Here is a 112,079-nt window from a genome sequence, read left to right on the forward strand (position 1 = left end):
AACTGTTTACATGTCTTCCCACTTCTGTGTAGGTCTGCCTAGTGGAGTCAGATTGGCAGCTCAAGATAGGAAACATTGTGGTTATTTACACCACTGGCATAGACAAACACTACAGTGAGGGCTCCCCTCCTCCTCTGCAGAGCCAGCAGACCACTGGGGGATAAGATAGTTCATCAGAACTCACAGTAGTGGACCCACTCAGAGTTCCTCATTCTGTAGCATCTTAGATTGTGCATGTTTAACAGGTTTGCAGAGCACTATTGGTTTGGGGACCAGCGTTTAAGATCCGGTAAGCTACACATACCTCAAGATCATGTCCAAATCCAACCCTTCTTCCTTTATTTCCATATCATCTACCCACTTTCATAAGCCAGAACCCCGGGATCCTCTGGTTGCCTCATCTTGGCCTCAAGCCCTGTCGCTGAGGATCATGGGTCTTGCAACTGTCCATCGCTACTTCCTCCACCCATTCTGTCCTTATCAGCACTTCAGCACCAGTTTCCTGGATCCATTCTGACCCTCCAGTCCATTCTCTAGACCGCAGCAGTGCAATAGTGTTATCCAGAGTGTGGGCCATGGCAGTGGCTCCTTTGCACTGTCTGCCAGAGGGCGTTGTCTGGAGCTTGCATCCCTGCCCCTGTCAGCACTAATTAGCCTCCCCTCCCATCAGAACTGCTCCTGCTCTTCTCCCACCCCAGGCTGGGCTGGAGTCTCAGTCTCAGGGCTCCTCTCACTGTTCCTTGCTCTCTCCCAGGCCTCTAACCCCAGTCTTCCGGCCATTCCTTCTGCCTGCTCAGACATGAGCCACTGCACAAAGGTCGAAGGAAAGCTTGCAGGAGCTAGTTCTCCCTTCCACCTTGGGTTCTGGGGACCAGCACCATGAGTACTTGCACCCTCCCCCGCTCCAAGCCATCTCATCAGAGCCATATTGTTGTTGTTACCATCTTCATCACCATCATCTTCATGTTCGTCATCACAGACAGGACTTCTTGTATCCCTGCCAGGCATAAGACTCACTACATAACTGAGGCTGGCCTTGCTTCCTGTGTGCTTGGGTTACAGGATGGTACCACCCTACCTGGTTTCTGCTGTACTGGCAACAGAGTACAGGGCTTCATGCGTGCTAGGCAAGCACTCTACCAGCTGAACCTCATCCAGAGCCTGTGCCACTAAAAACAAAAACAAAACAACAAAAACCCCTCCTCTCAAACTCTGCTTGCCACTGTGTCTGGCATGCATAAGACTTTCACATGGGCTTAGGCTGTTCTAGGAGAAGACTAAGAATTCACACACATCCCTTATGCCGCTAAGTGAACACAGCATTAAACTGACACCTAATGTCTTTGTGTTGGATGAGTCCGAATAGAGACCTAGAGTTGGCCAAGATACAGAGAGGAAAAGACTGAAGAATGAATGCACACACTGCACTCACTCCCCCTCACCCCAAGACTCGGGGATCATTGCGGAAGAGTGGGCAGAAAGACAGCAGCGGGAGGCGGGGGATGACGACCAGAAAAGTGTCTTCTGCACACAGCAGGGCAGCTGCGCATATGCATTCACGGTGGTTGTGGCAGCATGCACAAGACCTGCACAGGTCCCCAGTCAGACCAAATCCCAGCGTGAAAAGGGGAGTTAGGCACCATGGTGCACCCTTAGCTGTGGAGCAGTTGGTCAGCTGCTGGATGATGGAGAGTCAGTTTCTCCAGGAGTGGAGCCTCTGGTGAGTTGACCACGCTCCAGTGGAAGACAACACACCCAAGAATATTTGAGTAGCACAAACTGGTCCTGAAGGCTTAGAAAATAAAAACTATGCAAAGTTGGGTGGGCAGCGAAGGGCGGTAGATCTGGAGTTTAGAGTTGAGGGAGGAGAGGATATAAGCAAATGTCTTCCACGTATAACAAGTCCCCAGAAAGAAAATGATGATGATGTAGGGATAGAAGGATGGAGAGACAGCTCAAGTCATGGGAGCTCCCATCTGTCTATAACTCCAGTTCTAGGGGATATGATATCTTCTGCCTCCATGGGCACTAGGCACACACATGGTTCATAGACATACAGGCAAACTCACCCACCCTCAACAGGGAGAGGGTGGACTATCAGTCCAGTGGCCTCCAGAGCTGAACCCTGTGTTGGGCAGGATTCTGGGAGAAAGACATAACTCAGTGATCTCACTCAAAGCTGTGGCAGCGGGCTGCTCCTGGCCACTGGTTGCCTGTGCCAAGGTACTTTGGCAGAGCCTCCTTGGTGTGTGTGTGTGTGTGTGTGTGTGTGTGTGTGTGTGTGTGTGTGTGTTGCAGTCTGTAGCACTGGTCATATGGCAGGCATCTTTGGCACCTATAGCTGGCTGCTAAGCAGACTTGAAGGGTAGGACACACATTGATAGGCACTGTTCCCTGGGGACCTGTCACTGCCCTCATCACAACCTGCCCATGTTCCCTCAGTCAGAAGAACCAGAATTTGTTCTGTTTCACAGCCAGAGCCATCTAGAGCTCTTAAGCTTTATGCAGTCTGGAGAGAGGCGCTGTGGTCATTCCCGAGGAGTTGAGAGTGGTTGGCACCAAGGGCTCTGCTCTGGCCTTCCAAGTGGGTATCTGCCAGCATGACTCTGCTGGTGTTGGATGGAGATGGGGTGAAATTCATTGTCTAACACTGGATAGCCTGTGGGACTTTGATTTCTAACCTGCATGTCCTACACAGCAGTCACTGTAAGTCCTTGCAATGTCTAGTACAGAGAAAGGAAAATTGTAAGTGAAATTTAATGAACTTATGTGCAAATGTCAACAGGCAGATGTGGTTAGCTGGACAGCATTGTCCTCTCCTTTCAAAGTTATGCCTCCTGTACAGCTAGCAGCTGTGAACACTTCAGTGCCTAAGGTCCCCTGATCATGGACACCACTGTGCCTAATACACAGTCTCCAAGGACAGAGAGCTTGGTTCTCAGATCCTCAGCCTTGTGCCCAGCAGGCCCTGAAGGGTTTGGAGAGGAACCGGCAGAAGTCCATTGATCCTTTAGCCTCCCAACTGCCTAGCTCCATGGAAGCTGCTCTGTGTACCTGGTTGTAGTGGGAATGGCTGTGGAGACAGACTCCAGACTCAGATTGTAAACTCTTGGAGAGAACTTAGCTATCAAGACCCCAGCTCTTCACAGGCTCTTTTTTATGAGGCTAGCATGTGCTAAGTGTCCCACTGGGACTTAATTTCAACAGGGTTTTGATGATAATTTTATGGGTCATCTTTACAGGGACTTAGTTTTGTTTCCTGCTGCTGTGATGAACCACCCCATAGAAGTAACTTAAAGGAGAAAGAGATTTTGTTCAGAGGTCTAGGTTATAGGACATCATTGTGGGGAAGCCAAGGTGGCAGGAACATCAAGCAGCTCAACATATCACATCCACAGCCAAGAGCAATGCATGCATGCTAGGGCATGTCTCTCTCTCCTTAGCATTCAGTCCAAAGCCTAGACCGTGTAATGGTGCTGCCAGCATTTATGGTGGGTCTTCTCACTCCAATTAATCCAATTAAGAAAATCCCTCGCAGTCATGCCTACTGGTCAACCTAATGTAGACAATTCTTCATCTAGACTCTCTTTCTAGGAGATTTTAGATTGTTGACAATTAAAACTAACCATCATAAGGACCAAGGCTGTTCAGATATGTGGCTTATATTTTCTATGTGTCTCTGAGGTATTGTATATGAACCAAGTAACAATAAGGCGGTGACCTCTCCCATGAAGGTGGGCCTCATCTAATAAGTGAAGGGTCTGAGCAAAGCAGAAAGTGGAGGAAGGCTGAATCCTCTCTGCCTCACTGAGCTGGAATGGAGGTCTACCTTGGCTTTCAGGCTTACACTTGAGTCACCCTGCTGAGACTTTGTGGCATCCAGCTCTCTAGCTTGCAAAGAACAGATCATAGGGCTTCTAAATGCCCACAATCACATGTACAAATACCTTATCCTAAATTATATATGACCTAGAAGGAGCATGGAGAAATAAGATGGTGAGATGAGCCAAATAGTTATTTAGTTGAGTATTGCAGGCAAAGGAAACAGTGAATACAGGTTCCTGAGGCAGAAGCATGAGTGGGAGTTTTATTACTGTCAGGAGGTGTGTCTGGGGAGGAGTAAGAGGGAGAGTAATGGGTCAAGAGAAGCAAGCCAGTTGGAGATTCTTTTCTAGGTTTTATCCTATAAAACCTATATTCAACAAACATGAGAAGAACTCATGCCTAATGGGTAAGAAACAGACCAATTTGAAACATAAGGATGCTGAAACTGTTCAAGTGGCTAAAAGGAAGACTAGGCCCCACAAAATCAAAGATTACATAATATAACCTGGTGGATATAGTACAGAGAACTAGCTGGAAATCTTTTCAGTGCAAAAAGTGATGTGAAATAAAAATCACAGATGGATTAAAATGGTAGATTAGATATAGCTGAAGAGAGAATTAGTAAACTGGAAAAAAGAATGGAAGAAATCCATCAATTTGAAGACCTCCAACACTTGCCCAGGAGTTTCTACTGGGGCATTTCTGGAGCATGTCTCACCTCCCAAGTTACAGTCATTGTGTTAAACAGTCACACTTCTGAATCAGGATTAGCAGGAAGTCAAATGTTATTTATTTTGTTCTAGAAAAGCCTAGTAGCTGGTTGTAGATTCTTCCACGGACCCCAGGAGGAGGGTATCAAGGGGCTGGACCCCAGTAGTCTTCATTACCTTCAAAAGCCAACAAGCATTCGTTGAATGTTTCTGGAAACCTGTCAAACTGTGGTAAGGTGGAGAGGCAGGACCTCACTTAGACACATACTGGAGGGCCTCCTGAGCAGAGCCTTGCCATATCCAGTCAGGAATGAGCTTGCTGTTTTCCACATACTTCTGATCAAAATGCAACTCACTGGACTCGGCCTGCAGTGAGCCAGTGTTAGAGACGGCCTGATGATGTTCTGGAAAGCTCTGTAGACTGCTGCCCTGGGGGGAGGCATTCCATAGTTGCCCCACTTGGTCCTGTGAGGTGTTTCCTGGGCAGATATGAGGCTCAGTGCTCATCTGAGGAGGCCAGGAGTGGTGACTCTGGTTTGGTAATGCTTTTTTTCTTCCAGGAAGCCCAGTCACATGGTGACCTCTGCTGATGATGCAGCTTTCTGGTCAATGTTGCAAGCTCTTAAGTTTGTTGATTTATTCCTCACCTTGCTGCTGTGAGACGGCACAGAACTTAGGCAACCAGAGGCAGAGTCACTAGACAATCTAAATCGACCCATATCTGAAGAAAAACTACATCATGGAGTGACTTTGTTCATAAACAATTTTTATTTTTGTTCTCAGTATGTGCCCTTAAAGATTCCAAAATGTTGGAGTTTCTGATTTTCCAGGGACCAAAGGTAAGGGCACTGTGTGGGACACCCAGCCCTGGCTCCTGGCTCTCCTCTGAGGAGCTGGTGTGCAGCCTCAGAGGGTTGACAGTCATGCCTAGTCCAAGATGGAGGACACAGCGAACAAGGAATTAGTACCACAGACTCAGTCTGTAGAGGGCTTCAAATACACATATTCTCTATATATAAACCTGTTATACAGGATTTCAATGTATTGGTTTCCTTGTGATCTGCAATTAAAATACAAATGATAAAGATGTTGCACACGGCTGACTCCCCTGCTCAGCCCCCCTCCCACCCCAACATAAATAACTTACAAAGGTCAGATGACCCTAAGAGTTTCTGCTGTTGCAAACATTTTGTTTGTAGAATTGTTTCCCCTTCCTCCCCTGCAAACTATCTCTGAGAGCTTGGAACATAGCAGCATGGAATGGACGAGACTGGGGCAGGAGCAGAGCTGGTGAGGACATCAGGAATCCTTGCTTCTTACTGACTGGCCCCAGGCGGCATTGCAATTCCGGGGACAACAGAGGCTACACAGGAAGCAGCGAATGGGCAGTGTGGCCCTGGCCTCTCCAGGGAAGAGGCTGGACCACTGAGGAGCCTTGAAGGCATGGAGGTTTTGAAGACAGAGCAGAGCTCTGGCTGTCCTGGCTCAGTATTTACAGTGTCTGGCAAACCCTGTTTCTGAAGACACCTCTTCTGAGGGTGGCTGGGGAGGAGGGACTTAAAACCAAGCAAAGCCAGCCCTGCAGGCCAAGTCTGCTATGTCTTACTTGGCATTTCACACACACCGTTCATGTGGGTACCGACAGCGATGGGGCTCTGCTCTGACAGTGGCTGGGAGAGCCGAGGCAAGGGGAGGCATGCCCTAGGGGGATCGCCGACTCTTCTTCAGCATTAGGTGGCACTGGATAGTCTGGATCCGGTTCTTGGCAGGCACGAACTCTGGCTGTAGCTTCAGTGTTGATTCATACCACACCAGGGCCTTCTCAAACTCTTCCTGTGAGGGATAAGGAACACATGTGAGGAGGCATCACCACCTGACTAAACGTGGCTGTGACCGGGACAACCCTCCATGACTCTGTAGTGGATTTAAGTCTGCAGGGAGCTGAGGTGTGGGAGGAGACAGTGGCCTAGTCCCAAGGCACAACCACGCAATCAGCAGAAAACTGGCCTGTATTGGTCTGGAGTGGCAGTGGCCCTAATAGCCACCACCACTAAGCCCCGAGGTGTGCCTGGCACTGTGCTAGTGCCTTATGATATTCCTTACTTGGCTCCCAAGCCTCTGGATTGAGGCCTGGAAAATGCTCACTGTGTATCTGCTTTGATTTTCTAGCAAGCCTGGCAAGACGGAGCTGAACTTGGGCATCTTTTACTACTGTGCACTACTGGGACATTTTATTTTCCCAAACATTTAAAACACTTAGAAATGACCACTGCTATACTGAGAACCAGTTCTACACAGGAAGGCCTCACTGGCTTTCTCACTCAATGAGACATACTTGCTCACTCAACAGCAAACTTCACATTTACTGGGGATAAAAACAAGTCTCCAGTTTTAAGAAGCAGAGAAGGCTACACATTTGGCAATGCCAGCCTGGCCAGAAGCATAATGCCTCAGAAATTGGAGATGATGATATCCTGGCCAGATCATCAGCCCTCACTCAGGGATGGTTCCAGCTTGGGCAGAGACACTAACACCTCAGAGGTCTGAGACGACACATACCCAGTTTACAGCCTAGGGTGGCACATTCCATTATCTGTTAGGAGAGCAGCATGGGAACTGCCCCTCCCCCTACTTCAGATGGCAGCAGATGGCTTGGTTCACAAGTTATATATGATTGTGACAGGTTTGGCAGCAACCTCTGGGGTCTTGAGTTTTGAAATCAAGGCTGGGGATACAGAGCTCAATGATAAACCATTTATTTAGCATATGCAAGAACCTTGGATTTGATCCCTAACATCACACACACGTGCACACATGTGCACACATGTACACACATGTACACACACACACACACACACACACAACACACACACACACTCATGAAATAGACCTCTTTCTGAATAGATGAGGAACCTGGAGGGTAGCATTCCGTTTCCCCTTGTGAACAGTAGCTGTGAAGCTACTAGATTTCATCAGCGAGTGTTTGCTGGGTACCTAACCTGCTCCTGCACATGAAAAAGAGCAGTTTTGTCCTGAGGGGCTCAGAGTCTAGAGAAAAAGACAAACACTTGACCAAGTTCAAGTGTTTTAGACTAGTGTGTTAACACCATTGTGCTAAAAAACCCATGGTGAAGACCCATGGAGTTGCCGGGTGGTTGTGGCGCACACCTTTAATCCCAGCACTTGGGAGGCAGAGCCAGGCAGATCTCTGTGAGTTTGAGGCCAGCCTGGTCTGCAGAGCGAGATCCAGGAAAGGCACAAAGTTATACAGAGAAACCCTGTCTCGAAAAACAAAAAACAAAAAACAAAAAAACACAAAAAACCAAAAAAACACAAAACAAACAAACAAAAAAAAACAAAAAAGAAAAAAAAAAGAACCATGGAGTTGTAAATGTTTAGATTGTATCATGTTATTTGAGGAAACGCAACTCATGGGGCCGGAGATAGATGCACAATTAGGAGCACTGGCTTCTCTTCCAGAGGACCTGGGTTAGTTTCTCAGCACCCATCTGGTAGCTCACGACTGTCTGTAACTCTAGCTCCCGAGGATCCGATGCCCTCTTCTCATCTCTGAGTGCATTAGGCAAACACATGGTACACATGCAAACACGCAGACAAAATAGTCAGACACATAAAATAAACAATCCAAAATAAAACTGCAAAAAACCCAACCCCCAAAATAACAACAACCCAACCCAGCCTCTCAAATCCCTGTGAATAAACTTTATGTTGGTGTAGCTGGTAATTTTGGAGATAAAACTTCTGGGAAACTGGAGCACAGTGCCACATTAAAAAAAAGCTTTGGAATCAAAATGCGCCTCCATATCAGAACTAAGGTGGCTTCCACCCTGTCTCACCATGGCCACGTAGACATTGCCCAGCGTGAAGTGGTTGACAGCAAAGTGGGGCGCGATCTCCACAGCCATGGTGGCTACTATGACAGCGTCATTCCAGAGCTTGGCATTGTGCAGGATGTTGGCCAGGCTGATGAGGGGCACATCCTGGGGAAGGAAGACAGAGAGGGGGGAACAGAGCTTTACTCCTGACTTTGCCAGCCATGAAGCATATAGTCCTGCTCCTGGGAGTTGACAGAGTGCGACACAGAAGTGCATAGGACCAGGCTGCTGCTTGCAACTGGTCTCTAAATGAAGAGCAGAATAGGAGCTGGCACCAGAAGAAAACCCACAAAACCCTCTCATTGACAAAGCCTTCCAGGAAAAGCATTAATAACAACACCCATAGCTATTAATATTCTTCTGCTGAGTTACAGGCCCACTTCTGAAACTCTGTGAGTGACTTCCATGGAGTATGCTCTCTGGTCCTGCAGATGGTGACTAGAACATCCACAGTCAGACACCTGGGGACAGCCACAGCCTGAGTCGAGCAGTGACAAGTGAGCATGCTCCAGAGTGAGCTTGCACGTGCTAGATAAGCTCTCTTCTGCTGAGCGACAGGCTTGGCTCTGTGCAAGGACTAGTGTGTCCCTTGTAGCAGCTGGCAGATGTGCTCGCAGGCCAGGTCCAGGCCCCTACCTGTTTCTGGGGTGACTGAAGGGAGCGTTCCCTAACTGCTGAGTCAGTCTCCACAGCACACTGAAGACCAGCAGGTGTGCAGAGGCTCTCTGACCTGCATAGCCAAACGCCTTACTGCCTGCCTTGTCTGCTGCCCCCAGTGTGAAGCACAAAGGGACAGACTGGACAACTAGTGACATCAATCCCCACAGACCTTTCCCCTTTAAACACGCTGTCTGGGCACGGCTGTCACACTGTGCTGGGTTCTATGGGAGACACGGATGAACAATGAAAAGGAAGCCATCCCTGTCCTCACTGGGCAACAGCAGAGTGTATGTCCTTAGATGAGAGCCCAAGGTCAGAATGTTAGTGTAAAGCACAGCTGTGCTTAGAACCCAGAGCTGCCCTTGGTGAATCGTTCTCTTCTGCCAGCCTGGGCACCATCTGACAAGCAGATACAGCTGGGTCTGTACAAGGTAGGGCATCTAGATTAATTCGGAACTAGGAACATACGTTATAATTAGTGGCATTCTCAGACACCGTAATAACACTGGGTGCTACAGAAAGATCTACAGTTAGCATGCTGTGCATGGAGGAGGAGACCGAGAATTTACTAATATGCACAAACGGATAGAAGTGAGGCACTTAGGAGCTGCCCAAACCCACAGATTCCCAGGCAGGTGGCCTGCTTAGCCAGAGGACACCTTGTATGAGGAGTGGCTCTCCAGTACCATAGGATAGGTGTGAGGTGACAGACTGTCACCATGATCTCAGACCTTCCTTTATGCTCCAACTCTGTGAGGTGGGGATAGCCGCCGGCCACCACCTCCCCCACCATGTTCTCAGTGTGCCACTCACACTGGCTGAGTATGAGGAAGCCTAACTGAAACAGCAGAAGCCACTGGCCATCGGAGAGGGACACACACAGACACCCCTTCCCACCCCTTGCCCTGCTCCCTCCCCTTCATCTGGTGGGAGGAGCAGACACCCCTTCCCTCCCTCCCCTTCATCTGGTGGGGGGAGCAGACACTCCTTCCCTCCCTCCCCTTCATCTGGTGGGGGGAGTAGACCCCCCTCCCTCCCCTTCATCTGGTGGGGGGAGTAGACACCCTCTCCCTCCCCTTCATCTGGTGGGGGGGGTAACCCTCCCTCCCTCCCTTCCTCCCTCCCTCCCTCTCTCACCTTCATCTGGTGGGGGGCATAGTGCAGGGCCTGGCGCAGACAGTCAATGGCTTTTTTCCCCTGACCTTTCACTCTCCAGTAGAGGGCAGCCATGCTGGAAAGCACCCACGATGTCTGATTCTGCAGAGCAACAGTGGGGTAAGCAGAGTCCCCTCAACCACATACCCAGGGTCACCATGATTAAGAGGTGCTGGTGCTCAGCTAGCCGCTCAGTGTCCTCGTGGATCCTCAGGGCAGTTCTACGAGCTGGGTTCTACTCGATACAGCTTTCTACAGATGAGAACACTGCTCAGAGAGCCTGTGTGCCTTGTCTACGGCCACTTAAGTACACAGCCGAGTGACACTCGTGTCCTTGTCTTGTTCTACTTAACTTCTTTGAACCAAGAAATAGACATACTTACAAAGAGAAACGTCACCTTCCCACCCTCCTCTCTACTGTCCAAGTAAACACTTTTAGCTTCTCATATAGCTTTTCAGAATTTCTTTATGCTTTATATAAGCAACTACCAATACAGAACTATACTCTCACCTTTTAAAAACAAGACTATTTATATGAACCAGCATTTACTTCCCTTTTAGTAAACAGTGTGCTTTGACCCATCATCTTGTTATTGGCTGCATAGTATTTCCCTGTGTGGATGTCCATCATTCACTTGACAGGACTCTTATTAATGAATACCTCTTTCTAATATTTTATCATTACAATGGTATAAAAAAAAGCTGTATACAGATGTGACCTTATACTTGTGTGAGCACATTTGTGTAGCAGGAATCTTAAAGAGTTCTTATTAATGAAATCAAACCTGAGGCCAGTTATTGGGGTGAATCCTGGAAGATCAGAGAATCAGAACAAGCCACGGCTATCTCACCTTGCTAGTTCCTCAGGTGATCCTGTTTCCTCAGGCTGGAAACTTCTGAGTCCTCCTCCACATGAATCTCAGCTGAACTGTGTTGCTCCAAAGCCTAACTGCTTCTCCAGCCAAATGCTTAACTAAATGTTTTACTCACTTAGTTCCTGGTCCTCACGCCTTATATGCCTTTCTCTTTCTGCCCCCACTCCCTGGGATTAAAGGTTGGGTTTCTGGGATTAAAGGCGTGGATCACCATGCTTAGCTGTTTCTAAAGTGGCCTTGAACTCAGAGATCCAGCTAGCTCTGCCTCCCAAGTGCTGGGATTAAAGGCGTGCACCACCGCCGCCCAACTTCTGTTATGGTTTACGCTTCCCATTTTCTAGCCACCATTTTTGGCTTTGTTCTAGTGGCTGTCTGTTCTCTGACCCCAGATATGTTTATTTTGGGGAACACAATACCACCACACATTTGTACATTTCCAGAGGTGGACACAGCATGCCAAAGGATGTTCATCATTTACATTTGGTAGATACAACATGTTGCTTTTCACAGGGCTGTAGTGACATTCTGCCAGAAACATGAATGTTCCCATTCCTAACAGCCGGGTGACAGACTGTCAGGGACTTCTATCACTGTGGCAGGTGATCACTAGTTTTGGTCTGCACTCCCCCACATGAACGGCACTGACCATGGTTTCCTATCTGTAGTATTTTGGATTCCTTTTTATTCCGACATTGGTCCTCTCATTCTGTTAACTTTTCTGAGGTCTTTGTCATGTTTCCTACAAAAAGTACTTCATGAGTTAGGAATTCCCAGACCGGTGTCTCAGGATGAAGACTACCTTTGGAGTCTCAGTGCCTCTTATCACTGCTGAATTTGGCTTATTCATTTATCTACAATGACTTCTGGATTTCTGGCTATTTTAGGAAGGCTGCCTTTACTCCAAGATGATCAAGAAATTTTACTATGTTTTCCTCCCCAAGAAAAATTTAAATTTCATTTTCACACTGAAATCTTTGATTCATTCAAAATTTAACTTGCCATAAAATGTTCATCCAACTTAGTATTTTTCCAGATGGCCACTAAGTAGTTTCAGGAGCATTAAAAGAAAAAGTCACTTCTAATGAGATGGTTGCCTTTACCACACAGAATCCCATCCATGTCCCTATGCATTTGTCTCATTTACTCTCTTCACCATACAACTAAATGACACTGTGAATTTACTAAAGTACATGTATCCATTTTCTACAGCTGGGTACTTGAATGGCTTCCTGCTTTAATGTCAGGCAGAGTTTCTGGGTGACAGGACAGGCAGATGGTCAAATACCCAAGAGAATTTGACATCATTTCCTACACACATACCAACTTACAATCCCATTAATGTGGATCAAAAGGGCTCTTTCAGGGAGGCATATGATTCAGTTCTGAGTCTATCATGGGCGTAAAATGGCACTTAACTGTGATCTTAGTTTTCATTTCGTGACCATCAGTAGAACTAAGAGTTGCTTCATATTCAGCAAACATTTATTCTTCATCATTTTTCTCCATTTTGGGGGCACTGAGGCGCATGCTGGCCAGGTCTCACCACTGAGTTGTGCTTGGCTTTTCTGTTGGCTGGAATTTCATGATCTCAAACCTGTCATCCACATATGTTTCAACAATCTCCTACTTTTTCAGGCTTTATAGTTAGGACTTCTGCATCTTTCCCAAACCTTTCCCACTCAGAAATTCACCTCCCACATTTCACTCTAATTTTCAAAGTAATGTTTTTGATACTTGGCCCTTAATTTACCTGGAATCAAGTATTTCTTTAAGATGTAAGGATTAAAATTACTAACCAATAGCCATGTCTCCCTTTAAAGGGCCCGATCTACTCCTTAATCCTTATCTTTCCTTAGAAATTCAAAATTCTTTCCAGGTCTCTGAAGAATTTTGATGGGGATCTCATATAGAAAAACAGAAAACAAAACCCAAAGAACCCAGGATAGTCAAAAGAATCCTGTACAATAAAACAACCTCTGGAGGCATCACGATCCCTGACTTCAAGCTCTACTATAGCACTATAGTAATAAAAACAGCTTGGTACTGGCATAAAAGCTAACATGTGGACCAATGGAATCGAACTGAAGACCCTGACATTAATCTGCACACCTATGAACATACAATTTTTGATAAAGAAGCCAAAACGGTACAGTGGAAAAAAGAAAGCATCTTCAATGAATGGTGCTGACATAACTGGATGTCAACATGTAGAAGGCTGCCAATAGATCCATATCTGTCACTGTGCACAAAACTTAAGTCCAAGTGGATCAAAGACCTCAACATAAATCCAGCTATTCTGAACCTAATAGAAGAGAAAGTAGGAAGTAGTCTTGAACACATTGGCACTGGAGATCATTCCCTAAATATAACACCAGTAGCACAGACACTGAGAGAAACAATCAATGGGACCTCTTGAAACTGAGAAGCTTTTGTATATTAAAGGACACGGTCAACAAGACAAAGTGACAGCCTACAGAATGGGAAAAGATCTTCACCAACCCCACATCTGACAGAAGGCTGATCTCCAGAATATATAAAGAACTCAAGAAATTAGACATCAAAATGCCCAACAGTCCAATTAAGAAATGAGCTGCAGAGCTAACCCGAGAATTCTCAACAGAGGAAGCTCAAATGACTGAAAGATATTTAAGGAATTGCTCAACATCCCTAATCATCAGGGAAATGCAAATCAAAATGACTCTGAGAGACCACCTTACACTCGTCAGAATGGCTAAGATCAAAAACACTGAAGACAACTTATGATGGAGAGGATGTGAAGCAAGAGGAACTCTCCTCCACTGTTGGTGGGAATGCAAGCTTGTGCAGCCACTCTGGAAATCAATGTGGTGCTTTCTTAGAAAACTGGAAATCCATCTCCCCCAAGACCCAGCTATAGCACTCTTGGGCATATACCCAAGGAATGCTCAATCATATCACAAAGGCAATTGCTCAGCTATGTTCATAGCAGCATTGTTTGTAATAGCTAGAACCTGGAAACAACCTAGATGCCCTTCAACTGAAGAATAGATAAAGAAAATATGGTACATATACACAATGGAGTACTACTCAGCAGAGAAAAACAATGACATCATGAGGTTTGCAGGCAAATGGATGGAACTAGAAAAAAATCATTCTGAGTGAGGTAACCCAGACTCAGAAAGACAAACATGGTATGTACTCACTCATAGGTGGATACTAGTTGTAAAACAAAGATGACTAGACTGCTACTCACAACTCCAGGGAGACTACCTGGTAAAGAGGACCCTAAGAAAGACACAGGGACCACCCAACAACAGAGAAATGGATGAGATCTACATGAGCAAACTGCTCATGAGGAGGGGTAATGAAGGGCAAGGGTTGGGGGAAAGAGAGTTTAGGGGAGTGGGAGATCCCAGCTGGATCAAGAACAGAGAGGGAGAATAAGGAAAGAGATACCATGATAAATGAAGACCCCATGGGAATAGGAAGAAGCAGAGTGCTAGAGAGGTCCCCAGAAATCCACAAAGATAACTTCCACTATAGACTACTGGCAATGGTTGAGAGAAAGCCCAAACTGAGCTACTCTGGTGATCGGCCGTCCGAACACCCTAACTGTTGTGATAGAACTCTCATCCCAGGAATGATGGAAGTGGATGCAGAGATCCACGGCCAGCCCCGGGTGGAGCTCCAGGAGTCCATTCCGTGAGAGAACAGAGGGATTGTATGAGTGAGAGATGTTGAGACCATGGTTGGAAAAAGCACAGGGACAAATAGCCAAACTAGTGGAAACACATGAACTATGAACCAATAGCTGAGGAGCCCCCATGGAACTGGTTCAGGCCCTCTGGATAAGTGAGATAGTCAATTAGCTTGAACTGTTTGGGAGGCCCCCAGGCAGTGGGACTGGGACCTGTCCTTAGTGCATGAGCTGGCTTTTTGGAGCCTGGGGCCTATGCTGGGACACTTTGCTCAGCCTGAGTGAAGGGAAGAGGGGACTGGACCTGCCTGGACTGAATCTACCAGGCTGAGCTGAATCCACAGGGGAGTCCTTGCCCTGGAGAAAGTGGGAATCAGGGATGAATTAGGGGGGAGGAGGGAGGACAGGGGAATCTGTGGCTGATATGTAAAATTAAATTAATCATAAAATTAAAAAATACCTTTAAAAAAAAAGAAAAAGAAAAGCTATCATGTATTGTCAGAATGTAGAAAACAGGGAATTCATGTACACTGTAGGTGGGAATGGAAATTAGTATAGCCATTGTGGAAAACAGAAGTGTATCATAAAGAAATTATAGTATTCCAAAAAAAAAAATTCAAAGTTCTGTTTTTCTTAATTTTTTTAGAATAAAAAATTAAGTTAATAAATGACATGGCACACATGTGTGTCATGGCCAGAGGACAACTTGAGCAAACTGTTTCTCTCCTGTTTCCCTGTGGCATCTGGGGATGGGACTCAGGCTGCCATGCTTACACCCAAGCCACCTCTTCCTGCTGCGCCATCTGCCCAGCCCCGAAGTTCTGCTCCATTTCAAAGCTCTGTTGGCGCTGATTATCTGGGTCGGGCTGACAGGCTAAAGGTGTATGTGTCTTTGAACTGCAAGCATGGTGGACGTAAATATACAGATATTTACAAACGGAAGTAGATCCCTGGAACATTGACTCTATTTAGGTCTTTTAAAAATGTCTTTCAACTTCTATCACTTTCTGTTCACAGGTTCAGATTTATTTGTTGTTATACCAAATGCTATGAACATATTTTTGCAATACTGGAAATGCAACTTGTCTTTATTTACTGACCTTACACGCAGCCACCTGATAAAAATGTTCCTAAAAATCTGACTGTAGAATTTCTGAGTACTGCATAGGTATCAGTATCCTTTCTGAGAAGCATTTATTTCTGCCCAACACACTATTAATTTCTTTTATTGGTTTATTTGCTTGTTTCCAGTATTCAGCATGTTCTCCACAAGGTCAAGTATTTGAATTCTTGGTCCCCAGTTGCTGGTGTTGTTTGGGGAGATGGTGCAGCCTTGCTGGAGGAAGAGTGTCACTGGGGTGGGCTCTGGGCAGAGCCTTGTCCCACTTCTCATTCGCTCTCTCTTCCTGGGTGTGGATGGGGAAGTGATCTTGGGGCTTCCTGCTCCAGTGGCCTGCTGCCCTGCCTCCTTGCCTTGTTCCTTCCTGGAACTGAGGGCTCACATGAACTCTTCCTTCTGTAAGGCGTTTGACCACAGCTGCAGAAAAGTAACTAGAACATGCAGTGCTGAGAAGTGTAAGGGCTGCCACACTTTTCCCTGAAGTCAGATAATTATTTTCATCTTTTCCCCATTAGGAATTAGCTCAGAAGTCCTGCTGTGCAGACTGTGATGGTCTCTGAATGCTCGTTCTGCATTAGTTCAGGGACTGGATCTCTCAAATGCACTCTACTTTTCAGAGTTTTCTCTTTCCATTTTGTCAATGAAACTGTGGACTTCCCTAAGGTTCTACTCATTTCTGTATTTCTTGGACAATCCACATTGGTTAATATAAATCTTAAAACTACATTTTTGGAGCCAGTCTTTAAATAGTTTGCTTATTACATTGCTATGTTCATAAGATTAAGTTCTTTTTTTTTGGAGCTGAGGATCGAACCCAGGGCCTTGTGCTTGCCAGGCAAGCACTCTACCACTGAGCTAAATCCCCAACCCCTAAGATTAAGTTCTTAATTTAAATTTTATATATAACATATTATATACAACTCCCTGTAGCTAGTCTAGTTTTCAAGGTTATTTTTCACTCAAGAAAGTAACTGGATAATTGTTCTCTTTTCTCTTGCTCCAAAGTCTGTTTGTTGGGATCGAAGTATTTACCAAAAGTTTGGTAGAATTCCCTTACTCAACTGTGTTGTATTTCTCGGTGAAAAAATATATTTTTTTAACTTACTGCTCAAGACTTTTTAGATTTTGTATTTGTTCTTGAATCAGATTAGATAAATTACAGCGTTTTTTTCTTTTTTAGGAATTTTTTAAAGTTACGTATTTTCAAATTTACTAATATAAAGATGTAAGTATGCCTTTATCTATTTATTTAATGTGTGTGCATGCATGTGCGTGCGTGCGTGTGTGTGTGCGTGTGCGTGTGCGTGTGCGTGTGTGTGTGTGTGTGTGTGTGTGTGTAATGTAACTATGGCATAAATGCTTATGTAAGTATATGCATACCCACCTGTGCACTGAGGCCAGAGGTGTTTTGAGGCATTATTTTCAACCTTATTCCCCTGGGACGAGTTCTCTCACTGAAGCTAGGATGGCAGATAATAAGGCTTAGCAATCCTGCCTCTGTCTCCACAGCACTTGGCTTATAGGTGTTTATGGCCACATCTGGCCTTTTATGTAGGTGCTGGGATTTGAACTCAGGTCCTCAAGCTTGTGCCACAAATGTTCTTTCCAATGAGCCCCTTTCCAGCCCCAGCTGTGGCTTTTCAAAGCCTCTTTAACCAAACACAGCTGTAGTTTATTTTCTCTTTCCTCCTGATATTAGTTACTTGTAATTTTTAAAAAATAATTTTGTTACAAGTTTTTCTAATTGTTAACATCCAAGTTCTACAAGTGTTGACTGTACCACTCTCTTTGTTTTCAATTTCATTGATCTCTACACCCCACTAACAGAATTTACACAACTAAGATATGATCAAATTCATAATTATGGCTGGATGTTTAATATGCTTCTCAGCAATTCACGAAAGTAGACAAAAAGTCATGAAGATAGAGAAAACATGAACAATAATACTATCAATCAATGTGCACCAACATCTCTAGATTAGTCTGCCTAACGACAGATGCTGTACTTTCTATGTATGAAATATTTACGATGGCCACCTTCTAGGCCATAAAACAATCTGAGTACATTTAAAAAATGTTTGTTTACTATAACACAATAACAACATGTGCATGGAGCTGGAAGATGCCCACCTATTTGGAAACCAGGTACCACCTTTTAAATGGGTCAAAGAAACCACCAGAGGAAGCTGTTAACCACCGTCAACAATCACATGAAAATGTGATGAATGAAATTTGCTCTACATTTAGAGAGAATATTTAGCTTTAGAAAAAAGGGGAAAATCCACACTACAAACTTCCAATTTAATTTTAATGAAATGGGAGAAATTATAAGGAGCAAATTGTCACGAAAGCAGGGGTCGGGAGAGGTAGCTCAACAGTTAATGGTGCTGGCTGCACAACCATGAGGACTGAGTTTGGATCCAGCAGCTGTGTACATCTATAACCCTAGCTCCACAGCAGTGGAGACGGGAGGGTCAGGAGGAGACGGGAGGGTCAGGAGGGGTCAGGTGGAGATGGTGGTGGGGGCACTGGGGCTTGTTCATCTTCAGACTAGGAAAGAAAATGTGAGCCCCAGGTTCAGGGAGGGACCCTGAAAGGAAAGGGTGGAGAATGACAGAAGAGGATACCTGATGCCCTCTTTGTCTGCATGCACACACAGATATGTGTCCCTGTGCATATATGTGCACACACACTTACAAAGATAAACTGATTTTTAAGAGGAAGGAGAAAAAAACTCCAAACAACCTCAATGCCTCCTAAACTGGCTGAGACAGATAAATGGACATACTTCTATGTAATCTGAGCAGGAAAAAGAGAAGACAAAGTATTCCTAACAGGATCAAGAGTGGGTAGACATTACCACAGATCCTACAGAGAGTCGAATGGTGGTAAATCAATAAATCAGTCCAACCACTTACAGGAAAAGACGAATTCTTTCACAGACACAACTACCAACGATCACTGAAGAAGAGATCACTTGAGTAGAAACATTGATTTATAGTTTACTCCTGTCCTGAATGAACTGTAACAAACATTTAAGGAAGAAATAATACTGTCTCAGAAAGCTGAAGTGGGAGGCATACTTCTCAACTCAATCTACATGGTCATTATTATCCTGACTCCAAACTTAACAAAACCATTATAACAGAGGAAGTGCTTTGAGCCAAACTGAACTCCCTCCTCCTCTTCCCCTCCTCTTGGAGAGTGTCTTCCTGCAGCTCAAGCTGTCCTCAAGCTCAGCCTCCAGTGTGCCCAGCCTTTGCTTCTTGGAACTGTTTGACTCATGTGTTTTTGTCAGGGCACCAAAAAGTCCAACTCAACAGGATTTCAGGTTTGTCATTTCTTCTAAAATCTGTAACCATTATTTATAGGTTATGTCTGTATTTGTGACTTTATCATTTTACTTCTTAGCAAATCGTGTGCCTTGGGATAATGTACTGGTGGCTATTCCACAGCCGAGTTCCTTTGGGGAAGGATTCTGGGATGTGAACTTTTCTTAGCTCTTTATCTTTAAATGTCTCCATCCTTCCCTCACAGAAGGTCATATAATTCTAGGGAGTCTGTGTCTTTTCAAAAGTGTCACCTGGCTTTGATGGTGTTATCAAACAAGTTGTCATTTCAGTCACCTTTCTTCTGTAGGTGATCTGTCCTTTCCCAATCCCCACGAAGTCAGAATCCTTCAGTTCCCATCACTGATTCATCTCAAGCACTAAAAAGTGGCACACAGTAACTAAGCCCTCAGTAAATATCTGCTGAATGAGTAAATGAATGAATGGCGGCTTTGATATTTATTAAACTGTTCTGACTCAAGTCCAAAGCCTAATTCTATAAACTGCACTGTGGTCCTATGGCTGTAAATTTGAAAATCACCTTTCTCTGTTGTGAGCAGGCTTCCTGTTATGTTCTGCAAACATGTGTCCTTGCAGACTGAAGGGTCAGCAGGGCAAGGGAAGTTGTTAGGTAGCACTACTCAGACTCATTCCAGCAACAGTGCACAGAGCTGGGAGCACTCAGCTCCCCTAGAATTGCCCTCACTGCACCTCCTCAGCAGCCAGATTGTGTCAGAAACAGGGCTCCACCCTGCAGAATGCCTCCTGAAGATCTGTAAGGTAGGAGAGGCCCCAGCGCTCACCTCTCCCACCCCTGGCTGGGAGGACTCCCTACAGCTGTTCCCCCTGGTTGAACAGTTCCCCCTCAGTATTTCCTTACTCCCCTTTCGCCTTCTACAATGCAGTTTTCCAAATTAAGTTTGCTCTTCTGAAATACCTAGTGTCTTTTCTGTCTCCATGACAGAACCCTAGCTAAACAAATGCTTTTAAGGTTATCTTTATCTTTGTTGTTAGGCAGCTTTATTATACTGTATCCAGGTGTGGATCCCTTTGTACTTATCCAGTTTGGGACACATTACATTTCCTGTCTACTGACTGACTGCTTTTTGCTTTTAAGTCCACTGTTTTATTTGGAGGGGCAATGTCAACAGTGTGATGGTGAGGAGTGAGCAAAGTGGATAGAGAAGATGAGCGTGCATCAGCCAGCAAGCCTGAGCCTTGTGAAGAGGCACAGCAGGTCCCAGGATCTAGGCACTCTCTGGGCAGAGGATCGATGTCATTTTTTACATGAAGCTACCAAGTCACTCATTAGGTTCTTCTAACTCCCCCACCAACTGTGTGACTAAACTCCTTAAATAATTATATTTTTAGCTTAAGATGTTCCACTTACAGCTGGTGTCCACATGCAATGCCAGCACTGGGGAGGTGATGGCAGGAGATTCACAAGTTCAAGATCATCTTAAGCTATGCAGAGATTGAGGCCAGCCTGGGTTACACTAGATTCTGTTTCAAAAATATCAACCCCTCCTACGCTGAAAACCTCTTTCTCCTAATTAGCTTTTATTTATTCATTTATGATTTCATTTGATTTTTCATTGTTGCTATTAAACTTTTTTTGCTTACTTTATCATGTTCAAGTTTGTTTAAAACATACTATAATGGGTGTTTAAAAAGTACAAACATGGGCCAGAAAGATGGCTAAGCAGGTAGAGGTGCTGGCTGCTAAGTATGACCACCTGAGTTTGGTCCCTAGAACCCACATGATAGAAGAAAACCAATGAGCAAGTTGTCAACTAGCCCCTGTATGTGCATACATGAGCAAATGTAATTAAAAAGTTAAAGTGCACACACATAATAAGAAAGCAGTGTAATATCCCCTTGTGTTCACCACTAGCTTCTGAACCGATCAATCCATTTTCATCTCATCTATACCCTCGATTATGTTAAACTGAAGCAAATCCCAGTCTTTATATAATTTAACCAATAAATTTTCCAGTGTACTGCTGAGGTAAAAACTCATATTAAAGCCTGTGATTAATAGATAATGTCTAAAATACTGCAACTTATTCTGTAATACCATTAATTATTCAGTTGGCATATTCCCCCAATTGGATTATGAAAGTTCTGCTTTGCTTTTACAGTTTGAATAATAATTGAAGTGAGGTCCATATACTGCAACTGGTTGGCACATGCCTTATGCCTCATTGGATCTCTGGAGTCTATCTAGTTTTTCCCACCAATTATTTCTGTGAAGAGGGGGCTACACAACATGGAGTCACCCCGAACTCTTGCACACTTCCTGATGATGCCATCTAATATGCCCCTTGTCCCCAACACTGTCAGTAGCTACTAGGGATCAGATTGGACTCAAATTTGACTTCTTAGGGGGAGTGAGGGCAGAATTCTTTTTAAATAGTGATGTGAACTTTCAACAGCCCACACACAGTGTCACTATCTAAGAAGGCAGTGACCAGTGACCACCATGTCTGTGAGCATGGCGACACCCATAACACACCAGGGCTAGCATTCCTAGTGTCTTAGTTGGGACATCTGATACAGTTTCCATGTCAATTATGTGTTTATATCAAAGTATAGCTAATTTAGAAGGAAAAATACATGTATGTGGTCTTCTATTTACATTTTTAATAAACAAGCTGTACTCATGTACCTCTGACAAAAATTACTATAACAAATTTATTAGTTTAAGTACATGTGGTAAGTTTCATCATCACAGTCACTAACCTTGTCACCCAAATTATCCTGTTTTTAGCCAATGGTAGCTTATATTTAAGTAGGCTATGTTCTTCTGATACGACCTGATTTCTGTCTTTGGGTGATTCCTTGTGTTGTTAGACTTGGTGGAAGCTATTTCCAGGGGCTGGAGAGATGCTCAGTGGTCAACAGCATGTACTGCACTTGCAGGGGATCTGGGTTCTGTTCCCAGCACCCACAGAGCAGCTCACAGCCACCTATAACTTCAGCTGCATGGGATCCTATGCCCTCTCTGGCCTCTATGGGTACCTGCTTTCACATGTTATACAGATTCACTCAGGAATCCATACATACACTTAGAATAAATAAATCTTTTTAAAAAAGTGATTTCTCCAAGGAATCCTAGTTCCTTCCAGTGTACTAGGGAGCCTGGATATCACAGTTAAGACACTGAGGTGCTCTTCAGCACAGGCCAAGCACTGCTGCAGTCTTTAGCAGATGAAGTCAGGAATGCTTCTTTTGCAAATGATACAATGTATCAGAAGCCCCTACTTATATCTCCAGTTCAGGATAGATGTTCATGAGCAGCCCCTTTCATTCATGCTGACAACTGTAAGACCCAAATCTGTAACAGCATCAGAAGAAGCAGAGGATGCTCTTGACATTGACAACAACTGTTAGAAAGTGAGAACTCAAAAGCATAGGTGACAGGGAAGCCAGACGACTGAGATTATGCCAAACTACACTGTTTGCGTATGGCAAAGGAAACAGTCAACACTGTGAAGGGGCCGACATACCACCACCAAGCTGGTTGCTGGCTGACCCAGATGGCATGCCCTCTGCACCTGGGAAATGGGGCACATGGGGGAGAACTCCCCTGTACCAGCTCACAAGGCCAAACAGGACCATGTGGCAGTCTAGCACATGCTGCCCTGGTGATGGCAGCAGCCTGGTGCAAATCTGGTGGCACAGAAGGGCCTCTGCAGAGGCATCTGAGCACCATGTGTGGAAAGCTCAGCTGAGTGTTGAGGGTCTGAAGATGCTTATCGATCTGAACCCAGAGTGGAGTCTAATTAATGTCATCTGTTGGCAGTTGGTGATAATAAATGGCAATGCAAACACAATAATTCCCCAAGGAGATAATTACTAATGGGTACTTGAAGAATACTAATGAGTAATGGCTATTTTAAAAGTTGAAGGCAAGAGAACACAGAGGTCTTCGCTCTGCTGCCATTGGGCAACAGGAAGGAAGCACACCACACCTGCTGTTCTCACAGCCTTGGGCTTAGGTACCAGTTTCCAAGTGGGATCCTCAGACCAGTAGTATTACCTGGTATCAACCTGAGAACACAGTAGAAACAAAAATCCCAAGCTTGACCCCAGACTTATTGACTACGGGGGAGGGCCACATTCGCCCATCATTATGTTTTCACAAGATTAGGAATCCGGTGTACCCTGAAGTCTGAGTACTACAGAAAGCCGCTAACTCAGAGCTAAGGGCTGTAGTCTGTGAACTTAAATGGAAGCAATGCTGGATTAACATTTTAGCTCTTTATCCATGAAGACCTAATAAAGGGTGCTTACAGGCAACAGGGCTTATGGTTGGTGACCTGTATCTGGACTGGGTAACTATAACAAAACATGAATATAACTCATGAAAAGCCCAGCCTCTGTAGGATCCTAGGTCCACAAGACTATTACAAAAGAATGGGATGCTGAGTGGAACTTGAGACCTAAGCTACAATGGCTCATGTGATTTGTTCCTTTGGACCTTGGTAGAGAAGGGGACCAGCAGAAGATGATCCCCTGTGCAGCTCACTTGGAAGGACACACTTGCTGCCGTGTGGCAACTCACTGCCTTCCTGTCCCACACCCTTCTGGTGAGGCCACAAGGTCCCCTAAGCTGTGTGAAAGAAATGTCGAACTGGACTGACTGCCTGAACTGATTACTGTAACTGTCTCTTGCCTGCACACTCCTACGGTCATGAGCTAAACTTACTTTGGGGGCGGCCTACTTGTTTGTATGGCCTTACCTCTAGTTATACCCAGGACCCATTTTGTCGGGTGCTTTCTGCTGTTCTTGCATATCTGAGCCTCCACCTTTGATCATTTTCCTTTGGCCTGAAAAGACCCTGCTAGAGATTGTTAGTTAGTTTGTTTGTTTTTCAGAGCTGAGGACCGATCCCAGGGCCTTGGGCTTGCTCGGCAAGCATTCTACCACTGAGCTAAATCCCCAACCCCGAGATTTTTAGTTTAAGTCTGTTGGTAACATACATCCTTCTGTCTTTGGTAGTCTAGGTGGCTTTTGGTGGTTTATCTAAACTTTTTATTTATTTATTTTTAAAGAATTGAGGCATAATTCACATAGAAATACCGAGATCCTAAGTTAACATTCAGCCTTGACAATCACTTAAATACCCAACAAACCAGAACGTGCTTTCAGGTTGCTTTTTGTCTACACCTTCTCCAGGAAGCAGCCTGACTCTGTCACCACAGCTGCAATAAATCTCACTTACTGTTGTGTCTAGAATCCCATAGATTCCCGTTTGCATCTTCTAGAATCTCACAGAGCTGCAACCACACATTATGAACTGCCCCCCACCCCTGTGTGTGTGTGTGTTTGTGGGAGAGAGGGAGTAGGGGGGAGGGAGAGGGAGAGGCACAGGCACAGAGAGAGAGAGAGAGAAAGATCATGTGGGTGGTATATGTATGTATATTCAAGGAGGCACACACACATCTTTGTGGAGGCCAGAGTATAACTGGGTGTCATTCCTCAAGTGTCTGCCTTGTTTATCTAAGGCTGTTTCTTTCTGACGTGGAGTTCATCAGGCTATCGGGCTGGCCTATGAGTCCCATGGAACTTGCCTCTGCCACCCCAGCACTGGGATTACAAGCATGCCTGGCTTTTTAAATATAGGTTCTGGGCACTGAACTCATGTCCTCATGTTCTTGTGGTGTGATAGCTGATGACTGGCTCTGGAATCAACTAGAATGCTAGCTTCTGGACACTCTCGTGAAGAACTCTCTTGATTAGATGGTTGGAAGCAGGAAGAGGCGTGCCAATGGGAGCAGCTCCTTCTGGTGGCAGTCCATACAAAAGGACATGGGAGAAGAAGTGCTTCCTCCTGCTTCTCTTCAGTCTTGATGGCAAGGCCATCAATCCTACTGCATTTCTCCACTGACATTAGAACCAGCTTCTTTGGGCTTCTAGAATAGATGAAAGACCAGCAGCTCTCCAGAAACTCTACAGGCCTTAGTGCCAGATGGGGGTTTCTGAGACATCCAGACTTGTGAACAGAGAATGTCTCTGGGAATATATGAGACAGCACAGTTAGACAACCTCAGCCATATCCCCAAAGCTAATCTAGTAGAATCTCCTTTCATACTCTCTCATAGACAGATGCGTACATTCTATCAGTTCTGTTCCTCTAGAGAACCCTGACTAATATGCATGGTAAACACTTTACCAAATGAGCTATCTCCCCATCCTCAATTTCTTTTATTAGCATATTTTTGAGTTTTGTGGATGTTGGCTCTTTTGTGCTAAATCGTGTCATGAATACATAAGGATTTAACCCTTCTTCCACTGTTCCAATTTCATTGGCAAACATGAACAAAGCTGTTGTGTACTCATTTTTAATGAGTACTTCTGTGAATGTATGATTTCATATCTCTTTGATAAATGTGTAGCAGTAACATTACTGAGTCATGGAGGTTTAAGTTATAATATAAGCTGCCACCCTGTTTAAAAGTGATCACCTCATTGGCAGTTGTCTACACCCTCTCCAACATTACATTTACCATGAATCTTTTTCCTTTTAAACCTAACATTTATAAATGTGATTTCTCTGGGTTTGGTTTGCATTTGTAAGTGTTCTTTATAGTTGCTGGGTTCAAGTCCTGTGCCAGATACATGAGTTGTGAGTACCTGGCTCTGCTCTGCGGCTTGCCTCTTTCCTGAAGTATTGACTGAAGAGAGGTTTTAATTTTGATGAAGTCCACTTTTTCATTTTTTTCTGTACAGTTCATGCTTTTTGTGTTCTGAACATCTTCACTTGCCTACTCTAAAAATCTGAGGATTACCTGTCATCCTGGTAGCTCTACAGTTTCAGCTTTGATAGTTATACTCATAACTTATTTCAGTGGGACTTTCCTGTGGAGAAGTTAGCTCTAGTTCATTTGAAAGTGACACCTTTTCCTCCATCTTCTAAGAGTTTTGTCTTTATCCATAGTCACTGTGATATTATAGGGACAGTTCTCTTGTGGGTCACAGGCTGTCTCGATCCTATATAATGTCCTCCATCATTGTTAGGAAATGCTTAGTTCTTCCTTCTTCTCAAACGCTGCTTCTGCACTATCCCCTCTTCATCCTGGACTATGCTGGACTCCTTTTTTGCTGTTGTTCAATTCGAGGATGTGTTGCGTGTCTTTTAAGCCCTTATGTGAACTCCCTTTAAGTTCCTTCACCTCCTTAGTCTTCAGGTTGGATATTCTCTAAGAACCCATCTTAATGTGTCTCCTCTACACTCCTAGGACTCATCTTATGTTCCACTGTCTATTCTGACTTCCTACAATTTAGGATGATCAGCATTTCTAAATGAACACTGCATACAACCCACCTGCAGGACCACTTCATTTGAAAACCCAAATTGCCTTAAGCAGCAGCTCCTTCCCTTTGGTGTCTGGCAGGCAACTATCACTGCACTGTACTGTCGACTGAGACATGTGTTTGACCGTTCTGACATATAAGTGGAATCATTCAGGGTGTGACTTTTTGTAACAGGCTTAGGTAGCAAAACTTCTTGAGATTTACCTATGTGTAGAATGTGGCAGAAATTCCTTCCTTTTTAACATTTCATTTGTCCTTTCATCTTTAGACGGGCATCCTACTATCTGATTACATGGAACAGTACTGCTACAAACATGTATTTCCTTAAGATGATACTTTCAGTTGCTTTGAATATTCCCTGGGCATGTTCATCTTCAGGAGTGTTTTCTCCCCACAGCAACAGTAAGATTTTATGTTCATACCAACAGCACACAAGGTTTACAATTCTTTTTCATCCTTACCAAATTTGTTTTATGTATCTTTCCTAATGGATGTAAGGTCATTTTTGTTGTGCAATATAGCTTAAGATGTGCTACATTTGTTTATGGTGTGGAATGTTTGTTTAATGATGCAAAGATATGTTGCATTCTCCCCCCTCCCCCCAAACAGGGTTTCTCTGTGTAGCTTTGGGACTTTCTTGGATCTCGCTCTGTAGGCCAGTCTGGCCTCAAACTCACAGAGATCCACCTGCCTCTTCTGGGATTAAAGGGATTAAAGGGATTAACATTGTGCGCCACCACCGCCCGGCTGTGTTGCATTCTTTTATGTTGCATCTGTAAAGCTGTGTAACTCTGCCTGTCTAAAACACCTGATTAGTATACTAGAGCTGAATGGCCAACCAATTGTGAGGCAGGAGAGAAATAGGCAGGGCTGCTGGGCAGAAGGAATAAACAGAAAAGGGAGGAGTGAGAAAGGAGGCGAGGAGGATGTCCGGGGCCAGCCACAGAGTAAGAAAGAAAGGAAGATATGTAGAATAAAGGAAGGTAAAAGCCCACCATAGTTAAAGAGAAATGGGATAATTAAAGTTAGAAAAGCTGGCTAGAAACAAGCCAAGCTAAGGCAGGACATTTATAAGTAAGAATAAATATCTGTGTATTTATTTAGAAGCTGGGTAGTGGGTCCCTAAAGAGTAAAAACAACTATATTTTGGTGTTCCAATGTGGAGCCTGAGAAAGCGGAAAGGAAAGAAAGGATATGGCTCCTTTAAGAAACTGTGCCATACATCAGAGCATGTAAACAGCATTTTTCAGGCTAAGTAAAAACCAACCGACCGACCAACCAACAAAGTAAAAACGCCTGCCACAGTACAGAGCACTGGTATCCCAGAGCTGGGGTTTTGAATGCAGCTCTTGGTCACCTATTTCCAACTGTTCTGCAAGCTTCAGCTTTGGCTTTCACAGACTCTAGATGTGGGTGGAGCCAGCCGCCAAAGCCGCAGTGTAAGTCCTAGTCATGCTGCTTAGCAGTTTAAAGGCTCATGTGGTCAGAAAAGGCCAAAAGATACGCAATAAAGACAGATCCAGATGGAGAAAACCTCTAAACATGTTACAGTGTGCTTAAAAATGTGCATAGACTTAAGAAAGAAAAGAGAAATGGTATAGACAGTCAGAAAAAGTAAATAGTTTACAAATAACAGTCTTTAAAGAGAGAAGTAGAATAATAAAAAAAGAATAAGCCACATAACATGGAAAATACACAGGGAACCCAGATCCTGTATGTTGTTGCTAATTTTGAACTTTTTGAACACTGATGAGGGAACAACAGCTGCTGACAGACATGGACTATGAACAGGACTGCTACATTGAACCACCCTAGATACTTCAGGGATATTTTAAATTATTAGAAAAGGAAGTTAAAAAGTATGTTATGCTAGGGAAAAGGTTATGCTTTTGTTTCCATAGGAAATGAAAGGCTGTGGATTCATTTCAGGTTAATATGGATCAGGTTTGATCAGGGGAGACTTCCTGAATCTTGACAAGTGATATATATATATATATATCTCAACAAAGGTTACAGCTGATCTTCCCAGGACTTGGCCATTATCTCAATTTTCTCAGGAACCACTAAAGATGCATTTGACCACAGACAACAGGAAACAGTCTAGGGAAGATGGTGCCCAAATTCCCAAGAGGTGGTGTCAGTGGTTGTTGATTATTTTGTGGTTTATGGATGTTATCATTTAGGGGAATATAGGATAAGAAGACAACTATTAACCTCAGATACTTTGCATTAGCATGGATTTTTGGTATATTGATAGAAATTTAAAGTTAATTTTGGTATACTGTATATATATATATATGTTTCTACTTTTGTTTGGGGTATTGTGCTTATGCAGCTCATTTGAAAATGCAATGAATAATTAAGAAATGAGGTTAGTAATTTCTAATAATCAAACCTGTAATCACATTAGGTATGTTTTCAAGATTCAACAGGTATGTTTTAGACAGATGATTTTCAAACTCTTCAAAGAGCTACAGAATATGGCATTTAAGATGTTTAATAGCCTAAGGTTTTTCATGACAGTGAGGCAATTTGCTCCTGGCAGTACCAATTTACTTTCTAAAAGGATTATGGGCATCAAAGAAACTCCATATGGAGCTTGCTTTCAGTGTGGCAAAGCTAGCCATTTGGGTAAGAAACTGATCTTGCCTTGACTGCTGACAGTATGCTGTACAGATTAGACAAGCAGGACACAGGAAAAAGACTGTTGAACTTTGCCAAGACAAGGCAGTATAGTCCTCTGAGATTCCTGTGTCACAGGAGAGTCTACAAGATATTGTGCAGGACACAGAGGAAAGTGACTGATGAACTTTGCCAATACAAGGTGGGGCAGTCCTTCAAATTTCCTGCTTCACTGAAAATTCTGCCAGATATTCTACGTCTATATGCCAAAGATGGATGCTCCAACATTTGGGTGCTTGTCCAGGAAGTCAGATGTCTCTGTTGTTAGGTAATATTACATCCTTCTGGGGTCTTTGATGGAGTTAAGTAAATTAGGTATAAAACTTTGGATTTGGGGTTGGGGATTTAACTCAGTGGTAGCGCAAGGCCCTGGGTTTGGTCCTCAGCTCTGGAAAAAAAAGAAAAAAACCAAACCAAACCAAACCAAAACAAAAAAAAACCTTTGGATTCACTAAGATAAGATATATTTCTCTAAATTAGGTAAATACAAATGGACTGAATATTGTAAATGTAATTCTTACTTGATAACTGTTTTTGTTGTATATAGTTTTATTATGTTAAAGTTAAAAACCTTTCATTTTTTAGTTAGACAAAAAGGGAGAAATGTTGTGGAATATTAGTTTAAGATGTGTTTTTTTTTATACTTTGAAATATCTGTTTAACGATGCAAAGATGTGTTGTATTCTTGCATTTGTTTAACTCTGTAAAGCTGTGTAACTTTGACTGTCTAAAACAGCTGATTGGTCTAATAAAGAGCTGAATGGCCAACACCTAGGCAGGATAGGGACAGGCAGGGCTGTCAGGCAGGGAGAATAAATAGGAGGAGAAATCTAAGCTTGAGAGAAGGAGGAGAGAGAAAAGGAGGAGAGAAGGATGCCAGGGGCCAGTCACAGAGTAAGAAGGAAAGAAAGATACATAGAATAAAGAAAGGTAAAAGCCCAGAGGTAAACCACAGTTAAAGAGAAACAGGATAATTTAAGTTAGAAAAGCTGGCTAGAAACAAGCCATTCATAAGTAAGAATAATTTGCTATGTATTTATTTGGGAACTGGGTGGCAGGTCCCCAAAGGGAAAAACAAAAAACAAAATAAAAAAAAAAAAAACCCTCAAAACCAACTACACATTTTGGCTAGAGTTTGCCTTCCTCTGACTAGTAATGCAGAATACTTTCCTCATGGTTTTAGCCACTGCATGCTATCACTGGAGAAATGACTACTTAAACCCTGTGCACATCTTTAGGTTGAATTTTCAGTTTTTATTATTAAATGGTATGGCTGTTTGATATGCGTTGGACATTAACTTATCAGATAGATGACTTGCTAGTGTTGCCTCCCATTTCACAGCCTGCCTCCTGCGCATGATACATAGAAATCGTTAGTCATGGTGGAGCCTGGTCTCTCTTTTATTGTTTTGACTTTTATTGTTTGTGTTCCTGGTGTCACAACCGTGATCCACTTGCCTAGCCCAGAGTCTGAGTTCCATGGATTCTTCCAAGAATCATGCAGTTCTAGCCTTCAAGCCATTTGATCAGCTATGTTTGTGGTAAGAGTTGAGCTTCAGTTTTTCCCGTGTGGATTATCTTAATACCATTTGTCACAGAACAATCTTAGTGTTGGTCAAACATCACTTGACTGTCTATGTAAGGACTTATTTCTGGGCTTCTACTGTTTGATTTGATTTTAAGCTCATACATTAAGTCCTTAATTTCAGTTTTTATAATTCTCAGCCCCCAAAAGTCCATTTAATTTTTTTCTCACAAAATCCAACTGTCTAGAGAATTTTTTTTCCCAATCTTGCGAATACTGATTCCTGATATTTTAAAGTCCTTGTTTTAACTCCAGAGCCTAGATCATCTGCAGGTCTATGTCTATGGTCTCTTCTTTCCCAAGGACATCTAGCACGGCTTAGTGGAGGGTCTGACCTTTGTATACAATACCACAGAGGCTCCAGATGAGGTGATCTTCTTTTTTCAAATGACAAATTTTATTATAAAATTTAATGTTCATACTCATTGAAAATACCACTAGATACCAGAGCACTTTTTCTTTGCATTTATTTATTTAACGCGTGTGTATGCATGTACATGTGCATATACATATGGTGTAACACTCATGTGGAGGTCAGCAGATAGCATGAAGGCTTTGGGTCTCTCCTACCTGTGGGTTCTGGGGTCAAACTCAGGTCATCAGGCTTGGTGGCAGGTGTTGACCCAAGGTTATCTTCTTACAGAGAACCTCTGTCTTCTCACATGGTGTGTGAGGGCTGGCCTACTGAATTCAATCACTGAGTTTTGGCTGCTATACCACAGTGCAAAGGCTCCTCCCTGATTGGGCCCTTCTTAAAAGACACAAATCTCCAGACTGTCCTAATGAAATCCTGGGATATTTGTTAAAAGCCCCTGACTTCAATGGTGGTTGAGAACTTGTGAGATTGTCTCAAACTTCCCCATGGCTTTTGTCTGACTTGCTGTCCTTGTGATTTGTTTTGAGCTTGCCAGTGTACTGTGGAGATCACTAGGCTCAGTAACCTGCTCTTCTCACTGAGACCACTGGTTTCTTTCCCCAACCAGAGGGCTCCCTACCGTTGGTTTATCTGAATCGCCACCCTCCTGTACAGTCCTTTAAAATGAAACACTATAGTTTCTGCCCTTGTTCTTTATATTTTCATCATTTCTCTGCTCCTTCATTAACCCTTTCTTCTGTTATATTTATCCTATCCCAAGAGATACTGATTTTTTTTTCCTTTAGGAGCTCCTTAGAAATTAAGTTTAAAAACGCCTTATCTGTAGTGTCAATTGAAACTATAGCTCCTAGGTTTGCATTTGCCCATCCACTTTGTTTATAGTGTTCATGTGAATGTTAGTTTTTAATACCTATGTAATTTGTTAACCTCTTCCCATACTGCATGTGAATTCTGAGTCAATCAGAAAATGTTTGCCACATTCAGGTCCCCCACATTTTATTTGTACTTATATGAGATCTATTTTTAGATGAGTTTAAGTCTCTGATCCACTTAATATTTATCTTGGTGTATGTGTAAAGAATGGATTTAATTTTACATTTTTCCTATCCAGCATAAAACATGTATTTCTCTACACTGGGTTAGGGGAGGGGCTGCCTTTATATGCTAAGCTGCCACATGCAATTAGCTTTCTATCCTTTCTCATCGGCCTGTGTATTCATGCACCACTATTAAACAGTTTTAATTAAGGACTTCATGTATGTTTAATATGAGGTTAAATCCTCCTCTTCTCCAACTGTTATTTTTCACAGTCTGCCTGGTAATTCTTCATTGTTCACTCTTGTGGATAAACTTACAATTAGCTTGTCTGGTACTAGAGAAAACACGGCACTTTTACTGTTATTGCTAAAAATCACAAATTAACTTAGGAAGAACTAACATTCTTAGGCTTTGGGGACTTTACACTCAGGAATATGGCTGTATTTTTTCCATTTGTTATATCTTTCAGCATTTATATTTCCTCAGTTTTAGAAATTTTTTATAAGTTTACAATTTCTTCATATCTATATGAAAGCTCCCCTTCTCCATTTTAAGTAGTTCCACTTATTTTAGCTTAATCCTAATATCCTAAGTGATTTCAAACTTTGGAATGCTGTTGATGTTGAAGCTTTTTTTTTCTTTCTATCAATCAGTATATGATCCTCTTTCTTAGGCACTTGGAAAGAACTCTGCACATGTCACCTGGGTCAAGTATATAACCACTCATTTTTTCTGCTTGTTTTACAGCTATTATGTGATGCATATTAAAACCTACCTAGATTAGGTAAGTCCATGTTTACACAGTATGTATTTCAGAGTCATGTTAATGAATAGATACAGTTAATAGGGCTCTTCTACATTGTACTGGGTAGATTCCTATGGCTGTACCAAACTGACTCAAGCTTATTGATTTAATGAAACAGAACTTTGTTATTTGCACAGTACTAGAGACAAGAAACCCAGATCAGCATCACTGCAAATCCATGCTCAGCAGGTCTGAGCTTCCTGCACTGACCAAGAGGGGGACCATTTCGTACTTTCTTCGGCCTCTGGTGGTGGATAGCATTCTTTGTCTGGGGATCATAGCACTCCTGCCTATGCTCCTGTGGGCATGGTACCACAGGCCCTTGTACCTGAGTTATATTTCCTCTTTCCTCCCTCCTCGAAGACTATCTGTGGGTGCATACAGTGTCTTCCTATATAAACCAGGATAACCTTTCCATCTCTCAATTCTGAAAATCTTACGTGCAAAATACCCCCTTTCATCTAAGGTAACTTTCATAGACTCTAGGGATTCAGATATGGACACCTTTTGGGGGTCATGACCCAGCTTGCTATAGACTCCTTATGAAGTAACACTTTAACTCCATTAATGCTTTTTATCTCAATGTTTCCTTGATATAAGAATGCAGTGATACTCAATTCCTTTTTGTCATTTGCATGATGTTATTTTTTATATCTGTACTTTCAACCTTTTCATATTCAAATATTTAAAGTGTCCTTTCTAAGGAGCACATAGCTGGGTCTAAAAAGCTGATGCACACGTGACTTTCATTTCTGACTTTGCACTCATCTCCTGATGCATCTGTGTCTGTATTACTAGTTTGATGTTTTCTATGCTTGTATCTTTCTAGACTTCCTTCAATTTAATCAGACACTTTTGTGTTATTGCATTTTCCATCTACTAAGCTGTATCTTAAAATAATCTTGGTAGTTATCGAGGTGGTGGTGGTACACGCCTTAAATCCCAGCACTTGGGAGGCAGAGGCAGGAGGATCTCTGGGAGTTTGAGGCCAGCCTGGACTACAAAGTGAGTTCTAGCAGAACAGCCATGGCTGTTACACAGAGAAACTGTCTCAAAAAACAAAACAAAACCAACCAAACCAAAAAGGTAGTTAGCTTATGGCTTAAAACATATATTTTAAAAAACATATAAATTACTACTCTTACAATCTTACTGACATCAGTTAAACTGGGGGGCTTTAAACCCCATTCAGCGCTCTCTCCTCCCTATGTAAGTGCTGTTGTGCATTTTAGATGGCCACAAGGGTGAGCTGCTCAGGTGCTACAATCATTCTTTTGAATAGTCACTGTGATTTTAATTTTTGGTATTCATTTCTTGTATATTCATACTTCTACCTGAGATATTTTCCTACAGATGTCCCTTTACATTTTATTTCAGTTTCAATCTGCTAGTGGAGAAGTCTCTCAGGTTTTGACCACCTGACCACATCTTCATTTCTGCTCAGCTTCTGAAGGGTACTTTTGCTGGCATAGAATTCTGGGCTGCCATTTCTTTATGCAGCATCATAAGACGGCTTCTGGTTTCCACAAACTCTGCTGAGGCACAACTGATCTCACTATTGCTACCCTGAAGGTGGATGTGGAGGATTAAAGGCAGGCTACATATTTTCTGGACAGAGCCTTGAGTCATGTACGCTCTTTGCTAAGATAGAGACAACTGCAGCTGGAGCCTGGCCAGCTCTTGCAGCCTTTCCAGGAGGCGTCCAATATGTGCATGAAGTGGTTTTCGGTGTCTTGCCTCTGCAGCGAGTGACTTCAGGTGAGTGCAGCTGTGAGGACAGAACCGTGAACAGAGGAGCAGCTGCTCTCTGTACTACGCCTGGAGAGCTGCACCACCACCTCCAGCAACTGACAAAGAACCTGGCGCTTTTCCTGTGTCCTTAAACTTGTGGTTTTCAGTGGATTCTGTATTTACATTGTAGGCCTTGTCCATTTAAAATCTTTTATTTTAAATCTTATTAATTCCTATGTAGGTGTGTTCTGAACTCAGCACTACCTATGGGTGTGTTTATAAAATAATAATAATAAAAAGCTATGGTTATTTTTCCTGTATGCCTGGTGTCCATGGAGGCCAGAAGAAGCCATCAGGGTTCCTAGAACTGGAGATAGCGATGAGTGGCCATGTGGAAGCTGGGAACTGAACCTGGGCACTGTGGAAGAACAACTAGTGCTCTTAACCAATGAGTCATCTCTCCAACCTCTGCTTATGCATTTTGACCACTCTGAAAAGTCTTGTTCTTTTAATAGGCAAGGTAAACCCATTTGCATTTATGGCTATGACTAATTAGTTTGCCCCAATCCCTGAATGCATCTGCAAGTACCTGTGTGTGTGTGTGTGTGTGTGTGTGTGTGTGTGTGTGTGTGTTTCCTGTATATATGCTTTACTCAATCCTTTTCTGTATTTCTTTTGGTATTTAGGAAAGCTCATAGAGTACCTGTATTGTAATGCCTTAGTTAATCCCAGTGATAATATGTGATGATACCTCACAGTGGGTTACATCCTATTGGCTTACTTTTCCTTACATGCTTCCTTCTTCTACATTAGCAAAGGTATTCAATTCTAACTAGTACCTACTAATCAATCAGCACACCGCTCTGACCTTCTATGCACCTTTCCCTGCTCAGTCTATTCTTGATGGCTGTAGCATACCTGTATTTTCAGAGGATGGGCCATTATACAGCAGTGGCTTCCATAGAGCATTCAAGCTGTGCAGGCAGACACCAGGCTTGACATTAGTCCCTTCTACTAATGCTACTAAGGTTATCTAGGCTGTCTAGAGCACAATCCATCATGGGTAGCTTCTCAGAAGGGGTGCATGGTAGCAAAAGTCTCTGCAAGCCCATTATCATTTGCATATGGACTTTATATCATGTTCTACTTGGTAGCTCAAGGCTCACAGTTTTTTCCTAAAAATATTGCTCCTTTGCCTTCTGGAATTGAGTCTTTGTCGAAAACCTAGCAACACAAGTCTATTCTGAAGACTTCCAGAGACAAGTGAGGTAGGAAGAGGCACTTGTGTACAGGACTGAAGACCTAAGTTTGACTTCAGCCCTACAAGGTGGCAGGAGCCAATTCCTGGAAGTTGTCTCTGACATCTACACTGGTATGGTGTACATGTCTGTACTAAAGTATACACACACACACACACACACACACACACACACACACACACATGGGGTGGGAGGGCAGACTAGTAATTATGTCTTTTTTTTCAGAGCTGAGGACCGAACCCAGGGCCTTGAGCTTGCTAGGCAAGTGCTCTACCAACTGAGCTAAATCCCCAACCCTGCAGAGTAGTAATTAAAAATATAATTTTACTAAATATGTTTTAGAATTGGCTATCTTGATTAAATTCCCCAAGTATATGGTATGACACATTTATTTTAGTATTTTTTTTTTTTCCGAGACAGAGTAGTTTTGGTGCCTGTCCTGGATCTCGCTCTGTAGACCAGGCTGGCCTTGAACTCACAGAGTTCCACCTGGCTCTGCCTCCCAAGTGCTGGGATTAAAGGCGTGAGTCACTGCCATACAGCTTTTTTTTTTTAGTTTTTTATTTATTTGCCTTTATTTATTAGGCAGGATCTCTCTATGTAGTTTATTTGCTGAGACAGGGTCTCTCTATATAGCTCTGGCTAGCCCGGAGGATTTGCCTTTTCAAGATACAGTTTCAAACTTTTTTCTTTCAGGAATGTTTTTAAAAATTATAATTTTAATATTGCTCTGTCTCCCCCCCCCCCCCAAAGACAGGGTTTCTCTGTGTAGTTTTGGTGACTGTACTGGATCTCGCTCTATAGACAATGCTTACTGACCTCGAACACACAGAGATCTGCCTGGCTCTGTTGGCTTGCTTGCTTATCTATCTATCTATCTATCTATCTATCTATCTATCTATCTATCTATCTATCTATCCATCCATCCATCCATCCATCCATCCATCCATCCATCCATCTATTTATTTATTTTTTGAGGACTCCTATTATATGGGTATTGGGTCTTTTTTTTCTCTTTTATATCTAGCTTTTCAACTTTTCCTTTTTTTTTTTTTTTTGGCATTTCCTGTTGTTTTTTTTGGGTGTACTTCTGGTTTGTATTTTTGGAACAAAGATTCACTGTCTAGCCCATGCTGGCCTTGAACTCACAGTGCAGCCCAGGATGTTCCAAACCCTGTGGTTCTCCACCTGCAGCTCTGCCTCCTTCTGATGAAAAGACTGATTCTGTTTGTGTTCTGTTTTCCATAGGTATTATCCAGCATGCTGGCATGTGTTTCCTCTTCCTTTGTCTTCATCTGGAATAATTTCTTTCGTTTGTAATTCTTTTGAATATGCCATTGCTTTCTCTTTCAACTCCTCCTTCTGCCAGCCATCTCATTCTCTAGCTTTCCCAAGCCTAGCTGAGTTGTTCTTGCAGACTTGCTGGCTCAGAGTGGGAGTCTGAGGCTCAGTTCCACTAGCCCTGGGCTCTTCACCATCCTCAAGATCAGCATCAGACTTGGCTGGGCTCCTCATCATCCTCCAGATCAGCATCAGGCCTGGTCTCCTCATCATCCTCCAGATCAGCAACAGGTCTGGGCTCCTCCTCATCATCCTCCAGATCAGTATCAGGCCTGGGATCCTCATCATCCTCCAGATCAGCATCAATCCTGGGCTCCTCCTCCTCCAGATCAGCATCAGTCCTGGGCTCCTCATCATCCTCCAGACCAGCTTAGATTCTAAGCTGTAGCCCTGCTCTCAGTGAGCTCACACTCACACTTGTGGTCTGTTGTCTTTTTATTTATTTAAATTAAATTAATTAATTTATTTTTTGGATTTTTCGAGGCAGGGTTTCTCTGTGTAGTTTTGGTGCCTGTCCTGGATCTCGCTCTGTAGACCAGGCTGGCCTCGAACTCACTGGCTCTGCCTCCTGAGTGCTGGGATTAAAGGCGTGTGCCACCACCGCCCAGCCTGTTAGTGTTTTTAGATGAAGACAAGGATCTGTGGACACCTGCTTTGTGTAAGGCGACTAGTAACTCAGCAGCATTTTATCCTGTGCAGGATGCATTTGTTCTGAAATGTGGCGATCTCTCCTGCAGACTAAATTGCTGTGTCAGGAGGTAAGTGTCAATGAGTCCCTCTTGCTTTATTAAAATATAATAATTTGCTTGGATAAGCATTGTTGCTAGCTGTTTTGGATCAGTTTCTCTATCACATAACATGCCCTTTTAACTAGACATATTTTATAGAAATATGAGAATTTGCTAAGTCCTATTTAATTCTTCTTGGATTACATTTTTTTCCTGTTACGTTTTCTTCTGTTTTTCTTGATTATCTCTTTGGTTTTCCTTTCCTTCCTGTCCCTCCCTTTTCTTCCAATCTACCACCCCTCACGTCACTATCTCTCTTGTTCGCTAGCGTTCAGGGGGAGGATCCTGCTTTCACACCCTTTGCTAACCTCTCCCTGCATTTTTAGTTTTGCTCTGTGATCTTGACTCATAAAGCCAGTTGTTTCATGTTATTTTTTAAATTCATGCCAGGAAGTCTAGACTAAATTGGCCCCTGCAGGGTCTTCCTGCTATGTGCTCTCTGGCGGGCCTGGCTGCCCCTTCCATGTGGTGGTCCTGAGTCTGTGTCACTACTGAACTGCTGTCTGTACCACTCAGGTTTTCCTGTCAGGCAGAGGACTTCTATGGCCATATTTGAGAATGGCCAGCACAGCCTGTCTTCTGCCTCCATTTCCCATGTGCCTTCTGGGTCCATCTCAAGCACTTTCAGCAATCTTTACTTCTTACTATTCATTTATTTATTTGGGTCTATAGATCACATCTGTGCCCCACTTTTGTTATAAATGGGTAAATCCCATGTGTGATACCCAAAGCAAGGCAGTTGTTACTGCATCTGTCATATTCACGTTGAAGTGAGCTGCTTTTCTTAATCACTGTTATAAATAACCTCTGCAATATCAGACAGTACCCGACATATTCTTAGCTACAATCAAATTAACAATATAACTTCTCTTCTTGAAGTAGAAAAGTTAAGATTTCAGGCACCTTCTCTGAGCTGTAGGAAATGCAGCATTGTAAATATGCGTCAGGACTGGATAGTAGAGCTATTCCACAGGGTACTCCCTATCAGCACCACACACTGCCTCCCTCACTTCCTGAACCAGGTCCCAGAGTTCCCAGCAGCACCTCTCAACACCCAGGCAGAGGAAAGGGGCAAAGAAGGGGAAGAGAGTGACGAGCTGTGATGGAGAAGTTAGGAAAGTGACCGAGATGTCCTGAGTGGGGACACTTCACCCTGGCCCTCTGGTCACGTTAGTCATAGGCAGAAGAGGTGAGAGACATGGGGGAACCCACAGTCCACTAAGAAGTCAAAGGGGGACTAGTCACCTTGGGGGACTTACTTTTTCCAAAACCTTGGCGATTCGGGTGCCGATTTGTTCAAGTGACTGTTGTGGATACTGGTCCTTGCCAAGATTCTGCAATACCTGGAACAGAAGGAGATGGAAGGTGAGAGAGAGGGCTGATAATGAGATCAAGTTTAGATGCTGCTGGTGCTTCTGAGAGGGGTGGTGGAGCATAACATCAAAATGCTTTCCTGGGACACTGCTGTGCATCCGCTGGGGGCCAGTCTGTGGAAGACACTCTTAAGATGACTCTGACAGCCCATGGTCCTCTCCACTTAATAAAAATTACAGATACATAAAACACAGACGTCATAGCAACACCAGAAAATAAGGGCAACAAAACCACTTGTAGTTCCGTTATCTACACAGGCACTGTTAATAAATACCCTTAATGTATTTTTCAGATATTTGCTATGTGTGTGTGTATACACTGTAATCTATATTTTCATTTAATATATTCTAAAATTTTCTTTATGCTAACAAATATCTGTCTTAGTTAGGGTTTCTCTTGTGATAAAATACCACGACTAAAGCAACTTGCAGAGGAAAGGGTGTATTTCAGATTATAACTCATGGGTCACTCCATCACAATAGGCAGTCAGGGCAGGAGCTTAAGCAGGGCAGGAACCCGGAGGCAGGAGCTGATGCAGAGGCCATGGAGGGGTGCTGCTTACTGACTTACTCCTCATAGCTTGCTCAGCCTGTTTTGTTTCATCACCCAGGACAAGCAGCTCAGGGGAGGCACTGCTCACAGTGAGCTGGGCCCTCCCACATCAATCAAGAAAATGCACCACAGGGCAGTCTGGTGGGGACATTTCCCAACTAAGGCTCCTTCTTCTACAATGTCTCTAACTTGGGTCGAGTTGACATGAAACTAACCAGAATGACATTTCTACCACATCTTTCCTAATTATGCCACTATATATCTTATTTAACTTATCCTTTACGTGGGCATCTGTGATGTGTTCTCCAATTCTCCTTTGAAGTACAATCTTTGCTAGGTATATGCTGCTTCAGTCCTCCTACCTTTCTTAAGAATGTCAACAGGAAAATATGTTTCTCTCCCGAGCCCCTCTGTGGGAGGCAGGGACCAGCTCACCCAGAGCGGTATGTTGGCTACACTCATAAAAGGCACAAGCTCTGTCCTGGGGCCTGAAAGGAACTGGGTTCAGCCAAAAGCCACCTAAGTCAGTGCCTCCCCTCCACTGCCCCTCCTCCCCGCAAAGCAACAAGAGCCCTGGCCACTCGCTCTTGCTTTCTGCTGTCAGTTACACCAAAACTGGGCGGCTAACATTACCACAGTCTGAACAAGGCTGAGTACTCACCTCTGTTAGCTGGCTCTCACCCGTGTAGTGCAGGCTGGCTCTGTTGGACACTCCATGTAAGTGGTCCAGGGTATGCATGCTTGTGGGGAGATTGCCATTGCACAGTGGTTCCATTGCTGGTTGCTGTATGGGTGTGGCAAAGTCTATGTGCTCTGTGATGCTGGAATATGGAGATGACAACATCAGCCACGGAAATTCCAAGTAGGTGGGAAGAGCTCTGACAATCAGTGGATCTAACTTCTAAATAGTACTGCCTCACCAAGGAGGGTTTGAAATAAGTGGGTTTTCTCCTTTTAGGGGTCAGACACCCAATGGTTCCTCCAGCCTCCTTTTCCTTTACACCAGAAGCACACTTGTGCTCAAAGAAAAAGTCATCTAAAAGACAGGAAATTTGATGCAGACACAGCTAGACACTCATTGCATTGGGTATCAAACACAAGTACTTGACTTCATGACCCTTGAGGTCCATATGGGTGCTAGAAACTGAACTCTGGCCTTCTGGAAAGAAGGACATGCTCTTGAATGTGCAAACAATCATATGTACTACATATGGTAATTTGGCACTACCGAATTTTACTTTGAAATTTAAATTTAAAAATTTTAACTTATATTTGGGAGAAATTTATTGCTCCATTGATTATTTATTCCAACGTATTGTATCAGATACCAACTCTATAATAATAAAGCAAACATATACAGTCCCAGCTGTTACGCTACTTGTAGTGGATAGCCATTCCAGCATTGGCCTGGAAGTTCCAAGCCCCATTGAGGCTTCGGTAATGGTCACGCCCACAAGACAGGGTGGAGGAGGAAGTGGAAGACCAAGGATCGGGAGGAGGTCGCTCGCTTGGTTCCGGGACTCTGGACGCTAGAGGTAGACCGAGCAGAGTTCTCCAGAGAACACCGCCGGACTGAGCTATACCTTTGCCAGACCCTACAACCTACCCCTTCATTTGTAAGTTACCCCACAAAATAAACCTCCCTTTTAACGACGTGGAGTGGCCTTAATAATTTCACCAATAGCTACTCATGTCTTGGAAGGGGTAGGATTACAGATGTGGTAAGTTACGACAAAAATGTACTCATATGGAGGGTGATTATGACAGCTTTCCTGAAACAGCAGAGCTCAAAGGTCTTGGTGTGCAGGCTATGACTGAGGTGGGGTGTAGGCAGAGCAAGAAGGCTTGACTCACATCCAAAGAACTCTCATGGCAGGGACAGACAGAGGCAAGAATGAGCAGGGCAGGAGGTCTGGTTAGGAAGCTAAGCATGTGCCTGTGCCACAGCAGAGGCACTCTGGAGGCGCAGTGTGGATGCAGAAAAGCAATTTTGAAAAGTTCTCAAGGAGTAGAAGCAGTAAGAACTGGGGACAGACGAGGCTTGAGGGATAAGGAAAAGAAGTATAAGGATGATATCAAGGTTTCTGGCTTGAACACAGCTGAACGTATGCTAAAAATATGAAATGGAAGAGCTGGAGAGATGGCTCAGTAGTTAAGAGCACACACCTGCTACAGCTCCCAGTGCCCATGTGAGGTGGCTCACAACCTCCTGCAACTCCAGCTCCACAGGACTCTATGCCCTTGTCTGAACTCCGTGGGCACCTGCATTCACACATGCACAGATACACACACACACACACACACACACACACACACACACCCCCCACACACCATTAAGAAATAAAATGAATCTTTAAAAAATGTGAAATGGAGAAACAAAATCAAAATTTTTTTAAAAAGCTGGATTCTGGGCAAGAAAACTTTTTGTTTTCTTGACATGGTGGGTATAAATAAGCCTGGGGCTTTGAAGAGTGGTCTGGTGTGGAGATACAAATTTGGGAGGGATCACTGCCATCAGAGGTGAAGGACATTCTAGGAGCAGTCACTCTGACTACTGTATGTCATGACTATAAAACAAGGTATAAAACTAGGGTAACAGCAATACTTTCAGGACAGAAAGTCACCAAAAGTCCCCTTGCTTGCTGTATTTTTACAGGTTCTGGTAAACCTAAATTTCCCCTAAAAATGCTCAATGTCTATGCAATGACCTCTGTATTTCTAAAGAGAAGGATCTGGCCATCAACATGAACTATGCTACACATGACTTCTGACAGCTTGCACGGCGCTGATGAAGGCACCTTGGGGGTTCATTTACCACTCTGCATGGACCAAGTCCATCTAGGCCATGGGTAGCAATGGCCATGCCCTGTTGACCACAGTACCAGAAAGGTGACTCTTCAACCACGAATGACACAGAAGACATCGCTGGAGTCAGCTGAGACCCTTGTGGTTCATGGGTAAGGAAATTCCATGAGGAAGGTCACATGAAAGATACTCACTCAATGTTTTTTGAAGAAACTGCCAGCCAGGTGCTCACAATGGCAGTTAGCTCTACCCAGCGGAGTTTGAGGCATTCATCTGGACTGGGCCATCCCAGACTCTGGTAGTCACGCTTTTTTCCTGGAAGGAAAGTATGTCATGAATGCACACAGTACAAAGGAATGGAATGTTTTCCCTATTGATGATATAACCCAAACTGTTATGTTTGGTGGTGCCCATTTTTCATCTTGTCTTTAGGATGTGCACCATCGACAAACAGATCTAATTAAAATCTTATCATCCATGGCAATGGGAAGAAAAGTCCTCTCTGAATAAGGTCTTCTCAAAGATGAAATAAAAACAGAATCCTTTGTTGTATTTGAAATTGGTCAACATGAAATAAGGATTAAGATACTCTCAGACATTAACATTCTCACCACGTTTAATTTTTATCCTTCTGGGTTTTGATTTTATGAGGTTAACTCTGACTTAATGGGAGCAGATATCTCTATAGCTGGCATCTAGTGCTGGCACTGTGGCTGGATAATGCTTTGTTTAGGGACACTAATGCACTGGGGGACATTTCAGAAGCACCTAGGCCTCAACCAATTAGATTTCAGTAGCATAGCCTCCCCAGGAAATATCGCCACATACTGCCAAATGTTCCATGGGTGCAAAGTCGCCCCTGGAAGAATCACAGCTACAAAGGAGAGTGTGAAGATGGGATCCATGACAATGTAAGGCCACCATTTATTTCAAGAGTGTCTCGTGTGCTCAGAAGCTGAATTCAGTGTTTGCAACTCCTAACCTCACTAGGCTTTTGTCCTCACTACTCACAGGAGGGAACAGGCACAGTTTTCTGGCTGGATGGTGCAGAGTCAGAACCCAGACACAGGTTACTTGACTCTAACACACACACGCCCAATTCCTGTGCTAGTAAAGGCACCAGTTTTTCAGTCTGAGCCCTTCACTTCAGATCAGTCCCCAGGAAAGAGCAAAACCAAGTCTATCGGATGGGCTTCTGATGGGGCAGGCAGGATGGAGAACCTTAGTTCTACTTAGCATTTTTTACACTGTAGGTATTTATCGGAAAGAGAAAAACATTTGAGGTACAGGCAGGGATTTAGATTCAGATTTTAATAAAGCAAAAAAGAACAATTTGGAGGAATTTCAAATTAACTTTAAATAAACCATACATTTCACAATAAAGCTCACTTTCTTTTTATATTTAAGAAATTCACTTGAAAAAATATTTATTGAGCACCTATTATGAGGGTCTGGGAACTGTGTAACACACTGGGGTACACACAGAAAGAGGGAGCCTGCTCTGCAGCTCACAGGCTAGTGAGGAAGGCGAACAGAAGCAAACTGTTACACTGTGAAGGCATAGTGCTCGAAAAGGAACCCAAGAGTTGCACAAACCAAAGAGCAGCTAATTCTGTCTGAAGGTAGCAAGGGAAAAAGGGCACTTGACTTTCATGTTTTAGGGTGAGCAATATTAGCCACGCAGAGGTGGCATAAGGGCATTCCAGGCAGAGGGAACAGCATGTACAAAGGCCTTGGGTAAAATAAGAGCATGACTGCTTCATAGGTGGCGTTGAAGGGTGGAGAGAGGCTGGTTTATAAAGGGTCTTGAATGCCACACTAGGAAGTCTGCACTTTATCCTGTAGGCAGTGGGAAACTTCGAGCCCACATCTCTCCATCTTGTTCACAAGGATATCATAAGAGGATGTTAAATGCCTTGCTGAAATCCAGTTACATTATGTCTATGGCACTTCCCTGGTCTTCCAGTTTAGAAGCCCTAGCCAAAAAAGGAAATGAAATTAGTTCAATGTTATTATTAGTACTTAGTTTATTTACTATGGTTTTCAATGATCTCCATTTCTCCCCACATGTTTACAAACATTTGCTCAATAATATGCCTTAGAACTTGGACATAATTTACTGGAAGTTTATTAGCTGACAGTAGGCAGAATTCATACTTATTAAAACTGGGCTACTAACGCTCTATAGTATTTTCGTACCTTCTCCATTCTGAACATTCTCTATTAAGGAGATTAAGTAGCTTCATGATTTCATTCGCATGTACCTTCAATGCCCCACTTGGGTCTACCACGTTGAGACTATTTGGAACTGGTTAAGCAGGACCATGGTGTAACTCAGAGGTGGAGGACTTTCCTAACATGAGCAAGGTCCGCACCTCAACCCTCAAGCACCACAAGCAAGCACACACCTGCTGAAATGCTCTTATATAATCTCAGCCACATTGGCTTTAAAATTCCCTTTGTAAGAAGCCTTTGGCTTCTTTAAAGTAACATAGGATCATTAGAAAATATCTGTGAAATGGAAAGGCCACAAAGAAGAAAATACAGATGACCTGGAGTTTTCTTAGGACCCACAGAGAACGTCTGTAGTGCTGTGGTCACCTGCTTCTCTACATATGTTTCCACATGCTTGCTTGCTAGGCCAAGGGTAGCTGAGCTAAGAGGCCATCAACTCCATGGGATGGACTACTTCAGACAATTTATGACAAAAAATCCTTCCAACTGTCACATACAGTCAGCTGTGTTCTGTATCTCATGTTCAGAGCTACTGAAATGTGGGGAAAATACAGTTGACAAAACAGTGTGTTTAACTCACAGGATGGAAACATCCTTATGCCATTCATAAACTGTCTTTACTCATCTGCTGTGTGGTCTCTTTGTTGTACAGCATATGCCAGACATGCTGTAGCCTAGTTAGGAAAGTGCAGTGTTTAGGCTGGTATCAGCTGTTACTATGCTAAGGAGCTCCTAGTAATCAACATCTCTGTGCACATGTCTTTGGTGTCTACAAGGCAACTTTCCTAGAGTGCATTAACAGAAGAATTATTGGTATGTTCTAAATTTCTCTGATTACTCTTGTCAAACTAACCTCAGATTCGCTCAGTTAATTTTCACTGTGTACTACACATTTAGAGACAATAAGCAAAAATCTTACTCGTTAATGTTTGCTGTTCCATGGCTGCTACTGACTGGACATTTTGTTACACTGGTAGTGCTGTATGCATATCTTATTAAAGTGCATCCCAGGTTTGGATAAACTGTTCTATTCTATACATTCAATAGATTCTATTCTATACATTCTATGATTGCCCTCTGCTTTCAACAGCACTTTTATCTAAATAAGTTAAATAAGACAAACTTTAATGAATCGAACTTTCAGTCTAAGATAGTAAAAATACTCCTTTAAAAAGGGATATGGCATTTTTAAAGGAGGAATTCTATCACCACCATTTAACTGCTGGGAAAAAAGTCACCTGGGTATGATAGCGACCTTTAACCCCAACAGTTAATGGTTAAAAACCAAAGTCTGAAAACGTTTCTTGTACTAATGACTGATGTGGTCCTTTCATCTTCTCATCTGAATGCTCTAAGTCACAAAACACATCCCTTATGAGAGAGACAGTGACGGGAAGAAGAATGAGACCTGAGACATTCTCACTTACCTTGGGGTCCAGGAGACGCCACCTTTGGGCCAGTGATCTCTAAGTTGGCTTGGTAACGCTGTCCGTTCTCTGCTTGATTTGACTGTACTTTTTCCCCAGGAGGTTTCTTAGGATCCCCTTTGGGTTTCTTTACACGTTTCACCTGGAATGTGATCTGGGAATCAAAAACATGTTAGAAACAAACGAGTACCCATGAGTGACGCTGCCCCTCACTATAGATTTCAGGGGCTTTAGGGATAACTAGTCCACCAGAACTTGATGACAAGATCCTATTTCTGAAGACCCCCTACACTTTGCTCATAGGACATGGAAAAGTCAAGTTGACACTGAGGGGGACGCTTCCTCCCCACTGGCTATCTTCATAGCACAGAAGGTGCCATGCAGGTTATTCAAGGAAAAAAGTCATTGATGGTTTTATTCAGCTGTGAATAACAGCCTGCATGGGAGGATATGCTCATGTGTGCAGTACTATCACAGATACTATGGGGATTACCAATCGCTATCTGACTGGATTTAAGATCTGCTCTACAGGAGAGAATGCATACCTGTGCTGTAAATCTGACCAAGAATCCATGATTCCTGGAGGTAGGGTGGGGGGAACCCATTACTATTATTCTGCTAAATGGATACAGTATCAAAATGCCTTTGAAACTTCTATCTCTATACCCACTGATTAGTGCAGTTCTCAGACTGAATCAGAGGAGTTTGTGTACTGAGTGAATGGTGGTTGACTCAGAAACTAAGAACTGGCTGAGACACAAGGAGTGCTCGCCACAGTGGGACAACTGTACCACAGCCTCTCCTCACAAGGCTCAGGACAAGTAGGAAGAGAGGGCAGAAGGACTAAGAGCCAGAGGTCAGGAAGGGCTGGAGCAAAACAAGGTCTTCTGGAAATGGCAGGTCCACTATATCATACACTCAGAGAAGCTGTAGTTCCCTTCATAGAGACCAACCCAGTCAACTTCCCAGCTAGGATGAGGGGAAGGGCTCACAACCCCCATTCCTAGCTGAAGAAGTCTGGTAACCTCTGAGGGAGGAAGAGTCAGTGTTTGTTAAAGGTATGGCACCACATGGAGTCAACACATTCCAGTAGATGGTGTCATTCTCATTATGGTATGTGTACCCAAACAGGACTGGGTGGGTTATAAGGGGGAAAAAAAAGAGTGGTGGGTCTTATAGGAGTTAGTGGGTAAATATGATCAAGATATATATACATATGAAATTCTCAAAGAATATTTTAGTAAAAAGAATAACTGGATAGATACACTAATTACCCTGTTTTGATCACTGCACATTCACACTATATACATATGGAAATATCCATTGGAGACATAAATATGTTTATATATACTTACACCATAAATATGTATTATTGTGGTTCAATTCTGTGTGTGTGTGAGATGTGAGTACGTGTGCACTCATTTGTGTCTGTGTGTGGGCGGGTTCAGGTCATGCACGGCATGGCTTGTGTGTTGGGAGCGGAGGACAACCTTCCAGGTTTGGTACTTGCCTTGCAACCTGGTTTGGGATAGGGTCTCTTCACTGTTGTGTAGCCCAGGCTAGCTGGCCTGAGGGCTTCTGGGGTTGCTCCTGTCTCTGTCTCCTTCTCTCTGTGGGAACGTTGGGACAAGATATTTGTGCTACTGTGGCTGGCTAGTACTTGAGATGGGGGAAGGGTCCATGAGTGCACTAGAATAGAGCGCTTCTATACATTGAGATATTCCCCTAGTTGCCAATGAAAACATTTTAAATATATAGTTTGAAAAGGAAAAATATCTTCCAAAATCCAGTCCTGTTAAGTTTTTCCTTAAGCTTATTGTTACTGTTGTTGCTATTATTATTAGTAGTAGTCTGAACAATCTTACTCTGTTGCCCAGGCTAGTTTTGAATTCTTGGCCTCACGTCATCCTCCTGCTTCAGCTTACCGAGTGCCAAGATTACAGGTGTATACTGCATCTGGCTAAGTTTAATTTTAAAGATCTAAATGAAAAATTGGCAGTGAAATGTACAAAAGAATCTGGTCTTAATGAGTACATAGACACTAAAAAGAAGCACCTCATCTGTGCCAAGTCCGTGGCTTTGAGGGTACTTTATACCCACCCCACTTCCCCTCACCTCCCAGAAGTCAGTAATGCTTATATAAGTGAAATGCTTCCTGGAAAATTCCAGTGTGAACAGTGTCCTGGAATGTGGAGTACAGTAGAGCCACATACCCCAAAACCTTCACATGCGCATATTACGAGTTCCCCAAAGACTTGGATACATTTTATGAGGACTAAGATGGTGAACTCTGTGTATAATTTTGTGTTTGTGTATGTGTGGATGCATGTGTGTGTATGTATATTCAAGTGTGTGTTTATGTACACACTGGTATGCATGGGTGTGAAGGTCAAGGACAACTTGAAGTATACATCTTCAGGAGCTGTCTATCTTGTTTTTTGAGATGGGGTCTTTCCTTGGCTTGGAGTTCCTGATAAGCCTAGACAGGCTGGCCAGCAAGCCAGATATTCTCCTGCCTTTGCCTCCCTAGTGCTGGCATTACAAGCACATGCCACTATGCTTGGCTTTCTAATGTGGGCTTTGGGGACTGAACTCAGGCTCTTGTGCTTGCCTGATGGGGCCTTCTCCTCAGCTGTGAGCTGGCAAATTCTTACCCATTCTGTTGCTTCATCATCTTCACTTCTGCAGTCTCCATAACAAGAGCTCTTGGCTACTCCATCCTGGGGGCCTTTCTTCAGTACTCGTATTCCCTGCAGGTCCAGACGCCGCCCCTTCATCTCTAGTGTTCCCCCAAAGCCTTCCAGAGGCCAGGCCTGCTGAAACTCATCCACCAAAGCCAGTATCTCTTCGGACATCTTTGTTTCATCTGACTTCTCCACCTCATCAGAACCATTGCTCTCCTCAACCACTGTGCCTGCAATTCAAGGGGTCATGTTGTCAAGAGTTTCATTGCGTTGATTCAAGTGCTGAGTGGCTCAAACTTTGTTTTCAGGGACATTTTGGCTCTGCTTAGAAGCACAGCTACAGTGCCCCTTTTATAGAATACCGCTCAGCATCTTCCAACCGCATAACAGAGCACCATCCCTGCCATTAGCCTTTGCCAAAACCCTGCCAGAAAGCAATGGTGGGAACCATAGGCAGGAGCCAGGGATGGTGTTACTAGAAGAGGACAGCTGTGGCACACATTATTTGTTGTGAAAGATCATTTGCTCTATACACAAAACACAGATGGCAAAGATGATGTTTATTTTGTTATTTATTGAATATATAGGTCTTTTCAAGTTTATTCAGTTACCATGGAACAGTTATGTGCCCAGTGCACATTGCTCGCTTAATTGTCTGAACAATGATTTAGTAGGAAACTACTCTAATTCTACATGAAGGCTTCCATTTCAGTAGTTATTATTATAAAAATAGCCACATGCTAGTTTAATTTCTTTAAAATGGTTATTTATGTTGCTCAAGTATTTAAGGACTCCACAGTGGCTCTCAGTGGAATATGCTAGCAAAAATTTTCTCTCAAGAATCTAGGATGTTTGTCTTATTTTCCCATGAAGCTTACAACCATTAAGTTTCACCCTGTGCTTAGACTATGAGGATGCTCAGAAATGATCATTCTGAGTTTCTGAACATAATTTTTTCCTTTGCTAAATTGCTTACTACTTAATCTTTGCTACTTATTTTGAATTAATTGCTGGGTCTTATACTGTGTGCTTTACAAATGTCATATCCCATCCCTTCCAGAAGTGGATAGGGTACAAAAACAAAGAACAAAATCCTTCCTTTTACAACATGTACCCACTGGTTAACCTGAGAACACTGGCCTGACAGCCTCTGCCAGTTTATGATTCCTTCAGTTGGCAATTGCAGCTTTTTCAGAGATTAAGAACATCGTGTTTATAAGGCCAGTGTCAGGATTCACATACACACAACCAGACCTTAGCCACATAACTTCATGTTAGTAGTTTCTTGGCAGGGAGGGGCTAGAGTGAGAAACATGACTGATGGCCACAGATGAAGACAAATTTGCACAAGGCCAGTGGTGTTACCCTCTGCCCTCTTTCCAGTTTTTACTGCGGACACAGGAAAGCCTGAGGTCAAGACTCCATAAACCCTATTGCTGTCATTTCAAGTAAGTTCCTCTTTGGTTTCCTAAGCTGACTGCTTTTTTCTACAGCTTTTGATGGTTATGGTCAGTACTCTGAGAAAAGGGTCTAGGTGAAAGTTCCTTCTTCAGAATACTGGAACAAAAGCATCTGGTTGTTGTCTAGATCACGTGGCCAGGGGTATAAATATAGGCCACCAAGGATCTAATTTTAGGTCTCTGTCTTGTTATTGATATTCCTAATGTTCAGTCCTGAGGCCAGCACACAGCAGACCCCAGCTGCCGTAGAAGAGAGTAATGGGAGTTCAGAGCAATGTGACCTATGATGTTCTTGAGGATCTGCTGTTCCCATCTTGCCCTGTCCTTCAGGCAACTGAAGACTTTCAACTCCATGGTTTCCCTTGTCAGTGTTCACATAATGAGAGTCTGGGGCTCAGCCAGCTGAATGGCAAGCAACATAGTAGCCTTCATATTAGCCAGGAAAACAGCTGGAGAGAGCTGTCACTGGGAACCCCCAAAGCAATGTACCCGGAAGAGCTGCCTGGCGACTAGGTTGTCAGAGCTGCCTCTACTTGCTCTTCTGATTTTCAGGTTCTTTTTCTTTCTCCTCCTATGGATCTCAAAGGATTCCTTCACCCCATTCTGAGACAGGAAAGACTCTTTGATAAATTTCATCCAGCAAGACATATGGGCTTACAAAATGTGGCTTTGGCCAAAGGGAGACTACTGACTACTTTTTTTTTTCCCCCTGAGACAAGGTTTCTCTGTGTAGCTTTGCGCCTTTCCTGGATCTCGCTCTGTAGCCCAGGAAACTTGAACTCACAAAGATCCGCCTGCCTCTGCCTCTCCAGTGCTGGGATTAAAAGCATGTACCACCACTTCCTGGCTACTAACTACTTTCTAAACACACAGACTGCACAAGGAGGCTCTGCTGGTTGATGTTGTTGGGTTTTTTTTTTTGTTGTTGTTGTTTTGTTTTTTGTTTTTGTAAGGTTAACACAAGCTAGAATTTTCTGGAAACCCTGATTTAAAAAATGCCTCCATCAGATTAGCCTGTAGGCAAGTGTACGGGATATTTTCTTGATAAATAATTGATGTGAGAGGGTCCAGCTAACTCAAAGTGGTTTGGTGCCACCCCTAAGAAGGCAGGCTGAACAAGCCATGGAGAGCAAGCCAGTAAGCAGTGCTCCTCCATGGTCTCTGCTTCAGTTCTTGGCCCAAGGTTCCTTGATCTCCCTTCATGATGGACTGTGAGCTGCAATGTGAAATATGCTTTGCTTTGGTCACAGTGCTTATCACAGCAATGAAAACCCCAACTAGGACATAGGCTGTGGCTCAGAACTCTTACTTTCTTTCAATGCTGGCTGTTACGTGAAAGCATCCATGCTGTTTCCCTGCAAAATGTCTAAGTTTTCGAGGTTATTGCTTCCCAATACTTCGGTCATGTGGCTATGGACACACTTAGTATTATACAAATGCATAACTTGAATGTATCAGAGAGAGCATTTCACAATGGTAGCCAGTATTCAAGTGAAGCAAGGCCCTGGGATTACTTCAGGCTCTGCTGCTAGCATCTGTTCCAAAGGGTGTTTGAACCAGGGTGATAGCAATTCTTAGGGAACAGCACTAAACACATACACTGCTTATGTTTACTTCTCAGATGGGTGGTTCACAAATGCTGTGGGTGAGGGAAACCCGTGTTTATTTATTTAGCTTTTCCTATGCATGTGTCTATCTCTGCCATAAACTATTTGGATGGGAGCAAAAAGCACATGAAGATTTTGACTCTGTCAAATTAAATATAACCAATCAATAATAAACTTGGAAACACAAAGCTATATATGTTTGAGTCAATTAAAATTTTTTATAACACAAAATTACCCGAATGCAATCACACAGTGCTTCCCAGAGAAAGGCAGACTTGCAGCAGGGTTTAGACAGAGAAGCAGCCCGGGGGAAACTTTCTGAAAAGCGTATGTGCATTGGCTCAGGTACTCATGGACCAAATTAGAGTGGTGGAGTCTGGAAGAGAGGTTCCTACAAAAGGAACCTTTTGTTCCTAGGCAGAATAATAATGAAGCATGTGAAAGCAATGAGGATGATGAGAGCCCAGGTCTAGGAGTGGTGAGTCAGCTGGTGAAGCTGTGGGTGGCGAGGGACAAGAAAGGGCAGAACATGGGACTAGAATGGCATTTCATGGAACAAAGGAAGCTGCCTTTGGGACTGCAAAGAGAACTTTGGAAGAAAAACAGGACAAGTTTAAAGATGAGTTCAAGATTTTAAAGTCTCATGTGAATAGCAGGGTTCTACACGTGGATGTTAGTTCCCAACCTGAGTTTGAAAACAGAATTCTGTTTACAGAAGTGGAGTTAGGAAAGGGTAATAGGGAAGAATTAAAGTTTAAGGCATTTATCAGATGACTTACTTGAACATTTGCTGCTGGTGCACAGCAGTGTGATGAGGGCTGAGCTACCATAAGCCATGGAGCTTAAACACTAGAATGAAGGCAGGACTGGTCTGCAGACACTGCCCCAAGTAGAGCACTCACTGTGTTGTACAAATGTCTGCTATAGCTGGAAATACAGCCTTCCGTATGGTGAGAGCTCTGGATTGTGGAGCAATCTCAGATTTGAAATAACGCTGGAAGCAAGCAGTAGGAGTAGACTCTAGGCTTGCAGCCCGTGGGGCAGATGGTGTGATATAAACTGAAACAGAGACCGACACCCACACCTCCAGTTCTCCTTCATCTTTTTTTACCAGGCATTCTTTTCACATGGGAAATGGAGGATAAATATTGTGACGCTGAAGAGAACATGAGTACCCACAGTGAGGGTCACATGGGTTCACACTGAGTTTCAGCCATGTTAGGTATTCTGTCAAGAATCACAGAGAATAAGGGGCTGAGAATGCAGAGTATGGTATGTGCCCCAACTATGATGGAAACAGCTCAGAACAATTTCTCAATGGTCCATGAACACATGGGCATTCAGGCTGAAGTCTGGGGACCTCGTTTAAGAGATTCCAAAGGAGACTATGCTAAGACAGAGAAAGTCCTCAGAGCATGTTCAATGAGGGGGACAGAGGAACTGAGGGTGACGCAATTGTGAGAGCGGCAGCTGACATGCAGCTAGAAACAATCAGCTGAACAAACACTTTGCTAGGAAGACAGAAAAATCTCAGTGAGACTATTCTGAGGATGGTAATGAGACCAGGAGCCACAACCTCAGAAGAGTTGTTGAAGGAAATAAGTACACCACTGACACGGAGGAGTGGAGTGGGCAGGGATAACTGACTCCCTTCAAGCTAGGAGAGCATGACACAAGACCATTGGCCTCACAAGGGAGGCTTGTGTTTTAGTTCAGCATTAGAAAGGTTGGGATTGATGAACAATGGAATAGATCATCCAAGGAGAGATGGAGGTCCATGCCCAAGGTAGCTGCAGAAGCCAGTGGATGACTTGCTAGGGGCACTATGGAGGGAATGGAGCATCAGAACGGGAATACAAACATGTGACTGTCTTTTTGGGGGGCAAGAAACTGCATTTACAGTTTCAGATTTGTGTACTAGATTCACAAAAACTACATGGCCTGTAAACATCCTAAAGGCAATGTTTAAATGAGGGTCAGACACTTAAGGTCTGACTTAAAACATCTCTCTGGTCTGGTAAGAGAGGTAAGTACTAGGTAAGTACTGAAACTGAGCTGGTCTGTTTGAAGACAATCTGTCATGTCATCCAGTCTGGCCTTGAGCTTGCTATCTACATCCTGAGCTGGCCTCAAACCAGCTCCTTTAGGCCTCAGCTTCTCAAGTACTGGGATTACAGGTGAGCACCATGAAGGCCAGCAGAGTATATTCACCTTTAATAATGAGACCATACACAGGACATAGACCAACTTGGTTCTAAATTAGGATGCAACCAGTGTAGGGCCCTAAGCAATACTGTCTGGCGCTGCAGTGTCCTCTTTAAATGTCAGGATCTATTATAAGTCATGCTGCAATGCTGAAGATCTGCTGGGGACTTACCACATGAGTACTGGTGTAAAACATCAGGATGATAATCAGAGAGCAGGGCCCAGAGTAAAGCACTCACACCAAGGTGTGTTCTGAGCAGAAACAACAACAACAGCAACCAAACAGTGGTACTCTATCTTCCTCTGTGTGAGTCAGTACAACAGGAATAACAACTCAGAGGACAATCCAGGAAGGCAAATGGCATCTTCCCTAGGTGACTCTGGTACACCAGTATTTGGGCTCCTTCAACTAACAGGTACTTCCCTGTGTTAAGGACTTTGGTTCAGGGAGGTGACCTACTCAAGGTTTAATACTCAACAGTGGCAGAAGTAGCTCAAGATAGCAGTGTCTCTGACTACAACACCTATGTCTTCCTTTTCTAGTGATGGCATGCCAGTGAACATCTGTGGACCAGGGAAACAAGTACTAAGCAGTGTTCTGAAAATGTCAATCAGCACGGGACCAAACTAGGTCCTCTGAATGTGGGTGACAGTTGTGTGGCTTGATCTGCTTGTGGGGCCCCTGGTAGTGAGACCAGGACTTACCCTGGGTGCATAAACTGGCTTTCTGGAGCCCATTCCCTATGGTGGGATACCTTGCTCAGCCTTGATGCAGCGGGGAGGGCTTGGTCCTGCTTCAACTTGGTATGTCAGACTTTGTTGTCTCCTCATGGGAGGCCTTACCCCCTGAGGAGTGAATGAGGGGTGAGCTGGGGATAAGGTGACAGGGAGAAGCAGGAGAAGGGGAGAGAGGGGAACCTGGGGTTGGTATGTAAAATGAAAAAAAAATAAATTAAAAAAAAAAAGAAAATGTCAATCAGTGGCATCTTCTTCACTCTTAGCAAAATGAAATTTTTAAAAAAGGATACATGAGTAAAATTCTTTCCTCTCTGGAGAAATGTGTGTTGGTGTATAAGGTGGCCAGATGTACACTTTTGACCAAGACTGGCCTTTATTCTGAGATCATCTTTGTACTTCTCTTAGTAAACTCTTCTGATCATTCTTACCAACTAAAAATGATGTTCTCATCCATCAAATCTCTATTTCTGAAGACCACTAATAATGAGACCCCATGTATCAGGAGGCTATATATGTGTTTTAGATATGCCACTACTGACAATCTGAGGGTGCTATCTAACTTTCCTGAGCCTTAGCTGGCTCATCTATAAGGTGGGCTTAATAATATCTATTTCACAAATTAGTACATGATGCATAATACTGTATAAGTTATAAAATATCACTAAAAGGCAGGAATTACTGTTACAGTTAATAGTCACTAGAGAGGACTTAACTATTTGTGCTTCTTTAAATTCTTTCCCCCTAAACTAGACTTCTCAAAATGTCTTTAATGTCTATGCTTGGCTGTGTTTATGAACACATACTACTATATGTTTGTGGTAAAAAGCAGGACTTGTTAAAACTGATAGTCACAGCAGAGGAAGCCTACTGATAGGAATATGTAAACCAAAAACTGTTCTCCTGTGGACATGTTATTGGTACCTAGATGATTAGAAAAAGAACTCCAGGTGATTGACACATGGTCAAGAAAGCAAGTGCTCTCATACTGTAGCAGAATCATCAGAAACAAAAGGAATCTGTCTGAGTAAGTCTGCATGATACTGAAGAGGCCCAAGAAACTCCCTGCCCTGGTCAGGGTAACTATGGCTCATCCCAAGTACGGGGGCTGAACAGAAGCACATGGGAATGGAATTGAAGATACACAAACGCTAGGTGACTGCTCTCTCAGGCAATGATGTGTTATACAAAAGGGAGATGGGGCAAAATTGTGGTTCAGTTTTATTCTGAATTGTCTTAGAGAAAAATAATGACTAACGTCGTAGTCATAAATATCCCAGATACTACAGAGTTGTAAATGGAATAGGGACCATTTCTATAAATGGGTAAAATACCCTCAGCATGACTCAGTGTCATTTCTGATGACTCTCCATCCAAGAAACCTCAGGATGTTCATGGAACTGTGTGGGTGTACTGGTGCCAAAAAGACACGAGATTGCCAGGCATAAGAGAAGAGTCATCCTGATGTAAATGAGCAAACTGTCCAGTTTAAGGATAAATTCTTGGGAGTTGCTAGGTGAGATTTAGTTTCCTAAACGTCTAATACTTTGCAATAGAACTGATTATTTCTCTAACTCTATAAGGGTGAAGGTCACAGTGGGTAGAAAAGACCAGAGGTGGTCTCCCTGAGGACTGATTTGCTTCTCCTATACAGGAGCTTTTAAATATTTAATAGTAGGAGAAAAGCTTTTGTATTAGTATTTAGTTGTGCATGCACACACATATGTGTACACGCATGCGTTTGGAGGCGAAGGATAACTGTGGGAGTTAGTACTCTCATTGCACCATGTGGGTTTTGGGAATAAACTCAGATCATCAGACATGTCAGCAGCCTTCCTACCAACCTTACTTGGTAAATATTTTAATTCAATCCACAGAAGGCAAATACCATATTCAATTAACAAATGTAAGATACTCTTTACAGACATAGGACATGGTATGTAAAAAGTTCAAGACCTGGGTATTGAAGAGAAGGCTCGGTGGTTAAGAGCGCTCATGCAGAAAATGTCAGTTCAGTTCCTAGCACCATGTCAGGTGGATCACAGCCACCTGTTACTGCAGCTCCAGAGGAGGCACATCTTCTTCAGGCATCTATATTTATGTGCACATACCCACATACAAATAATTAAAAATGTATTTTTTTAATACCCAAGTATATTTATTTTTATTACTCAACTGTATGCTGAGTATTGGGGGCACACCTTTAATTCCAGCACTTGGTTAACAGACAGGTGAATCTCTATGAGTTCAAGTCCAGCCTGATCTACATAGAGAGTTCCAGGACAGTTAGGGCTACACAGTGTGAGACCTCAACTCAGGGAAAACAAAAACAAAAAAGTATGGGGCTGCAGAGTTAGATGAGCTGTCAAGTGCTCTTAGCACCTGATGCTTTTGCAGATGACCTAGGTTCAGTTCCTAGCACGTACATGGCCCACAGTCTTCTCTGTAACTCCAGTTTAAGGAGAGCCAAAGTCCTCTTCTGGCCTCAGGGGCACCAGGCATGCATGTGATGTTCATAAATACATGCAGGCAAAATACTTAACACATGGAACAATAAGTAAAAATAAATCTTAACAGCTGGGGAGACGGCTTAGCAGTTAAGAACACTTGCTGCTCTTCTAGAGGATCTGGGTTTGCTCCCCAGCACTCACATGGTGGCTAACAAGCCTCTGCCACTGTTCTGATGCCCTCTTCTGGCTTCTACAGAGACTGCATGCATGTGGTACAACAGACATACATGAAGGCAAAACACCTATACACATATAAATCAATCTAAAACAAAAAATTTTTTAGTGAAAGATCATAATCTGATGGAAGCCAAGACACACAAACAAATTTCAATATATTAAATGTGTTTTGTAAAATGTAGGAAAAACAGAGCAGATGAAGTTCTTTAAATGTTTGAAAACCTTTGGGAATGCTTCACAGAGGAGGCAACATTGGAAATGTACAGGATCTGTCTTCCTTCCTTCCTTCTTTCCTCCCTCCCTTTCTCCCTCCCCTTTTGAGACAGTCTCACATATACCAGGATGGCCTTGAACTCCCTATATAGCTGATATGTGAATCTCCACACCCAGTTTATGCATTTCTGGGGAACAAACCCATGTCTTTGTGTATGCAGACAAGCACTACTATTTAAGATACATGCCCAGCTCAGGAAAGCATTTCATCATAAGCCTGTATGAAAGACATAGAGGCTAAAAAGAACCAGGCCTTGAGAGAAGAATGGATATTGTACTTCCTGCTACTGGTTTAGTTACAATGAGGATTGGGGGCCAAACTACTTCATAGCCCATATTAATTCAGATTCTTCTGAATCTAATAGAGAGTTCCAGAAAAATTTAGACTTAGGAAACTTACCTGATTATAACTGCATTTCAGAAACAACTCTTTGAACACACCAGAAACATAACAATGCCTGCTTCTGCTTTTAAAATTCTGTGTCCATTACGGGCATTACCTTGCTCTCTTTCTGTTTCTACACACACACACACACACACACACACACACACACACACACACATATATATATATATATATATATATATATATATATATATATATATATAATTCTAGTTCTATATATACTTATATGTGTGCATACACAGAGGGATAGCAAAAGGCTACCGTGAGGGAGACAGATTAAGAGGAAATGCAGAATTGAAGAGGGCCTGTGTCAGTCAGTAGCAGAGAGAGGCTGAGGAAATGAAAGCTACAGCGGGTCTTAGAGACTGAGGAAACCAAGGGGACCTTGGGTGAGTTGAGCTGCAGTCACAGGATGGGATATGGGAATTCAACATTTCAGGAAATAGACCAAATGTAAAGTCAAGTTCAATAGCAGATATCTTAGATTTAAAGCCCCTGTACATGACAATAAAGAACCTACAAAAATCAGTCTGGAGCTGTGGAGAAGCCTTAGGGCAAGTACATCGTGGGAGCCACTGGTGTATTCACAGCAACCTGTGCCACCCAAAGCCACTGCAAGGGAGGAAAGAAGGTCAGGACACAGGTATCCCCCCGACACAGGACAGAGTAAGTGAGGAAAGTGAAAGAGCATCTGTGGTCAGGCCAGGGTCAAGGGCAAAGCATTCCAGAAGCCACAGAGTTTCCTTTCAGTAGTGACTCACTCCAGAGACTGAGAGTGTTAAGAAGCAGGACCGCACATGCAGGAATCAAGTCTGTCTAGCAAGAGAAGTACGGAAATGGGAGAAAGAGTGAATTCCCCATTACAGTGTCCTTCGCCTCATCATTTGATGGTCAACCTCCTGACTCTAGGAGTGGCTGTTAGAAGAAGGAAACAAACTCTTGTGAGGAGAGAAGAGCGCAAGCCTGGTGTTGGGAGCTGATTTTCCCCAGGAGCACAGCTCACGTCAAGTCAACTTACTTTCAAGTCTAAGGGCATCTGAGTCCCTCCCTGAGTTCTCAACAGAAAGCACAGGCTCCTCCTCTGCTCCTTGCTCAGAGGGTTCTTCTTCAGCAGCATCCAGTGACTGTGGATTGTCAAAATATTTCTGTTTGTCATGGCTGATGTCCAGGCTTTTCTCATGACAATGACCTCAATGACAAGAGACACAGATACATACATTAGAAACATCTCTCATGGTGCCTCACAATACAAGGTCCCGACACACCAAGAGCAAAAGCAACACTGCAGATAACGCAGAAGTCAGTACACAGGAGTGTGTGTGACTCACAATTTTGCACTGAAATTCACGGTTTGGCTGCTGTGCTACTATAAGAATCAAGTATTTTGGTGAAAAGCTGGCAGGCCATGAAGATCAAGCCTCAAGATCTGGTGTTTATCCCTCACTGCAAAATATCCCCTTGAAGCTAAAAACCCATAAAAAGTGAGGAATGAAGAGCCTGAATGTGTCTGAGAATAGTGGGTTATAGAGAAATATACTATTCTTCACGTAGCTCAAAATGAAACATACCAAAAGGTGAGGTGAAGTATATGCCTTAAAACCCAGGGAATTAACGGAGAATGATAGCAGCAATCTCACATTAAGACTGCAATGTGAAAAGGTTGCCTGATTTTCTTCTAGACAGTATGTTCTGGCTGCCTGGGTAGAGATGTTCTAAGAACAAAATGTTAAATCTTGAATGAGATCCTGACACTGCTGGCTACCTTCTTGACTCACACAGTGGGACTGATCTCACTAGAGTTGTGCCGTGAGTCAAAAGATTTGATCCTATCAGTGATATCTGTTGACACAACAGCTCCCAGTATTGAGTCCCACCTGATGGTCGTTTTCTGGGCCAGAGAATACTAATCCATTATGTCCAGTGTGGTAATAACCAGCCTATGACATCTCTCCTTTGCCACTGTTTGTTCAGATGGTCTGGCTCACTGAACGAGTGTCTTTCCCTTCCTTTCTGTTCTACGTACACTATCACAGAAGATGTGGTCACTGGGAGGCCACAGATTTCTTATTATAGACAACCATGTGGTTAAGGATACGTAAGTAACTTCTTTCCTTTACCAGGACATTTAAGCGTGACTACAGTCTGAGGAGTCACTTTCCAGAGAACTACTTCTCACATACAGCAAAGATACTGCCAAAGCCAGGATTCAGTTTCAAGAGTTCTTGCTTTCAAGAAACATACAAGCAGCTTGGGAAGACAGCAAAGACAAGACACAATGCTGAGATGGCATGGTGTGCCAAGTCAGTCCTTCCAAGGAAACACCGAGGAAGCCTAACTTCAGTTCTGAAGCATCCCATAAGCCTACAGAAGGGGAACTGCAAGGATAGGTGCCAGTATTTATGGAGTGCTTTGTGTTTTTATCCTTCCACTAACCCTTACTGAAACTGTTTTAGACACAAGGAGACTGATTCATAGTGACAATAATAATTCAAACTAAACTAAATGGCAAATCTGGAATTTGAGTCAGACCTATCATTCTTCACTCAGGAGTCCTTCTAACAGAGAGGATGGATGGAAGGCAGAATTGGAGGCAAAGAAAAAGTGTGTCGGAGCCAAAGGAGCAGGAATACAACCTGACAGACAGTGTGCATGCACATGTGTCCACAGAGGGCCATCGGGAAGGGAGCCCTGAGCAAGGGGAAGTGCGGTCTCTCCCGACATTCCACCATGGCAGGACAGAGGGTGCTGGTTTGTCCCCACCTGTGTCATCACCATCTGGCATGAACAATTAGGTACAGAGAGCTAAACATAATAACACTGAAATAAAAGGCAACATGGACAACTCTCCACACCAACTGACTCTAATGTACTATGAAGAACTTCACACTTCCTAGAGGTAATTCTTGATTGGGATATAAATAAGCATGGCTATTAAAAGCAGAGAGGAAATACTGATGATACAGACTGATTAAATCATTTTTCACCTTGATGAAGGTTGTGTAAACTGTGATATTTTCAAAGGCTGATTCAGTTTTCTGATGCTATCCATCACATCATCTTGCTTCACCTCTCCCTTTTCCAACTGCAAAAATATTTCATCATTTAAAATGTTTGCAATAAAAAAAAAATGTCTCGAGGCACCTGTAAGGTATGATCTTCAAAAGCCCTCAAAGCTAAAGTTGGTCTTCCTGAATAGCCTCAGCCCTGGACCCTCCTGGGAAGCAACATCTGTGATGCTGAAGAATGTCTTGTCCTCCAAATCACAAACCCAGGCTAGTAGCTCTCGGGGGAAACAGAAGGGGAAGGAAGGAAGAACAGGAAGTGATTTTGTATGAGGCATCTCTTAACAGTATGAGGCATCAGAATAGGCCAAGGAAGACCAAATGCTTTAAATATTAAGACTGTTGGAGCTGGAGGGATAGCTCAGTAGTTAAGAACACATACTTATCTTGCATAGGACCTGAGTTCATTTCCCAGCACCCATGTTGAGTGGCTTCATAACCACCCATAACTCCAGCTCCAGGGGAACCTAAGGCCCCTGGGTTCCTCAAGTACCAGCACTACTCACACACAGACACAGCGTATACATAATTAAAAATAAATTTAAAAAAAATGAAGAACTATTAATGTTAAATTTCTTATACAAATAGGTAAAAGCAGACTGGTTTTGAGTTAATTGTGATTGATCTAAGTAAATGAGTTACTGGTAAGTTGAGGTACCTAACTTTAAAACTCCATTTCCAATCATCTGGGTGTGGTATGGGACAGTGTTAGTGAAATACTTTAGAAAGAGCTAAAGTCTGTATTCTCTAGACCTCAGTACACTTCTGTTCCAACTCAGAGGAGAAATGACAAGCCTTGAAAAACATTATTTAATTTCCTGGTAGATTATATTCTTGTTAAAGATAAGAAAGTATTGGACCTAGTACCACAAAACAACACCCAAAATAGATGGATATGCTGAAGCAGGAGTAGTTGAAGCCAGCATGAGATATATAGTGAGACTCTCTCATGAGTCAGACAGACAGACAGAGAGACAGACAGACACACACACAAACACACACGCACGTGTGCATGGAAAGTCACAACAACATTTTCTATATACAGCATTTACTTTGCATTGAGACATATGTCATAATTTTTAACGAGAACCTCATGACTTAAATGAAATGCTTTAGCTAACAAGGTCCCAATGAAAGACAAGTGTTCTTCTATGCATAATGCTCTGGACTTGCTTATAAAGTGTTTTCATCTAATTCAATTCTAACTCTTCTTTTCTTGTAGAAATAAGAGACTGTAAGGCAACCCCAGCTAAACAGGGAACTCCAAAGAGGGCTTTTCTGCTTCTGGAACCGTGGTGCGAGCTTCAGGGATTCAACAGCTCTTCTCTGTGTGGATGGAGCACCTGTTGTATACTGGTATTACTAAGACTGACCTAGCTTAGAAGAGTGTTGTGGAAAAAGAACTAGTTAATAGCCCTTGTGAAAGTGTAAGTACTTTGTGGGAAAAGGTACAACTGATTTGTGGATACATTTTCAGAGTAAATTACCTTCTTGGGAGCTCCCATCAATGCTGAGGTTAGGCAAACCTCTTTTCTTCTCATTAATTCTGTTCAGCTAATTCCTAGAAGACGACTCTGCACTTCTAACAAGAGTTCTCACTTACATGCTAAGGTAGGTCTCAGGCAGTGTGGTATTCCACACATTTAACCCCAGCATCAGGCAGGCTGAGGCGTAAGCATCAAGAACAAAGCCAGCCAAAGTTGCGGAGCAAGACTCTGGAACTCTTGGCCAGGTAACTATACCCGGTGTCGCTGAGAAGATGGTTTGGTTCTTTTGGCAAGATCATGGTCAGGAGCACAGCTTGGAATCAGATTTCCTGAGTGCCAATTCTGTCTCTAGGATGTCAGTATTATAAAGCAGAGTGTTACTTTGTATCAGATCTCCCAACTGTAAACTGAGTTTAAAAATAGTTTGGCTTTACTCATTTGTTGTGAACTGCAGAGAAAGAGTGAGATCATTGTGAGCATGAGATAAGCTGCTGCTGTTATTAGTGTTGTCCCCTTGAGAAGTCACAAAGGAACAAGAAGTTCTCCTGGTATGATTGTTCTTTAAAACAAGGCCTTTTGGCTCTGGCTACTGAAGAATCTCTTAGTATGACCCACTGGAAGTTACTGAGGTATGGACCTAACTTCAGAGAGTGCATATATGTTCACACATGTGCATGCATATCTGCACACATGTGTGAATGCATGTGTCTGTGCATTGTATGTATGTCTGTGATGTGAGTGTGTGTGTGTGCGTATCTGTGTGTATGCATGTGCACAAATGCAGGCCTGTGTTCAGGGGATGCTGGAAGCACAGATCCTACCAGTCTTTGAGGAGAAACAGCAACCAACTCAGCTCCAACTACTCAGCATTTCTGAGCCCCCAAGGCATCTGTCAGAAGTTGGCCTCCAAGGGACACTGTAAGAGACAGTGCTGCATCGCCCTGCAGCACAAACCTTCATGGTGGACGCCATGTGAAGGAAGCTCAGTCTACACTTAGCTCCGTGCAGCCCACAGCACTTTCAACATTACTGATACGTGTCAGAGCTTCATCCAAATCTTGCTCCTACTAAGTTCCTGTCCCTCCCAAACAAGAGCACTGCTTTCAGGTATATAGTCAATTCTCAAGACACAGGGATGAAACTGATTGGTCATGGGAGCTAGAATTTGGAGGCTCATAGACAAGTGGGCTTTGTGAATGGTGGACTACTCCAAAGGTTTGCCCACAGCCCTGCTCTGACAGCTCAGTGACACTCTGCAGCAGTCTCTGTTCTTCTGGCTGTGAGGTAAGCTACCTTACAGGAAGCGTTCTGTGATGTTTGCTAACTATAAGGCACTGGAGGGCAAGTGCAGGTCTGTTATCCTTTAACAGAGATGAATTACTCTCCAGAGTTTGGGTCTTTCTCCAGTATCTTCTACTCAAAATTATGCAGTTATAAAACCAAGTTTTGTTTTATAAGTAGATAACAGAGAAACACTCGGCAAATGTTTTAAAAGCAAGCTATATCACTGTTTCATATTTATTTCTCTTGTAAATAATCTTTTTTTAAAAAAGGTAACAAAAAAACCAAAAAATGCAGAAAAGTAATAAAATAAATCACTTCCTGAGCAAAAATACAACTTTCAGTTCTTCACCATTCTTACATAAAAGAACTTAAAAATATTATCAGGGAATTTTTACTGGGTGGCCCTCAGGCTTTAGTATTAGTTACTGGGCAAGCTTCCAGAAGAAGGAAGAATCCTTACCGGCAACAGATACCTTTGTGTTGGGGTGGTAACAGTGACAGTCCTGTGTACACCTTCCCTTTTTAAAGATCAAGATGAACACTCCATGCCCGGAAATCAAATTCCACCTTAGTCAAAGCCTTAGCACACACATTTGTACAAATCAACCATCTATTTTTGTCCAGTTTCTTTATCTGATCCGAAGAAATAAGCTACTGCCCTTGCGTGCAGAGACTCGTGGGGAACAATTAAGGAAAGCACTGCTAAAATAAGGACTCAGAACACCTTGAACCTGGGAGAACGTGGAGCAGCTGTTAAGGAGAGCACCCCTTTCTCTATGCTGACTTTTATTGGGGAGAACAAGAGAAATGACTGTATCAGCAAGAACGCTTCCTTAGATCTCTTATCCAGCAATTACGGCCCAGTGGAATTCTTTGCAGAAACTTTAAAGTAATGGCTGTATGCTGACTGACCTTCAATGTGCATTGCCAGAGAGAGAAGCTGTCTTTAACACCTGAATCGGCAATCTTTGCCGTACACTGGGATTCCCTTCTGGTGAGGTGAATGAGTCAGAAGACAGGTAGGGAAGAAAGAAAGAAAAAGAAGCAAAGCACATGACTGTGTGTGTGTGTCTGTGTGTCCCTCCAATTTACACATTCTGGAGTTGGATTCTATCCCAAGGGAAGTAGGGGAGTGTTTATCTGTTTGGTGGTAAACTGATCTCTATTGTCATAGAAAACAAAAAGCTGCCTATAAACTTGGCCCCTTGATTCTGCCACACAGCCTTTCCTTAGATGACTGAGCCAGGAAGCACAGCCAGTGTCAGTGGAAGGAGAATCAACTCCACGAAGTTGTCATCTGAGCTCCACATGGGTGTCACGGGACATGTGTCCTGACCTACCACATTATGCACACACCCAATAACAAATAAATAAATGAAAAACTGGAAAAAAATATTGTGTTCACTATCACTGCTGTGGAACCAGCTCAGTTGTGGAGCACTTGTGAGCACATGTGAGAGCCTGGGTTCAATTCCCATCACTGTGTGGAGTGAGGGAAACAACAGACTATAGACATAGCCACCAGAGCTCGCTCTTACATGTTTAATTTTCTTAGGTATTACTTGACAAGGACTCTGTGCCCCACTTCTTTCTGCTGGGGACTTACTCCAGGGCCTGCCCATTCTAGAGAGGCCCTCTGTCACTTCACACTCCCAGCGTACATTACTAATCTATACTGACAGGATGGACAGTTGTAGAAAGAGTTGTAGAAATAAGGGTCAGTAGGCTCATTTCTCAAAAGAAAAAAATTTTACATGTAGGATACAGGATTTTTATTATCATTTAAGAAGAAGGCCTGGAATGGTGATGCATTCCTGTAAGCCCAGCCTTCAGTAGGATAAGGCCAGAGGATCACAAATTTAAGTCCAGGCTGAGCTATGTTGCAAGGCTCTGCCTAGGACTAAACAGCCAGGGGTTATTCACATATTGTCTTAGTTATGGTTTCTACTGCTACGATAAAACATCATGACCAAAAGCAAGTTCAGGAGGAAGGAGCTTATTTCATCTCACAGCTTGTAGTTCATCATGCAGGGATGTCAGGGTAGGAACTCAAGGCAGGAACCTAGAGGCAGGAGCTGACGCAGAGGCCATGGAGGAGTGCTGCTTATTGGTTTGCTCCACATGGCTCACTCAGCCTGCTTTCTTCCTACACTCATACCACTAGTCCACACCCACAATATGTTTGGCCATCCCACATCAATCACTAGTTAAGAAAATGCCCCTATAGACTTGCCTACAGCTGGATCTTAAGGAGGCATTTTCTCAATTGAAAGTCCCTCTTTGCAAATGACTCTAGTTTGTGTCAAGTTGACATAAAACTAGTTGGGATATATATATATATATATATATATATATATATATATATATATATATATATTCACTGTCTTTCACAGCATGAAATATAAAGATAAAAATAAGTTAGAGTATTATTTCTTTGTGAGTGCGTGTGTTCGTGTGTGTGTGTGTGTGTGTGTGTGTGTGTGTGTGTGTGTGTGTAGGTCAGGACAACTTTGGGAGTTAGATCTCTCCTTACACCATGTGGGTCTTGGGGAATCCAATTCAGATCATCCTGCTTGACAGCAAATGCCTTTACCCACTGAGCCATTTTGCCAGCCCCAGAGATAAAACTTTTGTTCATAAAAATCTAAGTGCTGGGACCCTCTAAAGAAAAACACTGCTTGTTGACTTAATACAAGTACAGTTACCAGTTTCTGTGCAAAACCCAAGGCAATTCACATGCAGCAAACTAAGGAGCAAGACTCAGAAACATCAAGGTATCATGCTAAATGAGAAAGAGCATCTTGTGCACTAATCTTCATAATCTAATAAAATTCATACTTTTTTGTATGCACACACTTCTTTTAAGGGATAGCACTGAAAATACAGTGACTATACTACTATTATTAAACATCCTGAGAATCTACAAACAGAATTCTACTCCATGGCAGTGGGGTGGTTTCCAGTGTGTTGAAAGTATGAGAGCTCATGAAGGAGCCAGACTGGCAGGAAGGCAGCGGCTTGGATGAGTTTTAGTTTTACTGACTGATCTTTGATTTGGGCTAATCATAACCTTTGTTTCTAGACCCATAACTCCCAGACTTTTTCTTATTCTTCCCTTATCATATAGATACATGTCAAAAGAAGTATCTGGTACCAATAACTGCAGTCCTTAAAAAATTTTAATTATTTTGTTGAAACAAATGGAGGTGGTCTAACTATATACTGAAGTTCTCCTCAAACTGGATCTATAAAAATACCTTAAAGACAAACACACACACACTCCCAGCAATTCTTGTGAAGAAGTGGTGACACACAGGCTCTCAACTGCAGGTGGTATATGCTGCAGAGTCTGCAGGAGGCAGCAACATGCAACCTTTCTTTCTTTAAACTCTAAATTACAGAATACTGTGCACAGCAAGCCATAAGTCTATAGAAATTCTGGCTAAAACCCCAGAGAATGAAATGTTATAAAAGTGACATTTCTGTAAATGCATGTGATAAATACAGAAACACTGTAAGAAGAATATAAGGTGATCCATTTGTACATCTCAAACTACTGAAGTTCATACACACGGTTTGGAAATCGTTGCAAAGGCTATCAAAAACGTATTGTATAGAAACTTGCCTAATGTTCTATGATATGTTGATATTTATGTCTGACTTATTCTGTAGAATATCTATTCCTAACTTCTAAATATCTGGTGTAATGTTTTTAGATAAAAAAACATGTCTTGGTGCACTGATGGTAAGGCCCTATTGTTGGTGGCATCACATACTTGGGGCATAGAACAGTACTGACCTGGAAACACCAACCCTACTGACTAGCTTAAATAGTGCTGGAAGGTGCTACAAATGCTTCCAGAAGAGAAGAGTAGTCATCAATCTCACTAAGGTAGGAACCGTGTGAACTACAATAATGAATGGCCTGGTAACTCCCACTGTGCAATAATGCCAGGAATGCTGTGGGAGTAACCAACCACTTCCTGAGATTTAAGACCTAACCCATACCTAGCACCATTATTGGGCCCAAAACCTATGACTAGTTGATCATAGGCCCTAGGAGAGAATCTATTACTACTATTCTGCTAAATGGACATATTATTAAACCATCTCCTATTGATTTATCATTGTATCCATAAATGAAGGCATCTCTTAATCTTCATTTAAGAAGCTTCTGTTTACAGGAGGTAATGATCAACACAGAGACCCATAACTGGCTAAGGGACAAAGAATAAGAGCCTGTAGAATGTTCAGCCCTAAGTAGAACACATATACTAGTCTCTCCACTTCAGAGACTCAGGATTATTGTGGAAGGGAGAGTGGAAGTTTAAGAGTCAAAGACAGTGGGTGACTACAAGGAAGCAGTGTCTTCTGGACACTGCAGGGCAGCTGCACACCTGAACTTACAGTGGTTGTGGCAGCATGCATAAGACCCATGCAAGTTCAAGCCACACTAAATCTTAGCATTAGGGGAGTTGGGCAGGAAGTTCCACTTCCTAGCCAAAGAGCTGCTTGGAGAGAAAGGGTCAGTTCTCTCTCTGAGTATAGCTTCTGAAAAGTTGACCATGCTCTAGTGGAAGATCACACATTCAAGAATATGTGGACAGCCTAAGTTGGCCTTGATGTGGGATGGGGCACAAAGGGAAGAGAGAGAGAGGGGCTCTGAGAAGAGCTGGGGGGAGGGAAGGTGAATATGATCATAACACGTTTTACAAAATTACAAAGAAGTAATAAAAACTTGAAAAATTCAACCTTTTAGTCTTCCTTCATAAAATACTTGAAATGAATTTGTTAAAATAATACACAAAGAAAAATTCAGTAGTAAAATTTACTCAGTGCGATCACTGAGATTCACACCTAGGAATGCTATGGCAATGCCACTGGTTAGACATTTTCCTGTTCACATGATCACCATTTCAGACCGACTGACTGCGGGGAGAGCCTGTTCTAGTAATCAGAGCGAAGGCCTCATGATTTACATAGCTACTTAGGGTAAAAGCCTGAATCTTGTCGAGTTTTTGCTCCTGAGTTCTCTCTGAAAGAACAATAGTGGTTCATCTCCTAAGCTAAACTGTTTCCTTTCATAGTTGTATTGGACCCGAGGATATCACTGAGATAATCTAGACTAGCAGATGCTCCATATCTGATAAAGATCTGTCTCATATTATTTGTTCCTGGACAAGTTAGGCTCTTGGGGACAAGTCCATCACAACTAAATTCCTTTTGTTGACATAAGTGACATAAGAATAAAATGCAAGAAACAAAAAAACAAAACAAACAAAAAGCTGAACAAAAGTATATGACATTAATACAAAGGAAAATAACCTTTAGAGGAAGGTTACTAATATATATAAACCTCCAGGAACCAAATTTTAAGAGAAGTGAGAGAAGAAGGTAAGGACATGAGTTCCTCCTAATCAAAGACCCTTAGTAAGAAGAACAAGGCTCTTCTTGGGTAGCCACTGCCATCTAATGACCACCATCTAAAGACCACTGCCATCTAAAGACCGCCACCATCTAAAGACCACTGCCATCTAAAGACCACCACCATCTAAAGACCACTGCCATCTAAAGACCACTGCCATCTAAAGACCACCGCCATCTAAAGACTACTGCCATCTAAAGACCACTGCCATCTAAAGACCACCGCCATCTAAAGACCACTGCCATCTAAAGACCGCCATCTAATGACCATCATCTAAAGACCACCGCCATCTAAAGACCACCATCTAATGACCATCATCTAAAGACCACCACCATCTAAAGACTGCCATCTAAAGACCACTGCCATCTAAAGACCACCGCCATCTAAAGACTGCCATCTAAAGACCACTGCCATCTAAAGACCACCGCCATCTAAAGACCACTGCCATCTAAAGACCGCCATCTAATGACCATCATCTAAAGACCACCGCCATCTAAAGACCGCCATCTAATGACCATCATCTAAAGACCACCACCATCTAAAGACTGCCATCTAAAGACCACTGCCATCTAAAGACCACCGCCATCTAAAGACCACCACCATCTAAAGACCGCCATCTAAAGACTGCCATCTAAAGACCGCCATCTAAAGACTGCCATCTAAAGACCGCCATCTAAAGACCACCACCATGTAAAAGACCACCACCATCTAAAGACTACTATCTAAAGACCACTGCCATCTAATGACCACCACCTAAAGACCGCCATCTAAAGACCACTGCCATCTAAAGGATGAAGTAAGAACAAGAAGCACACTTTCACTTAAAAAGCTCTGGATACCTGGTATTTACTATACATTGCTTTAAATTTTCATTTTTATTTAATGTGAACATGTGCATATTTGTGTGTGTATGCTGTTACATATGTGGAGGTTGAAGACAACTTGTGGGAGCTGATTCTCTTCCTCCACCATGTGGGCTATGGGAATTGAACTCAGGTCTTCGTGCTTGGCAGCATGTGCCTTTCCTTGCTGAGTCATCTTATTGGTCTTACTATGAATTTCTAAAGGCTGACTTTTATCCAGTTATCTACTATATTATAAATAGCTCACTTAATTCTCTCAGCAAGCATGTGGCAATTTTTATTGTCTTTCAATGCATAGGTAATGATGTTATTTTGCTGGGATCAGATCAGTGTATTGCTCAGGCATGAATCTGTATAATTCTAGAGCTGGCCACATGACTATTCCTTACTAAAATACTATCCAGGCCTTCCTTATTCATGAGAACCCTAATTCATATTATGCACAACACTGATATACATCTGACCTATGTTATTATGCTGCTGAGAGACTTTGGTATTTAATAATGAAAGGACATTTATTCCCAATTCCATTAAAATCCTGAGGCAGTCTGGCAAAGTGAATCAGAGAAACTGGTTTCTGGTCTTAAGATTATTATAAATTGTCTAAGTCAAATCACATAAACTGGGTGTCAGATTTGTTCAATTTTGAATATCCAAATTGAAGGTACTAGAATGCCAGCTCTCTGCATAAGCATTACACTATAACCTGGACATCAATGGAGTGTCCACTGCTGCTCCCCTAGCACTTGCTAGGTGCTGAAGATCCATATACATGTAAACGGTTTCTATCATATCTCAAAGGCTGACTGTGAAACAGACAATCTTTTCCTTATAATGAAGGTTACTAGAGTTCATGTGACTTTTAGAAAGGTTTCATACTAGTTCTACTGAGGCAGACACACTTAAAGAGAAGGGACATCTTTGATGCACCATTAGGTAACCATTGTAAAAGTGCAATAAAGCTGAAACACTATTCTGAAATGCACAGAGCTGTTTTCAGGGACTAAGTACATAGAACTGTGCTCATGACACATACTGACTTCATGAATTTCCTTTACCATGAATATCAGTTAGGGTTAAACAGAAATTTAGAGGGGAGAAAATACATAATCTCTCAATTCCACTGTATATTTTAGCCAGTATTTCTTAACTACGATTTTGGAAACAAATTAAACCTTATCTCCTAAGGCATTTCTAAGAATTAATGAATGAACTTCTTTGCTGTACACCTGGAATTGGCTTTCTAAAATCCTGAGGAAGTTTCTAAAACTATCTCTGTGTTCTTTCAATCATGACAACAACACTGGTTGAGCTATTTTTTTCTGGCATTTAACAGGTGCTTACCACTACAAAGAGAAGAGGTGATGTTGTACAGAAAAGGGTAAAACTGCATGCAGCGGATCAGCTTCAAGCTGCTCTCACACTCTGGGCATTTGGTAGTTAACTTCAAGGCCCGTCTGAAGGCTTCAAGTGCCCCGCTGACATTCTTCAGAGCAAGGTAAGCATTTCCCAGGCTCAAAAAGGTCAGGGGCTGAAAAGAAGAGAAAAAAAGCAATCAGCAGAATGCAAATGAACTGCTGTTTTTTGAGAAGCATAAAACCTTCACATTATACTTCTTTGAGCTTTCCTTAGGTTGTTCTGTAAAGGTTACTGCTAACCTGTTCATTTTATTCATACCAGCCAACTCTAAAATGTACAATATACACGAGTGTACCTTTTTGTAAAGATTAAAAACTGCTAGAAGTTGTAACTAGTTTTACATATGTAACTCAATGAATTTCATATTACATATTAAAATACCTTGGTAACTGCTACTCAAAATGATATATAAAACAATTAGAATGCTTCCAGGATCCCAGAGATTCCTAACCCTATCCCTAAAGCAACCATTGTTGAGATATTATGACTTCTACCAGCACACATTAACTTGCCCTTTGTGAAGTTCACATGAATGGAATCAAACAGCAAGTTCTCTAACATGTACATATAAAACACATTTTTTTTCTCTGGAGTTGAGGACCGAACCCAGGGCCTTCTAGCAAGCGCTCTACCACTGAGCTAAATCCCCAACCCCTAAAACACATTTTTTATAGCTTCTTTTACCTAATCTAGGATTAGTTCATGTGGCATTTTCAAATAAGCTAATTAGTTTTATTAATGTTAGCTCAGAGGCAATATACTGTTACTAAAGTGTGAGCTCTATGATCAGTAATAATCAAAACGAAATCTATTTTTTTCCTTGAAATATGCAAACTCTACCTTGAACAGCAAACTTGACACTTTCTATAACCCTCCTAGATAAAAACAAAGCACATTCTGCAACCAAGCTGTTGCTGTAAAGAGCGCCTCACCTCGGAGCTGTTGACGGCGAGAGCTTGTAGGAGCAGCTTAGTAGCATCAAGATGAAGGCCATAGTGAATCAAAAGGTTGGCCAGGTTGACAAGAGGGATGTCCTGGTACTGAAGCGGAGCTAAATTCAAAGCCCTCTGAAGGCAGGCGATAGCAAAAGTGCTGTTTCCTACCGCTCTCCAGTACAGTCCTGCTTCATTCAGAATGAGCCAGACCGGAGCATTTGGCTGAGAATGTCAAAGTACTTCCATTAGGTAAGAAGTACAGTACTGGCTCTACGCAGACTCTTTAACAAATACATAGAAACTTTAATTGCACATAGTAAGTACTGAAACTTTAGAGGCCTCAAACAAATGACTTACCTTGTTAATAGCATGAAATAAAAAAGACCCAATTTCTTCTTCTGGGACAGTATAGTTTTTAATACGGGAAAGCAAAATCTGAAAATATCAAAAGAAAGACTGATTCAATTGTAAATAACAGGGAAGACATTTGGAAGAATTTCTATGATGGCCGTCTTTAAATGAGTACCTCAGGATTTTATTCACTCATTTATTTATTTATTGTGTGTGACTGTGTTTTGTGTATGTGTGTCCCTGTATATTTGTGTGTGTGTGACATGTGGAGGCCAGAGGTTGATGCAGGGTGTCCTTCCTCTCCTCCGTTACTCTATTTTTTGAGACACAGTCTCACTGAACTTGGAACTCACTGACTTCTAGACTAGCTGACCAGTAAATGCCAGGAGTCCTCCTGCCTTCACCCATCCTTAGCAAATGACATTATAAACACTTGCCATTACACTCAGCTTTTTACAGAGGTGCAGGGATCTAAACTCAAGTCCCCATGCTTGTGTGGTAAACACTTAACCAATGAGGCAACTCCATATCCCCATGAACTCATAATCATATATACAACATGGGTTTATTAACACAGTAACAAGTATTCATCAGCTTACATATATGCTCTAGTTTCCTTCAACTATGAAAGTTAAAAGATGCACAGACATTCTCTGTCTCTCTCCCTGTTTCTCTTTTCAGTAAAACACTCTCTCACACTAAAGGTATCTTATGTGTGTAGAATCCATTGAGAAATTATCCAGAATCAACAGCATGCAATACTGCATATACTAAAATTCTGCACTCTTCCCAAGCTAGAAAGGACCAGACCTCAATTCAGCTACTTTATCTTCTGCAGTTTGTGTACTTGTGAGCAACTCTAAAGAAAGGTTGTGCCTTCATCATTTTTGTGTTCTGAGAACCTGGTAGATGATTGTTTTTCTGCTTAAGTAAATGTGTACTAAATTTAAGCAGTCACTATCCTAAGTTTAAAATACCACCACCACCACTACCATATTAGTTGCTATGGTTTGTTTTCCTACAAAAAGATAATGCTTTCATTTGTAGTTTTAGAGTAGTTACGTTTGTTAAAATATGGCAATCTACATATTATCTCTGGAGTATACATCTATCTATTTTAATGAAGTACTCTCAGTCATACACAACTAATAAGAACTAAAGAAAACAGTATTAACAGAACTTATTCATAATTTTTCTGGATGGCTATCAAATTAATAGATTCCTAAGGATCTCACATAGGTCCAAAGCAAGTGACGAGGTCAGAGCAGGAGAACTTTCCAGCTTTTAATGACATAAACCTGTGGAGGCTCAGAGGGCACATATAAGTGGAAGCAGTCAGTATGGCCCCAGTAGACAGTTCTGTCTCTGGTCTTCAGAACTCTGGGTTAGAGGCACTTACAGTGCTCAGAAGGACTCCATACACTGCTGCCCCAAGGAACTTTTCTTGCTGCTCTGTTGTTAAGAAGCAGGGCTGACATCTCAGTCATCTCATCAATTCTTAATGCTACTTTAGTTTCTCAGACTGCAAACTAAGCACCTTCCTTCAAGGTTCTGTTCCATCTAAGAGGCTTCTGAAGTCACCCAGAATGGACAGCAATTAACAGCAGCCTAAGTGAGCCTTACTTTGCGTGCATGGTCATCGGGTATTTTGGCTTTCAGATCCATGCGGACCTCTAATTCTTTGACTAAGTAGGACAGAGTGTGGCTTTTTCTGAAGTCAGTTATGGAACAGTCAGGGGTTTGGGCCTCTTCTTCTGAAGAATAATCATCACTGGTCAGTTCGTGGATCCTGGCATAAGAAAAAGGAACAAGATTCATATTTTCAAAGTTTGGGTAAGTTCAAGACAAAGACTTAACCTTTCAAGTCCAAGGCTGGTGCTTTCAAAGAACCGCCAGAAGACAATCATGCAGAATCAGGTGCTTTGCCAAATCCATCAGCACTTGCCTGAGTCCTTTGTTCTCTGGAGGTAGAAAGTATGTTGGCAATTCCCCACCAAGGGGGACTCTGGGATAGCTGTCTGTACAATCTGCTCTTTTAGGCCAAAGAATATGTTGTTTATCCTATGAAAGAAACAAATATTCTCATAGATTATTTTAGACTCAACATTTCAACATGTTCAATGAGTTGTTAAAAGACTGTAGGCATAGTAGGGACTGGAGCAATGTTTCAGAGGTTAAGAGCACTGACTGGTCTTCCAGAGGACCCAGGTTTCATTCCCAGCACCCACATGGCTGCTCACAATTGTTTCTAACTGTAGTTCCAGGGGATCTGATGCCCTCTTCTGGTTTATACAGGCCACTTCATGCATATAATGCACAAACATACAAGCAGACAAAACATTCATATACATAAAAATAAGACAAATAAATCTAAAAAATATTAAAAAATAATTTAGGTATATGTGATGGTTTGAATAAGAATGACCCCATAGGCTTATATATTTGAATGTTTATTCACCAGAAAATGGCACTATTTGAAAGGATTAGAAGAATTAGGAATTATGGCACGTTGCAGGAAGTATGTCATGAGGGGGCATGGCTTTGAGGCTTTAAAAGCCCATGGCAAGCTCAGAGTCTTTCTCTCTGATTTTCAAATGAAATTAATAATGTGCCTGGCACCATAACAGAGGAAAAAAATAAGTCACTGGCCACTTGCAGTCACCTGGGCCTGAAGTTTAGCCTATCTCTGGACTTTATATAATAAGAGGTACATCCTTTGGAGGTGCAGCTTGTAAAGTGTTCTTGAAAGCACATATAAGCTCCTAATATGGATAAAACCAACAAACAACCCCAACCAAAAATCTTTGATCAAATGCCAAAACATAATAATCTCTTTAGTAAGGTAATTCCAATGCTTAAGCAATCCTTCTATCTCAGCTTCCCAACAATTCCTTTAGAAATTTGAAAAATATAATAATTAAATATAAAGGCTGAATTAACTGTTAGAGTAAATAAATATCCAATTAAATTCTGGAATTTTAATGGTAAATAAAAAGTACACATTTTTTTGTACTCATGTCCCGGCTAGCATACAACCTTGCTACCGTACAATTTCTTCATGGTAGCATAGGAATATTTACCAATGTATTCACTGTATGTGTCTTCCATTAGCATAAAGCTTCAAGAGGGCAAGAGCTTATCTACTGTATCTCAGTACCAGCCTAGCATTCAGTACTGACTGGATAAATGAAGAAGACACAAGCTAGTAATTATACGCAGCATGCAAAACTGGAGTCACGGTTTTCATCTGCCCCAGTGGATTGTGAGGAACTCAGTGAAGACCTTACTGATCCATAATTCTGTAACAGAATGTCTTCCATATAAGTTTACTCAGTGTGCCTGCACAAGGCTGGACAGTGTCAGGCCACATTAATCACTGCAGTGGACAGCCACAGCTTTAAGAGTCCATGTCTGCTGGAGAAAATGCCTTTCTCATTCTCTACACTTACCCTATATGCATCAGAGTCACGGCCCCAGACCCAGAGGACAGAGTGGGCTACAGGAGAAGACTTGACAGACTCACTGACATCACTCTGATTTGTAGGAACATCAAAGTTCACGGACATCATACTGGAGGTTGATGAATCATCACCAAACTAGAAAATGAAAAGTTGAATCCAACTGTGAGTGGAAATGGAGTTATGAGAGAGATTTTACTTAAACCAAAAACTTAGCGAACATTTATCAGTAGTCTAATGGAAATTCAGAAGGCAGGTTAGCAATAAGCAGTAGGGTCATTTTCTTCTTAGAACTATGTCCCAGTTGTATGTCCTCATGGACATGCGGTGCAGTAAACAACTTTCACTCAACTCTGCTGTAGAAAGTGAGAAAAAGCATCGGTTACCTTCCTGTCCTTCTACTTCCTTTTTTATGGTTGAGATTCAATGATTAACTAACTAGGTAATTTATTCCTTTCCCTTGCCAAAACTAGAAGGGTTATTATTCTATAAAATTAGTTCTATAGCTAGGATCAAGGAAGCTGAAGAAAGTATTCTTGGGGGCTGGAGAGATGGCTCAGGGTTAAGAGCACTGACTGCTCTTGCAGTGGACCTGCTCAGGTTCCCAGCACCCACATGGTGGCTCACAACCCTTTGTTAACTCCAATTTCAGGGAATCTGACACCCTCTTCTGGTCTCTGTAGGCACCAGGCACACATATGATGCACATTATGTACATGCAGACAAAACACTCATACACATGAAAACAATACAATTTTCAAAAGTATTCTTAGGGGTTTTATGTAGCTGCCATCTAGAGATTATAGACTATTGCCAATGCCACACAATCTTTAGAGCTAAAGAGGGGAAACTAGAAAAATAAAGGGCCACACACATCTATAGCTTTCCTCCAAACCAAGATAAATGATTTGCTACACCTGGAAGACACCATGGTTCTACTGGTTTCATATAGAGAATGAGAAAAAGGACCATGCGAGGGATGGAATAGGAAAGACATGAGGAGAAAGGAGAGAGCATGCTAAATTTGTATTTCTAAGTCTTATGAATAGAAACACACTCTTCTGCTACAGAAGCAATGAAACTGAGGGCACTGATCCAGGGCAGTTCTGAAACAACCAGGACATCATCTGAAAGTCATACTGGATTTCAATCATATTTCTAAACCTTCTTCTCTTCTCCTCAGAATGCTTGGGCTTACAACGGGGAGAGACACTCTCAGATGGTGTGTGTCTGTCTTTATTCATTATCTTGAAAGCCAAACATTGAGGAGTGCTAGTGACTGGTCCATGGAAATCAGAGGAGCATATGCTCCAGATTGCTGCTGCCCCTCCTGAAAGGCCTCTATATCTTTGCTTCTTACTATTTGTGGTAGTTTGAATGTAATTGGCCCCCAAAAGCTCATAGGGAGTGGCACTATTAGGAGGTATGGCTTTGCTTGAGTGGGTATGGCCTTGTTGGAGGAAGTGTGTCACTGTGGAGGTGGGCTTTGTGGTCTCAAATATGCCCAGTGTCTGAGTTCACTTCCTGCTGCCTGCAGATCAAGATGCAGGACTCTCACTCCTTCTCCAGCACCATGTCTGCCTGCAGGCCACCGTGTCATGTCCTACCATGATGATAATGGACTGAACATCTGAACTGTAAGCCGCCCAATTAAACGTTTTATAATTTTTTGTAAGAGTTACCATGGTTGCTGGGCGGTGGCGGCACATGCTTTTAATCCTAGCATGCAGGAGGCAGAGGCAGGCAAATCTCTGTAAGTTTGCCAGCTTGGGCTACACAGTAAGTTCCAGGAAAGGTGCCAAAGCTACACAGAGAAACCCTGTCTTGCAAAACCAAAAAAAAAAAAAAGTTACCATGGTCATGGTGTCTCTACACAGCAATAGAAACCCAAACTAAGACACTATTCCTATTAATGTCGTCTGGGGTTTTTCAAATTAAAGGGCTCAAATTTGCTTATGGTTTGTTCTCTAGAAATGATTTCCTGACTCTTATTTTAACAGTTTGTCTCTGGAAATTTCTCTATGACAATGTACAATGGGTCTTATGAAGGATAAGATAAATGCTGGTTTTGGTTTGGTATCTTTTTTACAGTCATTAATCTGGTTGTGTATGCTCCCTCTATCACTTACCCAGCAACAGTTTCACACCACTCAGTATCATTGTATTTACATACTCTTTCTTGCAAAATAGACAGGCTAGAATGGCTGCATGTACACACGTGTGTGGATAATTATGTGTGTGTCATGTATATATACATGCATACAGAGATGGTTAGAGAAAAGCATACACCTGGCAATGATACTTAATAAATTCTTTTGGTGGCAATATAATTTGTTGGTATTTCTGGAGGGGCAGCATAATGTGATTTTAGAAAAGAAATGGTTCTCTTTCCCACATTTTATGTAGGTCTTATTCATGCCTTAGAACAGTGATTCTCAACCTGTTGGTCAAATATATCAGATTTTTATGTTATGATTCATGGCAGTAGCAAAATTAGTTATGAAGCTGCAACGAAATAATTTCAGGGTTGGGGATCACCACAACATGAGGAACTATATTAAAGGGTTGCAGCATTAGGAAGGTTGAGAACCATTGCCTTAGAAGGAGAAATAAAACTGAGTTAAATAGTAGTAACAATTCAAGTCTAGCTCCCATAACAAAGGGGAAAATAATTAAATGCACATGAATGTAGACACAGTGCTAATGCTTTGGGAAACGGAATATTATCCATGCAGCTGATAATTTACAACAAAACCTGCCTTCATATATTTATTTAATAGACAATAAAAATCTTAAAAGCTTTAAATGGTAGTCACACATTTTAGCAATTTAATTTACAAAAAGTAAAAGGAATAAAACATGATCTATTTATAAGTGAGTTAGTAAGAACTAGAAGAGACCAAGAAAAGGACCTGAACATAGTCCACATTTTCAAAGATATCTCCTCGATGGTAGCGCACAGGTTGGTCCCATTGGCAATGCAAACTATGCTGCTGGTTGACCAGACGGCATATCTGATGGTTTCCTGGGGTGAGAAGAAGTTACACAAATGATAAGCAAGGTCATGCAGTGACAGCGTGCTTTTTCTTAGTGTAAGTCACTCAGCTTTAGTAGTGTGCCTCTTTCTTAGAGTCTAGGCTATCTACACAGAGAAACATTCATTAATATTTAATTAAATGAAATAATTAAAGAAGTCCCAGTTCGGGGCTGGAGAGATGGTTCAGCAGTTAAGAGTACATACTGCTCTTCCAGAAGACCTGAGTTTGGGCCTCTCCACTCACACCAGGTGGCTCACAACCACTAGAACTCCAGCTCCAGGTGGATCTGACACCTCTGGCTGATAAGAACACCTGTATTCAAGTGCTGCACATACCACTCTCCACATGTGCATAATTATAAATCAATCTTTAAAGTCACAGTTTCTTTCTGTAGAAAACAAGGACAGATTAACCCCACTAATTAATTATTCTAGCAATTATATTCTGTTCATGTTGATTACATGGTTTAAAGAGATCTATCTTTACAGAGAGAATTTACTGAATATAGTTCCTAATTTTGTTTCAAATGCCTATGTAAGAGCTCAGGTTCCACAGTACAGATTGATCATTAAATAACCCTAAAACCTGAATATATTCTTTATTCTCAAAATGGCAAATATAAACCATTAGAGGGACTGTAAAAGGGGTGATAAATGGTCACAGCTACGGTCCAACGCTCAAGAGTCCTTCCAGATGACCATACTCATCAAGAGAGGCAGGAACAACTAAAGGCCTTCTAGGACTTTACTCTCCATTGCTGAGTTGTCAGATCTGCTCCCTGGGATCTAATCACCAACAAAATATTCGGAATACAGTCAAATCATCGATCTCTTGCCAACCTAAGTTCCTCTAGACTAGTGGTTCTATTTTTGGGGAAATAGACTTCAAAAGATGCTAATATAGCTATTCATCACCTTCTCCAAAACTAACGAACAAATCATGCACATGAGTGATTCTACGTACAACTATGGAAATGACTTCGGAACTCCTTTGCAACTTATCTCCTGACCTGGGCTAGATTTCCTACTAATTCTAGTCTAAATTCCTATTTCTAAAATAGTATTTGTTTCTAGGAAAGCAAAGGGAAAAAGAACATTTACTTTGGCAGAGTATGCACATGTTGTTTCTAACATTTCTCTGTGTTTACTTAAAGCAGTATTTCTCAACCTGTGGGTCACAAACTCTTTTGGGGGTTGAACGAACTTTCCCCAGGGGTCGCTATTAGACATTTACATTGCGATTCATAACAGTTACAAAATTACAGTTATGAAGTAGCAATGAAAATAATTTCATGGTTGGGGGGGGTCACAACATGAATAACTGTATTAAAAGTTGCAACATTAGGAAGGCTGAGAACCACTGCCTTAGAGGAGTGCCTTGATGCCTGCAGTGTGGTGTTTGTTATGAGGTCAGCAGCTCAGCTCCACCCCATACATCCTGAGTCAGAATTTGCATTGTACCAAGATCTCTAGGAGAATGACATGCATGTTAAAGATGGTTCAGTAGTTCAAAGCACTTGCTGCTCTTACAGAGGACCCAGGTGCAGTTCCCAGCACTTGCACAGGGTGTCTCACAGCTGCCTATAGCTCTGGCTCCAGGAGATTCCATATCCATTTCTAGCCTCTGCAGGCACTGCCAGCACATGGTACACAAACAAGCAGGCACACAAATATATACATAAACTAAAAATAAACAAGCCAAAAGATATAAGTAAGTCAGGCTAGGAGATGGCTCAGTAGGTAAAGGTGCTTGCTGCCAAGCCTGATGACCTGAGTTCCCATATGGTGGAAAGTGAAAACTGACTCCCCTGGTATTCCTCTCCTCTGACTGCCACTCATGCATTGTGGCATACTCAACACATACACACACGCACACACGAATAAATTTTAAAAAGATCTAGAAAAGTCGTAAATATAACTTCATACTGCTTTCAGGCTACATAGAAAGTCTGCCAGTCAAGTGTGCTGGCAGTGGATTTCCCACCTGCGTGCACTCGGGACACTACTCACCCAGCTGTGCCTCTTTTGCCATCTGAGTCTCGTGGATGATGTTGCGCAAGATCTGCTCCTCCTGGATGAGCTTATGTTTCTCTAGGATCTCCTGCTGCCGCAGGTAGTGGTCATGCTGCTTCTGGTACTCTTTCAATTCATTCAGTGTTCTCTGGAGGGACCTTAACATTTTTAATATCAGAAAAAGCCAGACCTTGAAAAATCACCAATTTAAAAAACTTGCTTAAATATATGAACTTTATGGTTATCAGCAATAACTGTTTTTGTTTTTTCGAGACAGGGTTTCTCTGTGTAGCTTTGCACCTTTCCTGGAACTCGCTTTGTAGACCAGGCTGGCCTCGAACTCACAGAGATCTGCCTGGCTCTGCCTCCCCGCCACCACCGCCTGGCCAGCAACAATTGTTATTCATAAAAACTTTATACCACAAATTCAAGAATAATAATGTTAAATAAATGCTATTTTAAAAATTAATACTTGAGAAACATTAAAATTTAAATTATTACTTAAGAAAAAACATAAATGCAAAGGCATTCTCAAAATCAAATGATGTGTTGGGTTTTTCATGTCATAAAACTCAGAAATCACCTGCCTTGTTTTCCCATGACTTCTAACTGAGCACATGCTAAGGGCAAGGCAGAGCAGAGGGGACTGTGGTGAGTCTGCTGTGGGGTCCTCCCCAGCTGAACTGGACTGTCTGTAAAATGTGCTCTCTCCCTTATGCTTCCTTTCTCCACAGTCAAACAGCAATGCCGCCCACCCAGCCGCCTAAGCTGAAAACATCATCTCCTCAAATGTTTACACATCACTATGGGGAACAGACAAAAGACAGATCTGGACAATAGAACCATGCATTGAAATTTCACATAGTACAACATAAATTTGCACATTTTTATGTCTCTATAAGTCAGCTAAAATGAATTTAGGGTTGAGGCTATGTCAGAGAACTTGCCTAGCAAGTACAAGTCCTGGGTTTACTCCTTTGCATCATATAGAAAGATGATACACAAATACATAAGTAATTAAAAACTGGATCTGTGCTGGCTAGTTTTATGTTAACTTGACACAAGATAGAGTCATCTAAGAAGGGGAAGTACACTGAGAAAATGCTTCCATAAGATTGGGCTTCAGGCAAGCCTGTGGGCATTTTCTTTATTAATAATTGATATATGAGGGCCCATCCCATAGCAGGATGTGCCACTCATGGACTGATGGTCCTAGGTGCTATAAGAAAGCAGGTTGAGCAAGCATTCCTGTATGGCCTCTGCACCAGTTTCTGCTTCCAGGTTCCTGCCCTGACTTCCCTCAGTGATGGACTGTGAGCTCTAATTGGAATAAACACTTCCTTCCCAAGTTCCTTTTGGTTATGGTGTTTTATCACAGGGATATTTATTCCACTGACATTCAAAATCATCTTAGAATCCTTTTCTCATTTTCATTTTTATTGGCCATAGTATCCTGATCTCATATTCTAGTTTCTTAAAACAGAGAAATATTGTTTAGAAATATTCATCACCATCTGATTTCAATGAGCCAACTTCCTGACTATGTTTAAACCCTGGAACTTTATTATACACTGTATTATAACATGGAGAATTTAGACCTGTAAAGACTGTGAGGGAGTGAGTTCGGGTACTAAGAATTACATTGGAAGATGCTCAGTCAGGGCATATGCATTCTGATCCAGTAGAAGAGAAACCATTTACAAGGAAGCAAGCTTGCTACCAACCCTTCTATCTCACTACATAATGCTTTAAATGGATTAGGAAATGAATAAATTAATGGGTTCTAAATTCCACCTTAATTTTTTAATAACCAAAATAGACCCAAAATAAGAAGGTTAATTCTGAGGAATAAAAAAATTTTCTTCTGAATCATATCAGCTTTCTTAGCTGGCATTATTATCTATGGAAGCAAACATATTTTGCTAAAAATCCTGATAGGATCAAGTACAAAAGAGTTTCACTGCTGTTCAACCAACATACACCCAATGAAAATGTGGGTTAAAAGCAATGTCTGACCCTATGAGCTAAAGGCTTAAAGATAGATCAAATGCTGTATGTACACATGACTTCACCAACACACTGTATTCTGTTAAAATACAACTAATCAGCAGAATTTCTGCATATCCAGAACCTCCCAAGAGCACCAACTGTCGCGATTGCAGCCAGAGGTCAAAAGGATAGGAATGGTGCCTCACACGTGTGATCCTAGTACGCGGGAGGCTAAGACAGGAGGACTGCTGAGAGCTCACAGCGAGTCTGGGCACACAGTGAGTTCTAGGTTAGTCTGAGTCTGGGTGGTTTGAACAAGAATGATCTCATATATTTGAGTGCTTGGTCTGAAGTTTGTGGAACCATTTTGGGAAGGATTAGGAGGTGTGGTCTTGTTGGTAGAGGTGTCAGTGGGTATGGGCTTTGAGGTTTTAAAAGCTCACACCAGGTTCAGTTTCTCTCTTTCTCTGCTGCTACTTGTGGATCAAATGTAGGCCCTCAGCTCCCACTCCAGCACCATGACTGACTGTCTGCTGCCATGTTCTCTGTCATGATGATTATGAACTAACCCTCTGAAACTGTGAGCAAGTCCCAACTAAATGCTCTCTTTTACAAGTTGCCATGGCCAGGCTGTCTCTTTGAAGCAATGGAAAAGTAACTAAGACACTGGGCTATAGAACGAAACTGTCTGAAAACCACCAACCAACCTGTAAAGATCTAAACTGAGAGCTTTTCATTACAATGTTCTCTATTCCTGGCACTGACATGGTTGGAGAGTCGGGGAGCTGTCACCGAACTGTGCTAAGCCACTTGGATTTGGTGAACAGGGATGGACCTGCAGTATGAAGAGGTTTTCTCCTCAACTGTTTTGACCATGTTAAGGTGACGCCATGGTTTTAACCCAAGAGTCTCTGGTGTTGGTGCTTCAGTGCAGTTTTCCTTCCAGTTACCTATGCTGAGCCTCTAGCTTCTGCTCCAGTTTTTGCTGACACAGGACAGCATGCTTCCTCTTTATAGCTTGCTCAAACCCAGGTTTGGCCTGCAGAGCATGGTCGTAACAGAGCACCGAGTGGTTATATTCCCCGAGCATCTGGGGAGACAAAACAAATACACACATACATAACACAGTGGAAGAAATGTTAACCATGGCTGGTTGCATCTGTCCAAAGCCCTGATGATTTATGAAGTCTTATCTACCTTATTGTGTAATGAGAATTGTTTTGATCCATCCCCACAACAGCAAGGCATACTATGGCTGCAAAGGCCTGCTATCCTTAAAAAGTTTAGCCTGCAGTTTAGAACTTCAGTTTACTTCTATTTCTGTCCAAAAGCTAAGAGCATTATGACACAGTATTGAGGTGATTTTTTCCCTTCCCACCGATTACTTTATTTCCATTGTTCAGACAGAAGTGGAAAGGAAAAAGCAGTCTCCTGAGAGAAAAAGAAGATGAAAGAAACAAGGCCCAGCTCCTTCTAGCAATTGTTCTAGCTCCACAAACAGAAAAGTAGTATTTACTGCATATATATTCCCCAGTGTATAGTAGCTGGTGAAGAAGTCGCTGTCATCCAGAGCAGCATGGACCACGACAGCAGCATCAGCAGAGAAATGTGCTCTGTGTAGAACATTGGCTAAATTGACCAGAGCAATGTCTTTATTGTGCCTAGAAGAGAAGAACGCAGTTAGAGGTCAGGGAGCACATGCCATAATTCTGTGTATCTACTCCTCATGTTTCACATCTCATTTTAAAATTACTGACAATCCTTCCTCAACCTCATAGCTACAAATGTTGCCACAAAAAATAAGATCTCGCAGACATTTTATGGTTTAAAAATTCACTTATGGCTTATATTTGATTAAAGAGAAGTCCATTTGGGGGCTGGGGAGATGGTTCAGGGCTCTGACCTTCAGCACCCACATAAAAGCCTGGTGCAGTGACAGTGTCACTTTAAGTACAGGAGGGTCCCAGGAGCCTGCTGACCAATCAGCTAATCTAACAAAAATGTCAAACTTCAGGTTCAGTGAGAGACTCTATCTTAAAAGTAAGGTGGACAGTGACAGAGGAAGACACTTGATGTAGCTCTCTGGCCTCTACACATGCAATGTGTGGGTATAGGCACACATGCACATACACCTGCACACATACAACTCACGCTAATGCCTCCAGTGTATGTCCTGGCAATAATATCTCATGTGAATGACAGCCTATTTACCTTATAAAGATAATGAAAAGTATATTACACAGTTTTCACTTGGAACTTACTGACATCTGTGATCTTTTATTTTTGTGATGAGCTAATTTAAGAGATGGAGAAGTGAGTAATTATAACACGACATTGGTTCTTCTTGTTCCCCATGTGTTACTCTTTACCAATCCTCAGTGCTGTGGCTAATCAGGAGGTGCTGAAGAAGAGGAATCTTACCTGGAAGAGAAGTGAAGTGCTCGCATGGCACACTCCACTACCTGATACGGTTCATTTTTTATTCTCCAGTAAAATGAAGCCAGGTTATACAGTACCCACGAGGAAGAGTTCTAGGAGGAATCAGAACAATAGTCACAGCCAAGGGAGGACAGTTTCTTCGACTGAGGATGTTCAACATGAGCACAACTCAAAGACTGGCCCTTCTGAAACTCAAGATGAAGAAAGCAAGACAAACTACTGAGATAAGAACACAGGGATGCAGCCCAAAGACTCCTGTCCAAAGAACCTGGGAGAGCCATGGTGGGAGGCTGAGGCAGGAGGATTGTCAAGACTTTGAGGCTGGTCTGGGCTACACAGTGAGGTCCAGTCTAGACTGGACCTCCTAGTGAGAACTGTCTCTCTTAAGGAAACACACAAAGGAATAAGCAATAAAGTCCTGTCAGTGAGGGAGCATCCCACCCCAATTTTCCTGATTCCTCAAGTTCTGTGAATGCAAACTCACCTTTGGAAAGACAAGGTGAAGAGGTTACCCTTCAGTATAAAAGTCAGAAATGCATTTGAAAATAAAACTGTTTTCTTACTTTTATTCAAAAATTCCCCTCAATATACAGAGCTAAGTATCTGAATAAACTATACATAAATGTTGTAATAATATATTTTATCTAATACTACCATAATGAATACTGCTTAAAACAGAACTATATTTTCTTCTTGAGATGAGGTCTCATGGAGTCCCAGGTGGCCTCCAACTTCCTATGTAGTCCAGGATGACTGTGAACTTCTGATGCTCCTGCCTCTGCCTCCAGAGCATGGAATCACAAGCATGCACCACCTGGTTTATGCAATGCTGAACTGGAAGTCAGGACCACACGAGGGCTGAGCAAGCACTGCACCAACTGAGCTAGACACCCCAGCCTGGGGCTCCTTAGGAACAGAGAAGGAAAGAGCAACAAGTGTCTTCTGAATCCCCACACCTGCCGAAATGACACATCTCACTCTTGGCTCGCTTTCCATAATTCCCTACTTCCCTTAGTTTCTAGAGCTGGGGTCTCTGTGTTGCCCATGCTGGTCTTGAGCTGGTGGGTTGAAGAGAGTCTCCGAACTCAGCCTCAGAAGCAGCTGAGACTGTGGGCACACACTACCAGGGAGAAGTTCTTGTGAGAAAACTAGAGAAGATTATAGTGGTAACTGGGAAGAGAGCAGTGGTAATGTGTACCATGTACAGATGCATCAATGGTTAATTTTCTTACAAACTTAACTGATATAATCTAGTTTATAAGCCCCATTGCTTCTACTAGGATTTTTTTTTTTTTTTTTCCCTTTTCTTGAATTAGTTTAATCTTTTCAGTATCTCCTCCTGGTAAAAGAAATGACTCTACCTATACCTCTCTCCTGATGAATGTTGTATTTTGTACCAATGTAATCATTACTCTGGATCCTCTATCCTGAAAGGAACACATCCCTGTGCACACACAGTTTCTTGGCTCAGTCAGTCACTGGGTGACTCACCTTCTGCAGGCCTTCATGAATGAGGTGACCTATGTCATCGATACTTCTTCCTAAGCGTTTAGATAAGTATGTGAAGATCGGATCTTCTTTAGGTAAAAGAGGGGCAGATAGATTCACTCTCTCTTGCACACCCTAAAGAAGGAGGCAATTTGAAAAACACAGTAAAAAACAGTAGAGGATGTAAGACGTAAGAAACTCAGTATCCCGTAGCATTTATTTTAAAGTAGTTTTAAGATCTAAGACTCACAGGTAAAATTATAAAGTGGTTTGTGAGAAAAGAATAAAAATATTTTTAAAACATAAGACCAAATAATAGAAAAACAGATGTCCCTCCCAAACTCTAAAGTTCTCCACTTACTCGTAAGTGCTGAAAAGCATGTATACTATATGGAAGTTCTAGAATTTTAGTGCAATCAGGTTGCTCCGGATCTGGAGGGACAGGAGATTCTGTGTCTATAAAATCCTCAGGGCTGAAATCAAGAAGCAGTTAGTGAATGAAAGAGGTACAACAATACTTTGAGGAACATCCAGTTTTCTCACAGTCTCCCTGTACCTCAACCTTATAAGCAACAGTACTCAGCCAACATCTGTGCCTTTCCAAATAGCTGCCATAAGAAGTCAAGTATTTGGGGAACTCAAATTAAAAGAGACGGGGCAAGAATCAGAAAATAGTTGTAGCTAAGATGGTGGTCTTTCAAAGATTGGTAAATTACTGCTCAAGTTTTTCTAGAAATGTCAAATCAAGGGAGAGTGCCACTGAAAGCCTTTCCATGTTCTTATAGTTACTGATTTTGAAGGGCTGTCTTTGCAGTATGGTAGATGAAACTGTTTTAACTTGCACATATACTCTAAATTCCAAGAAGTATTTCCACATGTTTACTGGGCACTTGTGTTTTATTTTTTTTACTGTAAATAGCTCAGTTTTATATTGTGGTATGAAATATATCTTAATTGATTTGCAAGTTTCCTTCATACATTATGTACTTTGAACTTTCAAATTTCAATAAACTCATCAGTGATGAATCTTAACTGTCAGGAACTTCTTTCTTACTGATTCAGGCCTTGGAAAGAGAACTGCTTTACCTGATATCCTTGCTCTCCAGAGTAATATATGTGCCGTCATAGAGATCCAGGTCTCCCAAGGGCACCTTGGCCTTGATGCAGTCAGGATCTTCTTTATTGTGTCTCTGTTCTAGTCCTGTGTCTCTGTCCTCATTCTCTTCTATGTGAATTTTTTGAGCAACTAATTGCTTCTAGTAAGAAAATAAAAACACAACAGGGACCTATGAGATGGCTCAGCAGTTAAAGGCACTTGCTACCGGGCCTGAGGATCTGACCATTTCCAGAACTCACATGATAGAACAGGAGAACTTCCTACAAATAGCTTTCTAATTGTCATGCATTTATGCATGTATCTACGTGTGCTTTTGCACACACAGACACACACACACACAAACATAAGTGAGCATGCATGCATACCTCCACACACAAATAAATGTAAGTTAAGGGAAAAAATGGATTCAGCTAGATGTCACTGAAATCAAAAGAGAATTTAATGAGCACTGAACTAGTCAGAAGAAGGCACAGATTCTGAAGTGCCCTTAATTACCCTAGTTATCACCAGCCTCTCTAAAAGGTATCCATATGCAGGACTCATTTGTTCTGTTATGAAACATTATTTTGATAATGTACATGCTGATTCAAAATAAAAACTCAATTCTTTACATAAATGGTCTTATGTTGATGTACTGCTGTACATCTTGTTAAACTTAACACTATATTTTCACATTTGCCTGCATTACTTATCGCTCTTAGATTTTCCACATGAATGTATGTATAAAAATGTATCTTTTTTTTTTTTTTTTGTCAATGCTTAGGTTGTTTCCCTAAACTTTTTTCATAACTTTAAAAACAAAACAAAATGCCAGGGGCTAGAGAGATGGCTCAGTAGTTAAGAGCACTGGCTGCTCTTCAGAGAACTTGAGCTCAGTTGCCAGCACCCACATCAAGTGGCTCACAACAGCCTATAATTCCAACTGTAAGGGATCTATCTGATGTCTTCCTCTGGTGCCCATGGACACTCACATTCACATGCATATACCTGACCCACATTCACAAGTTCTTTTTAATTAAAAAATACCTTAAAACTAAAATAGTGGTTAACTGGGCCAAAAACTTCTATCTGGGCAGGACACAGGTCCTAGAAGAAAGCTTAGTACCAGTATTCAGTTTAAACTGTAGTGTAAATCCTTATCACTATACCATAGATTAGCATCTCTCAGTCTTCATCAGAGAGGCTTCATTCTGCTGTGGATGGTGAGTAATGCAGAGAACTACAGTAGTCAAGGTGCAGAGAACAAGAGGCTGGGGAGGCCTAGCTCTATTGGGACATCTACATCAAACTCACACTGCAAGGCTCTTGTTGCACAAGAGGGGGTGGAGAGTGTTAAGAGTCAGAGACAGTAGAGAACACCATCTCATACAGACACGACAGGCTACTGCATACATAAACTCACAGCAGCTGTGAAGCCTTCAAAGACCAAGCCGAGAAAATCCCAGCACCAATTGGGGAAGGGTGAGCCTTCCCACAGTCCCACCCCTAGCAGAGGAGCTATTGGTAACCGACGGCTGTTGGGGGTATCAGTTTACTTTCCTCTAACAGGCTTGCCCATGTTCAGTGCAAGCATTCTGGCAGGACTACACCTAGGCGTTTGGAGGTCAGAGGACAGTATGTGAGAGTGAGTTCTCTCCTTCCATCATGCTGGTTCTGGAGACTCAACTCGATCACCAAGGTTAGCTTACCCTTACCCACTTATCAACCCTAGATCTGATTTAGACACTGTTAAATCTGTTCTTCATGATGATTATAAAAATTCTACCAGCAGACCATGACAGAGTCCATATCCTTAACCTTATTTTTTATTTGATGTGCTCTGATGGGTATGACATATCATTAGGTTTTAACTATCATGGGAGGTCATGTTACTGTGAACGGCTATATCATACTCCTTCGTGTCCTACCACACCTCATAAGATAATTTTACATCACTGTTCTATGGACTCAGGCCTACACAACATGATCTTAGAAATCTTGTGGCCCTCTAGTAGGTAGTCTAACTGTATGTTTTAGCTACTGAGAATGTTACTATACAGGCAGTGGCTTCTCTGTCAGCCTTCTCTTCCCTGGCTTATGGATCAGGGACATGGTAAACAGATCAGAAAGTCAGGCCCAAAATAATTGGATTCAGCCAGGTGAGATGACATGGATCTATAATCCCAACACTTGGAAGGTAAAAAAGCCAGGAGGATCAGAAATTCAAGGAAAGCCTCAGCTACACCATCATATATCCTATGTACTTCCACTCTATTTTTCTTTTTACATAGTAGATCCTTCACATTTTCATTCAAGTGAGGGTCTGTGGTTGGGAAACGTTCTGCCTATGTGCCAGAAAACATCTTCACCCTGACTTCATTCTTGAATGAATTTTACCTTTGGTTGTGAGCCTAGCCTTTAATGGCTGAGCCATCTCTCCAGCCCTTGAATGAATTTTAAATCTCAGCCCATATCTACTTCATCTTTGTAATTATTCAGGTCGAATACTCCACAAGTCTCCTATGACTCATGTTCTGAAGCGGCTTCTAGGATCTGCCCAGTTCCCAAGTCAGAGCCAGATCTTACTGAGCACTGTAGAGCTTTACTCCATGATGCTGACCTGAGGGTACAGCTACTGCTGGCTGACTTGTCTTTTGTATTCATCAGCCTTTACTTTAACTTTCTGCTAATCTTCTCCTCAGATCCTTTGTAAGAGCAAAACTTGGCTCTACCCATATGGAAGCAGTAAGCCTGGTCCTGTCCCTTCATCTTACCCAGAGTATGGTCAGAGTCTTAGCTCCACAGACACCACAGGCTGTGCGTGGCTGTGTTCCCCATAGTGTTTCTACTCACTTCCGATTTCGTGGGTGGGCTTCCACTGCAGTTAGGCTTGGCCATTCATTTTTATATCTGTATTTGTATCTCACCTGTCATTCCTATCTATAGGAAGTAAGCACAAATTCCTACATTGAACTCACTTCAAAATGGGTGGATCCAGTCATTTTTCCTTTGCATTTCACTTACTGGATGAATTAATCACATTTCCCCCTATATATCATTAAACTGAATTTTATTTATGCCATTACAAAAGTAACAACAGTAAGCAGACATAATGTTTTTATGTATCTAAAAGTAAAAACTAACTTCTGAACCATTGCCATTTATTTGAACACTATGTTTAAGTAAAAACAGGTCATGCTTCAAAACATGAATCCCTACAAAGAAATCTATTGTTGTATTCCTGATATCAGTGGAAAAAATATCAACATTTCCAATGTTGTAAGTGATGAAACCAGTAGTATCAGGGTGAGAGTCTTATTTTAAAATATTGTGACACTGGATTCTACATTCTAAAAACACTACACCTGTGGGTGCTAGTTCACAGGTGCAAAAAGCCTTTCCCTTACACTTCACACAAATTAAACATCTGCAGACACATATATGCTGAAAGAGGTACCAATTTGAACTTATGTCAGTGAAATTCAGGGCTTAGTGTGACCAGAAAATGAATTATTGACTTAGTTTAATGGGAAGCTGATTTTCAAGTTAAGAGATAAGCCAATGGAGTAAGGAAGGACAGCTCAGTGGTACAATGCTTGCCCATTCTGCTCTGGGTTCAATGTCTACAAAACTGTTCTAGTGAAGTAGGTTTTGTTTTTTTCTCTCTTTTAACAATGTGACACAAGCTATGGTCATTTGGGACGTGGGAACCTTAGCTGAGAAAATGCCTCCGTCAGATTGGCCCACAGACTAGTCTATGGGGGCACTTTCTTGATCATAATGATTGATGAGAGTCCAGCCCACTGTGAGTGGTGCCAGCCCTGGGCAGGTAGTTCTCAGAGTTATAAAAAAGGTAGCTGACCATGAGCCAGTAAGCAGTGTGCCTCTGTGGTCTCTGTTTCAGTTCCTGCCTCCAGGTTCCTGCCCTGATGTCCTTCATGATGGACTGTGATGGGGATGCATAAGCCAAATAAACCCTTTCCTCTCCAGGTTTGGAGGGGCAGTCATGTCCTTTTCTAATAGAAAGCAAACTAAGAAAGAAAAATAACAAAAATTCCCCAAACCAAAACACAAAAGAAACACAAAGAACAAGTCCTGAGCCTTGTGCCTTTCTTTCTGCCGTGCCTGCCTTGAGAACCTGAGCGGGTCTTGGTTTTAGGTCCTTCCGTCTAAACTGAGACGGTCCTTCAGGTTCCTTCCTGCCTCAGCACTTCACGCTGCACTCATTATCCCAGTACGTTCTGACTCTCGTCTGGCACTTGACTTTTTCTATAACTTGTCTCCTTAAAATTTAGATATAATTTACATTATAATTTTCAAGTTGATAGTTTATGGGAGAAGATTTAGTTTTTCCAATCACTGCATATTATTGAGCAAACCCAGCTCATAGATATAAATGGTAAAAATCAGTGCCTAAAAACTGCTGCTTGGTTTGTTCATTAAATAAAATTCATATTTTGTTTTTCTACATGTAAGTTTCAAGTTTTCATGGTACAAACTGGTTAAGACTTTTTGACTTAACCACAAGAAAAGACCACAGTGAGACCCTAGTTTTTACTCCTTCAGAATGAATGAAAATGATAATTTTTAGGTTTCATAAAACCCCTTCTTCCCTGTTTTGCAGATAGTAGCTCTCTATGCACATTGGACTGGCCTGGGACTCAAGAGCTGGGATGGTGTTGTGCTACCTGTCCAAGTCCTTTCTTTCACTCCTTTCTTCGTTTCCTTTTTGAGACAAGGTCTCTGTGTGTAATCCTGGAACTCTCTATATAGATCAGGCTAACCTCCAAGTCACAGAGATCCATTTGCCTCTTTGCCTCTGGAATGCTGGGATTACAGATGTGAGCAACCATGTCTAGCTCCTTTCTTCTTTTTCATATTTCACCCAAACTCTTCTCAGACCATACTGGAGAGCACTGTCCCTTCCTCCAGAGAGCACCCCAGCACATTCTGGGGTGGAGGTGGGAGCAATGATACAGACCTTATTCTAGGATAAGTGAGGGGAGAATTAGGTTTATACCTACACCAGGGTACTCTGTTCCTCTATTACTCAAACCACTTTGATGGAGAGGACGGGTGTAGACAGGGAGGTGGGGGTGGGAGTAGTCAGTATGTATTACATACATGTGTAAAACTGTCTAGGGACAAATTTAATTAATAACACACACACACACACACACACTTTGACAAAGTAATTCCTTTGAAAGACCCCACCTCAAAACAAGATCTAAATCTGTATTCCTATAAAAGTCACAGGAATTGGGCTTAATGATAGGCTCTAGCTTTCTTTGAACACAACCAGCTTCTGGGAGGCAGAAGTCTCAGCTGCACCTCATATATCCAGTTGCCTCACCTCTAATTCTTTGAGGTAGTTAACTGTTGTTTCCTGTCTCATTAATATGACTAAGTCATGGGGATGCTTCAAGTTCATTGGTGAATCCACCTACAAGAAAGCAATAAATAAGTATTTATTTCAATTTATTTCAATCCCATTTCAATAACATCTATTTGGATTAATAAAGCTCCATTTAATGATTTCAACTGCTGCCTCATCACCATTCTAGTTCATGACAGTTGCTCAGGATGATCAGCAGTTTACAGAGCATCGCAATAGAGACTGCACACAGGTGGGGCTGGGGTGCCGCTCAGTGAGCTCAGCCTGCACAGAGTTCTAGGGTTCATTTCCCAGCATCTTGAGTAAACAAAGGAAGAGAAGTACTTGAAAATAAATAATAAAATAATTTCCTTTAAATATTTTTCATACTTGTAATAGCAAAAAATACAGACTGCCTAGTTTTGACAGCACATTTCATATCTACATAGACTTGGAAGTGATAAAAAAGAAAATATTAAAAATACATTTTTGTAAGGCCATTTGGAGAAGTCATAAATTAAAGATGATATAAGATAAGTTGTAGATTTATTACTTAGAGTGTGTGTTCTCTGATCAAGAGATCAAGTGACTGTGCTGTTGAAGATGTGGGAAGATGAACCCCACATACTGGTAACAGGTTTAGAGATTTGCTGTTACTTGTGTGTGTGTGTGTGTTTTAAGACAGGGTTTCTCAGTGAAACTGTCCTGGCTATCCTGGAACTCACGCTGTAGACCAGGCTGGCCTTGAACTCACAGAGATCCACCTGCCCCTGCCTCCTGAGTGCTGGGACTAAAGGCGTGCACCGCTGCCACCACCACCTGGCTGCTCTCACTTTCTCAGGGTTATTTATCTACCAACATGTACATCATTACGACATGAACCTTCACTTAGCAAAATAAACCTAAGGTATTCTTAAACAGGGAGGCAAACCTATATACAAAGATACCACAACATTTTTAGCTGAACAAATATTAGATACCTCATTTTATCAATAAAGCAATAGAGAGGGCCATGTCCTATGGGACAGAACAAAGGAGAAAATGTAAAAGCTACAACCCATGGCCTGAGTACAAAAAGCTTCACATAGGAAGTAAAGAATGACTTGCAACTTGCCTAGAGCTCAAGCAAAGGCTATTCAATGGAGTTTCCAGAAAACTTAGAACCCAGAGGAGCGGGAGGTAGGAGAACAGTCCTGTCTCAACACCCAAGCCCATTGTTTACTAGGTATTTAAGGGACTTGCAGGAAGAAAAAGACAGATGAAGACTTAACATTTCAGAGCTAGAGACTAATCTTACTTTTAAATTAAGAAGTACTCACATAGACATGGCTGTACCAGCCTTTCCTCACATTCCATTGTGAGGGAAGTGTGTTGCATTTCCTTGAAGCTTTTGGTCTAGCAAAGATGAAGCAGCTAGCAGAGACACAGGATAACATTATTAGCTGACGGGAAGGGTAGCTACTGACAGCTGGGCTTCTCTTTTGGAGGTGGCAGCAAATGGCATGGATCTTTGCCAAATAAAGGGTTAGCAAGACTTATGACCTGACACATATTTTTATTGCAGTAATTTCAGGGTCTTAAATTCTAAAATAGTATAGCAATTATCTTGGCAAATGCCAGCACAGACACCTCTCCTTTTGAGTACCTCTCCTCAGAAAACTACAAACGGGTGTCTGCTTGACAGCCCTGTAAATATCAGAGCATCACTCTGCCCATATGCACTCAGTAACTCTTTATGCCTGGTCCACTGAACACTTGGAATTTATACACTCCTATATTCTCTCTGTACACTGTATAACGGAAGAGAAAATGCCATAATCTTTAGTATTTAAAGACCCTCAGGGTCAACACCAAGAGGTAATAGAGAGAGGGAGTTTAATCCCAGCACTCAAGAGCATGAGGCAAGATTATGAGTTTGAGATCAGTCTGGGCTACATTTTGAGACTGTTGTGGTGGTATTTTATTTATATGTTAATAAATAAAGTTTGCCTGGAGATCAGAGGTCATAGTCAGCCATAAACAGAAGTCAGGCGGTGGTAGCACACGCCCTTAATCCGATCATGTGGCAGGTAGTCTCTGTGTGGTAAAGGACACAGCCAAGCGTGGTGACACACGCCTTTAATCCCACTAGCAACCATAGAGACCTGGAGGTATGTATAGACAGGCAATGATGAGGAAGTGATGTGGCTGGGCTTAGAGCCAATGAGAAGGCAGAACAGGAAGGCAATAAAGGTGCAGGTTAGACAGGAAGAGGTTTTCTTGGGAAGCTACAGCAACGGGGTGAGCTAAGGTTAGTTGGTGGCTATTGCTCTGATCTCTACAGCTTGCACCTCTGTATTTGGCTCTGTATTTCTTATTTATTTAAGACTGTTTAGAAATTCATCTACAGACTGTCTCAAAAAAAAAAAAAAAAAAAAAAGAAACCATCTGACCAACCAATCCACCAAACAAAAGAGAACATACTGCAGCATACTAAGATCTCCAAGTTTCCTTTGGCTTTTCATCAAGTGACAAATGCTACCAAATTCCATTTCCTGATAGTGCAATACATGCTCACAGGCCCTGAATCACAAAGAAAAGGCAGAACGATTTTCACCTGCACTGTTTAAGAAAAGAAATATGAATTATATTTACAGCAATTATACTGCAGGGAAAAACGGAGCTGGCATTTGAAATGTAACTATGTGGACTTAGTTCTGTGACCTGGAAGGGTGCATTCTCTAAACCTCCAGGTGACAGTTCACTGTTCTGCAGCAATTCACTTCACCAAAGAAGACGAAATATGCCAGGAAATTCAACTTTATTTTCTTTAGAGCACATCATATGAGTACAAGCATTCAATTATATAAACCAGAAGCAGATATTTTACTCCTATCAAGTACACTTTTATAGATCTCACTTCTTGTTCTCTCTAATGAACTAAGACTTTAATGATTTGTTTTTTTAAAAATGTACATTGGTGTTCTGCCTGCATGTATGTCTGTGTGAGAGTGTCGAATATGCTAGAACTGGAATTATAGATGGCTGTGAGCCGCCATGTGGATGCTGGGAATTAAAACCTGGGTCATTTGGAAGAGCAGCTAGTGCTCTTAACTGCTGAGCTATCTCTCCAGCTCTTGAATCTAGACATTGTTAATGGCCACATCTCCAATCAGAATCCTAAGATAGTGGATTCAGTAAATCCATATGGCCACAGATGGAAATTGCTCCATTGACAAGTTTGACAAAGTTGAACATTTTAAACAAAATAATCAATTTACAGGTACAAACATATTTGATATTCTAGGAAGGCAAGTGAGTCAATTGTCACTGGTCATTTACAGCAGGAAATGACACATTTCTGTAGTGTCATTTATATGCAACTTATTCATACACAGTAATTGCTCTAACCTCTTCAATGGTATTCATTTTAATATATGAAAGCAGCATGGAGACTAGGTTTCTCTATGTAGCTCTGGCTGTCTTGGAACTCACTCTGTAGGCCAGTCTGGCCTGGAACTCACAGAGATCTGCCTGCCTCTGCCTCCCTGAATGCTAGGATTAAAGGTGTGAGCCACCATAGCCTGGCTAATTTTTTAAAAAACGGGAATAATATCTAGTGTATTGAGTCCTTCCCCTGCCCATTCCTCTGCCCATTTTATTGCATGTCTTTCCCAGCAAATAGAGTTGGATCATTAATCTTAACTCCTTATTATGTGTATATGCAGGTATGTGTGTTTGTGTTCATGTGCATGTGAAGACCAGGGGTGTCAGAGAACAGAACAGCCACTATATTAAACATAGGTTTAGGCAGTGGTAGCACATGCCTTTAATCCTAGCATTCTGGAGGCACAGATCCATCTGGATCTCTGAGTTCAAAGCCACACTGGAAACAGCCAGGCATGGTGACATACATCTTTAATCCCAGGAAGTGATGGCAGGAAGCAGAAAGGTATATAAGGCGTGAGGACCAGGAACTAGAGCCTTTTTAAGCTTTTAGCTTTTAGCAGCAGTTCAGCTGAGATCCATTCAGATGAAGATTCAGAGGCTTTCAGTTTGAGGAAACAAGATCAGCTGAGGAATTGGCAAGGTGAGGTTGGAGGTGGCTTGTGCTGTTTCTCTGATCATTCAGTGTTCACGCCAATACCTGGCCCCGAGTTTTTTTTGTTTTTTGTTTTTCTTTTTTTTAATAAGACCCTTTAAGATTTGTGTTACAATGGTTGCAAACATGCCTAATCTTGCATAATTCAGCATGTGAAGTGTATCACATAGCTATTAGCTAGATTTAAATGTTCACAATGTTTCAGCCAATCTGCGAGAATATTCATGTCAAACATTTAATGTCTTCCTGATAAGCAAGATAATTAACATTTACAACATAAGCAACAAATAACTCTTAAACTATATTTTATAATTTATGCAACATGGAAAAACATATAAACAATATACTTTCAGCTAGACTATTTGTAACTTTACAAAGACAGGAAATAAAATGTTGGATTAGATGACAAGAGTCATGGATTATTTCTCCTATGTATCTGTCAAGAAGCTCTTATTAAACACGTATGAAAACAATGTAGCTGATTCTGTTACTATTTTTTCCCCTCTGAGATGGGCTGGCCTCAAACTCCTATGTAGTTGAGGTTGAATGTGAGAGCCCCTGATTTTCCTACCTCTCTTTCCCAACTGCTGATTATATTACAGATAGCAGTTTTATATGTAACTCAGCTGTGGCTTTAATTCAGGCATATAAGTACTGAGCATATAGTAGCAGACAGAATAATAGCCCCACCAAGATTCCCATGCTCACATCCCTAATCTTTTGAAAACATTATGCTATATGGCAAATGAGAATGAAGGTATCAATCAGATGAATTGTTGCTAATCAGACTGTCTTAATTAGGACAGAGAACACAGCTTGGATATCAGGTGGGTACAGTGTAATTATATAGAAGAGGGAGAGTGTGTGCGCGCGCACACACACACACACACACACACACACACACACACACACACACACGAGGTAGGCTGCAGAGACAGACAGGAAAAGAAAGTGAGGTCATAGGGTACACTGCTGCTGATTTTGAAGATGCAATAAAAATGGCTCAAGAGCAAGGAATGTTGGCAGCCACCAGGCATTAGAAAAGGTGGGCCTTGCCTAGAGCCTCCAGTAAGGTGCTCAGTGATGTTGTCCTTTGGACTATGCTTGTGAGTCCTAGGTTGGATTTCTAGCCTTATTAACTGGAGGGCAATAAATTTGGGTGGTTTTAAACCATTAAGTTTGTAGTCTCCTCCTCCTCTTTCTCAAACAGCAGCAAAAGAAAATAATATAAGCACTCACTAAGCCTAGATATAATACAAGGTTTGAGCTTTAAAATTCTTAGTGCAATAACTGGGTTACTCAAATCCTAGAAAACACACTACAATCAGTGTGAGACACTGGGCCACAGTGTTACTGAGGTGACAGGAAACTCAGTGGCCTGGGGATGGCTTTGCTAGTTTATGTTGGAAATCATTGCCCTAAAGAGAGGCAACTGGATGTAGTTCAACCTCATTACTAAGCCACTGCTCAGGGATGAAATCAACACGACTTATTTCTTTTGCTGCAATACAACAAGCATGAAATACGCACTAGTGATACAAGTTTAATTGTTCTAGGAAGACGTGAAAATGAAACTGAAGACTGCTTTTGCTTGGCACTCCTGCTGATGGCCGCAGTGCTGTTTACTAAGGGCAACGCATGCTCTCTTGCTGAAGTGAGATTATGAACAAAGGTTTCACACATCCCAACGACTGTTGGACATTTTCAAATACTGACATAATCCTTTAGCATGATCATTCGCCAATATCTAGGAAAACTAGTGTAATACATTCTTTAAAACAGTTAACTCTGTTTCTAAGAATTCATCTTACATGTAGACAGGATACAAAGATACACACTCACTCACCAGCATTGTCTGACAGTAAAAACCCTGCAGAATCTAAATGCCTGCCAAAAGCACTGGATAAATACATTATAGAATATTCATTCAGCTGATTACTATCAAGTCTTAACCAAGAAGGAAGCTTTTTACTTTATTGTGGCTTTAAGGTGGCAAGTTAGTCACCAGACAAAATGTTCCCAATTGTATGTTTAAAAGAGAAATTCATGAAAGTATTTCCAAATACAAGGAACTTTGAGGAAGAACACTCAATTTGATGTGGCTAGGGAACATCTTACAACTCTTGTTAAGAGACACTATGCTCTTAGCTTGTCCAAGCTTTTTATTTGTAACAGAGAGAATCAACGAACTCTTCTGTCACTTTCAACATACTGTCCTTGCTCCGGACCACTAAAATGACGGTGGCCTCTGAGTATGTTGACACATGTAACACTGTGGGTAAAAGTAATGTATGCAAACACACACTTTTTTCACTTACTCAGAATTTCCTGAGTGTATGCCATATGCCAGGCACTGTTTTCAGTTCATTGAAGAAGACAAAGCTGGTACCTTCTTGAATGGACAGGAAATAAAATGTAAATGCTATAATACAGTGCCAGCAGAGAGTGCTATGAAGAATAAAGCAGAGGAAGAATACAGTGTTGGGAGAAATGATGTTTTCGACATGTAAGAGGTGAAATATGAACAGACCTAAAAGAAGAGGCAGCTTGAAGTATAATGGCATCTGTAGAAGGAGGTCCAAAGGCAGAGATTTGCTTGGTCTGAATAGCCCCAAAGGCTATTTTAGCGTTGAAGGCTGAAACACAGCACATTACCTAAGTCGGTCAGTGGGATCTGAGGCTGGAGAGGTGGCCAGGTTTCAGGTCTTTCAGGCCTTGTAAGCTATAGCAGAGCCTAGATATTCATCTTCATGTGTGATGGGAAACCATGGTTCTCATGTTCTCTGCTTGCTTCCTATCTGAGAATGAGTGATATGGACACATGTATTTAAAAAAACAAAACAAAACAAAACAAAAACATTTTCAGTGATTCTGGGGAGAAGAGACTGACTAGGACATAACTGGAGTCAGAAGACCAGTTAAGATCTGGCATCAGAGCAGGCTTGAGGCAGAGTTAGTCTGGACTAGGGCTACAGAAGTGAAGTGGAAACACATGGCTGAATTGGGAAGCACTTTGGAAGTAAAAATGATGCTTATTTTTAGGCCAGGTATGGAATAGAGAATAAAAGAGTCAAGAAAACACCAGTATTTGGGGTCTCAACAATTTGGTGAATAGAAGAAGTTTGGGGTGGGGTTGGGTTTAAGGCACGTGTACATGTGATGGCATTCTGAGTGGAGACGCCCAGGAGACATGGAGCTCAGATGAGATTTGGAAGGCCTTGGGAGGTCAAATTTTATGGCAGGAGACTGCATGAGACCATTAGGTCGGGGAGCAAGGCAGCACAGCAGCTAGTAAGAGTCATCGAGGAAAGAGGGATCGATCCATCGGAAAAGAACAAAGAGTCCTGGCCAGGGGCTCAGAAGAAAAACAGTCTGTAAATAGTTCAGTAAGGTAGGAGGCTGTCACTAGGTAGCTAAGAGGCAAAGTAAGATTGCTGAGGTTACTGAGAACTGAGTTTAGCCATGAGGGAAACCCTGGGTGTCCGGATGAGAGCTGTAGGGATAAAGGGCAGACTGGATTGGCTTTAAGAGAACAGAAGGAGTACACACATGACTCTTTTGAGTTACCTGCCATAGAAGCACACACAGGAGCTTCTGTTGTTTTAACTTTTGCCATCAGAGAGTACAACTGAGACACAGGTACTGCTCTCCACATACTGGAGTGCAAAGCTGTGCTAATTTTTGACTCGGCCTGTTGGCAAGCCCTCATATCCCTCACTGCCAGTATGCCTTCTGTTTGCTTCCAGCAGGGTTGCTTAAACTACAACAGCTGCTGGGCACGCAGCTGACTGTAACCCCTGCTCAGCAGTGTAGCTGCTGCCCTTTGTCTACACCGCCTGCCTTCTCATTCTTCTCTTAGTCATCACTTTTCTCATTGCTTCTCTATAGATTAACATGTCAGGCAATAAAGCTGATCTTCTTGTATAACACCAGTGGAAGAGAGGACGTTATCCCTTGCAGAGCATAACCTGATCAGCAGCAGACAGGCAAGAGTGGTCCCTGACATTACAGCCCTTCTCATCTAGCCCACGCCCCTTCTGAGACTTAAAGGGCTAATTGATTGATGGGCTACTTGGATCTTTCAAAATATTTCACAAGTCTGAGACTTTCTACAAGCTATCTTCAGATGATGATCAAACTAGTGAACACTGGCTTCATAAAGGCAATTGTAAATGTCTAAGAGGCAGAATCCACTCATCACACTTGCTTGCATCATGCTTGCATCATGCTGCCAATCAACAGTTAATTTTATGTTGTCACCTGCATGCTTTGACAGTGTGGGAGATGCTGGAGTTGTAGAGGTGGATGTATCCAGACCCTCTTTGGACCAATGCAGTCAGTGGTCCAGAGGGCACGAAGGTAAGTAAATGGACAGAGCATGGGACAGCAAATGCTTTCAGAAACAAATTCAGTATGCTATGAAAACACAAAGAAAGAAAATGGCAGAAAAGTTGTGGAGTTAGTTAAATGAGGGTACCTGGGAGGAACATGTGCAAAGGACAGAAGCAAGAGAGAACACAACATACCCAGGATGCTTGTAACAAAGAGCGTGCGCGTGCGTGCGTGCGTGCGTGCGTGCGTGTGTGTGTGTGTGTGTGTGTGTGTGTGTGTGTGTGATGCTGGAGTGAGGGTTAGGTACTCAAGGATGATTAGATAAAGGCTAGAGAGAAGGAAGGGTTAGGTTAGAAGTTATAGAAGAATTTGGGTCATATTCTGGGTACACTATAACCAGGTAGTCTCCTTTCTTAAAAGCACTGAAATTGAGCTGAGTCATTGTGCATGTGAAGCTCCTCTCAAATCTGCCAAATTACTAACCATCAGACCAAAATCAAATAGCCCATCCACTTCAAACCTATTGAAGAGCAGTGCCATGGGGACGTTGGCCTCTTCAACTCCATGTGGTTTATCTCTTCTTTGGGCAAGAGTTGCTGAAGGTGACTTAGCACGTGTGCTTTGCCAAAGGGATAAGCTTTTATGCATCAGCAGCATGAGCAATGAAAAGCATCTGCGCTCCCTAGACATCTGCTTGACTGAGGCAAATGATCACTCAATCACCAAATGAACTTATTTGAGCGCCCTCCTCCCCATTGTCACCTATCCTAAATTTACTGTGAAATTCTTGGCTGAAATGATCTAACTTGGAAGAAAATGGATTGGATAAGCCTTCTTTACTTCCACATTTGTGCTTATGTTCCCTTCTTCTACTTACTGGAGTGACACGAAGAAAAACATGCACTTCAAATAGCACAAAATGCACCCTACTGTAGATTAATACACTCATAATGGTTGTCACTACTAAATGCTACTCATCAGATGTATGAAAAAGGTTACTAAGTTGTAACATGTTTTTTAAATTTAAATAATTTATTAATTTTTATTTTATGTGCATCGGTGTTTTGCCTGCCTGTATGTCTGTGTGAGGGCGTTAGATCTTGGAGTTACAGACAGTTGTTAGTTGCCATGTGGGTGCTGGGAATTGAACCCAGATCCTCTGGAAGGGCAGTGAGTGCTCTTAATTGCTGAGTCATCTTTCCAGCACTGCAACATGTATTCTTTAAGAATCCTTTCCCCACAGAAAATACTTTCTACCCCTACATTTAAACTTGATGGCTCTAACTTTAGAGGAGGAGGAGACGTGGTCAAGGAAATAAATACTACAATGCTGAGACAGTGGTAACAGCAGTGATGCTTCCTGAAAGCCAAGACTTCCACTGCTGAAGAGAATTCTTAATTGAACAGGCCTACATACTAACAGTTGGAACATTCAAGAGTTCATCTGATATGAAATGAGCCAGGCATAGAGGTACACACCTGTAACCTCAGGATTACAAAGTTCAAAGTCATCCTATATGGCAGGTCTGAAGTTAGCCTGAGATACAGGAGAACCTTTCTAAAAGAAACAAATTAAAAACAAAACAAAAAAGTCACAAAAACTAAAGAAATAGGATACCAGTGAGTGTTGAGGGTTGAAGGCTAATCTCAAAATTTATTTAACCTTCCCTGCAAGTGAATTAGTAGGTACTTTGGGGGAAAAATGGAAAAACAAACAAACAAACAACAAAACCCCAAACCCTGGGCATAATGGGTATTTCTGTAATATCAACACTTCAAAGATGGTAACAGAATTATCAAATGGTTCAAGGCAAACCTCTGTTACATAGTAACTTTGAGGCAAACTAGGTTGTATGAGACTTTGTCTCAACAAACAAAGAACAAGAACAAGGAAGGAAGAGAGAAAGGGAGGGAAAGGAAAAGCTGCTACATTATGGGTTAAGTTAAGAACATCAAAATTAAACAACACAAGTATTTAACTACAATTAAAGAAGTAGGCGCCGTGAATTTCAGAGAGCAGAGGGTTATATGGGAAGGGTTGGAGGAAGGAAAGGGAAAGTGATGTGATATTTTAATTAAAATATAAAAATTACTTGAAAATATTGTCTAGATGATTATTCTTCACAAAATCAACCAGCAACAGTCCCAGCTATGATTATGAAGAAGCTGCCTACATGCTCTAACTGAAGCATGCTACCTTCCTTCCGTGTGTGTCTCAAGCACAAGTCTGTGTTGGAGACAGGGTCTCACGTAGCCCAGGCCGGTAATAACCTTACTATATAGTCAAGAATAACCAACTACTGACCCTCCTGCCTCCATATCCAAGTACTGGGATTATAGATGTGTACCAACAAACCTAACTATGAAACCCCATTTCAACACCTAAGGATGATGCTAGTTGTCTATCTATCTATTTATTTATTTTGGCTTAATTACACAGTAGATCCTCACGCTAACTGGCTAATAGCATGCACTCATCTAATTCACAAAATGAGTCCAAGTTAAGGACCCTTGCTTAAATAAAGTGAGATAAAAGGTGGGATGATAAATTTTGTCAATCTGACACAATTTAGAACCACTGGGCGTCTCAATGAGGGATGGTCTAGATTAAAACAGCCAGTGGGTGTGTCTCAGGGAATTGTCTTGGTTTTGTTAATTGAGAAGGGAAGAGCATCCTCTGTGGGTAGCACTGTTCCCTGGGTTTGAGGCCTAGACTGTAAAAAGTGGAGAAAGTGAGCTGAGCATGGGCATATATGTGCTAACTCACTGCTCTCTAAGGCTGTATTGTGAGTAGTTGCTCCTAACTGGCTGCCTTAAGTTCCTGCTACCCTGACATGTCCCCACTTTCCCATGATGGACTGTAACTTGAAGTGGTGAGCTAAATAGACCTTTTCTTCCTTAAGGTATGTTTGTTAGGGTATTTTGTCAGAGCAGCAGGAAAGATGATGAAGACAGATGGTGTTTCTGATTTCCAGGTGCAGGGGGCAATGAATACTAAGAGGTGTCCCAGAACCCAAAGTAGAGAAAAAGCTCACAATTGTGGGCAGCCTTTTTCTTAACCTTTGTCTGCCTGTGGTGGAAAGAAACATAGCAAATGGAGCATTCGCTTTACACCCCAACTCCACAACTCCCTAGAAGACAGTCCTGCGAATTCAATGGTAGGAAGGGATGCTTCTCAGCTGAGGCAGGGATCACGGAAAGAAGCACTCTGATTTTCCATGGCATGCACTGGACACATGCTGTTGCCAGCAGCAACCCCAGCTTTTATTGTGAAGAGGTTGCCTGCAAGAATGTAGATCTGTCTGACTGAAGCCCCAATACAACCCACATGGACAGTGAGTTTCCACACTTGCATATTCACAAGCCTGCAGTATAGAACTAGTGGCTATCTATCTTTAGGGTCTGCTAAGGCTGAAATATAAAAATGAATTTTTCCAATGAATATGCACTTTTCCTGGTAAAGACTCCATGCTGTACTTAAAACTAACTACAATAATGGAAATGATCCTAATTAAATGTACACTTCGGGCAAGCCTGATTTTTTTTTTTTCTCTGAGAGACAGGATCTCATTAAATAGCTCTGGCTGGCCTAGGACTTGCTAAATAAGTAAATCAGGCTGGCTTCAAACTCAGAGATTCACCTGCCTCTTGCTTCTCTATTGCTTAAAGTTGTGTGCCACCACAGATGGCTCCAATTCTGATTTTTAATTCATATAAACACTTCCACATTTGCTGTGGAAAAATGACTATGCTGTGGAAAAGTAATGACTTATATATAATTAGAAAAAGTTTAAATATTATAATTCAAATAATCAGAGAGGCATTTGCCAGTCTAATTTTCTAAGATTTTCTACTTCAGTTTGCCCATGGCTTCTTCTTGATAGTAGATCATTTTAAAAATGAAACCACACTTCTGTTCTCGGCTGTGTAACAGAACCAAGAACCAAGAATTAGATATGTCACTTAGGATAGATACAGTATATATACTGGATCCTAACTATGTTTCTGAATTTACAAACAGAACTATAGTATCCCCAAATCTACATAGTAATATATACCCAATGTGACCACTGACTGCACTCTAAACTATATTTATTAGATTTTGCTTGAATTCAGTTTATTGCCAGGAAAGGGCACAAGAGTTAGGCAGTTACTGGAGCCCAACACAAAAGCTGCCCACCATATCCAATTCCTATTCTATTTATTACTGATTTTCCCTTAGATTAACTTCATCTTCCCTATCCCTACCCTCCAGCTGTTACTCTGTTGTATGCAATTTTGTTTCTTGTAGAATAAAATTTCATGGCTGCCAGAATTCAATGCTGCAACTGTTAATGTGCAGAGAACAATTGGAAAAGTCAATGAAAGGGGTCATTAAAAAAGACACAAATAAAAAAGACTTGCTTTCTTAACTTTAAGCCTAACTACTTACTGAAGTGATGACTTGGCAGAGAGTCCGAAGATTTGACCCTACTCTGAGGCAAGTTACTAAAACCCTTATTTTCCCTTCTAAAGCATAGATACAATGCGCAAAAGACGGCATTTGTTAAAGAACAAAACCAAATCCGATTTGACTTTTCCATTGCAATATTCAGCACATGAACAATCTATCTCCATCAATTAGCCTTCACTTTTCAGATGGGCTACTTTCTCAGTCGAATGGCAGGACACCAAAATGAGAAGGAGAAGTCAATGTCAGAGTATAAATAGCTGTGGCCAGAAACAATATATAGCAAAAGAGCCAATAGGAGAAGGGCTCCCCAAATTGCAGTATAAATGACTTAATTCAATACTTCCCTTCACGAGGGCATCAGGTAAAACCACCAACAGCAAACAAAAAACGAAAACAACGAGAATGGACCCAAGATTTCTAACCTTATGTCAAAACAAAAACAAACAAACAAACAAAAAGCCTTACTGTATTTTCTAGGGTTTCTGAGAACATTTTTAAGCCTCAGCCAGAGCTTAATGAAAATTAAGCTGGACCTTAATATTCTTGAAAAATAAACCTTTTAAAATGGGAGACAGCTATAAATACACGCCAGTAAATAGTATAATGAAAAGATAAGGGATGACTATTTTAAATTATTGTTTATATTTAGTGTTCCTACAGTTAACCCAAACGATCAGTAATTTCACGCGACTTTGGTTAAAATAGTAGAGGTAGTATGCTTCAATTGCATGGAGTACACACTTCACTTTTTCAATGTCTCCTGGACATTTACCGATCGTTGTTAAGCACTGAAAGTCATTAAGTTTACAAGATTCAGTGGTGGAGCGCGCGCCCTCGCGCGCGCGCGCGCGCACTCTAAGCATCAGCAGCATAAACGCAAGTGCAGGCATCAGAAAGTTACATAAGAAAAGCGGTCTGTCCTCTGAGAAATCAGTTCAAGCATACAGTAATCTAGTAAACTGTATATGCTACGTGCCGGGCTGGGTTACCGGAACTAGGTAAAAAAGCAATGCAAAATGCACCGGGAAATGAGGGCACCTAGGAGCTGAATGATGCAGACGACGCCACCAGAGGCATCTTCTGGCATTCCTTCAGAAGGAGCAAGAATGGGTTGTCTTTAATGAGCCCCTGATGACCCGGCTAACGGCACAGCCTAAAACCACCTTATCCTGGAACAAATCCCACCATGTGGGAGAGAAGACTGGAGAAGTCGCTGAAGTGATCCATTCACTAAAGCCAGCCTGGTTGTCACCGGCCTGGGACTCGCGCACTCCCTGGCACTGCCACCTGCTTTCTACTTCCTCGGGAAGAGGTGGTGGCGCGCGGGACCCGGCCCATAGGCTCCAAAGGCAGAACTAATGATGAATATGTGGTTCCTAAACCCTGAGCTCAAGTCGACGTTTCCCAGGGTCGGTTCCGGGACGGCGCGCGGCCCCACGGTGGAAGGCTGAGAAGTTTCCCACGGCGGAGCCAGGGCATGGAGACCTGAGGGGAGGGGGCGGCGCCAAGTCTGAGCGCTGGAAGCCACAACCCGCCGGCTAGGACCAGGGGGAGGCAGGCTGGGGGCGGTGCCGTGCCGAGCCACACAGGGGCCCGGCTCGGGGATCCCCCTCGCGGGGCGCGGACAGAGAGGGGGCACCCTGGCCGCTACCTGCTGTTGGATCTTCCCGTCCTCCGTGACGACCCAGTGCGTAGTGGCCAAGGCCCCTCGAGCCACCACGCTGAGCAAAGCGTAAAGGCTGAGAAGCCATCCTGGCCCGGAGCAAGGCGGCAGCTCGAACCGGCCGCGGACCCCTATTGCCGCCGCCATCTTGCCCCCCCCCCAGCCGGGCCGCTCACACCGGAAGCGGAAGCTACTCCTTGCTGTCCGCCATCTTGGGGAGGTCGCCTCTGAAGCAGGAGGAGGAGGAGCCCGCTCACTACAGTCACTTCAGCATTGCTGGGGGCAACCGGTACTGCTACACCTCAGAGCTGCGAACTGCTTTTTAGTTATCGTTTTCCTCTAGGCTACATGATCTCCAAGCGTGGGAACCAGAGGGGAGATAATAATAGTAGACTAGGTGGAGCTTGAGCAGAAGTGAGAAGACTAGGTGGTGGTTCTTTTTAAAAAGTAAGTATTGTGTCTGGTAGTGCAATGAAAGATGCTTTCGAACTACCCAAGAGAGGCATTATTTTTACAAGGTTCGTAATGGAGTGCCCAGCGGCGCAGTCCTACTGTAATGCGTGTCACATAGGGAATTAAAAAATAGCTCTAGTTAAATACAAAATAGCAGTTCAAGACAAGATCTGCACGTGTGATCGGTATAGATACTTTGTTTCTTCCTAAATTTGGAAAGCGATATGTACTTACAGATCAGTTACATCTGGTGTAGGCAGACTTCTGGGCCTTATCAGCAGCACGTGTCTAGAGGACTTTGGTGGGCAGCTCAGGTCTAATCTAAAGGCGTAGGTGTAGAACCTAGATATTGGCATCTCCTGGGATCGTATTAAATATGCAAGTTTTCAGCACTTCTGGCTCCCCTCCCCCCACGCTTTGCGAGTCTAAGGAAAGTCTCAGGTGATTGATTTGCATATTTGTTAAAGTTAGAAGCTAACTACCAGCAGGTAGACTAGCAATAGCAATTAACTAGCTTAAGTTCCAGCTTCTACCAGCGTATGTTCTTACAGGTATTTCAGGACTGCCTACTAATATGGCAGTATGGCGTATCATTTTGTGTTGTCGTTTGTTATGTTGTTATGGTTTTTTTTTCTGTTGGGGAAAAGGATGAGAATAGGTGTGTTGCAGGAAAACAAAACAAACGTCTGCCTCATGCTATGGGAACTGAGATCATGACATTGTTTAATTCTGACAGCACGTCGGTTTTTTTTTGGGGGGGGGAGGAAAAGGTTTATTTCATCTTACAAATTATAGTCCATAACGAAGGGAAGCCAGAGCAGGAGTTTAAGCAGAAACCTGGAGGCAAGAACTGAGGCAGAAACTGTGAACGAATGCTGCTTACTGGCTTGCTTAACTATATTTTCTATACAGCCCAGGGTCACCTGCTTAGGGGTGTGTACGCAGGGTTTTCTGTCCTGTCAGCCAGCTCCCAAATAACCACACCGAGACTTCTCATTGAATACTCAGCTGATAGCTTAGGCTTGTAACTAACTAGCTCTTATAAGTTAAATTAACCCATATTCCTTATCTATACTCTACCACATGGCAGTTCCTTTCTTCAGCACAGCATGTTCATCTCCTGCTTCCTCTGCATCTGGCTGAAGCTCCTCAGGACTCTGCCCTTCCTCCCAGCATCCTCTCAGCCTGGCTCTCCCACCTAACCTCTTCCTCCCTAGCTATTGGCCAGTTGGCTCTTTATTAGACCAATGAGAGTAATACATGTTCATAGTGTACAAAAGGGATATTCCACAGCAGGAGAGTCACCACCCACAGTGGACTAGGCCCTCCTATATTAATTAGCAATCACAAGATGCCCAATGGGGGTTGGAGAGATGGCTCAGCAGTTGAGAGCACTTGACATCCTTGCACAGTACCCACCAGCCACATGGTGGCTAACAACTATTCAAAATGCCAGTTTCAGGGTATTCGGTGCTGCCTTCTGCTGTTTTGTTTTTTTAATGAAGTCCCCATATGCAGCCCAAGTTGCCTGAAATTTATTATTTAGCCCAGGCTGGCCTTGAAGTCTTTTGTCAGCCTCTTGATGCTGGTATTACAGGCATGAACCATCAGGCCTAGCCCCCAGGGCAGCTTAAAGTACTGATGACAAAGAAAATTCATTTTACTAAAAAGGTGCAACTTGGGGTTGGAGAGATGACTCAGGGCTGAAGAGCATTTTTTGCTCTTGCTCACAACTATCTGTAACTCCAGCTCCAGGGGATCCACCTTTATACATGTGGTACACATTCTCATATACAAACACATGTACACCATACATATATATCTGTCTTTTGCATGGTAGTGGAGACTAGGCATGGAAATATGAACACTGAGCTGTAAGCCAGGATGTCGATGAGTTAATTAAAATATAGACAATGGGAGTGTGATAAGGGTGTATGTGTAGAGGAGAGAGCTACAACCAGGTGAAAAAAGGCTTGGCACAAAGGTCATCATAGTTCAAGTAAAGTGTGGTAAAGGTGATGATGCTGGTGTCAAGTTGTTAGGGAGCCGTGTGTCATATTGAGTTTAAATGTAGAGAATAAGGAGTGTAACTGTGTTTTAAAGTAGTGACAAACGATAGAATCCTTTTTTCGTAGCACTTTATTTCTGGGTGTAGTCACCTACTGTATATAAAATAATTAAAGTGGCATCATTTGATTTTTTTTCTTTACAATGCTAGTGACAGAGCCCAGGGCCTTGCATATACTAGTGAAACACACCACTAATGAGCTATGTATCTCTAGCCCATCATTTAATATCTTTTAATACACCTACTTGGCTTTAGAACTCCAGAATGAACTGAGTGGAATTCCTAATACATATTTTAACTATTAGCAATTTCTTGGCATCTAGCCTTTGGGAAGGAAGCAAAATTAGCTTCTACAAACTCAACGGATCATCCACTTGTTTTTTGTAGATCATAACCCTTGTCCCTTGAGACAAGATTTTGTCTCAAAACTTGAGAGCTCTCCATGGTTTTCTGTTGGTAGCTAATCTTCTCAAAGTTAGCAGCTTAACACTGAGTTACTATGGAATGAGAGTATGGTTTGGCATGGCTCATTTTCTATTCAGTCTCACAAGACTGGTATCAAGGCTACACTCTGAAGCTTGGTGGCAGGGTTAGGTAGTGTCCACTTCAAGCTCATTCAAGTTTTTGCAGCTTTTAGTTCTTTGCTGTTGTAGGACTGAGGTCTGTCTTCTTGCTGGATGCTGATGC

At 42.3% G+C, this 112,079-nt stretch overlaps 1 protein-coding gene across 6 annotated transcripts; it reads right to left on the bottom strand.

The window, feature by feature from the left end:
- Window positions 1–5,280: 5,280 nt before the first annotated feature.
- Window positions 5,281–109,055, bottom strand: Ttc17 (tetratricopeptide repeat domain 17). 6 transcript variants are annotated; one of them, XM_036183670.1, is made up of 25 exons: window positions 108,860–109,055; window positions 94,322–94,411; window positions 88,959–89,128; window positions 88,234–88,345; window positions 87,876–88,007; window positions 86,367–86,476; window positions 85,462–85,606; window positions 84,896–85,035; window positions 81,954–82,114; window positions 79,819–79,931; window positions 76,898–77,044; window positions 75,394–75,509; window positions 75,072–75,237; window positions 73,455–73,532; window positions 73,095–73,319; window positions 72,088–72,274; window positions 59,641–59,811; window positions 49,220–49,479; window positions 46,566–46,719; window positions 43,098–43,218; window positions 40,760–40,919; window positions 39,432–39,515; window positions 10,229–10,348; window positions 8,393–8,536; window positions 5,281–6,368 (listed from the first exon to the last, which is right to left on the bottom strand). In XM_036183670.1, the coding sequence occupies exons 1-25, from the start codon at window positions 109,016–109,018 to the stop codon at window positions 6,237–6,239; spliced, it is 3,597 nt and encodes a 1,198-aa protein (XP_036039563.1). In that variant the 5' UTR covers window positions 109,019–109,055; the 3' UTR covers window positions 5,281–6,236. The 6 variants fall into 6 exon arrangements, with proteins under 6 accessions (XP_036039563.1, XP_036039565.1, XP_036039566.1 ...); XM_036183672.1 differs by lacking the exon at window positions 94,322–94,411 and having other exon boundaries at window positions 5,285–6,368; XM_036183673.1 differs by lacking the exon at window positions 59,641–59,811 and having other exon boundaries at window positions 5,285–6,368.
- Window positions 109,056–112,079: the final 3,024 nt, after the last annotated feature.

The sequence above is a fragment of the Onychomys torridus genome, chromosome 4, assembly GCF_903995425.1.
Source record: "Onychomys torridus chromosome 4, mOncTor1.1, whole genome shotgun sequence".
Taxonomy (NCBI): domain Eukaryota; kingdom Metazoa; phylum Chordata; class Mammalia; order Rodentia; family Cricetidae; genus Onychomys; species Onychomys torridus.

Bases quoted from the DNA above. Each gene is read 5' to 3' on its own strand.
- Ttc17 (XM_036183670.1), bottom strand. From the start codon at position 109,018: ATGGCGGCGGCAATAGGGGTCCGCGGCCGGTTCGAGCTGCCGCCTTGC. The intron at 89,129-94,321 runs GTGAGGCAACTG...TTTTCTTACTAG, and splicing joins ACTACCTCAAAGAATTAGAG to AAGCAATTAGTTGCTCAAAA. The intron at 8,537-10,228 runs GTGAGAGAGGGA...TTCCTTCCCCAG, and splicing joins ATGCCCCCCACCAGATGAAG to GATGTGCCCCTCATCAGCCT.